Here is a 144,179-nt window from a genome sequence, read left to right as displayed (position 1 = left end):
GTTACACAAAATGTCATATCATTGTCAGTTAGTGTATGTCGAGCTCACTCGGGCTACAGAGGAAAGTTTGTAGAAGTTGAGTGTTAATGGAGCTCACTCGGCTAATGAAGGAAATGTTGGATGGAACCAGTGTCAACCAAGCTTACTCAGTTACCAAAGGAACTTTGTGAATATGTAGTGTTAACCAAGTTCACTTGGTTAACACAAAAAAATCCCTTTGATTTAGTAACTACCGAGAAGGGTCGGCTAACAAAGGACTTTCTTGTTTTGGCATATTGAGTTCAATTGATTTGTTTGTTGGTTCTAGCCAATTGAGAAGATGAATATTAATTATTTTAAGTTATATTCAAGCTGACTTGATAATGTGTGAGATATAAATATAAGGTCAAGTTGAGGATTGAATGTGTGGAATATAATTGAATATTTGATGATGCTTAAAGGAAGCAAATTAGAAGGATAAGCAAAATATCCTTGTTGAGCTGCAAAGATACATTCGATAAAAAAGGATCAAGTATACAAGTCAGAATTAAGATCTGTAGTTAGCAATTCAGTTGCATCAAAAATTAGGTCATCTCATTGTTACCTTCTAACCATTGTAGTAGTGATCTAAATCTCTTAATAGAGTTGGCTTAGCAACTATTTGTAAATCCTCTAACAAGGTCACATTTCTATTGAAGTTTCTAAAGACCTCTAACAAGGTCACTCCTAAAATGGTGATTAAATCATCTAACAAAGTCACACTTAATAGTGTGTTTTGCAATCTTTAACAAGGTTGGCTCCTAATAGAGCTTACTTCAAAAAAGTGAAAATCAATCACTAGTTACAATCGGTCATTTTTCGCAAATTGGGTTTCCACATTAAATCTTGGTGTCAATTTTGTTCATGCTATTTCTTTTATGTGTATGCAACTAAGTTAAAGTAAGATTAACCATAGATAATATCTTAAGATTTTCATGTTAAGCATTTTTATGTTAAGATTTTCATGTTAAAATTTTCAATGTTTATCGAGTTACAACATTTGTTAGTGTAAACCAAGTGCTTGTGTGTTTGCCAAGTTACAATAGATTTTAGTTTTCACAAAGTTTTGATTTGTATTGACATCTAAGGGATTTAGGATTTATTTTTTTGGTAATTGATTCACCCCTCCCCTCTTAGTTACTCATCTTATGTTTCTAGCAGTTATCTCCTCCTCACCCAATTGCCTTTAAATTGAACCCTCAATCCTTCATAGTTCATCCACAATTTGAGCAAAGTTACTATACTATTTTGAGAGCTAATTATTATCAAAGAACTATTACTATACTCATATTTTCATGCATCCATCCACAATTATCCATTATTGAATCTTGAGTACCCATTGAGCATATATCCATGATCATTTGACCACATCTATACGTCAAGGAGGATACAAAGATTCAAGGTTTACATTTTTGTTATTTGGTTTCCTTTACAATCAATCTCATTTGTTTTCTTTGATATTAGTTTCTGAATGCTTGGATTATTCTTTTTGTTCTTTACAAATTAGTTTCCATTACATATTTTTTGGCATGCCTAGTGGGAACTAGTTTATGGGTCATTCCTCCATCTTATGTTGGTTTACTATTTTTTTCTAATGAATTAACGAATCTAAAGTTAGTGTTTTAGTCTTGTCACAAGTGCATTTTCATGTTTTTCAAGTTGAATGTATAGGACGCTACTTAACTGACACCAATCAAATAATTGGAAATTGCATAGTAACAGAGAAAATTTTCACAAATTCGTGATTCAACAACCCCAATAATGTCAATAAAAACCTACAAGAACATGATCCCACACATGTGGGAAAAAAGATCCAACATTACATCTAATAAAATGTGTGCTTCTCCTTATCTTTCTAACATCTAACAAGACTTTGACATTCTTGCCCTTACAAGAACATGAGTTGACTTTTTGGGCACATCAGTTGACCCTATGAAAATGTTGCATATAGCCTATGGGAATGACCCTCTACTAGAATGATCTCTGGTAAAATATGCACAACTGTCTATTTAAAAAAAAATTATGTTTCTTCACCATTTTTTGGCATGATTGTCAAAGATACAAGATCGTGAACTTCCAATTGTGGGAATGCTTACATGACTTTGGGAACAGGTATTTGACTTGTGAGAATGTAGTGCTATAACTTATGACATGCTTGTTCATCGTGTAGGGTATTATTTTTTGGCGTCATTTAGATTAGTTTATTTAAAATTGAAATGACACTTCATTTGGTAGCTTGAAAATGGACAGTATATGCTCTTATCTCATGCTATCTTGAATGACTAAGAGAAATTAATCAAAACAATCAATATTTTGATTTCGGCTTAAAAATAAGTCACACAATCTTGAATGCATAAGGTTTTAAAGAATATTATAAACTATACATTTTAATTTGGGCTTAAAATGAAAGCACAATCCTTGAATGATTAGAGCAAAAATATTCTCATTCAACCCTTTTCTTTCAAGATTTCCACATTCAAGTTATTAAGTTGACCATTGATTTCTTAAGCACATGCACATTTTACTTTGGAGAATTAACATTGCATCCTAAATCACATGTGTCTTCTATTTTAGATAGACAACTTAAAATTCAATTTGGAGAGAACAAGTGATTGATGTATTTCTAGGAGTGTTTCTATACAAAACTTCAATGGGCTCATTTTCTTTCATGCACTTTAGAATCCAAATAATTAAGTGATGTGTGTACTGAAAGTTGCTATCACTATCATCTGCAACAACTCTAGAAGCACTTCTAGAGAGTTATATCCTTTGAGAAATGAACGTCCCTATTGGAGAATGAGTTGAAACTAGTAAAATTCCTCTGACCAGTATATAAAAAGAAGTAAGCTAATATTTTTCTTATCCCCCAAGTTCAGACAATGTGTTTTAATGGTAGTCCAAGGTAGGAATTTTTTCATACAATCTCAGCATGATCAACTAGAATCTTTAGGGAGTCATGTGCACACAAACCATTTGGGAGGACTCCATGGATCTTATTAAAAACCACTCTAGTAGCTATCATATTATCCATGGTATTTTATCTCATAGTGCAAGGGAATATAAGGCTTCCATTAAGTTACCTAACACGTTTGTTTTCCCTGATAGAAGCATAAGACTACTTGGGCTTCGTCTCCAAGAGTTATTGACCACAGAAATGGGGCTTCTATTTGTCATGTCTTGAAAAATATCATGAGGGATCTACCTGGTAGGCCTATGAATAATTTATTGCAACCAATTTTACCTTAGGGATAGTATGTGAGTGAAGTGTCTGTATTATCTTTTGACCTCGTGGAAACCATTTATAAAACATAAACAATTCTTGGTTCTATTTTCAAAAATATTTTTCCAAAAGAGATCTCCTACTTGTATCTCTCAAAGTTGTTGTGTCCTTTGAGAGACTATTTATTCACATATCCTATCTATTATCGAGAAATTTTTCATTGAGTATCAAAATATTGTTAGCAAGTTCATTCACAATATCCCTAAGATTGTTTCTAAGTAAATCTACCTGTCAAACCAAGTTCTTGCTTTGTCATTTGAAAGATTATTTGTCTACATATCCTATTTTATATTGAGATATTTATCATCAAGTGTCAAAAGGTTGTTGGTTAGTTCATTGGAAACAACCTTAGGATTATTTTAGAGAAAATTATCATCCAACTTAAGCTAGGGTATACTCATTGTAGTTATTGCCTGATCTAAAAGTTGCCTTACCAATAGATATAGTGAAGTTGAGCCCTCGTGTTAGACCAATCAAAACCCAAGTTTTTTTTTAAAAAAAAGCTTAAATAATCCTTAACACGCAAAGAAATAGAAGCAAAATGAAAGAGAATAGCACCCAATCCAGTAATTACCAAACTAGACTGAATTGAGAAAGAAGGCAATAAAAATGTATTACAATTAGAGTGGGAGTGCAAGATTTATAACATAAGACACAAACATAGAGTTAATTATAGTCTTATTGAACACAGGACTTATGACTACTATGATTAGATCCATCTTCTTCCTCACACACTTTTCACTTTTTTTACCCTAGAGTTCTTATTTAGAGTCATCATATAAGTTATCGTTTTAAGAAAATTGCTAGATTCAAATTATCATTTAGAAATATATTGGGAATCCTTGTCCAGTTATATCTTGGTTCACATCCTCCATCGCATCCTATCTTTGGTATCAATATCCTTGCAACCACATATCCTATATCTTGCATCCATCATATCACTATGACTATCCCTTGGATAACACACTTGTCCAAGATAGTTTATCTCATCATTTGTTCCCCTCATCACCTAGTTCTATAGGTTGGGCTCCACACTTGATTATCTTCCATCATCCTATAAATTCCACACATATCACATGATATCCAACCTTGATACCAAGATAATCCTCGCGGTCCTATAAGCATTACGCCCTTAGAAATAATCCTCCACCATTAGTCTATCTTTTCACTTTGTTCACTAACTTTAGATCCTTAGAAATTTCCATGAATTTTAGGTTGTTATTGTTTAGGGGAAAAGGGGAATACATTTATAGCATTGTAGGTTTCTACTTATCTAGGTCACTAAACCATTCAAATATGTATGTAAGGGAAAGAGGGGAATTTCCAAATATAATTCCACATCCAAATTAGACTAGGAAAAAAAAAAGGAAGAAGGGTGTTAATACAAATCCAAATTATGAAGAGGAACACAATATGAAGTGATACTCTCTTTAGCATCTATAGGATAATGTGCATGTAAAATAGAACTAGTTGCTTAAATAATGTAAATCTAGATGGTATGCTTATAAAATTAGCCCAATTAAGATATAGATCATGAAAGGAAATAAAATATGAAAGAATAACCTTGAAATGAGTAGAGGAAGATATATTTTAGTTCTAAAAGTCATAGATCCAAACCTTTTTCTAAATATCTGACCGTAGTTCCCGCAATGAAACAACAAAAGGAACAAAACCCATAAATCTTTCAACAAGAAGGTAAAATGGACTAGGCCGACTTGTTTGAAGGATGTCTTATGAAATGGCTGACATAGTCTGGTGACATTGTAACAAAATTCTCCTAAATCTCCCACAGAGTAGGTTGTAGATTTGTAAGCTCCAAACTAGTATCCTATTTCTACACATAGAAAATAAGTATTTTTGTGGTTGGGTTAGATGAGGGCTTACCGTAGTCAAGCCCCAAGTTAATAAATTAAGCATAAATTGAAATATAATTGATAAAGGAAATACTTTTATGTAGTAATCCTGAATAATATTGAATGATAAATACAATTACCTTTGAAGATGTAATTGCATTTGATATGCGATCAAGTATGTAAGTGTAATAGCCTTGACTCAATGAAACCATAAGGAAATAAAAAAGCCAAAATCCCATGTATGGAAATGTATGTAACATGATATGGATGAATGATAGAAGAATTTGAATGGATTGGAATGATAGATCTTCTCCTTAGAGCTAAACTCTGCTACCACCTTCACCACCTTCATGGAAGAAGCTTGATGCAAGAAGGAGATGCTTAGACCTGAATGCTTTAAGATGCTTTCTTGAAGAACATCTTGATTGCTTTCTTATGGAGATTAGATAATTGAAAATATGAGATATAAAAATGAGTTCCCCAAGCCTCCTTTTATAATATTTTTTGGGCAAAAAAACAACTTAGGATGATTGGGGAATTAAATAAACTAATTAGAAAACTAGAGTACTTTTCAGCCTCAAACCCCAAAACCACCGAGGTCTAGGTTGACCTAGTCAACCTAGTCCTAGGGGAGGGGACAATTAGGCCTTGAAAAGGTCCTTGAGGAGGTGCAAATGAAACTATAAGATAATGAGTTGATTAGGAGATATGGCCAAAAAGGTGGCAAAATGACACCTAAAAGCCATGTTGAAAAGTGAGAGATGGCGAAGAAGCATGAAATGAAAGGGGAGAGGAGAAAATGAGACCAAAACTACACTAGGGAGGGATATTGGTCTTAAAATGAAGTGCATCCATTTTAAGATGGTACAATTACATTATCTTATTATTAGTAGAAGATCTTTGATTTCACCTTGCAACATTCATCTCACATCTAGGTATAGTGTCATTTCATTCCACCAACCACACATCTTAGTAAAAGAAAAAGGAAGGAAATAGATCGATATTCTCATATAGAAGACTTAGTGTACCACTTAATCCTTTCAGGACCCAACATCTCAAGACCCATAACCTAACACTGAAAATATCATGAGTTCACAACCTATGACATTTGCAATAGAGGCATCCATGGATCGCCATGAGAATGCAAATTCATCAATGCCATCACTGAGTTGAATAAATATACTATCATATAAAATTTAGAAAGAGAATATGTTGGAGGTTTTGACTTTGCATGAATGCCAACACCAAATACTATCATAGATCCCAATTATCCACTTTTCATTAGGGTTTTAGTAGAAGTACAAAAATGCATCCATGAAGAGAACATGGGGGAAGATCTGTAGATGTTACACCTAGTGATTTTAGAGCCCTATAGAGGAAGATGCAAGCATTGAAAGAAAAAATGCACAAAGGAATAAATCTTTTCATAAGAGATGAAACTGAGGATGAAGAAAAAGAATAAGCAAATGTTGGAGAAGATGTCATTTTGAACCTAGAAGCAAACCGGCTTTTTAGGGCCATTTCCACGATTAGAAAAAGACCTAAGTTTTATGTTCCCACATTTTTGGGACATCTTAACCCGAAGGAATTGATCAATTGGATCAATGAATTGGAGGAATGCTTTGATTTTGAAGATATTAAAGATCTGAATAGGATCAAATTTGCAAATGCCAAACTAAAGGGTCATAGAAAGATTTGGTGGCAAGAGATTAAGTTGAAGAGAAATAGAAGAGGGAAGAAAAAAATCACAAGATGGGACTAGACCATAGCTAAATTGAAGTGACAATTCATTCAAGCATGGATTATGAGCTTGATCTACTAAAGAAAATGTTGGGGTTGAAGCAAGCAGGAAGATCTGTTCATGAGCATACTGAAGAGTTCTACCAAGTTCTCATCAGAATGGGCCATGTAGTAGCTAACAAGGAGAAGGTTTCCCATTACCTTAATGGGTTGAAGCCAAGCATTTAGGAGAAATTAAGTTTGGTCTGAATGAATAGTATTGAAGAGGAATACACATTTTCCCTAATAGTTGAGGAAAAGTTGAACAATAAGTTTAATAACAAAGATAACGAAAGAGGTTTCGATGGAAGATCTGGTGGATAGTCTTATGGAGACTAAAATGATGATTAGAAGAACAAGGATTAGGCTAGTAGTAGCATCCAGAACTAAATGATCATAATAATAGAAATCAAAGAGGAAGAGGAAGAGGGAAAGGATCTGGAAGAGGAGGTTTTCGTGGAAAATGTTTTCACTATGAAGAAGAAGGGCATAAAGAATTTGAGCGTTCCTAGTGCCAAGGAAAGACTAATATAAGAACTAGAGGAAAAGCCAAAGTACCATGTGTTGATGAAGATAGAAAATCCTCACATTTTGAAGATGATGAAAGAGAAGTCCTAGTTCAAAGAAGAGTCTCGTCGAGTGGTGAGAATGAAACTAATCAAAGGAGGAGCATGTTTTGTACAAGGTGCAAATGTGAGGATAAGTGTTGTGATGTAATCATTAATGGTGGAAGTACTGACAATCTTGTGTAATAAAAAATAGTCACAAAGTTAAATCTCAAGAGGCAAAAATACCTGCACCCATATTGTATTGTCTGGGTGCAGGATGACTACAAGGTCATGGTCAAGGAGTAATGCTTAGTGAAGTTCAATATTGGAAGCTACCAAGATGAGTTTTTGGGTGATATCATACCTATGGACATATGCCATATTTTCTTGGATAGGCCATGTTAGTTTTATATGCATAATGTGCATGATGGCATGCAAATACCTATAGGTTGACAAAGGATGGAGTGAAACATAAGTTGAAGTCATTGAAGCAAAAAGAAGAAAAGGTATGTAGTGCTTCCATAATATGTTTTGTTGATATAAAGGAGTTCCTTAAAGGTATGAGGCATGAGCATATGTGTTTTTTTAATCCCAAAACATGGTAAAGAAGAAGTAGAAGAGGTACCTACCAAAGTTGTAGATTTGTTGGAAGAATTTCCAAATATTGTGTCAAATAATGTACCTGGTTGATTACCTCCAATGTGGAAGATCATCCACTAGATGGAATTGATTCTAGGAGCTATTTTTCCAAATAAAACAATGCACAAAGTGACACCAACAGAAAGTGAGAAGTTAAACAAACAACTGCATTAGTTGTTGTAGTAGGGGTTGATTCAAGAGAGTCTAAGTCCATGTGTTGTACCAATAGTATTGACACCTAACAAGAATGGAGAATGGAGGATGTGTACATATTCTTGAGCTATCAAAAAGATCACATTTAATTATATATTTCCATTTGGGTGCAATACTTTCCAATTAAAAACATATGATGTTCTCTTTGTTGTGTATCTTGATGCAAATTCTGACAGATTCATAGTCCTATCACTAACATTGCACAATGTTGTATCATAGCTCCTCCACTAGTGCCTTGTTGCAAATTTTGACAATTTCACTTTTTCTTTTCTTTGAGCACAATATGTCAATAGGCACTAAACTTCATACGCTATGTGTAGGAGTTAATCCTTCTTCCTCCACAATGGTTGTTTGCCTTCTTCCCTCATCAAATGTCGCATGGTGTGATGTATATGGCACTGCATGGTGAGTAAAAATTCATAATCATACAATATGACATTAAGGTCATACAATGCAATGATTTCTTATGTTTGTGTGATTAGTTCAAAGTATCTTCTCTTCCTTGTACATGGTGATTCTCTTCTCTATCACATTTTAAGTTTTTTCTTTCCTCACTTTTTTCATTTATAATCACCTTCCTTTCATTTCTCTTAGTGTCAACACCATACGATGCATATGCACTTAGCGATGGAGAGTGTGTATCATGAGTTGTCTTCCCTTCTATAGAAATAATCATATGGTACGCAGTTCATTTTCCAAATCACACGACACTCCCACTCGGTCATGCCTTCCTATCTTTAACCATAGAATCAGAGATTATTGATTCCAAAATGGATCTCTTGTGGACTATAAATTTATATAGTCTTTATGACCATAGGGTGGCCTTTCAGGATCATACAATGTTCTTTTTTATTTTTTCCCTTTGTAGTTTTTCTAATTTTTAGAGTTTTGTAAAAAAAATTTACTTATTTTTTTATTTTTCCTAAGTCTAAATCATTTCACCTTTCTGAGTGATAGGTGTTGTTTCTCTAGCAGGCATGCCTTTCATGATATATATTTAGTTTTGAACCATTAATTAGCGCCATTAGCTCTCATCCATCTAGAGTCCACAACTTAATCACTCCATTTTCTTTGACTTCCCACACATAAGATGGACAAAACCACTTTACCTAAAATTTCCAAGGTTTGATCTCATTTATGTTATTTTATTTCAATACCATAGTGAAGTCATGATCCATTAGAAACACATCTTTTATATGCTTATAGGAAATGGAATTGGTCTTAATATCTATTCTACTAGTTTTCTTACACAATTTGGTTATGATGAAGAGTTTATTGATCCTCGTCGCAAAATCACCATGAAAGCATATGATGAGGTAGAACGAAAATCCTTAGGTCTTGTTGTGTTGCCTCAAGAGTTGATCCTATAGAATGAGATGCTATCTACTAGGTCCTTGATATTCCTTTACCATACAACATACTATTAGGAAGAGCATGGATTCATTAAATGCAAGTAGTACCTTCAACATATCATCAATGCATGAAATTTTTATTCCAAGGATCAGAAGTTACTATACCTATTGTATCATCTTTAAATGGAAGCACTTCCATGTTAAGAGTGTTTAGCCCTCTGAGTAAGTTGTCTAGGGTCACGTCAAGCACCTTGAATAGGTCTTTGCATGGATCTGGCTATTTTTCCCCTATTCTACTTCTCTCTCTCTATTTCTAGCCTATTTCTGGCAACTTTCTTTGTGAAATTGAAGACTTTGACTTTTTGGGTCAAGGATGACCTTTTAGGTCAAGGTCAATGTTAACCCTAAACTAGGTCAAGGATGACCTAGACCCTAGCCTAGGGCAGGGTCGACCTCATCCTTAACCCTAGGTCCAATTTTCAATTTTTGGGAGTTTCGAGTACTGAGCTTTGAAAAGTTTCATTTTTCCACTTTTAGGTCGGTTGTTTTGAGTTTCAGAATGGTACACTCTTAAATTATATTTAATCTAGGTCCATTTCTAGGGGTTAAGGTTAAATGGGATTTAATGCTCCCATGCCAGCCTTCTCTAGAAGTTTGTGCCCTAGATCTCTATATAAGGAAGACTTTTCCCCTCATTTTGACATTGAAATATTCATAAGCACATCCACTATCTATGAGAAAATTATTTATCTACTTTTTATGAAGAGCATCTATGATCCATTATCAAGAATCTATTTTCAAGTGAGCAAGCATTCTATCATTTAAGCATTCAAGTTTTCCATTGAAGATCCAGGATTGAAGCATTCAAGCCTTTGAAGGGATTTGGTTCAAACATTCAAGATTCATTATTCAAAACCCTAGATCTATCCATCATGGTGGTGTGATATTCCTTCAAGATCCTTTGTTGATCTTCAAGATCTATTCATTCTTTAATCAAGGTGTTTTCCAAGCATACAATCACTGAGGTTTTGATTTGCATTTGCTAATGTTATCTTCAATCTTTCATTTCAATATACTTGTTTACATTTCAAATACAATTGCATATCTATTGAGTATCTTAGCTTCATTATTAGATTTACTTCTACTACTTGCTAGCATTCCCTATTTCAATTCCATTATTAAGGTTGATTCTAAATCGAGGTTTGACCAAGGCAAACACTTTATACAAACAACAAAAAAACATTTTTCTTGGAGATACAAGTGTGGAATAGTGAATGAAAGTACAAATTTGGATACCCTTTTTGTTGAACTTGTGGGATTCGTAAACAGAAATTTTGTCAAAGTAGTGCAGGTCAAAGTCAACTTTTTGAGGCACAATTATGGCCTGGGGTAAGATTGTGCCCCTCTATCTAGGTCAAGGTCAACCTATATTCAAAAGGACAAAATTTTTCTTGTTTCTCTCTATTTCAAAATTTTTGGTCCGAAATAGGTTGCAGAATTTCCTGAAACTATACACAGACATAAAAAATCAGCATTTTCTAAATTTTCCCTACTTTGAGGTTAGTATTTGTCTTCTATTCATTTCAAATTTCAAGTACTTACTTTCCCATAACCAAGATTATAGGATCTTCTCCTTTCTCCCTATTCTCCATTGTATGATTCATTTGCGCATTGATCACTTCCTTGTAGTTAATCAATTTGGATAATTCCTTTTGGAAATTTGGGTTGAGGATTGGTACTATTTTCCCCCTATTCATTTTGGTGAACCCGACACACTTACCCCCTATCTTTTGTGGAATTAGATTTACTATTATTTTTTATGGTGTTAAATTTCATTGATCTTTTTATTGCATTAAGATTAGCTTTAGTTTATGCTCTTGCATTTTAAATTAAAAAATACAATAAAATCTATATATTCAATAAAATACAAAAACATTTCTTTCATTTCATTTACTATGAAGATTATGAATATTCTTTGGTGTGTGGTTGTTTCCTTGTTACCCTTCTTTTAGCATATCTTTACCATAATTATGATCTTTATGAGAGTATCATTCATTTTACTATGTTCATGATCTTTCATTTTATTCTTGCTTATGATTTTGTGAATTTAACCAATACTAGTCTTCCTACATTCAAAGCTTTAATTAAAGATTCATGTGGTAAACTTATTATTCTTTTGGATTATGTGAAGGATTTGGTAGATGATATGTCATCTCCTAATCTTCCAAATCTAAATCTTATTATTCCTAATTCGATGCCAAATTCTCCATCTGTTAATCCTCGTTCTTCCCATACTTATGATGGAATTCAAGCTATAGTTCAAGACGTAGATGTGTAAGACTTCCTTGATTTACTTTCTCCTCCAATTCATTTTGATATTAAAGGAAAGGGTAAAGACACTTCTTCTAAACCTATTATTCTGCCTTATACAACCTTTACCTATGAGCATGATAAACAAACACCTCCTATAGAAGCTTTACATGATATGTACATTATATGATAAAATATGATAGATAAATAAGGTTATAAAGGTTTAAGGCTTAAAGTTAATGAGCATGGTATTAAGTATCATGTTTATATACCAACTAAACTGGATTTTAATGGCGTTGGTTGTTTGAAATCTCAAGTTAATGAAGGTGATGTTAATCATCATCCTCCTCTTCATAAACTTCTCCCTACATCTACCTTAGATAACTTTGATATTCATCAAGAGGTGGCTAAACAAGTGTATTTTGAATTAATGATTTCCAAAAAAGAAATCTTTAAACCTATACCAAAAGATGCCTTATCCAAGTACAAATGTCCTTTTCATTATCATAATACGCACTTACTTGCTGATTGTAGACATGTCAAAGTGTATGTTTGTAAACGAGCTGCTTTAGGAATTATATCTCACTCTCGTATAGTTTTAAAATTCCTTCATAATTTTGATATAGTGGATTCCCCTCCTGATATAATATAGATATCTTCTCCTCTTGTCTCTGGACTAGGGGCAAGAGGTGTATTTTCATCCAGTCTCCTAGGATCCATTAGGCCTTTTATTTGGTTTAATTGGTATTCTTTCTTCCTATTTTCTATTATTCTTTGTTCAAGATATCTTTTCTAAGGCATTTGTTTTTAAAAGGTATCCCTTGTCTTCCTCCTTGGGGGTCAAATTTCTTCCTTCTTTTTTCTTTGTCTAGGGAATTGATTTCCTTAGCTTGGTGGTACTTATTTATATTGCAATATTATTTCTTCATACTGACTGATGTTTTGAGTATGGATAATATTTTCTATGAGAGGTTGTTGTCCTTAGTCATCACCTCTTCTCTATGTTGTAAATGATATTCTTTATAAACTCTTACCCATTCTTTAGTGTTAGAGTTTTTTTCCTCATTCCAAAGATTCATTTTTCTCTTCTGTATAAGGGGCTTGATGGTTGAATATTTGTTCCCACTTGGTTTACCTTTGAAAGATGATATTTTATTTTAAAGTACTCCTCTATAGTGAGGGTCTTGTTGATAAGATCTCTTTTTTTGAGGATCCTTTTTCCATAAGTGACATATCCTTTTCATGATTATTTATGCTCTTGGATGTAGGGCTCAATATCCCTCATTAAGAATGTGTAATATATTGTTGTTAAATAGGATACCTCCTTGCATTGTGAAGTAGGTATCCTCTTCCTCTTCATTATCATGTCTCATAGACAACCACGATAAGGAGGGGGGCATATATAGGGTCTCCCTTTTACTATAGTTTTATTTATTTATATTCTAAATCTCTGAAGGTTACACACATAAGTTGTTAAATCTTGAAGACACATGCATTTTTCAATTATTATATGCTAAATCTCGAAAGGTAACACACATAAGTTGCTAAATCCTAAAGAGACACACATTTTCCAATTTTTATATGCTAAATCCTCTTAAGGTAATGCACATAAGTTGCTAAATCCTGAAGAGACATGCATTTTTCAATTTTTAATATGCTAAATCTTCTAAAGGTAATGCACATAAGTTTTTAAATCCTGAGAAGAAACACATTTCATATTCATAGTGATGCAAGAAGGTGTATCTATGGGTATTCCAAAAGCCATCAAAAGACACATTACAATTGCAAGCACAGTTTATGGGTCAACTATCAGGTTTGGCCACCTGTTTGGCTCTCACTCTAATTGGTGATTCACGATAAGTTGGGCATCTTACTAGGCGAGGTAATCACTTCTTTTATTTCTTTTTTCTTTCATGCTAGTAGGATCGAATCATGAAGCTATGTTATTTATAGTGTTTCTCTTGTCTTTAATATGTAATCATTTATGATTTTTTTAATAGCTTTCCAAATATGATATTAGTATGAGAAATATTTCTTAGCAAGGTTTCTTGTGCTAGTTGATTTGGGTTTGTTTAGTTGAACCCTTTCTTTTGTGTTTTTTCAATTATCTTTTTGTTTTTGCACCCTCGTGCATGTATGTAGAGTTAGAATCCTTAGCCTGGGAGCTTGTGTCATTAGTTAAGTGTTATTTTATCTCATGGTGAATCCACTTGGATCTCTTCTTTCTTCTCCTTTACTAAGAGTTTGCATCAAGTCCATACTCTTACTAAAGTGGGGGCTAATTGTATCATCTTAAAATGGAAGCACTTCCATGATAAGAGTGTTTAGCCCTCTAAGTAAGTGGTTTGGGGTCATGTCAAGAACCTTGAATAGGTCTTTGCATGGATCTGGATGTTGTTCCCTATTTTGCTTCTCTCTCTCTCTCTCTCTCTCTCTCTCTCTCTCTCTCTCTCTCTCTCTCTCTCTCTCTCTCTCTCTCTCTCTCTCTATTTCCATCCTTCTTCTAACAACTTTCTTTGTGAAACTGAGGACTTTGACTTTTTGGGTCAAGGACAACGTTTTAGGTCAAGGTTGACCTTGACCTTGAACTAGGTCAAGGATGACCTTGAACCTGACCTAGGGTAGGATCAACCTCATCATTGACCCCATGTCCAATTTTAATTTCTGAGAGTTGCAAGATATCGGGCTTTAAAAAAATTTATTTTCCTACTTCTAGGTCAGCTGTTTTGGGTTTCAGAATGGTACACTTTTAAATTACATATAATCTAGGTCCATTTCTAGGGGTTAAGGTTAAATGAGATTTAATTCTCCAATGTCGGCCTTCTCTAGAAGTTTGTGCCCTAGATCTCTATATAAGGAAGCCTTCTTCCCTCATTTTGACATCCAATTATTCATAAGTGCATCCACTATCTATGAGCAAAGTTATTATCTACTTTTTATGAAGAGCATCTATGATCCATTATCAAGCATCATTTTCAATTGAGCAAGCATTATATCATTCAAGAATTCAAGTTTTCCATTGAAGTTCAAGGATTGAAGCATTCAAGCCTTTGAAGGGATTTAGTTCAAGCATTCAAGATTCATCATTGAAAACCCTAGATCTATTCATCATGGTGGTGTGATCTTCCTTCAAGATCCTTTGTTAATCTTCAAGATCTATTTATTCTTCTATCAAGGTGGATTCCAAGCATACAATCGTGGAGGTTTTGATTTAAATTTGCTAATGTTATGTTCAAGATTTCATATCAATATACTTGTTTACATTTCAAATACAATTGCATATATATTGAGTATCATAGCTTCATTATTAGATTTACTTCTACTACTTGCTAGCATTGTCTATTTCAATTCCATTATTAAGGTTGATTTCAAACTAGAGTTTGACCAAGGAAAACTCCTCATCCAAACAACAAAACCAATTTTCTTGTAGATACATGTGTGGAACAACGAATTAACATATAGATTTGGATACCCTTTTCGTCAAACTTGTGGGATCCATGAACATAAATTTTGACAGAGCAGTGCAGATCAAGGTCAACTTTTTGGGCCACAATTGTGCCCCAAGGTAAGATTGTGCCCCTCTATCTAGGTCAAGGTCAACTTGCATTCAAAAGGACAAAATTTTTATAGGTTTTCTTTGTTTCGACATTTTTAGTTCAGAACAAGTTGCAAAATTTCCCAAAATTGTACATAGACATCAGAAATCAACATTTTCCATATTTGCCCTACTTTGAGGTTAGTATTTGTCTTCTATTAATTTCAGATTTCAAGTACTTACTTTCCTATAACCAAGATTATAGGATCTTCTCCTTTCTCCCTATTATCCATTGCATGATCCATTTATGCATTGATCACTTCCTTCTGGTTAATCAATTTGGATCATTCTTTTTGGGAATTCGAGTTGAGGATAGGTCTTATTTTCTCTCTATTTACTTGCTAATACCAGTTACACATGTAACATGCTCAAGTCTACTGACAATTTTGTTCCTACTAATAGAGAGTCTATAGACAATCATGTCAACAAGCTCAAAGAAATGGAGAAGACTCTTAAGCTAACATAAACTGGAATGGGAAAATATCACATTGAACCAATTTTTTCTTTGACATCTCTTCCTGAACCTCCTTGTCATTATGGGAGACCATTTTCAATGAAGAGACCTTTTGTGGTATCAATTAAGACTATATTCGATGGTTCCTTTGTAAATGCCACTATATCTCTAGAAGATGAAAATGAAAATAGAGCTATTTTTTCTTTGTTATACAAAGAAGTCCTAGTTGATCTCACATACTAGTCTCGTGAAATAACTCCTAAAAGTATGGACTAGGTCTTAAACTAATAAAATGCCTTGGGTACAAAGGAAACAGTCCTAAAGGACATAACAAAAAATGATTGATAGATCCAATCAAATAAATATCTACATGGCCTCATGATGCATCAGGCCTAGGCTTCAAGAAAGTTCCCTTTCATCTAGGGATCAACAAATTTGTACTTGAACCTGACAGTTCATCTGAACATGAATCACAAAGTAAGTCTAACAACCAAATGAAAAGTTATGAGGATGAGGATATCTTTCCTTATCCTATTCCACTAGATCTTGCTACTTTCTTTATAGAACTAGATGACTTTGTACCATGTGTCAGTACTACTGAAGTTGATAGTGATTCTTCTGAGAATATTATTCATATTCTCCTCACTCAAAAGGAATAGGGCAAGTCTAGTCATGCTATTATTGTTGAACAAATTTGTCAAAATCAAGATGATAAAGAAAATGGAGAATGGGTACCCATGACTATTGGGGAATTCTACAACTTGACTCCATTTAGCACAAATTCTCGAGAGTATGAATTTGATTCCCTTTCATATGCAACTTCTGATAAAGATGTTGAAAAAATTCACACATATTAAAATCAACTCAAAATAGGAGAATAGTCTAGGGTTTGGTCTGATGAGTCTCACCCTACTAATGTTTACATGTCTTCAATTGATGTTGTTAGAACTCAAAGGAATTTGAACATACCTTTGGACAAAATCGCTCTAGGTCTAGAATTACTTGTCGATGCACTTGATGACTATACTGTGAACACAATTAAACCTGCCACTTCTCTTTCACTCACTTATCCTGAGCTAATAGAATGGAACTCAAATAATACATCTAGCAAAGTCTCCATGTTCCAGAATGATTATGCTCTTTCTTGCTATCTATATGTTGTTGAACCAATAGCATCTTCCATCTATGAACACAATGTCAATATGACTAAAGCTAACATCAAATATCTCAATCATGCAATCAAAAAGAAAAAAGAAAAGATGTTCTAATGGTGAAAACTACATTGTGGCAATAGTGAAACCAAATATAGTATAAAAAAAAGATGTATCTAAAGGTGAAAATGTCTCTAAGGCACCTAAGGATGAGATATTTGATGCATTTCCAAGTTATTTTCAGGAGCAATCATCAATATTGATAGAACCAATGCAACCAATCAATTTGGGAACTAAGGAACATCATCATATTATACATCTTGCATAATCCTTATCTGCTAAAGAAAAAGAAGAATTTATTGCTTTCTTCAAGGAAAACAAGATCAACTTTGCATGGACATACTCTAATAGGCTGGGTCTAGATCTTGATCTTATTATGCATCATTTGTCTATTGTACCAAGGCTGAAACTTATTAAATAGAAACTCAGAAAGATGCAGGTCCTAATGTGGCACTTCTTGTTAAAGATGAATTGGAAAAACTCTTGAAAGTTGGTTTCATTTGTGTCATTGATTATGCTCAATGGATATCAAATATAGTTCCAGTCTCAAAACATGACAAATCTATCAGAGTTTTCATTGATTTCCAAGATCTAGATAAAGTATTTTCTACGAATGATTTTTTGCTTCCTAACATTGATATGATAGTGGACATGACGACTAGATATGAAATGTACTCTTTAATGGATGGTTTATGTGGCTATAATGAAATCGAAATTGCCCTCAAAGATTAAGAGAAGATTGCTTTCACTTGTGCGTCACGGGGTACTTTTTGCTGGAATGTAATGTCATTTAGTTTAAAGAATGTTGGTGCAACATATTAATGTGCAGTTACAATAATATTCCATGACATGATGCATAAAATGATGGAAGACTATGTTGATGATACTTTAGTCAAGAGTATGTAGCGAAACACTCATCTTTAAGATTTGGGACATATCCTTGATCGCATAAAGAAATTTAATCTCAGATTAAATCCTAAGAAATGTGTCTTTGGTGTCAGATTAGGGAAACTATTTGGGTACATTGTGTCTGGAAAGGGAATCAAGGTGGATCCAACAAAGGTTCAAGCTATAATGGAGATGCCTCCACCTCATAACATCAATCAAATGAGAGGGATACAAGGAAGACTTCAATTTATTCACTAGTTCATAGCACAATTAGTGGATAAATCACAACCTTTCACAAAAACTCTGCACATAAGGGTGTCAAATATAACTGGAATATAGATTGTGATCAATGATTAACACAAATCAAGTATTTTCTTGCTAATCCACCACTACTGATGCCTCTTAATTATGGGAAGCCACTCATTTTGTACATCTCTACAACAAACTCGTCTCTAGGTATCTTACTAGCTCAAGAAGACAACAACAATAAGGAGCAAGCTATTTATTACCTTAGTCAAACATTGATCTCATATGAGATGAACTAAAATGTTATTGAGAAGGATTGCTTGGCAATTATTTTCGCTTCTCATAAATTGAGACACTATATGCTTGCTCATACTTCAAGACTAATTCGCAAAAATTGATCGATTAAAGTACTTACTTAATAGAGCTACTTTGATACGAAGGCTAGCTAAATGGGTTATGATCCTGAGTGAGTTTGACATTGAATATGTAGAACAGAAAGATATTAGAGAACAAGAAATCATCAATCAACTAGCAGAGCCACCATTGCAAAGTCATTAACCACTTAATGTTGAATTTCTTGATGAGTCTATTCTATTTTTGATGCATCAAACATGTATTATATTCTTTGATGGCTTCTTCACAAAAAAAGGATTTGGTGTTAGACTTCTATTTACAACACCACATAAATATTCTTTACCTAAGGCATACATAATTCTCGTTCATTGTACAAACAATATTCTTGAATATGAAGCCTTGATCAATGGGATGAAAATCATTGTTGAATGGAGGGTAGATGAATTGAATATCTTTGGTGATTCACAGTGGGTAATCAATCAAGTTAATGATATATATCAGACAAAAGATGAGAAGTTGACACCTTACAAGAGAATGGTTGATGATCTAAAAAAGTACTTTGCACATGTTACTTTCCAGCAGATTCCTTTGGTAGATAATAAAGCGGCTGATGCAATGGCCGCTCTAGCTTCTATGTTGCAAATGCCAAAAAATGATTTTCGAGATGGGTTCCTAGTGGAGACATTATCCTACCCTACCTATGATTCCCCTAAATCCTGAATGATCTATTCTATCATAGGACATGATTCATCTATCTACCACCACATCTATTCCTACTCGCGTGACCAAATTGTTCCGGATACTCTAACCCAGAATGAGAAATGTCACCTTATCTCCAATGCTTCATAGTATGTCATCATTGCTAATGACTTGTTTAGGAGAGGTCTTGATGGTACACTCCTTAGGTGTCTCTTACCCAAAGAGTCAAAATGCATGTTAATTGAGCTACAAGGCATTTGTGGATCACACTTAAATGGCTTCACACTAGCTTGCAAACTTATTAGAGATAGTTAATATTGGCTGAAAATGGAAAAAGAGGAAATAAACTACACCAAAGCTTGTAAATAGTAGCAACTTCATGGAAATATGATTCATGATCCAGCTAGGGAGCTAATTCCTTTCATCATACTTTGGTCATTCCAACAATGGGCCTTTGGTTTGGTGGGTCAGATTCATCCATCTTCTTCGAATGGGCACAAGTTCATCATCACAACTATAGACTACTTCACAAAATGGGTAGAGGTAGTCCCTCTTGTTAAGGCTAATGGAAAAAGAATAACTTTGTTCATTCTTAACTACATCATCTGTAGGTATGGTGTACCATCCTCCATCAATACTAACAATGGAGGGAAATTCAAAAACAAAGTTCTCAAAGAACTATGCTGAAAGTTCAAAATCATGCAACATTGGTCTTCCATCTACTACCCCCAAGGTAACAATAAAGAGGAAGCATCTGATAAGGCTATTCTCAAAATCCTACATCACACAATTAAAAAATCTGGAAGCGATTGACAACTTCAAATTAATCTATCTCTATGGGCTTATATGGAGTAGATGTACTTCCTATTGAGGTTGAGATTTCTACTCTGTGAATCTCTCTGAAAGGCCTCATTACTAATGATGACTTTAGAATATCTCAGCTACAAGAGCCAGAACTACTAAATGAATGTTGGCAAGTGGCATTCAATCATCTATGAGCTTATCAAAAGTTGATGTTAAAACCTACAATAAGAAAGTCAAACCATGTGACTTCCAAGTGGGTGACCTCATTTTGAGGGAAATCACTAAGAATCAGCAACAATAGATATTGAAGGGAAAGTTTGAACCCAACTAGCTTGGTCTATACATAGTCACTACACTGTTTAGATCTGGTGCTTATCAACTTTCAACTACTAAAGGAGAATCGCTCAAGGAGCCAATCAACACTCTTCATCTGAATGGTTCTACAATTGATATGATTTTGAAGTTCTTTGTACATATCTAAAGGTCTTGGAAAATATCCAAAATTTTCAAAAAGTCCTAAAAAAATTTTGTCTTCTTGGTGAAAACCTAGCAATAGGCACCTTGGTAATACCAAAAAAATTGAAGAAATAAAAAATTTAAAAAGGGAAAAGAACAAAGAAATTTAAAAACAAGAAAAGTGTCATTGATTAAAACCTGGCAAACATGCATCATGGTAGCAAAAATAGAATCTCTGCCAAGAAGGTGAAAACCTGGTAAACAGGTGCCTCTTGTTTCAAATGCTACATCTTGCAGTGCATCTTTTGGGTTCTATACAATTTCTTTCCTACTTTCTACATTTTTCATTCCTTCTTTAATTTCTACTTTCTCTCAAGCATACACTCTTAGTTAAATTCAAGACTCTTCTCAAACCCACATGGATTGGAATTGGTCATAGTTTGGGGAGGAAACATTCTATGGTCTTTAGAGGATCTCCTTCACGTCAGTCACAAGTTGCCCTAACTATTTTTGTTTATTGTTTCTTAGTCTACTAATGAGATTCCTCTAGAAGAGAATCTCCTTCATGTTAATCACCAGTTGTCCTAACTATTTCTATCTACTATCTCTTGGTCTACTAGTGAGATTCCCCTCAAAGAAGATCTCATGTGCATCAGTCACCAATTGTCCTAACTGTGTCTTTCTATTGTCATTTAGTCTACTGATGAGATTCCTCTCGAAGAAGATCTCCTTTGTGTTAGTCACTAGTTGTCCTAACTATTTCTATCTACTATCGCTTAGTCTATTGATGAGATTCCTCTCAAACAAGATTTTTCTCTCACGTCAGTCACTAGTTGTCCTAACTAAGTCTGTCTATTGTCGTCCCACTACTAAATAGACTTCTTATGAACATTCTAAACATCAACATTTCTAAAACTAAATTGAAAACATTGAAAATATTTGAACTATGATGAGATTTTCTTTGTGTGTTTTGCTTTCTCTTTTTCATTCCCCTTTGAGAAACTTGAGGATGTCTCATTCAACTAAAGAACTGAGGACTGGGGGCATGATTTTTTTTAAAAAATTTTGCTTGATGGTTTGGTTCCAATGGTTTGAAGGATACATATAAAAGGGGTGTCCACTATAAGAGCCTCTATCTTGTGTTGGATGGCCATGTGTACCTCAACTCATTTTATATGAACACTTTAGTCAGGTTAGTTCTTCTCCTTGGCTATTTGATTGAATTCTCTATGCTATAGTAAAATATTGATACTTGTCTTATTAAGAAATTGAACAGGTCATTGTGAGTATACTTAGCACACTTTTGTCTTAGGTTACAAATGCACGGGTCATTATAGACATAATAGTTATTGATTACTTAGCATGAGAAGGATCTCTCACATGTCTGGTGTGCTTGTACGCAAAAAACATTCAAGTCATCCTAGTGTTTATGCTCTGATGTTTATGTTCACTTCCTACATTAACAAGAATAGATGTTTTGGTCATTTTGTCTTCTTGTGCCTTAATTCTTACATCTAATTTTGAAAAAACTAAGACAAATGTCATATTCATATTCTCATGATTTCAATGTTAGTGAGAATTATACGAAATTTAGTGGCCTTAATAAAAAGATCTATGATGAAAACTATCTTATAGGTTCAATAACCAACCCAAGGGATTGTATCTAGCATACGATTACTTTTCACACTAAAATTGCATTAGGGCATGATTTTGGTTACTTCTTTACTTTCATTCTTCAACTTGAGAGGTCACTGATTTCTTCAATGTATCACTTGTCATATTGATTGCACAAGTGTTTGATCTCTTGGTTGATCTTTATGAATTTTCCAGAGCACCTGTTATGAGAAAACAACTATAAAGTATGCGTGAGATGTTAGTAAATATTTATTTTTCATTATCATATAATTCTTCTACACATTATCAAATCATATGATAAACATACATTACATCTCTATATCTAATTCATCACATTTGCATGATAACATACATCCCATCTACACTATGTATTCATACATCATACACATTTCAAAAATCACTAGCTACATATCTCATACACAAACAATCATAAGAGAAACAAAATATGGCACATGCAATATACCAAATGAGAGCTCATATATATATATATATATATCCAACAGAGTCAAAATGTACATCGATACAAGATTGAGTGCTACTCGAGCACTGTGGATATAAAAATTCTACAAAAGGATGTTGATACATCTTACATACATGATCAAAACTAGACAAAAGAGAGTAGGCTAACTACATCCTTCCCCTTCATCCCAAAGTGGAGGAAGAGGAGGAGTCATATCTTCTCTAGCTAGTAGTCATGCACCCTCTAAAACTCTTGCATACTCCAAGAAGAGGGGCACCTGATCTGATGCCTCTGGGACTAAACCTACATAAGCCACATAATAGTATGTTACTCTCAAGCTGTCCATATATATATATATATATATATATATATATATATATATATATATATATATATATATATATATATATATATATATATATATATATATATATATATATATATATATATATATATATATATATATATATATATATATATATATATATATATATATATATATATATATATATATATATATCCAATAGAGTCAAAATGTACATCGATACAAGACTGAGTGCTACTCGAGTACTGTCGATATAAAAATTCTACAAAAGGATGTTGATACATCTCACATACATGATCAAAACTAGACAAAAGAGAGTAGGCTAACTACATCCTTCCCCTTCATCCCCAAGTGGAGGAGGAGGAGGAGTCATATCTTCTCTAGCTAGTGGTCATGCACCCTCTAAAACTCTTGCATACTCCAAGAAGAGGGGCACTTGATCTGATGCCTCTGGGACTAAACCTAGATAAGCCACATAATAGTATGTTACTCTCAAGCTGTCTATATCTAGGCCTCATCTCATTGATACTTTAGTTGCTCTCATAGCTCTAGGATCTCTCGATCCCACTATGCCAGACGTGCATCCTGCACTGCGACCTAAATCTGCATCTCTCTAAGTTTTTGTTGCATTGTCCTCACCTAGTCTCATGATCTCCTCAGAGCATCCTGGGTGTGTGTGAGGATATCTCTACCCTATGGCTCAGGAGTAGGCTAATCTTGCATCTCCTTATCACCTCCACCCTGATTTTCCTATTGAGGAGGTTGATCCTCTACACTCTCTTCCTGTGCACATCACCCTTGATGGAACCCAAGGTTTCCATCTCTCCATGTGGCCTCCTCTATCCTAAACCACTTCCATTAGCACCTAGATCTACTTTCATCTACCGAGGCAGATTTGGCATCGGTACCATCTTTTGTCAAGGCCCTTATTGTTGTGCCTATTTTGGTACCTGTTGGGAGCCTAAACTAGTTGAACTGATACTGCCATCCCAATTGGATCTGTGAAACAAGGAAAGGGATGACTTGAAAAATGCTCCCTAAACTTGAGAGTCATTCCTCCATCAACTATAGTTGGCATATAATCCTAGTGAGTCAGTGTAAGGCCTTAAACATCTATCATCAACATCCCAATATCCAATCTCTTTGACCAACCCTTCTTCACCTCCTTAGTGAAGTGGGCATATGCACAGTACTCCTGTGCAATGTCTTGCAAATGGTCATACTACCTCCCTACGTGCATAAGATGAGACCACTCATTCTTATGAATGGATTGGAAAATCAATGGTTGAGAAGTGAACATATAACTGAGTTGTGCTCGGGCATCATCCCACACTTCTGTCACTTGCCAAGGTTTCCATATCATTGCTACAAGATCATCTAGTTGAGCCCTCTACTACTCATTCTTCCCCAGTTTTGTATGGGTCGTTTGTCCCCTATATCAAAAAATATAGGGCTCACGAGGTTGTTTTATATCCTCACAAATAGGTCTAGTGATGGGCAAATGCTCCAATGCCCATATTTGAAGAACATAGACACCTACCGCCATGCTCTTAACCTCTCTATAGGAGATCTTGTGCATCTCATGGAACATGTGGTCCATCATGCACTAACCCCACCCAAAATGTGTTGGCTTCTCTAACATCCACTAGAGCATGCGACCCCATCAACACACTAGCCTATGCTAGCCTTTGTCACACATCAGGTAGAAACCAAGGAATGCTCCTAAAACCACTACCTGTAATGTCCCCTTTTTTAGCATTCATAGCATGATGTTGTCGTTAGCCTATTTTCCCACGGTCCTGTAGGCTAACCAAGACATTAAAGGGGCTTAGAGGCCATTTGGCCTAGATAGTTTCAGTTGCAGGTCTTTTTGAGGGGTTTTGAGACAACTTTGGGCATACTTAGTATTTATAGTAAGTCATCTTGGATATGGTCGGACATCCAAGGGCAGTGGTATGTCGATGGTAATTGTTTAAAATCAACAAGAAGACTTTTTTATCATTGATAAGATTTTTTATGCATTGATAAAGCTATTTTATAAAGTTAAATTTAAATATTTAACTTTATTAATGCATAGACTATAGTTTGTGGAAAATATTTAAATTAAAAGAGTCCCCTTTATTTTATAACACATTGGAGACATAAGTTACATAAAGGGAGTTATGTTTTATCCCACATTGAGAAAACAAAGGACGGAGCTCTTGTGAGAACACTATAAAAGAAATGGAAAGAGCTTCTTTTAAGCATGCTTGGAAATATCAAAGAAATTGGGGAATTTTTTGGAGATTATGTCTCAATAGTTTGAAGGACGAAATCCCTTCAGGCTAGAAATCTTAACGCCATTGAAAGATATGGTCTTGAGATTCAACATAGTAGCAATCCGAAAAAGCAAATATGAAAAAGTAGTCCAAAAAAGCGGAACCAAAAAAGAAGGCTGAAAAAGTGGGTACGAAAAAGCAGTCCGAAAAAGCAAAACTGAAAATGCAAGCCAAAAAAGAAGTTCGAAAAAAATAAAGCAGAAGGGGCAGCATTGAAGAAAATTATTACAGCCATCTACAACCAGGTTCTTTTGTTAGTATTGCTTTTTAGGGTGTTATAAGCTTTCAGCTGTAAGTGTGCATTATACCAGCATTACCATTTTGTAATCCATGTAAATGCCAAAGTCTTGGCCATATTTCATGAGCATTGTATCTTGCATTGAAATTAAGAAGATAATAGTTGGTGGTGTCATTTAAGCAATTTAATATCATTATTTATCAGCTAGTTAGTTTGCATACCAACTGTTTGTAAAAATGTCAGTTGGTTGTAGGTGTTCATTTCTCATGCTTAGATCATATATATGCATTGAATATTGTCAAAATTAGTAGCACACTCATGTTAGGTCATTGTATAGTCCATTGTAGTCTTCTAGCACAAGTATCTCATTGAAGCAAATTGAAGAAAAAGTCATATGAAGCTAGCTGAAATACTATATCAGTCATACGTCCCTTGCATGTGAATTGTTTGATGAAATTCCTTGAGCTTTCATCATTTTTTTTTTTAGGGCAGATTTGAGGAGGGTTATTACAGTGGTATCACAACTATAAGTCATGCCATCCTGTGGAGGTCTTATTGGGAATTTGGAATAGCCAGATAGAGAGAAAAAAAATGTTTAAAAAATGAATGCCAGTCTAGATCAGGGAAAGGAAAGATTCTTATAGTTATTAGACACCTTAGCACAGGGACAGTGATCAGTAGAGCAGAGAGCACAGGAACAGAGTCAGAGATTGGAGCTTATGATGTAGATGATGGCTCGTCAAATGGGGTTGAATGCTAACGTAGGTGGAGGAAATAATCAAAATGGTAGTAATTAAAAATGGTAACAATCAAAATGGGAATAATAAGGATGAGACACATAATGGAGGTGAAGAAGTTGGGAACAATTCCAGTCATGCACCCCAGCAAGCTAGGACAGTGAGTTTGAGGCCCATGATTCCCACATTTCCTCCTAGAGCTCCATAGTAGCCCGTACCAGAGCCCTAGATCACTAATATACAGGACCAGCTAAGGAGAGATTGGGAAGTCGGAGGTCCAGATTTTACTGCTGCAATTACCTTTAGGGAGTATATAGATGTGTGGGTGAAGCATATGCCTCATGGACATGACAAGAACCAGAGCTATGAGCTACGGAAGAAAGTAGGGAAACTTTGATTACCATCTTATGATGGCTTGGGGAAGTCTACAACAAGAGCTTGGGTTCAAAGGCTTGACACATACTTTCAAATGAACCCTATGCCTGAGGAAGAAGCTATTAAGTATGCAACAATTCACCTAGATGGGTTAGCACACGAGTGGTGGCATCATGGTATGATCACGATGGGTCATGCACACATTACCTCATATGTAGAGTTTAAGGAGAGATTGATTGAACGTTTTGATAGGCCTAAGGATCGTACCTTCCCTATGACAGGCAGAAACTTGTATGAAGAGTTTAACAGACATGTTGATTCGATATAGGGAGACATTAGCATATCTTCAGGTAATGGTTTATCTGCATCATCTTTACAGGTAGAAGGGGTTACAAATGTTGTGTAGGTTGAGCCAGAAGGTGATATCACAGGCACACCGGATTGTGTAATTGACACAGATAGTGATTCCAGTACAGTTGGGCTAGATGAAGTTATAGCAGTTGAGGATACTGTCATGTTTGAGGATAGTACAGTTGATAAGCAAGTGAACATTCAGGACTTTGCAGAAAGTGAGTATCAGGCACAGTTGGATGCTTCTTCACATGAGATAGAGGCTAGTAGCTCTTTACTTGGTTTGGCACACCAGCTGAAGACAAGGGACAAGAATATTGTTACGGCTTTATCTCATCATGATAGGATACATTGATTGATTGAGAATCATACATTGATTGATTGAGAATCACGTTTGGATGATTCAACTGTAGGAGAGACAGAAAGGAGTCACAACAGGTTCTTCTTGTGACGACTTACAACAGATCAAGGAAGGCATGGAGGCAATGAAGTTGGCTCTCCAGGATTTTGAGAGACATGTGGACAAGCATAGTCTTGAGGTGAGTTCAGTTCGGGAGTTAGCACATATAGCAGGGACTCTGTTTCCTTTTACAGTCGGGACACATATTGATGATGATATGAGTACGTCTAGCATTCACACTCCGGATTCAGAGACTGTAGAAAGGTGCATGAAGTCAGTTGGTATTGTTCACATTACTTAGGTGAGAAGTTTACTTGAATTCTCTATTGGTTTCCATTCATGGATTAGATGTTGGGATCCTTATCTTAGTACTTGGGATCGTTTTGACCAAAGATATTTATCATTCTTTAGTAGTAGTATCTGTTGCACCATCATGGACTTGATTAGTAGCTTGCCAGGTGTAGTTCTCATCCATGCCAACAGCTTGTTTGATGCTGGAATTAGTTTTTAAACACTTTTGTTGGGCATTGTTCAAGTCAACCATTCTTGTTGGAATGGGTTGATGATCTCTCAGATATGACAAAGTTTACAAAAGAGTCCCAGGATCTGATTATTACAGATGACACCCAGGGGGATGTTGTAGATAGTTTTGAGGACTTAGTCTCCTCAACAGCTTCCTTTGATACGGAGGTTTATGTTGATGCCTCAGTCACTCTGTTTGATGATACAAGTTCAGCAGTTGGACTGCAAAATTTGGATGGTAGTATTACAAATGATAGCCATTTTGAGGTTACTCCTTTGGACAGTGTACCAAGGGTAGAGTATAGGAGTTTGACCAGTCAGCACAATCATGTGTCTAGTCAGTTGAAAGTTTGCAAGCAAGACATTTCTATCGCTTGCAAGCATATCGATGCTGCTCGTTAGTTGTTAGCAGTTTATGGATGGGGTTTTCCTATTAGTGATGAGCAGGGAGGCAGTTATCTTTCCTTGATAGAGATCCACTCTTTATGGGAGGCTATCCAGATTTTGAGACAAAATTATATGCAGTTGGTAGCTGATAGAGATTATCTTATGGAGTGGGGCAGTATAAGATATGACGCATTATTGGTCAAGGAAGATGAGGTGAATAAGCTTACTCAGCAGCTTGAGGTGACTTCTGAGTTTCTTGAGAGTACATAGTTGGCTTTCGAGGAGTCACAGTTTCATTTAGCTAAGGTGACCGTGGAGTTGGCACGACTTCAATCTTTACCAGATTCTGTACAGTCATTGACCATGGTGTCTGGTGATCCGAGGATGTCCATGGTCGAGGTTGATAGAGGCAGTGGAGATGAGGATATATCTATCCATGACACTAGTATTGGCATATTTGGTTTGTTTTCACTGGAGGCAGGTTCAGCTGAGTTGGGCACTGCAGCTGAGCATTGTGGTATGTTTGACTTGGAGGGCACAAAGACTAGTGATGTTGTTGTTGATTCTGCACTCTTGGCTATATCATCCTCTGACTTAGTTGATGATTAGTCACAGTTGGTTTTATCACGTTTGCAGGATGAGTCTTTGACTGGGATTGGTTCTTTTTACCGACATTATACTATAGGATATGTTCATCGGTTTTCTTTTGATCCATGTGTTAAGGAGTTGATGGCAGACAAGTTTGGTCTGGGCTCTCGTTTTTGCTATCTACCATGTAATGACTATTCACCATCAGCAGTGCAAGGGTGTTATGGTTATGAGACAGTGACCGGTGATCTACAGAGTTGTGTTAATTGCAGTAGGTGCGTAGTGTGTGGATTCTCTATATTTGGTGCAATTTCGTGCGGGAGTATTCATCATTATTGTATAATTGTATTATACATTCCACATAGGCTAGTGGGATGTGTTGATGGTATTTACTATGTTGGCAGTTTGGGTTATCTACTCTACTTGGGTTCTGATATTTCGAGAGCTTGTTTCTCATGGTTTCCTGACTTTGGAGTTTGGGTGAGTTGTATTCGCCAATTTGATTATGGATTCCTCTTGGTTAATTTTTAGAGGTTGTTGTAGGAGTCTATGTTGACTGACAGTAGTATAGTTCATGACTACATTTGGGATCCAGGTGGATTGATTGGGTTGTTGTTCGACCATTGCTTGGGGACAAGCAATTTTGGGAAGGGCGGACTGTAATGTCCCCTTTTTAGCATTCATAGCATGATGTTGTCGTTAGCCTATTTTTCCACGGTCCCATAGGCTAACCAGGACATTAAAGGGGCTTAGAGGCCATTTGGCCTAGATAGTTTCAGTTGCAGGTCTTTTTGAGGGGTTTTGAGGCAACTTTGGGCATACTTACTATTTATAGTTAGTCATCTTGGATATGGTCGGACATCTAGGGGTAGCGGTATGTCGATGGTAATTGTTTAAAATCGACAAGAAGACTTGTTTATCATTGATAAGATTTGTTATGCATTGATAAAGCTATTTTATAAAGTTAAATTTAAATATTTAACTTTATTAATGCATAGACTATAGTTTGTGGGAAATATTTAAATTAAAAGAGTCCCCTTTATTTTATAACACATTGGAGACATAAGTTACATAAAGGGAGTTATGTTTTATCCCACATTGAGAAAACGAAGGACAGAGCTCTTGTGAGAACACTATAAAAGAAATGGAAAGAGCTTCTTTTAAGCATGCTTGGAAATATCAAAGAAATTGGGGAATTTTCTGGAGATTATGTTTCAATAGTTTGAAGGACCAAATCCCTTCAGGTTGAAAATTTTGACGCCATTGAAAGATATGGTCTTGAAATTCAACATAGTAGCAATCCGAAAAAGAAAATACGAAAAAGCAGTCTGAAAAAGCGAAATCGAAAAAGCAGGCTAAAAAAGCGGGTATGAAAAAAGCAGTCCGAAAAAGTAGAACCGAAAAAGCAGGCCGAAAAAGTAGTTCGAAAAAAGAAAAGCAGAAGGGGCAGCATTGAAGGAAATTATTACAGCCATCTACAACCAGGTTATTTTGTTAGTATTTCTTTTTCGGGTGTTATAAGCTTTCAGCTATAAGTGTGCATTATACCAGCATTACCATTTTGTAATCCATGTAAATGCCAAAGTCTTGGCCATATTTCATGAGCATTGTATTTTTCATTGAAATTAAGAAGATAATAGTTGGTGGTGTCATTTAAGCAATTTAATATCATTATTTATCAGCTAGTTAGTTTGCATACCAACTGTTTGTAAAAATGTCAGTTGGCTGTAGGTGTTCATTTCTCATGCTTAGATCATATATATGCACTGAATATTGTCAAAATTAGTAGCACACTCATGTTAGGTCATTGCGTAGTCCATTGTAGTCTTCTAGCACAAGATTCTCATTGATGCAAATTGAAGAAAAAGTCATATGAAGCTAGCTGAAATACTATATCAGTCATACGTCCCTTGCATGTGAATTGTTTGATGAAATTCCTTGAGCTTTCATCAGTTTTTTTTTTGAGGGCAGATTTGAGGAGGGTTATTACACTACCAATCTTTTTTTTTTAGACCATAAACCTCAACTAGCTCCTCCCATGGGATGACCCTACCCATAATGATGTCATCTTGGAATATGGTCCTCAGTGCCAAAGTCCCATACCATGGCTATGTATCATACTCTATCCATAGACCATGGAATGGAATTTTTAGAGTCATGTAGATGTCCTCGAGTGTGATGGTCATCTCTCCAAGGGGCATGTGGAAAGTGTTCATCTCCGAATGGAAACACTCCACCAATGCATTCAATAAGTCATGATTCACCCAAATGTTGGGGATATCACATAAATAAGATAAACCAAGAGAATCAATGTGTGTCAACTCTGCTACTTTAACTCTCTAAATCACCCCCTAGATAATTGGATTGCTTTGAACTCATTTTTGGGATCAAAATCAAATTTTGACACATCATCATTTCAAGCGATCCAAGTGACATAACTAGCTAGCAGACTACAAACCACCTGTGAGTAGTCAATATAACTCATGTTTGTTTCAATTTTTATGCATTTTGATAGATTTTTTAGCATTTTTGAAGTGTTTGAAATTAATTTGCATTAGGTTCTTATGTGAGAGACCGATGCAAATTAATTTCAAATATTACAAAAATGATAAAAAAATCTATCAAAATGCATAAAAATTGAAACAACATGAGGTTTATTGACTACTCATAGGTGGTTTGTAGTCTTTCGGCCTGCTATATTGCCTGGATCACTCGAAATAATGAGAATGCATGGGGACCACCATTTTTTCCTCAAAGCTCCTTCTCCACAAAAGATAAATAATCAAATTATTTGAAATTGACTCTTTGCACAAGAAAACGGGTTCTCTCACGATAACCTAATGCAAATTAATTTCAAACACTTCAAAAATAATAAAAATCTATCAAAATGCCTAAAAATTGAAACAAACACGAGGTTTACTAACTACTCATAGATGGTCCATAGTCTGTCAGCCTACTATGTTGCCTAGATCACTCGAAACATTGAGAATGCACGGGGACCTCCATTTTTGCCTCAGAGCTCCTTCTCCACAAAAGAAAAATGATCAAATGATTTGAAAATGACCCTTTGGGACCTTATATAGGTTTTGATCTAGTTTTTCAAAGTGCTCTAGTAGATGTGAAAATCACCCCCTGACTAATTGGACTACTCTGAACTCATTTTTAGGATCAAAATCAAAATGCAAATTAATTTCAAACCCTTAAAAAATGATTTAAAAAAATCCATCAAAATGTATAAAAATTGAAACAAACATGAGGTTTATTAACTACTCATAGGTGGTATGTAGTCTATCAGCATGCTATGTTGCTTGGATCACTCGAAATAATGTGAATGCATGGGAACTGCCATTTTTGCCTCAGAGCTCCTTTTCCACAAAAAGACAAATGATTAGATGATTTTAAAATGACCACTTGCATGAGAAAACGGGTTCTCACGCGTGAACCTAACACAAATTAATTTCAAACACTTCAAAATAATAAAAAATCTATCAAAATGCCTAAAAATTGAAACAAACATGAGGTTTATTGACCACTCATAGATGGTCCATAGTCTATCGGCCTGCTATGTTGCCCAAATCACTTGAAATTATGAAAATGCATGGGGACCACCATTTTCACCTCTGAGCTCCTTCTCCACAAAAGACAAATGATCAAATGATTTGAAAATGACCATTTGGGACTTTATATAAGTTTTGATCTAATTTTTCAAAGTTCTCTGATAGATGTGAAAATCACCCACTAACTAATTGGACTACTCTGAACTCATTTTTAGGATCAAAATTGATATGCAAATTAATTTCAAATGCTTAAAAAATGATTTAAAAAATCTATCAAAATGCATAAAAATTGAAACAAACGTGAGGTTTATTGACTACTCATAGGTGTATAATGTTGATTTTCTGGAATAGATTGTGTAGAGATTTTTCATCAACGTTTCGAATCACACTACGTGATCCATCATCAGGAAGAGAGAGCAAGAGATGTCAAATTATGTAAGAAGCAGATTTAGCATAGGGTCACAATTTAAGGAGACCAAGAAGAGAGGGACTGCACACTCCCCAACGCAAGTCAAAAGAAGTCAAAATAAAAGATCTTTTATTTTGACTTCTTTTGACTTGCGTTGGGGAGTGTGCAGTCCCTCTCTTCTTGGTCTCCTTAAATTGTGACCCTATGCTAAATCTGCTTCTTACATAATTTGACATCTCTTGCTCTCTCTTCCTGATGATGGATCACGTAGTGTGATTCGAAACGTTGATGAAAAATCTCTACACAATCTATTCCAGAAAATCAACATTATAAATCATGGATTGTGGAAATCTAATTGCATTACTCATAGGTGGTCTGTAGTCTGTTGGATTGCTATGTTTCCTGGATCACTCAAAATAATGAGAATGCATGGGGACCACCATTTTTGCCTCAGAGCTCCTTCTCCACAAAAGACAAATGATCAAATGATTTGAAAATGACCCTTTGCACAAGAAAATGGGTTCTTGTGTGAGAACCTAACGCAAATTAACTTCAAACACTTAAAAAATAATAAAAAATCTATCAAAATGCCTTAAAATTGAAACAAACATAAGTTTTATTGACTACGCATAGATGGTCCATAGTATGTCAACCTACTATGTTTCCTGGATCATTCAAAATGATGAGAATGCATGGGGACCACCATTTTCACCTTAGAGCTCCTTCTCCACAAAAGACAAATGATCAAATGATTTGAAAATGACCCTTTGGGACCTTATATAGGCTTTGATCTAAATTTTCAAAGTGCTCTGATAGATGTGAAAATCACCCCCAACTAACTGGACTACTTTGAACTCATTTTTAGGATCAAAATTGAAATGCAAATTAATTTCAAACCCTTCAAAAATGATAAAAAAATCTATCAAAATGCATAAAATTTGAAACAAACATGATGTTTATTGACTACTTATAGGTGGTATGTAGTTTGTCGGCCTACTATGTTGCCTGGATCACTCAAAATAATGAGAATGCATGAGGACCACCATTTTTTCCTCAGATCTCCTACTCCACAAAAGACAAATGATCAAATGATTTGAAAATGACACTTTGCGTGAGAAAATAGATTCTCATGTGAGAACTTAACACAAATTAATTTCAAACACTTAAAAAATAATAAAAAATCATCAAAATGCCTAAAAATTGAAACAAACATGAGGTTTATTGACTACTCATAGATGGTCCATAGTTTGTCGGCTTGCTATGTTTCTTGGATCACTCAAAATGATGAGAATGTATTGGGACCACCATTTTCGTCTCAAAGCTCCTTCTCCACAAAAAAAAATGATCAAATGATTTGAAAATGACCCTTTGGGACCTTATATAGGTTTTGATATAATTTTTCAAAGTGCTCTGATAGATGTGAAAATCACCCCCTAACTAATTGGACTACTCTGAACTCATTTTCAAAATCAAAATCAAAATCTGACACATTTAAACAACTCAAAATCACATTTTAAAATTTTGGGACCGACATAATCGAACACTTATGCAGTCTATCTTTCTGATCCTCTATGAATCTCAGAACATCAACAATTCAACATATTCTCAAAATTTTCAAATTTTTTGAGAAAACAAGTCAACTTTGGTCATACTTGGTCAAGCGGACCTCAGAATCACTCTGAATCAACTCAACATTTCTGTCATGCTCTTCGACTCTGTTCTATATTATTCTGAATATTTGATCACGTCACTAGCTTCAAATATATTGCTTGGATGTGTCATCTTTCAATTTTGCTCCCGAGGGGACAGGATGATTACATCATTGAATCTTTCAAATTTGGCTTCAATTCAATTCGAATATAATGGCTTAATCACTAAGGGCATTTCATCACTCAGGGCATCTTTGTTCCCTCTATCTGGCATCATATGCTATCTAATCTTACTTATTGATCAACTAATCAAACTCATAATAGTCCTTGTCATAGCTCGATGGACAGGTATCTAGGCGTTAAATTTGGACTCCTGAGGATTAAGCCTTATTTAGGGCATAATCATATGACTAATGATAGGTCTTGTTATCTTTTTCTTTATGGACTAGTATGCAGGTGATCTATCTAGACTTTGGTGAATTAAGCTTCATTCTGTAGATAATTCTAAGCTTTCTTTCAATCATTATTTAATGGACATGTATCGGGGCATTCTAACCCTGACTCCTGAGGATTGGACCTCATTATGGGGACAATCCTATGAATCATGATTAATCTTTTCATATTTTAATGGACATGTATTAGGGCATTCTAACCCTAACTCCTAAGGATTGAGCCTCATTCTGGGGACAATCCTATGAATCGTGATTAATCTTGTCATATTTTAATGGACAGGTATCAGGGCATTCTAACTCTAACTCCAAAGGATCAAGGCTCAAGTGTTCTGGGAAAGATCCTACAAATTTTGACAATCTTTGTTCTATTCAACTGGTATCAAGGTGTTCTATCTAGACTTCAGAGGGTTAAGCTTTGTTCTAGATATAACCCTAAAAATCTCATCAATTGGTTTTTGTATCATCATTCTCATAATCAATCTCAGTTCTTGTTCTATACTTTATACTTTTGATTTCTTTGAATCAACATGATGCTCGCACATTTATTCAAATAGGGGCAAATGTAATACCCCTAAATTGGCACATTGACATTCTGAACCAATTTCAGTGCATCAATCTCACAACATCAGTCTCTTGATCAATTAAGTCCTATTGTATTAGGAATTTATGTTTCTAATTATCTCTACTTGACTTAAGTGTCAAATGCAAAAAATCCCTAATCTGTATTAATCACATACTTTATTTAATTCCTAAATATTGATTAAAATTGGCTAAATTAACCTCCTAATCAAATTAATTTAATTATAAGTCCTAAGCACTTTAATTAAATTAAATCTACCATCTTTAGCTAATACACATGAAAAAAGAATTAAATATATTGATTTAATTAAATATACACATCATAAGTGTTGAAACTAATTATTTAATTAATTGGAATATTAGATTATGATGTCATGTTTGAATGGATCAATATTCTTTCCTAATTCATCTCATATGAAAATAGAATTAAATATATTGATTTAATCAAATATCCTCATCATAATTGTTGAAACTAATTATTTAATTAATTAGAATAATAATTATGAGTTCATATTTGAATAGATCAATATTATCCCCTAATTCACCTTATTCAACTTCATAAAAAATGGAGGACTTAATCTCTCATTCGATCTAAACCATACACCCAGCTTAATCTTGACCGTTGATTGGGTTCAATATTCTATAAAAGAGACCCTCAGCCTATCATTTGGGAGGATGCAATTGAAGAGTATCGAACCGCTGTTGGATTGATCACTCAAGCATTTTTCATTCGAATCACCATTGATTTTACATGCTCATTATCTAGATTACAATGCATTCATTTAGCTTAATTTCCTTATCATTCTTCTTAGATTAATTTGAGTATCATTTAGATTAATTCATATATTTGCATACAAAATCTAAAAAACATAGATTAATTTTACATTTGCATACATTCAAATCCTTCGTACTAGTTTGGTCTAGTTACTGAACTGTCAATTCTAAGAGCACATAGTAAAACCCCTTCCAATTAGAAGACAACAAATCACCTTGTACAAACATGTCAGATGAATAATCTCATGTTCATTCCAAAATTTTACTAACAAACAATGATCATGTTCAAGTGTGTGGTTAAATTACAGGCCCATATTTAACACTCACAGATTGGAGTATTGTATTATACAATAATTTGTTCATAAATATAGTTTGTCATATTTATAGTTGAGTTATCCGTTAGTGCACGTGACTCCACCCATTTGGTCAAATACTTGGTTATTAACATCACTTAGAGACATCTATGAGCCCTTCTTGTCTTCAAAGGTCCAACGAAGTCTAAGCCCCAACACTCAAATAATTCCTATGCTTGTGAGGGATTGAACTTTACCAAGGGTTTCTCCACTTGCTAACAAGTATCACAACTGACCACCCACTCCCTTGCATTGTTGTTTAGGGTAGACCACTATAGCCCTACCAAAAGGACTTTTGTGTCTTCATTTCTGGTCCCATATGCCCTCTTGTCACACCTTTGTGAGCTTCCCTTAGGACATTTGCACCTCTTACTCCATAACACACCTTCTTAATACTTGGTTCAAGCCAATTTTATACAGGAGTCCATTGGTAAATTGGAACGTTCTACTCCTTAGTACTAGCTTATGTTTCTCCCCTGACACCATCTTTCTTGGAAATGGTTACGTTAAAAGATATTTGCCAATGGTTTTGTACCACTTCAGAAGAATGGCAATATGAAATAGGTGTGAATTTGGGAAGTTATCATTAATTTCTTTTGGGAGCTATCCCAACTTAATCTTAGAGAGTTGATCAAAAATGGTGTGGCTCATCCTAGGCCACACAATAATGGTGAAGGTGAATTCTTGAAGTAGCAACAACCATTTTCTCACCATCCCATGTATGATTGGTTTTCTTACAAGGTACATCTGTGCCTAGTGGTCCAAATAAAGCATGAATGGTGTTTCCAAAAAATAGTGCCTGGAATTTTGCATAACATAGACCATTATGAGGTCATCTTGCTCCATCATGCTATAGTTCTTCTCAACTCTCGACAGTGTTCTATTGGTGAAATAGATGGGATGGTCAAGGCCATGATCACCCGTCAGCGCCGAGGTTGCACTGATTAAAAAGTTAGAAGAATCCATATGTACGTGGAATTCCTTATCCTAGTTGGGTTATGCCAAGATTGGTCCCCCAATAGTCTGGTCTTTAATTCGTCAAAGGAAGTCTCTTGCTATGTACCCCAAATATAGGATTCCCCTTTCTGCGTCAGCCTATAGAGGGGTTGGGATATTTGGGAAAATTTCTTTATAAGCTTCCTGTAATAGCTAATGTGCCCTAAGAATGATTTTATTCTGGATACATTTGTGTGACCCTCCATCTCGACTATTACTTTTACCTTGTCAGGATTGGTCTTTAATCATGTCTTGTAAATAATGTGACTGAGAAGCTTTCCTTGTGGCCCATAAATATGCACTTCTTCAGATTGATTGCTAAGCTTGCCCATTCGCACCTCTCCATACATTCTCCTAGCACTGCCAAGTGGGTGTCCTGCCCACTAAAGATAGATCAATCGTCAAGGAAGTCTTGAAAGTTCCTTACAGACATTTTATAAAAAATGTGAATAATTATTCCCTGGAACATAGTGGGTGTGTTACATAGACCGAAGGGCATTTTTTTATATGCGTACAACCTGTCCTCCACCATGAACATGATTTTCAATTTATCTTCATCTGCAATTGAAATCTAGTTATACCTCGAGGATCCGTCCATGAACAAATACATCTCATATCCTGCCACTTCCTCAAGCATTGTGACTATAAATGGAAAAGGGTAGGGATCCTTTATAGTGATGACATTCAATCATTTGAATTTGACATAAATCTAGATTTGGTTTCCCTCATCTATTAATAATATTACTATGGGTGATACCCATTCACTTGTTTGTACTTTGAAGATAAGCATTGCCTCCACCATATGTTGAATTTCCTCATCTACTTTGGTAACATAATTATTCTTCATCCTTTATGGATTTCTTCATACATGTATGACTCTAAGTACCAAAGGTATGCAATGCATGCACATCTCTAGTGATACACCCTTAAGGTTCTCATAAGTCTAGGAAAATGTGTCATTATATTCCATGAATATTTTGAACATTGTGGCTTTTAGTACATGATTCTAGTCATCCTCAACCAATACGTTGTGTGGTTTTTCTCATCCCTAAGGTTGGTAATTTGTAGGGACAGTTCATCATACTTCATTGGTCCTTTGATGAAAAATTGGTGGGTTGGGCTTTCATTCATACAGGCCTCTCTTTGTTCGTATTCCCCATAGTCTTGCGGAAACACCTCCTTTTTTGACCCTTGTTCTATCTCTTCCACCCCCTACATGAAATTGTGAAAAAGTTCATAGTCTTCCATCTACCAATGGAAGAGTCTATTTATTGAACTTATGTCATCCACTGAACATTCCTCAAGTTCCAGTACACCTTCCTCATTCAGTTTCATTCAGTTTCATTCAATTTCTACCCTAATACATTCCACCATGCTCCCCATGCAGACTTGAACTTTGAAGATGATGCAATTTCTTCGCTTACTTTTTGTGTACAGAGGTCAATAACAATCTTCCTTCCACCACTTTCCATGGATAGGGTATTGTTCTTCCAATTATGATTTACCCTTACTTTCACAAGCCATTCCCTACCCAGAATAACATCATATCCTTTCTTCTTGAGTGGGATCACAATGAAGTCCAACATGAATGATTGCATTCCGATGGTAACTTGTTGAGCAATTAGTGTCCCAAGGGGTTTTATCCAATGTTGGTTTGTACCCACTAGATTGAAGGTCGAGGGCCACTGAGTAGGATTCCCAAGTTTATTCCATGTCTCCTTCGGAAGGGTGTTCACCTATGACTCACCATTGACTATAGTATCTGTGAGAATTGTTCCCAAAATGCCCATTTTGACGACTGTCAGGTGTCAATCATAATTCATGACCAATAGCATGGGGTCCATTGTTGACCCACTTGGGGTGTGCAACTATTACATGGTACTTGGTTGAGAAGCTACACAAGGCTATGTGACACAAGTATTAAATAGTGTCATCTTCAATTGAGGCATGGTATGGAGGAGGTCTTGAATTTTGACTGATAACTCCAATTTTTACATCTGTGGTAGTATATTGTTCTCTACTTCTATCTTCCCCAAAGGGCTCACTATCAAGTGTGTATCCTTCCTTACTTTCATGGCCTTCTCTATTTATTCGTTAGCCTCTTGTACTCTTCTTCTCAGTATGGGGATCGGGTAATACCTCTTGTTTCACTTGGTTTTGGGTGACATCAAGTACCTTTTCCTCTTCGATGTTGAGAAGGTTTATGTCATCATTTTGATAGTTAGCATTTTTGTGAGGTTGTACCATCAATACAACTTTACTAGTGTGTCTCTCTTTGTGTAGTATCAGGTAAAGTGGCCCCACTGGCTGCACGCATGGCATTGAATCACCTGTTGTCCCTTCAAAGCATATTGTGTTAGTCTTATGTTATTGTTACCTCCTCTCCTTCCATGCCATTTGTTTTGGAACCTACTAGATGATGCATTATTATTCATTTGTTGGTTAGGAATGGCTGCCCTGAAGGTAGACGATTTCCCATGGGTGAAGAGCACCTATTGGCTTCTCATCTTGATATTGTATGGGAATTCCTTAGTGGAATGACCCATCACTTGGCAAATATCACAAAATGATTTTTTTGGACATGACCTCTTTGTGTGGCCACTCTCCTTGCACTTTATGCACCACATCTCTCCATCAATTTGTCTTGTGCTCCCCTCATCATATTAAACTCCACCATCATTTCCATGTCTTTCTAGAGGGCTTGCACCATCTTATTGGATCATCCTCACTGTTTCTCTCAACTAATGATTTATCACTTTTAGATGAGGACTTACTTTTCTTCTTCTTCTTTGATGTGTTATATTTTTCCAAATTCATGGCCTTTTTGTAAGCATCTACATACAACATAGATGACACTATTTTCATCTTCTTCCCAGGGGAAGCATTTAATCCCTAAACGAACCATCTTTTCTTTAATTCACTAGTCGAATGAGTTGTCATCCTCCCCAACAATTTCATCAGCTTGCAATTATAGGTTCTTATAGTTTCTTTCTTTCCTTGCTTCAAGCTATATATTTGTGCGACCACCTCATTGTCATCCTGAAGCACTCTGAATTCCACTTGAAATTCCTTCCTCTAATCATCCCATGAGCTTACTTTTACCTTGTCCATGTTGGAGTACTAATCCATGACAACTCCTCAAAGGGTCGACGCAAATTGTTGGACCCAATCATCTTGATCTGAAACTCCATTTGCAATCTAGATAGTCTCACAAGTATGAAAGCATCTCATGGGATGCTCATTTTTGTCACCATTGAGTTTTGATAGTTTCTGCTTTTGAGACATGTTTCTCCCTTTGGTTGTTTGTTGAGAATGGATTTGATTAGGGACCAACGAGTTATTGCCTCCCATTGGTTGTGTTCCTGAATTGGTTGGGTTGGATCTCTATGGGTTTCTTTGACCATCGTGCGATGTCCCTCTAACACTCCTTACCCCAGTGTCCTCGACTTCCCTCGCTTCTTCTCTCCCTTCCCTTCAATCACTCCAAATTTAGGTTTCCTTTGTCCATGGTGTGCGAGATAGGTTTATGAACTACTCTCATGTTTCCCCAATCAAGTCTAGCCTTTCTCGTGTCTCTTCTAGTAATCCTCACTACTTCTTACCCGTCGGTGTTGTGGCGAATTGTGGTTCCCCTTCAGTTGGTGCATCTCCTATAAAAATCACGTGGTCACCTTTTGTGACACTGTTGCGGTCTCCTTCTAGCAATCTTTTGGTCGGTTGTCCTTTAGTGAGTTGCCTTAACCTTTGTTGATGTTCTACTTGTGTGAGAATTAGTGCTTCATGTGTGGCTTGCAAGGCATTTGATTTTTCCTTCTTATTGCTATATTTAGTAATTTGGGCATAAATTCTCTAAAAACACATCATGTTTAAATAGAACACTTTTATTTATTCATATCTCTGTACGTGGGTCAACCCTGTGACCTTGTCACTATAGTGTCCTTTATTCTCCCTTCTCAAGGGTATTCAGTTCATCAGTTTGTCCCTTGTTGGGTTCCATTACATTCTTCTTCCTTCCGATGGTTATTCTCCGTAAAATTTCACATAATTTGTTGGCAACGTTGTTCCCACTCAATTTCCTCCATTCGGTTTGTTTGTGTGAGGGATGCCTTGTGCTAATAGATGGGGTAGTTGATCCAATAGCCCATTCATGGCGAGGCTTATGGTCAATGCATCTCATACAGTATCTTCAATAGCTTTCACCTATGTAGCCTCTAACACATACTACAGATAAATTAGAAGAGTAATTGTAAAACATTATCAAAGAACTGTCATGGATTTCATTAATCTCAACAACAGATTACATCCACAAGGTTACAAACAAGAACGATAGAACATACGATTGATGCCTTCTTCCATTCAAAGGGATGTACAAATAGATTCCAAGGGGGTACAACGTGAACTATCACAACCAAACTACCTATCCCTCGGTCATACTAACTACCAACAACATAATTAACAATAACACATAAAACCACGCACATGATTCTAAATGACTTAATACATTTTTGTCGACAATAAACTGCCATCATATTACCCAAAAGTTCATCAAGGAGTTCCAACTTGGCTTTCATACTTTTGACAAGTTCTCCCTTTTTTAACCTATTAAAAGCTTCAGGAGATATACTCAGTGTGTTGTTAATGTTATTCTATGTGTTTGGATATATTGAGCTTTCATAATTGTTTCCTTTGGGATGTCGATTTTGAAGTCTAGATCCATCAAAGATTGATTACCTGATATGTTGGTTAGATTGTTTTAGTATTGGTGTTATCATTTTTTCCTTTAGTCGAATCAAAATTTATAAAATGTGCTAGTTCTTTATTTTTTGGCATTCCATTATCTACTTTGATTTATTAATGTTTGAAATTGGAGGGGTTGGACATATTAGAATTTGATTGGAGATGTTGTCATGTTGCTTCAAATTAGGTACAAGCTTAGCACTATTATCAATTATACATCCTTCTTCAATATCCAAATGAGGAGAGTTCTCTCTAGTTTGAGTTGATTCGGATTATGATAAGAAAAAAAGACTTTTTCTAAGTTGAACTTGATTGCATAATAAATATTTGAGTATGAATTTGAATTTGAACATGGATTTGAATGTCTATTGGTATTGAGGTCTAGAAGTAGACGGGTTTCTTCTACAAACTCACAAATTTCTCTAACAATGTTTCCAAATATGTGGCAACCATTTTTTAAAAATAGGATTCAAAAGAGAGATTGTTGACTGTATGGTCTACCTCCCTGATATTGAACAACATCTCACTAGAAATATACATAGCATGAAAAGAAGATGAAAGGCCTAGAAAAAATTCTTTTATTGATGTATTTATCATGTAAGCATTTAATTTTATATGTTAGTATTAAGGTCCACATAATATCTCTTATACCGAGTTTAGCTTTTAAGCAATTTAAGAATAAAGGGCTTTAATTTATGAACAAGAATATCTATATTATATTAAATTTTATTGAAAATAACACTAATTAAATTAATTTCTTAATTAAAGTTATGTATCATGCGAATTGTGAATTTATAATTTTTTTCATAAAAATTTAACAATAACTAGACAATGTAATGCAATGGTTTTACTTGAGACTAATAAAAGATTTACCCTATATGAAGTAGAGGAGCCAAGAGATCAAAGGATATAACATATTTGACAAATTTTGTGCACTTTCGTACAAATGAACTTTCCAAATTTATTTATGCTGAACTTCAAGGTTACCAAATACTTGAAGAAACATTCACTTTAAGGGTCCGTTTGGTTCTTGGAAGATGACAGGAATTGGCTTTTTCAAAATCTGGATTTGAAAATTTGTGCATTTGTTTCAAAATTGGCAAAAAGGAATTAGCATACTAAACTTCCAATTTTGCCTCAAAACCAAGTTTTCCAACTCCCTACTAACAAGTAGGAATTGAAAATCAAAACTTGGTTATGTTTTTTAAGTAGTGTAAAAACAATATATTAGACTACTTTTTGAAATTTTCTTTCAACTCCAAGCTTACACATAAAAATGTGTCTTCACACACATCTTCCAAGTGAAACAAACGATTTAAGTAAAATTCCAAAAATTGGAATGAAGATTTGCAAAACCTTGATTTGGCTAAGCCAAGCTTTGTAGAAATCTAGGTTTTTTAAATTCCATGAACCAAATGGACCCTAAATGTTGAACTTTATGGTGAGCAATCATTGGAAGTGTCTGTGATAAGTGTATGAAAGTGAGTGAGCGAGTGAGAGAGAATCCTTGATCACACTCGCAACTTCATTTTCTTAACAACTTACCATCTGATGTCATGTATTGCATGAATACCTTACTCTGAGATTTTGATCTTCATAATTCAAGATAAGCAATATCATAAAATTCCAAAGATTTGTATATTTATTACAAACCATTTTATTATGAACACAAGCCTAATTTTCATCATTTAATATAGTCCAAATGGATGTGACCTTCTTGAAATACAATCAAAGAAATATTTTCATCAAAATTGGACCATCTTTACAACTATGTCATGATCTTTTATTTTTATTTTTATTTTTTAATATACACTACTTTTAATATTGAAAAAGATTTGAACTCAACATCATCTGCATACCTACAAAATGAAAATTTCCATTAATCAAGTGCCTTCAACTATGTAGATACACTATGGTAAAATAAACTATAAACATTCTTTTACCTTAATTAAATAAATAATTACTACTACTAAGTTCCAAAATCTTATCACAATCATTCTCACAAGAACACACCCTTTCTGATCTTAAGGGATGAAACGACAAGGGTAGAAGAAGAGCAGCGAAGATGAACATAACTTTGTCTCGCCATACTGATTAAATACGGAGGCGAGGTGAAATTGAAAAGAAATGGATAACCTAATCTCACTATATTGATTAAATAGAGAGGCAGGGTGAAATCGAAAAGAAATGGATAACCTAAGACATGCCGCTGGTAATTGATCAAAGGCCATGAGGATCAAACACGTAAGAATTACCTGTTTTCAATTTCCTCTTTATAAGACCAAATTCAAATTCAAATTTATTGGGATAGTTGGACCATATTCTATGATGAATTCTTCCAGTGGGCACTCCTTAATTCGCTGAAAATAACCACACATTAATGTTTGCTTCTCTTGGATAAAGAAGAACATTTTTTATTGCCAACTCAAGAAAATGCTGCTGTGCACTGCGTGCAGACACAAATACGAAGAATTGAATAAACTAAGTTGAACTAAAGTTTTCCCAATGTTTGAATTGGTAAACCATTTCAAGGAAATGTCGGCGACAACTTCAAAATTGTGATATATAAAGTGCATTATCTATCTTTTCTAAATAGATAGTGGTCTGATAAAACAAGAAATATCAATAGCCTGCTATTTTTTCAACTTTTGTGATCTGTCATTGAGATCAGTGATGAATGAATTTCGCCCGAGATAACGTTGATTACCAACGAAAATATAGATGAGTAAAGTGTGACAATGCTAGAAATTTTGACATTCCAGCATTATGGACTCGTACCAAGCAGAAAGAAAATTTGTCCAAAAACATGTCTCAAATTGAATTTTTAAGAAGTATCTGAAAAGGAAGCAATATAATTTTAAATACCCAAGTCTAGCTGTCATGTTTTCATGAATTGACAAAGAAGTGAACTGATGTTCACAGAATTTCAACTTAAGAAGTGGCATGGTTATTAAATCCTGTTGAGGGCATGTTAGTTATTTACATGATTTGGAAGATTATGCATGAACAAATGCTTTAAAATTATATAAACTATTGATTGGGCTAAAGAATCACCAGACTTGCAAATTACAAAAGCATAAAATTTGCTAGAATCATTTCCTTTTACATACTTCAAGAAAGTTTATTGTCCATAACATTATACAGGTGGACTGGGCATATCCAGTATAAGCCAGAATCCAGTACAAGAATCTGAATCCAGAGATTCTTGGATAGCTAAGAAGTGCAGACCACCACATGCTCTTTTCGCTGCTTCCCAAGCTTCTGCTTCCTGATCTGTTTGTTTTCTTTTTTTATAAAAAGCATACCGCCACCTTTTGGAAACCCCAGCTGATAAAACCAGACAGGCACGCTGTCGATCTACATCGATGGAGGCTATTTCCAATGAATTGGTAAAAGCTGTTTTCATCAAAAAAAAATTAGATGCTAGAAAAGAATCTAACTGCTATATGATGGAAGCATTTGTAGCATTACAACTGTGAATAAAACTTTCATCCCCACCCCGGATGAAGATTGCCTCCCACCTGCCCATAGGGGCCCCCAGGATCGGGTGGGAGATTAAGTCTAAGGTGGGGGCTAACCTGGTGGGGGATTCGGGAGAAGGGGGGCATCAGTCCATGTGCCTGGACCGGACAAGGTAGGGATTTCTGCTACTGCTGAGGGGATGGATGGCCCGCCAACTCAATATCAGACAAATATTTAAAAAGAATAAAAACTCAAACATGTCTCAATTACTGGATGCATATGGTTAACATTCGATCAAAGATGAGCAGTACACTAAAACAAATCTTGAGATTTAAGGAAAAATGATTAAAATTAAGCAACCCAAGCTCCTACTATGCTAGAAATTCATCAATATAGGATTTAGGCTGCAGTTGGTATGCATGAGTTTCCTTGAATTACATGAAAGGACATGAATATTGTGAAAATAATAAAAAACAGTTGTAACAATAATTAAAACTTCGAAAAACAACAACACGTAGATATTGAAAAGTGATTCATATTTAGCCTAAACACTTAGGCGGTTAACTTGCGCATAGACTTAGTTGTGATAAAAAATCTAAAAACCTTCCTACAACAATCTTAAAGATGGCTCATGAAAATTAAAACTGTTGTCACAATTTATAAAAATAGCCTATTGATGCCAGAAAATCGTTTATACATCCATCTTTCAGGCACTTTACTGCGGTCATTAGAAAGTGCATAGAAATGACTATTAAAATACCTAATGAGGTTCGGAAGTTGCCAAAGGATACAAGAACCAATTAACCAAAGAAATGAGTGTTAAAATATCTCATGAAGTACGGATCTTGTCAAAGGAATAGGAATCATTTGCCTCATATAGATACCCCATGGGTTTTTTGTCCCCATCTGCCATCTCTAGAACCCTCACTAATGGTTCTGACACCTGGACATAAAAAATTATACAAAAATCAGCAAATTGCAATATTTGAAAATTGAATAATAAATCATCAATTAAGACTTGAAAACTTGCATTGCCATATCTAACATCAATCACAACCTTCACAACCTTCTCTGCTTCAGGCTTCTTGGCATAAGGACTCCCCAACCATTTCACAATCATGACCATATGCATCATGTCGTTCAATGTGGGCAATATGCTTTACAGGATGAGAAAAGAAATAGCAAAGCATGCGACTCCTACTTGCACAAGATCCTGACCAGTTGTGTGCTCTCTCATAAGACTTAGGACCCATGTGTTATTGTAGATGTACTTTGTGATATTCCTTCCCTCTTCAACCACCTTCTCCACCCAACTTACTCTCCCTAGGTCCTCAAGGAGCAAGTCAAGACAATGGGCAGCACAAGGGCTCCAAAAGAATGTTGGATGGATCTCCATCAAAAGTCTATCTCTCCCACATACACAACTACATTATCAATCACAATTTGGATGACATTAGCCACTCCCACTTCCACTACCACTTTATCCAACATGTTGCACATATTTTCTGCATTTTTCACTTGATCAGAGGCAACAATTGCTTTTAGAAATACTAATTGTCCCCCTGAAGCAACTAGAAAGTTGATGAGCGTCCTATTCGTGCCATCTATCCATTAATCAGATACAATAGTGCAGTCTCTCTATTTCCAAACTTTTCTTTGCTCTTCCACAAGTTGATGAATGCCTTTTACCTCATCATCTAACATCGGCCCACTCACCTCATAACAAGTTAGGGGCTTGAACTGCTTACCAAACACGAAAAAATCAAAGTGACCTATTGATCCCAATATGGACTACATAAAGTATTGAAGGGAATATCATTGTAGTACCAAAATCTTGCAACTTCCACTCTTTATCTTTGAATGCATCTCTTTGTTCCATGCAGTGCTTAGCAATTCGGGTTGAGCACCAAGAGTGCTATGTGGAAGGCAAAAGTCTGATATAAACCCACCCATATGTCCCAATCCTCGTATCTATGGTCCAATGGAAGAAAAAGCATTTGCATCTGTTTCTGACCCTGTATTTGTAGACCTAAAATCCCCCATTGGAGCTGCCACGGCCTCTGATATCCTCTTTTCTCCTATCTTCTTTTGTGATCATGCTTCAAGGCTTGTCAAAGCCTCTCTTATAGCCTCTTCTAGACATTTATCACATGGTGTAATAGCATTGCATGGAAATGCAAGATGATATTTCAGTCAGCTTATGCCCAAAGTCATATGCTTAAGACTATAGATGGAAAACTTGCACTTGGCAAAAAATCACAAAGCCCCAAAAAAAAGTAAGGAAAAATTCGATCAGGTTTTACAAAAACTCGTGGAAAAAATCATGAACCTAAAAAATAGCTTAAATTTAACTAATAATATATATTTTTTGAAAAAATCAATGAGAAGATGCATCTAATGAGTTAATTAATCAAAGCACAAAAGAAACAAGCAGAGCTTAGACATATGTAAATGCAAAGTGAGTACAAAATCACATTCTCATACGAAATGCTAATGGCGGGAAGAAAAATAGTAAATAGTTTCTACAAAACTAGAAGCAAATACATTGTAGCAAAATAGTTCAAGAGTGAGTTTCAGCAATTTTTGCTTAATGGAAAGTAATGTTTGTCTTGGGTGTGAGCAAGTGGTTGAGCTAAGTCTCTTAGGACTCAAGAATATAGAATTAAAACCAAGTGATTTATGAGAAATGAGTTAGAATCATTAGAAAATCCTTGTTCCAACTTCAATTTGAACTCAAATAGCCAAGACAAGTTATGGGAGATAACACTATTGAAGGTATGTTGAATCCTGAAAATTGGCTAAGCCTAGAATTTTTCAAAAAGCCCCAAAATCTAGAATCTACATTCTATGAAGCTGAAACCTATCTCAAACTTCCTAACAATATTTATAAAAATATAACTTAAAGTAAAACTTATGTAATTATATTTAAATGTTATTTTTGTATAAATCCTCCTCCCCTAAGCTGAAAAAATGAGATTCAAAAATGACATTTTTTTCTTTTAGGTGCTGAAACAATGATCCACAATGCAAAATTGCTATCAAAAAAAGATGTTTTTGGGTGTTTAAACCTTTGATTTTGCCACACTAATGAGTGTTTTTTAACAACTCGTCACGGTTTTGCTAAAAACTTGGCACCTCTGATCATGCTGTGAGTTTTTCTCAGAAAAACTCGCTGAGTTGTATAACTCAGTGAGTTTTTAAAACTCAGAGATTAAATTGCGAGTTTTCCATATATTCTTAAGACAACAGAAACATTGGCCATCTCCCTGATTTGGTCAAGTTTTTAAAACTCAGAGATTAAATTGCGAGTTTTCCATATATTCTTAAGACAATAGAAACATTGACCATCTCCCTGATTTGGTCCCAGGATCCCATGTTTCCATAAAGGGTCCCTCTTTATGCCACCAACCATTTTCTATAGGTACTGATACTGGAAGTCTCCAAGCATAAGAATAAAAATTCATATATTAGATAAGTTTGAGATCAAACATAATTTGTAACAATTTTAAAAATAGTATGAATATATATAATTTGATAATTAAATAAAATTTTAAAATAGTTAATTAAACCAATGAATTTTTTTTTTAAATTGATATTGTCACTAAGTTACTATATATTAAATTAATAAAATATCAAATATTTAGTAAACTGTAATATAGATTAAATTAAACTAATGCATTGTAATAACCCCAACTAGTTATAACTTTTACAATCACCAAATTTCTTTCACAATTCAATGGTTTGACGTTTCGTCAAACACTTTGCCAACGAACTTTTGATCCCACTGTAATATCCCAACTAGCTCTTTATTGAGTTGATCCTACTTGTATTAACTTGTAATTTTCTTTAAATTTCATAATGTAGATTATATCATTAATGCATATTACCATGACAGATCTAATAGAATTCCCTCATCATATTCTAACCAATACAATAAACTGAAATTAGATGTCAAGAATTAGTGATTGGAACAAGTATAGCATCAGCTAAATATAGATACATATCAATTGCAAATTAAATACCTGACGATTTATGAAAATGTGCATAATGCTGATGCCTGAACTTTTCAACATGACTTCACAAGAGCTCCCAAATACTGACACTGAAATGTATATGTTGTAGGCACCCAGATTGCCCCTGTACAACAATATCACCACAGCTTAACAGTGGCATTTATTGCAGATGCCTGACTTGGTAATGATAGCCACAACAGTGAGGAGACTCGGCAGTAATAGCATTAGAACTTGTATAGAAGGACCGCCCAGCTATAATGAAATAATCATGCACCCAATAGGATTTAATATGCCGCCCAATATGTGTTAAAATAGTAAAAACAGTAGTAAAATTGCCCTGCCACACATGAATATTAACCCTTCAATATGCAATTCGAACCCTCCAACTAGTCGCTTGTATATGCAGATTTAATGAATGCCAAGCAACAGTAATCTCAACGGCCAGCACATACAACCACAGTGCCTAATACCAGAATGTTGAGACGCCTGAATACTGCATATAAATGAGATCATTTGGTGATGAAAATACCCATGTTGCCACCAGTCACTAGATGCCAAACTCTGACAATGAATTCCAATTGATCAAATGCCTCAATTGCAACTGATATAAATGCTGACTCCAATAAATCACTATCTTCTAACCGACAGTAAACACAGAAATAGAAGACACTCCAGAATTCTCAGAAATACAGATCTTAAAGTTCTCATCAAAGTAATGTTTCTCAGCAACAACAATATCTCCTAGGCACAAACAATTACAGTAAAGGAGATTCAACCAAAATTCAAAATATAAGGAAATCACTATACCTCAACAGTGATTCAATACACTTCCCACCTTCAAACCCTTATACTTCAGCAAGGGCAGAAAATCATCAACCTCAGGAATCATCACAAAGATAACAAAAGCAAAATAGACAATTAGATGCTTTTTCCTTCACAATGAGCTCATATTTATAACCCCCAAATGGCACCTAGTTTCCCAAACGTAACTCCACTTAAGAAGCCTCACCAACACATCATTTTATAACATTAAATATAATAAAGTGCCATTATAATAATGAAACCTGAATAATTAATTAATAAATATGAACCCATACAATATATAGCCCCATCCAATGTCCAACTGCCAATGCCACTAACTGCACTGCCAAATATGGCAACTGCCCAAATTAGACTTAATAAAAATAGTAAGTCCATCATCGAGACCCCCCAAATCTCACTATCATCTTATGAGAGTCCCTATGATGAATTTACTCAATCAACTACAGAGACTCACCAAAAATGGGGACATTATAGTCCTCCCTCCCTAAAATTGTTTGTCCTCAAGAAATCCAACAACACACTGAAATCCAACCTCCATCTAGGTCCCAAATGAAGAAGCACTTCACATCCCTATCAACACTGAACCAACTGCATACTACTAACATCATTAGAACAAACAACATAACCTACAACATAACACCCAAAACTTGCACTGATGATGTAGAAGTCGGGGTATTACTAGAAAACAACTCCATAGGAGATCTCAATATACTCCACTTCACTGTATCCACCCAACTACCCTACCAACAATCCAACTTAGATAGAGACAAACTTTGCACTCGATATATACCTTGTACATGTGGATTGAATATGAAGCTATATGCACTCTCCACAATATATATTGCACTGGAATCCTAATCATCATCAATTGCTGCTATAGGAAACTTAACTATGTCTGCAGATGGTGTAAATTGTGCCCAGCTCCACTTAGGTGAGTGATCAACTTCAACCTCAAAAAATGGATTGTCCTAAGTCAATGCCACACCCATATCAAACATAGGATTGTCCACCAAATGAACCACGATATTGCGCTGATATGTAGTATGACATGGTTCTATCTCTACATCGCTCTCCTCAAAATCAACAACATCAGTGAACACATCAACAACCGCAGGCATACTACTAAACATCTCAATAGATGGCTCAATTGGCATGAAAGTAGCTATTGATCTGACAATAACATCGCATGCTCTCACTATCACTGCATCACAATCAAATGCACGACCCTAGGAACTCATGCCAACAACAACACCATTCGACTCAACCTAACATGAAACCCAATCATACTCCACATCCAATGTGTCCAACACTTGAGCATTGTCGTGTGGTGACTCAAAAAGAATGTCCTGCACATTCGTAGCTACCAAGGTATCAAAATGCACAATCTTACTAGCCACCTTCCTAGGCCTTTGTCTATTCGATGCAAGCCTACCTCTAGAATGCTCCCGGTTATGTGTCAAAAATTTATCAAAATTTAGATGTTTCTTAATCGCTTGTGGTAAAGCGTACCACTCCACAAAGTGTGTCATCATGTCATCTACAAAAGGTGCAGCCTTAGGCTCAATACTAATTGCATCCACCTCGGGTCTCAAAAATGTGGGCCTCTGCAGCCTGTCATATGTGCCCGCTTGTCTAGTCCTGTTAACCCTCTCAACTATCTTACCCCAATCCTCAACTCTAGCCATGTCACAATCACTGTATCTGTCATCTTCTAGGGATTGGTGTGAACTAACAGAAGCATCACGAGCACTTCGCTTCCTACTCTAATCTCTATGTAAAACAATATGTTTCAGTATATCAGAAAGTTGCTGCAATACCCCAGCAACATGGCATTGTCCAGCTACCAAGTCCCTGAATGTCTCTCTAGCCTCTCTACTAATCGCAGAGCCTATGCTAACATCTTTGTATCCCGTACTTGCAGAACCACCCAGACTATCAACACCCTTGTCGACAATCAAACCAAACTGAATATCAGATTCTCCATCTTTAGGTGGAGAAGTACAACCTCTGCGGGTATAATGTATACCTGCAATGAATCTTTGTGCCATAATGCAGAATAATCAAATACAGAATACAACATTTTCAACCTCTATACAACCTCTAAATCTGAGCTCCAATTCCTTGCATTCTAGTAGGAAACCACTTTGATACCACTGTAGTAACCCCAACCGGCCATTATAACTTTTACAATCACCGAATTTCTTTCACAATTCAATGGTTTGATGTTTCATCAAACACTTAGCCAACAAAATTTTGAACCTACTGTTATATCCCAACTAGCTCTTTATTGAATTGATCTCTTACTTGTATTAACTGTTACAAACGTAAATGGCAGAATACTTGATTGATTAAACAGAGATCAAAATGATCTATATATACAAAAGGTGAGTTGAATAGAATAGAAACATTCTATTCTAGACTACACCTAAATATTAGAAACATTCTAATATTTACAATAAGGTACAATAGTGAACATTAAAGATTATTCTAATACCCCCCCTTAAAGCTCAATCTATTTACTACACCAATAGATCCCCTGAATTTAACAAACTTGTCAGGACCAAGGGGTTTTGTGAAAATATCTGTTGGTTGCTCTGAGGTAGGGACATAGAGTAACTGAATAGATCCATCTTCTACTAACTATCGGATATAATGGCAATAAAGCTCTATTTGCTTGGTTCGTTCATGAAACATTGAGTTTTTGGCAAGTTTGAGTACTACCTAATTGTCTGAAAACAAAGAAGTCAAACTTGCTTGAGGAATATGCATATCTGCAAGCATCTAACAAAGCCAAACTGCTTCACAAGCTGCCTTGACAACTCCTCTATATTATGCTTCTGTAGAAGAGAGTGCATGTGCCTATTGCTTCTTACTGGTCCAGGTAACTGCTGCAAATCCGATACTGAACACATAGCCAGAAGTAGATTTCCTGTCATCAACTAAGCCAGCCCAATCAGAATCGGTGAATCCATTGAGCTGAGTAGTACTCCTTGTGTAAAGAAGACCATAATCTAAAGTACCATGTACATAGCGTAACACACGTTTTGCTGCAATCCAATGATCAGTCTTGGGGTTCGTCATGAACCATGAGATATAGTTGACTGCAAAACTGAGATCAAGTCTAGTAGTAGTAGGAGAATTAGATTGTCCAAACAATTTCAGACCAGTCTCCATAGGAGTGGAGGCAGGTTTGCAATCCTGCATTCGAAACCTATCAAGCAAATTTCTAGCATACTTGGGCTAAGACAAAAAAATACTGTTGTCAGTCTGCCAAACCTCAATACCTAAACAATAATGAAGCAATCCGAGATCGGTCATATCAAAAGTTCTACATAGATCCTGTTTGATATTTGAAATCAAATGTTTAGAACTCTCAGTAATGATCAAATCATCCACATAGACAACAAGAAAAAGAATATCATTACCAAAGTGTTTAATATACAGATTACTCTTTGACGGGCTGCGCTGAAATCCCTGATTAACCAAGTACTAATCAATCTTTATGTACCAAGCCCGAGGGGCTTGTTTAAGACCATAGATGGCCTTTTGGAGTCTACATACTTTTGGTTTTGAACCGGCAACCTTGAAACCTAGGGGCTGCGTCATGTAGACTACTTCCTATAATTCACCATTGAGAAAAGCACTCTTTACATCCATCTGATGAACTTTCCAACCATACTGAGCTGCAATAGCAAGAAGAATGCGAATATTGCTCATCTTGGCTGTTGGAGCAAAGGTCTCCTCATAATCAATGCCTTCGTGCTGGGTGAATCCTGGAGTAACAAGTTTGGCTTTGTATTTGTTCAAGGTACCATCTACATTATACTTGACCTTATAGACCCATTTACAGCTAATGGGATTCTTCCCTGGAGGAAGATTTGAAAGAACCCAGGTGTGATTCTTTTGAAGACTCTGAAGCTTAGCATCCATTGCCTGTTCCCATTCTGGAATTCCTTTGGCCTCTGCATATGTCTAGGGCTCAGGGATACTGTGGATGTTGGCCATAAGCACAACATTAACTGTGTTGTGTTGAATGCTCTTATTTCTAGAGGTTCTACTCTCAATGAGTTCATCAAGACGAAGATCACTAATTGTTTGAGCCCACCATTTTGGCTGAAAGGTCGAGGAGCCAATATCGGATGCTGTCGAAATAGCTGGATGAGGAGCAGAAGCAGGAGATGTATTATCGAGAAGTGGCTGAGGAGTTGTATTATCAGTAGCATCAGATGACTCATATAAAATAGAACCCAAGTCAGAGATTGCTAAAGACTGAATCTCGAAATGCGGTGGGGAGGTAGAGAACGGAAATGGTCTGAATTCCTCATCAAACACAACATCACAACTGAAGATTAAACTATCAGTATTTACATCAATCAATCTGTAGGCCTTATGTGTGTGACTGTATCCTGTAAACATGAGTTTCTGGCTTTTGGAATCCAACTTAGTGCGTTTGGCATTAGGAATCCATACATATGCTAGAGAGCCACAAACTTTCAAATGGTTGATCCTAGGTTTGCGACCAGACCAAGCTTTCTCAGGAGTCTTATAGTTAACTGCAAGGGTGGGTGACCGATTAAGAAGATAGACAGCTATGGATACTGCTTCTGCCCAATATTTTATGGGAACATTTCAATGTTCTAGCATAGCCCTAGCCATTTCTATGATGGTACGGGTTTCGACGCTCTACAACACCGTTTTAGTGAGGGGTGTGAGGTGTGGTGAACTGATGTCTAATGCCATGAGTAGTACAGAAGGTAGAGAAGGCAGAAGAACAAAATTCCCCCCCATTATCGGTCCTAAGAGTACGAATAGAGGAACCAAACTCTTTTTCTACTAGAGCTTTAAACTGCTGAAATACAGGAAAAGCATCTGATTTTTGCTTAAGAAAATATACCCACATTTTGCGACTGAAATCATCCACAAAGAGTAAGAAGTACATGTTCCCAGTAACAGAAGGAGTATTCATAGGGCCACATACATCAGCGTGGACCAGCTGGAGTACTTTAGATGCCCGCCATGATTCACCATCCTTAAATGGTGTCCTATGTTGCTTCCCTGCTTGGCAAGCTCCACAAACGTGATGGTTTTGGCTCTGGATATCAAAGTAGGCCATGGACTAAATTATCCCAAGCCAATTGTGCTAGATATTGAATGTTCAGGTGACCGTATCGCTGATGCCAGAGGCTGCTGAGAGCAAATGATTTGCCGATAAAGGCATGCTCAAGGGAATCGCCTAAATCTACAAGCCTATAAATACCATGATCCTCAAGACCGACAACAAGTGTAGTGCGAGAAGCACGATCAATAATTGAACACTTATTTCCACTGAAAATGACATCCAACTAAGGGGAGTGCTTTATAATCTGACTAACAGACAGAAGATTATGTTTCATGCCAGAAACATAACATACATTGAGGAAGATGAGTCTTTTTCCTCTGGATTGAATCTGAACATTGCCCTTGCCGACAATATTGTATTCTTCGTTGCCTCCAAAGATTACTAAGTCAAAATAAGGAGTGAATTCAACAAACCAATCACGCCTGTGAGTGAAATGTCAGGAGGCACCAGAATCTATGTACCAAGCAAAATATTTCACATGATCTGCAGGTATGCTGGCCATAAAGGCATGATAGATAGATTCTTTCTACTCTGAGTGTTGAGCAGCATTCGCTTGTCTTTTAATTGACTCTGACTGCTGATGCTACTGATACAGATGCTCATAATATGCAAATATCTCAAATGGCACAAACTTCGAGGTGATAAAATAAAAGACCCAAAAAAATCAGAGTACACAGACAAGAGCTTGAAAAACCTAGAAATAATACGCTGTCAGAATTTGGATCTGTTGGCTCAAAATCAACGCACAAAAATCGAGGCACCCACAAAATTCTGATGAAGACCCATTTGAGATCTCAAAAAACCCTCCAAGAATTTGAAAACAAAAAAAAATTTCTAAGGTCAAAAAACTAGGGTTTCAAGCAGAATAACAGTCGGCGACCAGGGAGGTCGAATAAGCAGAGAAATGGCGGATTTGGTAAAAAATTGTAGTGTTTGCAGTCGGATTTGCAAGATTGAATGACGGCTTCTAAGTGCAGATGCAAGCCAACCAAGATTAAGCCGCGATTTGCAGAGTTCGGCCCCCAAAATTGCGTGTTGCAGAGAAAACGTCCACATTTTTACAAATTTGAAAAAACGACCTCTAGATTTGAAGAAACAACCTCCAGATTTGTGATTTATAGACTAAGCCATGGGTTTCCAAGAAAAAAAAGGCAGAAAACAAATCCACGATTTTCCAAGAACGCCAGTAGATGAAGACGCGATTTGCACAAAGGATTTAAACCCTAGCTGAAACTCAGATGTGCACAGATAAATTTCTCAAAGAAGTAGAAATTCTGGACGGGCTATAGAGAAATCCTTAGAAATAATTTCAAAAAATTTGGCAAATAATTTCGAAAGAAATTATAAATTTTTCGAAAAAATCCCTATAAAGGCTTTAATACCATGTTACAAACGTAAATGGCAGAATACTTGATTGATTAAACAGAGATCAAAATGATCTATATATACAGAAGGAGAGTCGAATAGAATAGAAACATTCTATTCTAGACTACACCTAAATATTAGAAACATTCTAATATTTACAATAAGCTACAATAGTGAGCATTAAAAATTATTCTAATATCAACTTGTAATTTTCTTTAAATTTCAGAATGTAGGCTTTTATCATTAATGCATATTAATGCATATTACAAATCAAGAACCTAATTGTTTATGCTATTGTGCATAATGTTGATGCCCAAATTTTTCAATGTGGCTTCACAAGAGCTCCCAAATACCCACGCTGAAATTTATATATTCTGGGTGCCCAGATTGCCCCTACACAGCACTATCACCATGCCTTGACAGTGGTGTTTATCACAGATGCCCGACTTGGTAATGATAGCCGCAACAGTGAGGAGACTTGCTAGTAATGGTGTTAGAACTTGTATGCAAGTATGCAAGGACTGTCCAGCTATGATGACTTAATCATGCACCTGATAGGGTTTAATATGCCACCCAATACATGCTCAAAACAATAGTAAAATTGCCAGCCGCACATGAATACTGGGCCTTCAATATGAAATTCGAACCCTCCAACTAGTCGTTTGTATATGCAGATTTAATGAACACCAAGCAACAGTAATCCCAATGCCCAACACATGCAACCACAGTACCTAATATCAGAATTTTTAGATGCCTGAATATTGCATATAAATGAGATCATTTGGCAATGAAAAGACCCACAGTGCCACCAGTTACTAGACGCCAAACTCTAACAGTGGATTTCAATTGATCGAACTACTCAATTGCAACTGAAATATAAATGCTGACTCCAACAAATCACAGTCTTCTAAGCCACAGTAAACACAGATATAGAAGACACTCCAAAATTCTCAAAAATGCAGATCTTAAAGTCCCCAACAAAGTAATGTTTCTTACCAACAACAATATCTTCGAGCCTCAGACAATTACACTAAAGGAGAGTAAACCAAAATCTAAAATATAACGAAATCATCATACCTCAGTAGTGATTTAATACACTTCCCACCTTCAAATCCCTATACTTCAGCAAGCGCATAGAATCATCAACCTCAGGGATCCTGACAAAGTCAACAAAAGAAATATAGACAATCGCATGATTTTTTCTTCACAATGAGCTCATATTTGTAATCCCCAAATGGCACTTAGTTTCCCAAATGTAACTCCACTTAAGAAGCTTCACCAACACAACTTCATTTTATAACATTAAATATAATAAAACAGTATTGTGATAATGAAACCTTAATAATTAGTTAATAAATATGAACTCGTGCAATAAATAGCCCCATCCAATGCAAGTGCTGACCAATTGCTAGCGCCACCAACTACACTGCCAAATATGACAAATGCCCAAATTAGACTTACTAAAAATAGTAAGCCCACAACTGATACCCCCAAATCTCACTGTCAGCTCATGAGGGTCACTACGATAAACTGACTCAATCAACTACACAGACTCGCCAAAAAAGAGGACAATACATGCATTTAATCTATATTTATTTACTAACTTACTGTGTATTAAATATTTAGTAAATTGTAATATAGATTAACTATTTAGTAAACTACCCACCCATTTACTACTATTTGACTCTTGTAATGGACAGGTATTCATTCGGTTGAAGAAGATGGAAATAGAAAGATAGCAATTTATGATCTCTAAACACCCAATTGCGCTTATAAGGTCGGTGGCTGGATATTTGAGCTTAGAGTCATAGCAAATGTTACATACCCTATTTTGTTAATTTTTCAAAACTTATTTAGTCGTCGATATTTCAAGCTAATCCGAAATGTTTGTTTAAACTAGATACTCATTTTGAGTTCACATGAATGAAAATATAGGTTATTCGTTGTGTTTCATGTGGAAGGAAGATGTTGGTTAATCATATGCTATTACATGAATGGAAAAATGGTTAATTAATATGATTATTAGTTTTGATAACTGATTTTCATTTGAATGATGTGGAAGTATGCTTTCACCATGTTAATTCTTCCTGCAGGAGGCACAATGATGGGGGCAAGCATTGGTAAAGAGGGAATAGGGTATAGGGGCATCAACCTGCCACCGAGCTAACAAGTACGAGTCTAAACCACCACGGTCAAGGAAAAGCAAACAGGAAAAACTAGATTATGCCAAGTGTCTACCATGAGCTAACTAGGTCATCAAATCTAGAAGGATACATAAATATATATTCACTTGAACATTAAGCGAAGTAAAAACAATTGTTACCTTTGATTTGAGAATTTGTATGCTCTGCATCCTTCTTGTGATGTCAGACATGATTTATTATAATGATACCTATAGTACTTATGCACATTTGTACGTGTTACATATATGTAAATGTATGTATATGTGTATTTAAATATAACATATGTGTAAGCATACGTATATTTGAAATACAAGGTATATGTATGTGTATAAATAACATGTACAAAAATGCATAAATAATATGAGTATAATTGATTTAATAAATCATGGGAAGGATTGTATGTTTCTTCTTCTTTTCTTACATCAAATTAAATTAATGTATGAAATCTATTGGCCTCTCATAGATTCCTTATTATTTTGGCACTTTGCATTTTTATGTCAAGATTATAACTCGTGCTCGCCACATTGCAAATCTCTCATACATGTAACTCTTTCTTGGTCAGGCATAATTCCCTTGTAACCAAGGAAACCACTCAAAGGCTTGTTCTAAAAGTGAAATCTATACTACTGTATGCTGCATTTTTATCAGTAAAATGTCAACTTATTAGTGGTGCTGACAGAGGCCAGTAAGCCCAACACTGGAGCTTGCAACTAAGCCCAACACTGGAGCTTGCAACTTGGGATTCTCAAGATACACTTTGTTGTGTCACAGTCATCAAGTTGTATTTTGGAAATGCATCTCTTCTTCCTTATCAAATCTCATAGATTGTCCAGTATTGTATCCAAGCGTTCAGGTCATTCATTTGATCATAAAGTTTATATTTTATACTTGACATCTCTGCCAGTCGGTAATAAATTATTGTGTCAATTATTGCATTGTTTGCATGTGCCAATTGGCCTGATAATTCCTACTAGCCAAGCACGAATGGATGAGAAATGATCATACCGGCCTTGCGTAGAGCCGTGACATATGCTATAACTTGTCTTTATTTTTTTAAACAAATGAGGTTCTCATTCTGAATTAAAGCATAAATTTGTACAAGTTGAACGTCCTCATACAGAGGCATTAAGTTGCAAATGTTTGTGAGACATGGAGATGTGCCTTTGCAATATAATAGTGAATTCTCTTGAAAGCCATGTTTTACTCTTGATATCATATCAAATCCCTCACAGGGCAGGGAATTTATTACTGTTTAAATAGCCTGCAAATTCTATGAATGATGGACGGTCACACCAAGGATCATCAAGGATGGCCGAACATGAACGAGATGAAAGGTGTAGTCTATGCACAATGGTTATCGAACATCCCTGCAAAATAAGAGATTGAATTATTAATAAATTAAACATCAATAAAAGGAAATGTAAGACTGAAACTGTAAAACAGGTTAGCTCATGTTGGGCAATTGGGTGTAATCTTGTTTGTCGAGTCAAGCGGTGGGTTGATGATCGAGCACATAGTGTCCATGTAAATCCTTGGTAGGGTAGGATTACTCGCAAATGATGTTGTGATCACTAGAGGTCAAGATAACTTGCAGTTGGATGGATAGGCTGATAGGAGGGTTCCATAGTCTAGTCAGCTGTATAGTTGACACTTTATCACCAGGATGCTCAGGGGGCAAGACAAGATGGTGTTCCTGTGCCTTATCTTGTGCAAGGTAGGGTCATTCTCAGCTAAGAGTGAGAGGGAGATACACTAGGTCTGTGGTTGGGTGGTTAAGCCTCCAAGAATGCTCCTCTCCACCAAAGCCAAGACTCGCACAAGACAAATCATGTGTCTGCATTCTTATCTTGATACAGTTTAGCGGGGATTTGAATTTCCTTTCATGATCATTCAAGTTCACTAGATATGTATTTGTTTATGTTGCAGTTGCATTTATTTCCTTTCTGTTATATGAGGTGATATTTATATGTATTAGCTAGTTAATGATCTCTCTCTCTTCCATGCAATTTAATATTTATTTTAAGTAAATAAATGAAATAAATCTCCCTTTGTTAGTTAAGGCATTTCATGAGAATCAGTTAATCTGTTACACCTGTTAATCCTACACATGTGAATATGTAAATAACTCATTTTGAATGTTAATATAGGAAAACTAAGGGGTAGGAAAGATGGTTGTTACATAAGGTATTAGAGCTCTAGGTTCGAAACTGAACCTTGGATTCACCATTGAATTAAAACTGAAATAGAAATGTTTGATTGAAAACAAGATGAGAACCCGAATGACCCCTCAGAAGAGCATGCCTAAATTCGATAACTAATTATAATCCATACCCTGAGATGATGAAACATTAGCCAATGCCTTAAATAGAATTAGAAAAGAAAGAGACAAATAGACTCATGCTAGGAAGGCAATCGTGAGAAACAAATTATCCAAATTTGGAATTCAAAACAAATTGATCCACTTATGATGTATCATGCACCTTGTATCGGGCAGAATAAGCCCAAGAAGCAAACGGACAGGATACCCAGGGATAGGGTGTTCGATTTCCTGAAAGAGTAATGTTGAAATTTTGTATTCACGGTAGTGGGAAAATTTTGTAATAAATGTAGTTGTAGTTGTAATAGAAACCCATTGTTTTATTTATTTGAAAATGGGAATCAATGAGGAAAGTATTGAGAGTAAATGGGATTTGTTTATTTACTTATTCTTGTTATTTCTTTTGCAACCAGCTTTACAAAAACTAATGGATGAAACAAACTTTATTTCAAGAAACTTGATCGAAAGCAATGGCAAACAATGAAAACAACAATCACGTACAAAAATGAAATATCCAGGGAAACTAACTCACAGAATTTGAGGCGGGAGAAAAGGTTCTCTTAAAATTAAAACCCCAGAAGAGTGCTATCAAATTTGGTAAACACACCAATTTTGCCCCAAAATATGTGAGACCCTTTGAAATGTTGGAAGTTGTAAACCTTGTTGCCTACAAAATATCTCTATCTCTAGCCCTTTATCGGATGCATAATGTGTTTCAAGATATATTGTCAGTTAGTGTCAAAACACTTAGTCATAATGAAAAGACAGTTGCAACCCAGTTATTAGTATGCAGTGTTAATTGAACTCATAGCGGATCAAAGCAAACAAGTTAACCTTGCAGAAAGTTGCAGTGTCAACTGAGTCTCAGTGGAAATCGGGTTGATAGTTCACACCAAGCTCTAGTGTTAACCGAGTTGATTGTGTCTACCGAGCTCCAATATGAACTGAGTTAGCAGAGCAATCTTGTTCCAAGGTAATAATCAAGATGGCAGAATAGTGCAAGCCGAATCAGAAGCGTCTACCGAGGGATCAGTGTGAACCGTGCACCTAGCATCTACCGAGTGCCAAAGCTAGTCGAGGAGATAGTGGTGACCGAGTGTTTCCAGTATTGCCTAAGTATGACATTGACCTGAGTTATTGCACCGAGCTGACTTGGTGATTGTTTTTGGAACTATTCTTATTGTAGCTGACCTATGTAACAGCTATTTGGATAGATATAAGTATGAGATATTTTGTTTATCCAAAGTGTGGAAGAACTATTCATTGTATCATCATTAGCGAATATGGAAGGGCAGATTGTCTAGAAGGCTGCAAGTGTCACAAGGAAATGAAGAGACTCATCTATCATAGTCAAGTGATCAATTTACTTCAAAGGATCTTCATTAGCAATCACAGTTGCATTTCAGAGATCATCCACTGGTTCATCCTAACAGGTGCATCAGTCCCAAATCCTTTAATAGGGTGGACCTAACAGTCCTTTGCAGAAACTACTAACAAAGTACATACTTAACTGTATTGTATAAATCCTTTCACAAGGTGGACTTAACAGTCCTTATTACTCATAACAGGGTAAGGTCACTAGAAGTGATCGTTTGTAAGCCTTAACCAACCAACTTTATTACTGTAGTAGTGAAGCATTGTGGGTGTCATCCCCACCCCATTTTTACCTTCTACTTGGAGGGTCTCTGGGTTACCAAATATTGTGTTATGGTGTTGTTACTTTAATGTTTTAATGTTTCATGCATGCAAATAGATTAAACATCTAATTAAAGTGGTTCAAGAGAAGTAGTCTAAGTAGTTCCTGATTCACCCCCCCCCCCCCGCTTTAGTCAACTAGTTTGTATTACATTTCCAACAATTGGTATCAGAGCTGAGTTCTCTTATCAAAAAGTTTAGCAGCTTGAGAGTAAAGATCAGAAACAATGGAGGTGTACAAGCTAGAGAAGGCCATTGAGAATGAAAAGTTGAGAATGAAAAGTTGGATCTACATGTGGCCATGGAGAAAATAAAGAAAGTAAAGGAGCAACTCTCTCAATCCCTAAGAAGAAAAGAATTGGCAGCACAGATGAATGACAATCTCTATATAGAAGAGAGAATTGAAGATATTTGCAAAGAAAGAAATTTAGATGAAGCAGATGCAACTATAAAAGATCTACTTGGAAGGAACTTTATTCTTCAAGAAGTCAGAAAATTGAAAAGGGAACAAGAGATCTACCTAGTCAGAATAGGTTAAGTCGTGGAACAAAAGAATCAAGCTAAAGATGACAAATATATGATAGAAGAAAATAGAAGATTACTCAGCACCATGATAGAAGAAAACGACAATGAAATCCACCAACCTTCACTACATCAGGCATACTCGGTAAATCGGTTGAACAATTCAAATTAAGAAGTCATCCATCTGAGGACAGAAAATGAAAGACTCATGAATGATCTTAGAGCAAAAAAAGAGACCAATGAAAGAATGATGAATTCACAAGCAAGCATGAATTAGTCAGCGAAATATCCTAGAAGAGATAGAATGGTAAAGTAGGATTGGGCTACATTGAACAAGGAGAGTCATCACAGCAAGGAGCTCAAAACAATAAAAGACCTACATGCAATCATTGTGGAAAAATAGGGCATACTTCAAACAGGTGTTGGAGCAATGGAAAGTCAAAGTTTAATGGCAAATGTTACAGTTGTAACGAGCATGGGCATAGAGCAAGTGAATGCACAGAGAAGACCAAATTTGAAGGAAAATATTTCACATGCAACAAACAGGATCATAAATCTTCAGAGTGTAGAACCAAGAATTGGAATCCTACTAAACAACTTGCTAAAGCTATGTTTGGTTAGGATTACAACACTTGGTGCTGATGTTATTTATGTGGAGAGTTTGGGCACATTGGACCAAACTGCATGAAGACTCAACTCAGAAAAAGAGATCCTACCAAAAGATGCTATGTATGCAAAGAACTTGGTCATCTAGCAAAGAATTGCATGAATAGAGGAAAAGTTGAAGATGAAAAGAAAGCAAAGGATAACACAATCAAAAAACAAATGAAGCAGCAATGGGTAAAGAAGTCTCCAAAGAATTCAAGTGAAATCAGTGAGGTCATCGACACCCAAGACAATGGATTGGGCGATTCAATCATCTCTACATAAATATGCAAGGAGATCACTGGAGTTGTGATCAAATTCATATTCCACATAAGCTCCAATCATCCAAGAAAAATAGTCCAAATCAGCATATCAGATGCACTTGGATAGATGATAGACTAAGACTAGACCAAGCTATTAGTTCTAACCGAGTTTTTAGACCTAACCGAGCATGGATAGACTCGATTGAGTCACGAACTCAACCGAGCATGGAAAGACTATAATAACCGAGCTTCAAGACCAAACCGAGTATCTTTTACCTACCCAGGTATAGAGCATTAAATGAAGCCCTAAAATCAGAAATCTGATAAAAGGTAAAGATAGAAGCTTTGTTTTCACTGCATTTTAAAAATTCTCTTCGAGCTTAGCATTTCTTAAGCCCCCAAAGCAATCTTAGTGCAAACTGTTGAAGGAGATTCTTAGGCGAAGTCATCATTGTGAAATTCTTCCTTCACTGAGCAGTATGGCAGCGTCTTCCAGTTCGAAGGTCAAGAATGGTTCAGAGATGTTGGTAAAAAGTTCGAATTGCACTCCTCTGAAATTCCAACTCTATCTAGCAATTGCAAAGGAAAAGGATCCTCAAGGTGCTCACTCTTCTATTACTCATCCACGATATCACATCGTTTTATCATTGTTCTATCCAAGAGCTAGGTAATCTCGAGCTAGATCAGGCCTGTGAAGCTTTATGGGAAAATGATGTGCTTAAGCTAGATCACAAACATCTGGAGGTCAAGCGGTTGACCCACATCATCCATATGCCTAGAAACTTTTGGAACAAGTGGATCAAGCTTATACTAAGCCAAGTTCACGATATGTCATTTTGGTTGGAACGGACCTACCCTATCACTAAGAAGATGATTCATAGGATAACAGGGTATCCTATGACAGAGATGTTTACCGTATGGGGTAAATGAATGAATGCATATAGACAATGAAACAAGAACATGTAACAACAGTACTCCTTTTATTATTCGCATATGCCAAAAGGATTACATAATGCTTATCATGATGATTACAATCCATCTCGGATGGTGTATATATACTTACCGAATGGGCCTTCCATAACAATTCATTCATGCTAATCTACTCGTCGGTTGATTTACAATTGTTTACCGACTACATCATCCCCCCCAAAAAGAAAGGTCGTCTCCGGACAACAACACAACAAAATTCAAAATTGCACAACTAATGACATCAAAACAGAGATACTAGGCAGGGGAATGGGTCGCTGGCATGGTAGATGTCTGTGATCTCAGGTTACTCAGCTCAGCACGTAGCTTGTAGACCTACTCCTTCTGAACCTTCAATTCGGCTTCTGCTTCCATCTGAAGCTCCAGAGCTGACTGCACATCATCTCTGCAATTTCTCCCAACTCTTTCTCCTTTCCCACTGCCACTTGTTCCTTTTCTGCTACCAACTGACTCTATCTATCTAACAGGGCTGCCCTCTCGGATTCCCAAGCCGCCCTCTCAGATTCCCAAGCCACCCTCTCTGAGGTTAACCTGGCAACTGACTCCTCCCGAGCCCTTTTAGTTGCTACCTGATCTGCATGGCTCCTCCGAAGAGTGTAATACGCCTCCCTATATAACTTCACAATCTCGTGAATCAAAGCCTCAACCCGGCTCTCCATACCAGAATCTCTCGTCGTGGCCCAATCCTGTCGTATCTCATCAGTCTCCACATCCGGCCATCCCCGCTCCTCAAAATAGACTATAAAGGCAATTGGGCATCCCAATCTCATAAAAGATATGACTCCCTCCAACTCCTTCATGACTGAGTCCAACACTTGAGTCTCTATAGAAGCTAACACCTAATGAGCCCGAGATGCTAGAGCTGCGACATTAGCAAGAAATGCCTCTCTCATCCCTGTCTCTCGTGCTCCTGGATGTTCCTGCTGCACACCCATAGCCGTCTCTATGGTTTCCGCCATACGCTCATAAGTACTATGTGACGGTCTGATATCTTGGATTGGCTCTGCTACCTATGCCTACTAAGTGTCTTCCTCTGGAATGTCATCCCATGTAGGTGTCTGCATATAGGTCAACCGAGGAACTAGAGAACGGTGGAACCGTGTACTCAAAAAAGTACTCAACCTCTGAATTCTACTCTCCCTATCATGCTCAGGTGATGCTAAAAGTGTTGCATCCACCGTAACTACTGCATTGGACCCTACTACATCCAAGTACACTTCAGGCGTACTCTGGCTCTTTGCTATCTCCGGTACTAGCAGGTCAGATACCTCCATGGCAGTCTCCTCTCCCCGCTCCGATATGCTCTTTACTGTAGGTGCGCCAGTTTCTGCTATTGGTTGTGCTTCCGTAGATGCCACGGTTTCTCCTACCGAAAGTGCTTCAGCAAGAGCTAGCATACTCTCCTGGCTGACGGGTGTTGCCACTCGTGCAAACCCCACGGGAAACCTAGCTGCTAGTCAGATTGGAGGAGGCCTTACCCTTGCCAGGATGTTGCTACTGTAACAGCCTCCTGGGGTGCTCCAGTCATCACTATCGACTGCCGTGTCTATCCAAACCCTGGTATATGAGCCATGTGTAGGCCCGCTAGGACCAAACAAGAAGTGGCAAATAGTGTAGGGCATGGAAATAAGAAGGAAGTGGCTGTGACAATCTCAACCTCTTCATCATCGTCTTCCCCTTCTTCCTCCCCCATACTGTTCTCCTCGGAAGATGTCTCCTGCCGTCTGTTGTCCGTATCGCTTCCTGTATCAAGCCGGGGTCTCTTCTGTCCTACAAAACCCTTTTGCCCAGTGGCTAAGTCTAAGTGTCTCCACTGCATGATAGGATGTTCTCTGGGAGCTAATGGTCCAGGTTTCACCTCCAACCTGTCTTCTAGAATCATCCGCGTTGTAGCATCGAGGAAGAGACCTATGGCATAATGTGGCATATAAAATGTCTTATGCTGGAGAGTCATGAATTCATGCATACGTTCAGCCAGCACAGATGCCCAATCATACACCTTCCCATTTATTATCCCATTCATCATAGATACCTACGGAAAGGAGATATCAGATGCCCTACTTGATCCCATAAGTCTGCTCTTGACTAAATCCATCAGGCATCACCATGGTCCCTCCTGGATGTCTGTTTCTTCAATCCCCTACGTTTTGATGTCTCAGCCAATGCTTCCTGTTTTGCTTCAGCCATGTCTCTGCATACCAGCCTAATCAAAAACATTTTTACCTCCTTGGAAATCTTCTTAGGCTGAACTTTTTTGCCCTACAGCCCTGGTATGCCAAATACCCATGTGAAATCCACTGCTTTGAATGAAGCTACCAGGTCTCTTCCCAAGTACTGAAATGTGCTCTTTCAAGAGCCCCTTCCATAAGTCTCGATCATGGCGCGCAGGAAACCCTCGTAATCCCAAATGCAAAAAATAGGCATCTGAATTGCCCATTCGACCTATGCCCTTCTGTTGCTGGCTTTTACTGCATGGTCGTCAGGAGTTTCCTGGCACCACTTTCTACAGTCCATTTCATTCAATCCTTCAAATGCTATATTTTGTGGTGTGATCTCAGTGGTTGCAAGTGCCTGAGCCTTCCGTTTCTGCTTGCTACTGCTACTGGTGCCTTCATTTTGGTTACCTGCAGTCGACATTTTCCTGCCCTTCTCAGCTGTAGATTCTTCCAATTGCTTTTTCCACTTTCTCTTGCCCGTAGACTCCATATATTCTTAGGTCAGTTATTTCTCTACAAATTATTTTTCCCCTTTCTAGTTGTCCATACAGCCTTCCTTCCGGACTCGGCCAACGGCTTCTAACTGCTGTACTTACCAAGTCCTGCGATTTCCCAGAAGGGAGCCGTACAACATTTCTTTTTGTACCCTTTCTCTAGAATTACTCCGTCAACCGTACAAGCTTTTGTTTGACTGCAATTTCCTATCTCCTATGCCGTACAGGAAAAATAGAAGTGCAATAAACTGTACTAATCATACACGAACCAGAATACAAGGAATCACAATAGTGGAGTGGCTGAATGAATCCCTGAATTATTATGCCGCCATGATGTTGCAAAAGGGACTGCTAAACAACAACCGGTGAAATTGAAATCTGTATAGTGAACATGCAAAGATATATGTTTTTGCTGCTCCTTAACTACTAGGTTCATATGGATATAAAGTTTTTAGACGAAGTCGTATGGTGGTCCCTTCATAAGATCGTCATACAAACATCTCCAATATCCTTCCGTAAAATTGTTGTACGGATGCATCAAATATCCCTTCATAGAATTTCCATACGGATGCATCAACAGGAACTTGTACAATGCTAATTTAATACTTTAAACTTTGTTGAAAAGTCCGTATGGCTGCAAGACTTCTCAAATGTCGTATAGTGCAGGGAAGAAGGAAATTAGAAGTGTCTTCACCGTATGGGTATGAGGGTCTTATACAAAGACCGTATGGCTATTGAAATCTCCGTACGGGGCCTCTCAGGTGCACTTTAGTTACCATACAGTGACTTCTTTTTTTTTCCGACAAGCTATTTTTCCCTCCGAATTTTGTCATTCTCTGACGACGAGGGGGTTGTTCTGGCATGATACATTTTTAACTTTGAACCATTGACTGCTTCTGGTATTTCTTATCCGTCTAATATCCACAACTTTATTGCTCCATTGTCACCTACTTCCCATATCTGGTATGGCCCGACCCATTTAACTTTAAACTTGCCTGGTTTGATTTTGTTCCGGTCCTCATACTTCAACACCCTCTGTCCTGGTTGGAACTTGTTCAATTTCAGGTGTTTATCATGCCACGCCTTGCGCCTGTTCTGTGTCACCTCCGTGGCCCATTGTGCCAATAACCGCTTCTCCTCAAGCTTGTTCAGATTATGCAACCTCTCCCTCAGGCTATCCATGTCGCCTAACTTATTTTATAGTGCGATCCTCAGGCTCGGTATCATGAATTCTGCTGGTACCACTGCCTCCTGTCCAAACATTAACTGGAAGGGTGTGTGTCCCATTGTCACCTTGTACGACGTGCAGTATGCCCAAAGGGTAGAGGGCAGTTTTTCCTCACAGTCTTCACCTTCAACCACACATGACTTGTAGATTATTGCTATCAGGATCTTGTTTGTAGCCTCAGCCTGTCTGTTCACTCTCAAGTAGTATGGGCTCAATAATGAATGATAGATCTTAAATTCAGTAGTGAGCAATCGGATAACATGGTTAACGAAGTGTCCTCCCCTAGCACTTGTCAACTACAATGGAATCTTGTACCTGGTAATAATTTGCTCATAAATAAATCTCGCTGTGCTTACTATCGAGTTATCTGGTAGTACGCGTACCTCCACCCACTTGGTCAAATACTTTGTCGCTACGACAATGTATTGGCACCTTCTAGTTTTGCTCGCCTTTAGAGGTCTGATGAAGTCCAATCCCCATCTTTCAAAGAGTTCCTGCGTGTGTGAGGGGTTAAGCGGCATTAAGTCTCTCTTTAGCGGCTTCCTGGCCCTTTGGCAAGTGTCACACTCGATGACCCATTCGCGTGCATCGTTGTACACTATTGGCCAACACAGTCCTGCCAGTAATATTTTTCGTGCTGTGGTATCAGGTCCCATATGTCCTCCTATTGGATCCTCGTGTGCTTCCTTCAGCACCCTTGGTATTTCCTCCTCTAACACACACCGTCGCAGGATGTGATCAAGCCCCATCTTATACAGTAATCCATTGATCAATTGAAATGTACGGCTCCTGATTACCAATTTTCACTTTTCATTTTGTGGCATCTCACTTGGGAACTGTCTTGTCGAAAGGTATTCTCCAGCGCTCATGTACCATTTTGGGAGTACTGCAATTTGAAATAACTATGCATTAGGAAAATCGTCGTTCGCTCCTTCTGCTGGTTCTCTTGTTTTGAGACGCGATAGATGGTCTGCGCTGACATGTTTCTTCCCAGGCCGTACAATGATCTTGAAGGTGAACTCCTGCAACAAAAGTAACCACCGGCTGATTCTTTCTTGGATGATAGGTTTATTGACCAGATACAACAGAGTTTGATGGTCAACATAAAACATGAACGGTGTCAGCAACAAGTAATGAAGGAACTTCTGCACGACGTAGACCATTCCTAAGGCTTCCCGTTCTATTGTACTATAATTCTATTCTGCTTTTGATAGCAGTCAACTGGCAAAATATATCGGGTGATCTAACCCGTGGCTACCTATCTGCGCCAAAGTTGCTTCGATTGCATAGTTGGATGCATCTACATGAACATGAAATTCCTTGTTCCAATCCAGGTACACCAAAATTGGTCCTGTAGCCAATCGTACCTTCAACCCTTCAAATGACTCATCCTGTTCTTTCTCCCATTTGAACGATTCCCCTTTGCATGTTAACTTGTCTAGCAGGTATGATACTTTGGCAAAAAAATTGATGAACCTTCTGTAATAGCCTATCCCAAGAAAGACTTTACCTCTGTTACATTTGTGGATGGCTGCATTTCCATTATGACTTTGACTTTGTCTGGATCTGTTTTCAATCCCTCCTTACAGACTATATGTCCAAGCAATCTTCCCTGCGGAACTATGAATCTGCATTTCTTTGGATTCAAGGCTAGTCTCGCCCTTCAACATCTTTCCATACATTCGCCCAACGCCGCCAGATGTTTGTCCTCGGTGCTGAATACAAACCAGTCATCTAGGAACGCCTTGAAGTTTCCGACAGACATTTTGTCGAATATGTGCAGTATGATCCACTGGAACATAGCTGACGTGATGCACAGGGCAAATGGCATCCAGTTGTATGCGTACAACCCACCTTCTACGACAAATGTTGTTTTTAGTTTGTCCTCCTCTGCTATGGAAATTTGATTATATCCCGAAAACATAAAGGAATAAATCTCATGTCCCACTACTACCTCCAATATATTGTCTGTGAATGGAATCAGGAAGGGATCCTTGATTGTTATTGCATTAAGGCATCTAAAGTCGATGCATATCTGGATTTGGGTTGTATCCTTCTTCGGTGAGATTACTATGGGTGACACCCATTCACTTGTTTGAACCTTAAAAATAATACCGGCTTCCAACATACGGTTGATTTCTTCTGTAACCCATGCCGTGTAGTTCTCATTCATCCTGTAAGGTCACTTTTGTACAGGCACTGCACCTTCGACCAACAAAATGCAGTGAACACACAGCTTTGGCGGAACTCCCTTCAAATCCTTATATGTCCACATGAATACATCTTTGTATTCCAAACATATTTTAAATGCCGCTGCTTTCAGTACTAGATCCCAGTTATCCCCCACCAATATGTTTTTTGGTTCAGCCTCATCTCCCAAATTCATGGTTTGCAGTGTGGCTTCGTTATATTTGATCGGCTTTCCCTCACCGAATACATGTGCGGGTGTTTCATCTGGCGGTACATCCCCTTCTTTTATTTCCCTAAACTCTTTTGGAAATCTGCCTCCGCTGTGCCCTTCCTCTATCGTTAGTATGTTGTAGCTTTGAAATAGCTCATAATCCTCCATTTGCCAGTGAAATAGTTTGTTCACCGAATCCAAATCATTGTCCATGGATCCACCTTCCAACCGTAGGACTCCCTCATGATCCGGTTCCATTCGCTGCTTCCCTTCATCTTTGTCTTTAGAATTAGATGATAGAGCTTCTTCACCCACCATTTGTGTGTGTAAATCAATGATAAATTTTTGAAATTTACTTTCCAGTGATAGTGTATTCTTCTTCTAGTCGTGCTTCACTTTTGCTTGTATGAACCATCCTCGGCCCAAAATGGCATCATATCCTCGCCTCTTTAGTGGGATGAGGACGAACTCAAGCAGGAACAGTTGTGTTCCAATAGTCACTGGCTGTGCCATCAGGACTTCCAACGGTTTGATCCCATGCTGGTCCGCCGTTAATAATTGGAACATAGGTGGCCACAACGTCGACTGTCCCAACCTTTTCCAGGTGTCTTCCGGTAAGACATTCACGCCTAACCCACCGTCCACAATTGTGTCTGTCAAGACAGTTCCCAAAATTCCCATCTCGACGACTACTGGATGTCGTTCGGATGAGAGGGCTAGTAGCATTGGATCCTCTGCACTTGCGCCACTTTCCTTCTCCCTTCCCTGTTCTGCTGGCAATTTAGCAATTAGAGTGATGTTTGTGAGTGCTGATCGGAGTTAAGGCATTGTGAGTAACAGATCGTTTATTTTGATTGGTACTTCAGTTTGTAATATTTGTTGTACGATGTTTTGTTCCACACATTTCCTTGTTGAAGTACTGGTAGTGTCCTTCCAGTGTTCTTTCTCCGCCTATGTTGCTTTTTGAATTTCCGCCCGCGCTTCCTCCAGTCTCTTTTTTCCTTCTGTCGGGTCGGGGTAGAGTTTTGTTTGTTTCCATGTGATCACCAGAACCTCCTCTTTGTCCATCTCAATGGTGATCAAATTAACTCCTGATTTCGGGCACTTGGCATCTTCATGATCTCTAGGACTGCACCACCTGCATAACAACTTTGGTGCATTTGCCGTTGTACAATCTCAGGCAAAGTGGCCCCACAAATTGCATGCTCGGCATTGAACCATCGGGCAGCCATTTGCATCGTATTGAATTCAACTGCGGCTCACATTATTATTGTTGGCATTGTTGTTGTTTTGCCCTCGTCTATTATTTTTGTACCCTCCCGACATGGCACCCGCATTACTGGTGTTTCCACTTCCTCCTAATGTGGAAGCTTCCTACGTTAGGAGTACTTGCTGAGGTCCTCTTGTTTTCATATTGAAGGGGCATTCTTTTGTGGAATGTCCCATGCTTTGGCAAATCTCGCAGAACTGGTTCTTTGGACAAGATCCCTTTATGTGACCTTCTGTCTTACATTTTGTGCTCCATAGCTCATTTCCCTTCATTTCTTTCTGCATATTCTTAAATTCCTTCATCATTCGGATCATATCCTTTTGGAGAGCTCGAACCTTCTTGCTGCTCTTTTCGTCATCGCTGCTATCTTCTCCCGAAGATGCATAGTCATCTGAATCGGATGAGCTACTCTTCTTTTCTTTTCTTTTTTCTTCTTCTCCCGATTGTATGCTTTAGTGTATAACGATGGCGGCACAATCTTCATTTTCTTTTGTAACTTCGGGTGTAGTCTTTCAATAAACCATCTTTTTTGCAGCCCACCTATCCGCTTACTTTCCATTTTATTTATTAAGTCTTTTAATTTCCTGGCATATACTCGGACTGTTTCATTTTTCCCTTGCTTTGTATTGTATATCTCTACTACAATCTCATTGTCGTTGCACAGCAATTGAAATTCGATGGTAAATTCCTTTTTAACATCCACCCAATTGGTTAATTATTGGGGATCCGTATCGGCAAACCAATCAATTGCTACACCCCTTAGGTTTGCCGGAAATTATCAAACCCATTCATTTGTATCGGTTACGCCATTCGCCGTCCAAATTGTTTCGCATGTCTTACAGTGTCTGATTGGATCGATCGTTCCATCACCATCAAACTTTGATAACTTTTCCTTTGGTCCTACCATTACTATTCGAGGTTGAGGGATTTGTTGTGTACCTGCATTGTTTTGCACCCCCGCACTGTTCTGCACACCCGTGCTGCTTTGAACACCCGCGCTGTTTTGGATAGTCGTTTTATTTCCAACAACCGTGCTAGTTGGTGAAGAATGATTTTTGTCAAGCAAAGCTGTCCGTTCCGGAAGTGTATCTCGGATGAAGAGTTCACTCCATACTCATGCTCCCTCAGCACTCCAAGCCATGTGAGTTAATCCCCTTTCATCCGGATTCTCTTCCCTCGACATATGTAGGTTAAGAAATTCCTCCCTTGCTTCTTCCACCAAATCCAACTGCTATCGAGTCTACGCTCGGCCTACTGTGCCAAAATTAAATTCCCTTGTGCTGTGCGTATTTCATCTTTTTCCTTCAGCTTATTCTTATTTTTATTCAATTGATTCAGCATTAGTCTTCATTCCTCTGCCTTCATTCCAGGTCCATTGGCAATGGCGCCAAATGCTTATCGTATGGGTAAAGGAATGAATGCATACAAACAATGAAACAAGAACATGTAACAACAATACTCCTTTTATTATTTGCATATGCCAAAGGGATTACATAATGCTTATCATGATGATTGCAATACATCTCGGATGGTGTATATATACTTACCGAAGGGCCTTCCGGAAGGTTCCTAAAGGGACCCGTCAACTACATGTCGTCTACATAACAATTAATTCATACTAATCTACCTGTCGACTAATCTACAATTGTTTACCAACTACAAGAGAAAGCCAAGACTACTAAAACCCTAGGTCAGGCGAAACTGACGAAGGTAACCCTAGCCAAATGGGACAACAGAGGAATGAAGCTAAACAATGTAACAGAGATGGAAATCAAGTTTGGCATCCATGTCATTGCTCATAAAATCTACAGCTCAAGTCGTGCCAACAATGTGCCATGCGAGGCAATGGACCTGGCATACAAGACTGTAAAGAAGAATCTATCGTTCGACCTTGCCGAGCTTCAATACTCCCAGCTAAGCAAAAACATGGAGAGCATTCAGGACTCGAAGAACAATCCATGTAAGTTCAGTTCACTCTTAGTATGTTTATTCTTTTATGTTTAGAAATTCTTTCCTTCCAAAGGAAATGTTGTTTGGAAGAAAGACACCCCTATTATATATCAAATCAATGTATTCATAAGTGAAATGGGTGAGAACGTTGATGGTATCATGGATGCTTACTTTGACAGTTTCAAAGAAAGGACGCAAAATAAGCTTAGGATTCCTAAGCAGCTTGTCAAACACTATGAACAAGATATATGTTTCCTAGTTGACTGTGACAGAGTCCACATTCAGGCAGTTAGGCCTAGGATAGCTTGGGTTAAACCTCTAGAATATGAGTTCACTATTGATGAAACAAAGGATATTATTGAGGGTCTCATCAATGACCCTGTGGACCCCAAGTCTACCTACTTTGGAACTTATGAAGAAGCAAAGACAAGAATATCTCTTGAGATGAAGAAGAGGTTGGAAACCATTGGGAAGAAACTTGCCAAATCAAACACATTTGTTATGATCACTGAAGGCAAGGGTAATGTTGTAGAAGAGGAAGAAGATGCAAAGGCAGAGGAAAGTGATGAAGAAGAGGAACCTCCCAAGAAGAAGGAAAAGACCCCATCCAAGCCACTCACGAGAGCAACAAGATCAGCAACAAAATCAACACCTGTGATTACAACTACCAAGCCAAGGAAGGCAAGAAAGCAACTAAAGCTTCAGGATGAGGATGAAGATGATAAAGATGAAGACGAAGATGATAAAGATGAAGACAATACCTCAATCATATCCTTGAAGAAGGCATCCGCTACCTTTGAAAAAAAACTGGAAAGTATAAGGGAAGGAAGGGGTATGGCAGCATTTAAATACTTCAAGTATAACTCCAGAAGCCAAGAGGAGAAGAAACAGATTGAAGATGTATTATTTATGAAAATGGTAAAGTGGAAATATGACATTTCTGAGCTTAAGGGCCATTCTCCTGAAAATCTGTTAAAGGTTGTTTCACACCATTGGGACAATGTAGCAAAAACAGTGAAGGATATCAAAGAGCAGACTTAAAGAAATCTCATGCCTAATCTGTCTAACAAAGAAACCAAGGAGGCAATGTCTAAACATGTAGAAAAACATACTCCTAGATTAAATGCTTTCCAAATTTTGTCAAATAATATAGATGTTGTGCAGTCCACAACAAAGACATGGAAAAACATCTTTGACATCAAAGGAAGAAGGAGATCTTCTAGAGATTCAGACAATTGAGGACTCTAATGCTAAGAAGATTGCAGCAGAAGTCATGACATCACTTCCCTCCACTCCATATAAGGCAGCAATTGTGCAGCAATCAATTAAGTTGAACCCAGTTCAACCTAGCAGTGAAGTGAATACTGTCACACTTTCACCGAGTTCTGTCACAAAGGAAACCGAGCAACAGGTCCCAGCAGTCTCGACCCAGCAACAAGGTCCATCAGTCTCGACCGAGCATTAGGCTCTCTATCTTGACCGAGCAGCAGCAGCAAGATCATCAGAAAGTTTCAGTTGATAGGGAAAAAGCTATCATTCCTTCTTCAGTAGCCAAAAACAAGAGCAAAAAGAACATAGTTAATGGCATTGATCTTGATGAGGAGATTGTAATCCCAAATTGGGACCAATCAAACCTATCAGCTAAGGAAATGGACATTTTGGGAGAGCTATGGAAGAAAAGGACAAAGCAAAGAATGCTAAGAGCTGAAAGAGATAGGAGCAAAGTCTTCGAAGACATCAAAGAAATATTTATAGATGCTCTATCTATAGAGGTAAATGAAAAAGCTTCAATCATTGATCAATTAATTGATATTGTACACAAGTTCAATGAGGATACTAATGGGTAGGACAAACTTCTCATGAAAGCTGAGAGAAAGTTTGAAAATAAAGTGCTAGATAATGTAGCACAAAAGATAGCAATTGATCAAGTAGAACTATCTACAAACCGATGTAAATAATGTTGTATCTTTATTTGTAAAGTTGAGTGATTCCACTAACTTTACCAAAGAAATAAAAGAAAAACTGGCCAAGATTGACATGGACTTGTAGGATAGTGCAAATCAGTTGGCACTTCATCCAAGCTCCAGTTCCAATCATTTTGCAAAATCCAGTTTCTTGAAAAATCTGCAGGCAGAATTGCTAAGGGAAGAGGCTAGAATAAGGGCAACATTGATTGATATTCAAGGTATGATACTTCCCCATATGGACATTATGCAGAAAAGGATGGATCATGCAAGGGCATTAGTCAAAGACATGAATTTGTCAGTTGCAGATCATATGTATGAGTTATCAGCAGAGATTCAGATTGATCTACATATTTTGAAAGTTCTGCAAGATAACTAGGATAAGACTTTGTCCATAATTTGAAGGTACGTACAGGGGCAAGACCCATGGGTGGTGGAAATAGAACTACTTAGAATACTCGAGGTGCATAAGCTTCGCTTACAAAATCAAGATGTCACCTAGTGCATGGTCAAGTGCGACCAATATGCAAGGAGAATGCTACTTGGGAAGATTATGAGAAATCTTCTAGAAATTTCCCCATCTTTACCAAGAACATTAACCATAGATTGATACTATTCTATTGTGATTTAATTTGAGACCTTGTGACATGATGCTATTTAAGACTATATAACAATTAATTATTTTCATTATGGATGTTTTCTTGTGTATTAAATTGCAATATTCATCAGGGAAAACGAAACACGAGGCGGGGGGTATGTTACATCCCCTATTTTGTAAGATTTTTGACAACTTATTTAGCCACTGATATCTCCAGCTGACCCAAAATGGTTGTTAAATTAGTTACTCATTTAAAGTTCATATTAATGGAAATATTGGTTATTCGTTATGTTTCATGTGGAATGGAAGATGTTAGTTAATCATATGCTATTACATGAATGGAAAAATGGTTAGTTAATATGGTTATTAGTTATGATAACTAATTTTTATTTGAATGATGTGGAAGTATGCTTTCACCGTGTTAATTCTTCTTGCAAGAAGCGCACCAATGGTAGGGAAGCATTGATAGAGACAGAATAGGGTACAGGTGCACCAACCTGCCACTAAGCTAACAATATGAGTCTAAACCACCATGGTCAAGAAAAGCAGATAGGACAAACTAGATTATGCTGAGTGTCCACCATGAGTTAACTAGGTCATCAAATCTAAATATATATATATATATATATATATATATATATGCACTTGAACATCAACTGAAGTAAAAACAATTTCAACCTTTGATTTGAAAATCTGGATGCTTTGCATCCTTCTTGTGATGTCAAACATGATTTATTATAATGATACCCATAGTACATACGTACATTTTTATGTGTTACATATATGTATATGTATGTATGAATATATTTAAATATATTGTATGTGTAAGTATACGTATATTTGAAATATAATGTATATGTATGTATGTGTATAAATAAGACATACAAATATGTGTAAATAATGTGAGTATAATTGATATAATAAATAATGGGAAGGATTCTATGTTTCTTCTTCTTTCTTACGTCAAATTAAATTAATGCATGAAGTCTATTGACCTCTCATAAGTTCTTTATTATTTTGGCCCTTTGCATTTTTATTTCAAGATTGTAACTCATACTCACCACCTTGCAAATCTCTCATGCATGTAACTCTTTCTTGGTCGGGCATAATTCCCTTGTAACCAAGCATTGCTCTATAAGATGGAAGATTGCAGCCACTCAAAGGATTGCTCTCAATATACACTTGAAATTTATACTTCCGTACACTACATTTTTATCAGTAAAAATTTCAACTTAATAGTGATACCGACAGAGGCTAGTAAGTCCGACATTGGAGCTTGCAGTTTGAGATTCTCAAGATACACTTTGCTGCATTAGAGCCATTAGGTTGCATTCTAGAAACACATTTTTTATTCCTTATCAAATCTCAAAGATTGTCTAGTATTGTATCCAAGTGTTCAAGTCATTCATTCAATCATAAAGTTTATATTTGTATCTTGAAATCTCTGTCAATCGGTAATTGTTAATGCATGTAGCTTCGGCCTAACAAAACTGTGATAAGCACATACGTATGTATATACACACAACAACATGATACACACGCTGTTATGCATATATGCATACATACATGCTATTGTACCTTCCACAGTTTGCAACCGATGAGATATATATATGTTCCGAGATCATTAAGGCATGATCGAGATTTTTTTGGATCCTTTGATGTTTAGATCATGATTGATCTATCCTTTATATTGGGCCGTAGATGTAATGATTGGTTATACATTTCATCACTGTGTTTATCACAGTAACTAATCATGAGTATTAGTTAAATGAATGGGTGTGAGAATGAATGTCCATGTCTCCAATTGGAGACATGGCCATTCATCCCCACACCCCTTCCATTGGTATTTATCCAATCTGCCCGATGTAATCTTGGCATCGAAATCTATTAATGCAAGCACTACAAAAGGATAGAAGATAATTCTGAGTTTGATATACTTCATTTCTTTTATTACTTCACTAACATTTGCAGATTCTGGAAGCAATTTAAAACATTGGAGTTATTGTTTGTACCTGCAGCAAAAATTTTACAATCAATCAAATCTAGTAATAAACTTTACATGGTACCAAAGCTTGGCTAAGGAAAGATCACACTAAGTTTATAAGGATCAGATTTTACTTCAAATAACAAACCTCCCTCTCTCTACAAAGATGACAAACCTAATGAGATTCGAACATCACCTTGGAAGTGTTGATAACTTCGAATCCTGGAAACTTCAATTAATGATGTTGTTAAAAGAAAACAAATTGAAATCATTTGTAAGAGAGGACAAAGAGGAGCCTAAAGATGATCTTGAGAAATTAGAATGGATCGAGAAAAATGAAAAGCCTATGAAGATAATTGCAGATGTTGTTTGAGACCACATAGTACCTATTGTGGAAAAGCATACCACAGCATATCATATGTTTCGAAATCTTGAGAATGAATTTATAATCAATAATACAAGTAGAAAAATTGCTCTTAAAAGGCAGATGAATAGTGTAAGCATGTATAAAGGAGAAACTATAAACGCTTTCTTTATGAGAATCACTGATGTAGGGAGCATCCAGAGGTATAAGGGCAATCCTGTGTCACCCAAAAAAAATGTACCTAGACATAGTTTCTGTTTCATGTGTTTTCATTTCTAGATACCCATTTGGGGCAAATAAAGGTTCCAACTCTCACAGTTCCACTATTAGGGCCCGTTTGGCGACGAGAATATGACTGGAATAGGCGTTAACAAATACTCAAAATTTTGAATTCATCGTTTGGGTGTGACAAATAGGATTTAGGAATACGAATATATATGCTCATTTTGACCTCAAAACGTGCATTTGATATTCCACCAAAATAGGTGTGATATCAAATTCCATGAAAACGTCCATTTGATTTTGCATTTTACTTTTTCACATTTTAATATTTTTGGGATCCGAGCATCGGTGTATTATTTCTACGTAAGGAAGATGGAGAATACACTTTGCATATACAATGGCCAAACCCAAGCAATCAATGGAGAACACACTCTGCAAATACCAATAGACAAACCCAGTTAACTTTATCTCATTCAAGCTGCAGGCCTGGCCTTGGTAGTAGGGCACCGTAGAGAAGCATAGCAATGTCCCACTAACGCTATTATATCTAGTTTGTTTTATTGCTGTGGTGAGGAATTCATCATTACAGCAGATTAGAAGAGTCTGATGGAGAAGAAGATTAGCGAATGCAGGAGTGCGATCAGGATGAGGAAGACAGCAGCCACAAGGGCGATGGCAATGAGGCTTGGATCACTCACAGCGGTGCTGACTCTCCCGAGCACGAGAATGGGGAAGACTTTGTAATATTTAAACTTATAACGATGAAATATTTTAATTGAATCTTATTCCTATTTTAATTTTGCACAACCAAACGCATTGAGAATAACGAATCTAGAATAACAAATGCAAGAATAATGAATCCAGGATAACAAATGTTTATTCTTAATTCCTATTCTGGTCACCAAACGGGCCCTTAGTGTTCTGGGTTAGAGTATTTAAGCACCTTGGGATACGTGTAAATGCCGGAAAAATAGGACTATGCAATTGAGCCATAATTATGGTGAATCAGGTGTAAATTGGAGGGAGGATTAAAATTGTAATTTAGAACATTCCAGAAAAAGAATCAGGTCAAAAGGCTGCACGGTTTGAAAGTTATCGCAGTTTTTCGGTTTCTGGAGACCTAAGAATGCTTTAAAGTTAGGTTCGAGGCATCAAATGACCTCGTACAGGGCCGAAAAATGGGGGACGAGCGAAGCTGGTCCATAGCGCTACAGAGCACTCCGAGAGCTTTTCGGAAATGTAAATGGTTTGTCAATCGGAGCTACGGTTCAAAAGTTATACCTCTCGGAAGTTCGGCTACCGTTTCTGGATTCTTCTAATTTTGTACCAACTTCTAAAGTGACTTCTGGAGCCTTCCATTTTGGCGGTGGATGTCAACTAGCACTTTCTAGAATGTATTCCTAATCCTTAACCCTTTGGGGTCTATTTAAGGACATTTCTGGCATTGTAAAAGGTCGTTTGGAGTAGAGTTTGAGAGAAGGTACTGGGAGAAGAAATTATCTCCGGATTTATGCTATTGTAAGCCCATATGGCATGTTTTGGAGTCTATTTCTCTGTACTAAGTGTACTAGCATATTTTCATAGTTAATAAAATTTTCCCTTTCTTGTTGGTCCATTCTGTGCTCGGGTTGTGTCCCTATCAATCACGAATTTGAAAGATCAATTATCTGTACTTGGCTATGAGATTGAAAACCAAGAATTATCCTTAATAGCATTAGGAGGACTTCCAAACTCCTCGGAATCCTTTGTACAAGGTATAAGTGCTAGGTCTAAAATCCCTAAACTAGATCGTTTAAGATCAGATTGTCTTCAAGAAGAATCGAGATTAATGATTAAGGGAAAACACAAAACCCTAGACGAAGATGTTCAAGTTCTTAATACAAATGCTCATAAGAAGGGAAAGAAGAAAAACAACAAAAGGAAAAGAAATTTTCAAGGAAAAGGACAATCCAAATAAAAGAAAGACTTGCCCAAAATCCAATGTGCTTCAGATGTGATCTATATGGACATTATGTAATAAATTGTCCTGATAGATCTAAACCTCAAGCATCTTTTGCAAAATCTAAGAAGTCAAATGAAGGCAATGAATATGAGAATGCCTTCTATTCAGCATTATCCAGCCAAATATCAACCAAAAGGAATACATGGATAGTTGACAACGGGTCTTCTAGACACATCACTAGATATCAGGATAACCTAGAAAGCATGCAAATAGAAACAGATTAAGAAGTTACAATTGGTGATGATTTTGCACACTCTGTAAAAGGAATTGAAACCTGCACCATAAAATTGAAATCTGGAAATTCTATTCAACTTTCTAGAGTTCTTTATGTACTAGGTATTAAGAGGAATTTAATATCTATATCCGCACTTGAAGATGATGGTTTTAGAATTGCATTCATGGGAGGGAAAGTGCTAGCATGGCCTAAAAATTCAACCATTAAAAGGGCTCTAACAATAGGAGCAAGACAAGGACTTTTATATGAGCTATGTGCTAAGACAAACCTTGCACTTATACATGAGACTTCAGATTCAAATGAAATATGGCATAGAAGATTAGGTCATATCAACTTCCATGCCCTAACATCAATGAAGAAGGTAGTAACTAGAATGCCCAAGTTAAAACATATTCACAATGAATCATGTAAAGGTTGTGCCTTAGAGGAAAACACTAAAAAGCCATTTCCTCATAGTTTGAGCAAAACTAAAGAAGTGTTGGAACTAGTACATTTTGATCTATGTGGGCCCATGTCTATACCTTCTATGGGAGGATTCTTGTACTATTTGATATTTGTTGATGATTTTTCAAGGAAGATATGGATATACTTCCTTAAATGTAAAGAATCTAAAGAGATTCTCTTTAAGTTTAAAGAATTCAAAACTATCACTGAGAACTCCGGTAAGAACATTAAAATTCTGAGAACAGATAATGGGAAGGAGTATACTTCTGAAATAGTTAAAGAGTTCTGCAAACTCACTGGGATTAAGAGGGAGTTCATGGTCCCTTACAATCCTCAACGAAATGGGGTTGCTGAAAGGAAAAACAGAACTATTGTAGAAGCTAGTCGGGCTATGATTTTTTATCAAAATTTGAGTATGTCCTTCTATGTTGAAGCATCCAACACAACAGTCTATATTCAAAATAGATGTCCTCACTCACATTTGAACAATAAGACTCCTGAAGAAGCATTTTCTGGAAAGAAACCTGACATCAGTCACCTAAGGATATTTGGATTCTTGTGTATGTTCATGTACCTAAGGAAAAGAGGACTAAGTTAGAACCTTCTGGAAGAAAGGGTATTCTCATTGGTTTTAGTGAAACAGTAAAAGGATACAGAGTCTACATATTTGGACAGAAACAAATAGAACTAAGTAGAGATGTCATCTTTGAGGAAGACATTACTTTCAAAAGAGCCAAAACCTCCGATGAACTAGATACATTTGATGTATCTCTAGAAGAGACTCTTGCTCCTAAGATTCAGAGGGAGTTTCCTGAAGAGACTTCAATTGAAACTGAAATCCTTCCAAAAACTCAAGAAGAGAGTCTTGATCACTCTAAAAGGCCACTTTGGGCAAGAAAAATAATACAGGAAGGAGATGGATTCACAGTCCCTTCAAAAACCTTCCGATAAAGCAAGAGACCTAGAAAATTGACATATAATGCTTTCGTGTGTGAGAGCTTGAATCCTGAACCTTCTAGTACTTCTGAAGCACTTAAACATCAAGCTTGGAAAGATACCATGGTGGAAGAATACCACTCTATATTAAAAAATGATGTTTGGGACATAGTTCTGAGACCTAAGGAAAAATCTTTTGTCTTCAAAATGGCTCTTCAAAGTTAAGTATGCTATAGATGGCAGCATTGAAAAACATAAAGCTCATTTTGTGGCCAGAGGTTTTTCTCAAAAGGAGGGAATTGACTTTGAAGAAACCTTTGCACCAGTTGCCAGGTATACTTCTGTTAGAGCTGCAACAGCCATCGCAGCAACCAAAGGTTGGAAAATCCATCAAATCGACGTAAAAACTGGCTTTCTTAATAGAAAAATAGAGGAAGTATACCTGGAACAGCCACAAGGATTTGTAACTAATGATGTTGCTTCTCATGTTTGTAAATTGAAGAGGGCTCTATATGGACTTAAATAGGCTCCCTGTTGAAGTATAACGCCAGTCAAAGTGATACACTCATTACATTGAGTAATTGTATTCATGGTTTATATGAACATTGTTTTATGTCGCATATTATCAATGTGTGTGTGTGTGTAGACATCTATGTATTCATAAACTACTTAATTAATTGGGCTCTTATGATCAGAAGAGACTATTGTGTTATGAAGTTCTTGAATGTAATTGTTTCACTACCACATGTCGCTACAGGACATGACTTTGTTGTAGCCTCTATCAGATTGATTTTATCAGAGCTACCTCATTGATGATAAATTATCCTTAAGATAAGTATCTTATATATATATATATATATATATTATGCATTATATATTATTATATAATAATATAATACTATTTTATTATATTACATATATGGTTAATATATTAGTATTATATATATGTTTAAAGGTGAGTTATACGTATAGTTATTTATTAACTAAAAGATGATTAACTATAGGGGCATGTCTCTTCTCCTATTTATATGAGATCCAATCTGCATTTGGAAATTATCAATAACAATGGCCATGTTAGTGAATTTCCAAAAAAATCCAAGTTACTTAACATGGTATCAAAGCAAGGCTGCAAGTACAAATAATATGAAAATGATAATATAAGAGTTTATAATGTCATCAGATTCAATGCATATAACACAAGATGTGACTGTATAGAAATTATGAAGTCAATCAAAATATTATTCGTCAACGTGAAAGTAATAGATCTCATTGCCAAAGCATGTTGATGCGGTCATACGTGAACTCAATCAATCCCCTTAATGTTATAATGCTATAATATATCGGTTGAGTGGCCAAGTTAATATTACAGGCAGACCTACCACATGATAAGGAAGATGAAAATATATTTCATAGATAATAATATGGTTATAATGTTTCCGGTTGCATTAAGAAGTTATGGCAGCATGACTTATGTCAACTGAGTTGGAAACCATATTATCGATTTACTTATTAGATACAGAGACAAGTATGAAACATTGCAGTCAGTGCAAGATGGAAGAAATGGTTACATCATTATCTGACGTAGATATAGCCACTTTACATGGTAGAGCAAATATGTACAAAGCCAACAAAGATGACGTGGATTGCAAGACAATATCAAAAGGGATGCTCTGAGTCTTTCCCATAGGATATGTGTGGGAGGTGGTCTGCAGTATGTGCAAATAGGTGTGTTCACTATGTCGGGCTTGAAAGAAATTTTGTTGTGTTCCTTTACTATGTGAGTAGACCTTTGGTTGGCTATGATTCGGGTCCACGTGCACTGTGGAATGAAGGATTTTATTGCATTGGAAAAAGATGAGAAACTACACATTCTTTTCCTCTCACCACAGGGTGAACAGGATCTCACAACCGAAAGGAAAAGTGCAAATTGATAGGGATGAAAGGCCACTGCAGTGATAAGCAGATGTAACAAATAAATAAGGAAAAGGATGATGAAAGGCAATATGAAAATGGGAAAGAACCGAAGGGGGGCACGACACCATGATTCCACGTGATGACAGAACAAGGGTAGAGCTGCGTTAGATGTATCTGACGCTAATGAAAATAATGGTGTTTACTTACAAGTTAAATATGAAGATGAAAAGACACGTTTTATCGTAAAGCCTGGCTTATCTTTGTATGAGCTGAGGACTACTATTTTCGATTTCTTCAAGATGAATGGGGATGCCCAACAACTTGAAATAAGATTTACAAAGAACGATGGAGATACCATTACAGTGTCCAGTGATGATGATGTGGATTATGCATTCAACGAAGAAGTCTCTCCTTTACGTCTAGATGTTTCATGGAGTAGAAAACTCCTGACTAGTTCAAAATCTGTTGGGGCCCATGCGATGGAGGCAGAATATATTGGAACGATGGTACATTTGAAGGAATAGCGGAAATCACCGTGACGCAAATTCAACAACCCTGTTTTCCATGCAAGTTATGCCACTTCAAATGGCAAAACTCACATAGCTCCTCAACACAGAGGGGATTCATGAAAAGAAAATTGCTCGGTTTTCAAATATCCATCTGAGAAGCTTCAGAAGATTAGTGGGTACTATGGACGATAAGTGGGGTATTTGGTCAATTATCAAGGGTTTAATATTTGAAACAAACGTTGCAAAGTAATAGAAAAAAAACCAACCTTGTTTAAGATTGTGTCTAACTAGACCTATTGAAAAATCAAGACTAGCAATCACGTCTTTTGTTGAAAAGTGGCCAACGGTTGGACCAGTCAATGGGCAGGACATTGCATATTGAAGAACATATTTTTTGAAGATAACAAAGTTAGAAACCTACCACCAAAGACTTGAAAACCTGACCCACCACGTCGAAAGTAAAGGGAAGAAATTAGAAAGGTTTCTGACTGTACATCGTTCAACTCATATAGTAAGAGAAACCGTACAACGTAGTTGATAGGAGGGACGAGAAGGGTCCCATATATGTGAGGAAACAATGAGATTGTGGGGCCGTGGTAAGGAGTCGGATGACCCATAAGAAGAGTGGGCTCTCGTTGATATTAAAGCATTGCATCCCAAGTATCTAAGGTACGACTATGCATCCATTTTTGCTTAAAAGGTAAGCATATTATTATTATTTTAAGATGATGTTATATTATGTTTATCTTCGATATTCATTTAATGATATTTTACTATCAAGTTGAATACAAATATAAATGATTCTATTTATTGAAATAAAATGAGAATATTAGTGATAATCAATTATTTATATGAAAAATGTATATAAATAAAGCTAGTCATTATGAATAATGACATCAATCATGAAATTTATAAGGGTATATGGACAATACATACATCCTAAGTTACAGCTAGGAAATATTATATTGATTCCATAGGAAAATAATAATATGTTGAAAATATTGATTAAAGTATATCTGTAGAAAATGGAATATATGTATATATGGTTAATATATATACTTAAATTTGATATTTATTGAAATATGGGATCATTTTTAGATTAATGCCTAATAGAATGAAATATCAAATAAAAGAATTATTGATGTACAAATGAGAATTTATCCTTGAGTATTTTTATCTAACCTTTGTAATATCTCACTTGCTTTTTCTATATGAGCATTTGCCTTGATCTTTTCCTCCGAGAATGTTCGTGCAGGAAAAGGAGGATTAATATTAGATTCAGAGAAAGTCTAACACTTTGTTAAAGGGAAGTTCATTTTAGAAGCTTAGAAGGTTTATGTTCAGAAGGATTCTAACACGTCCATCAGAAGGAGCAGATAGAGGATATGGTTTCATCAACTGTTAGTGATATCAATCATATTGATTCAAAGGGAGTAAACCAATGTTGTGATGGAATCTTCGGTGATTGATAAACTATAACAGTCCAGAGGACTGTAATTCTTGCAACTATGTGAATGGGCTTACCCCTTGTGTACATCATAAGAAAGTTGTGACTTTAATTAAACTATCTACGAGTCTCTCTTTGATAAAAGAAACTTGACGTATGAGTTGTAGAGTCATTCAAGAGGCACAATCATACTCAATCAAGATATTGGCATATTGTGGATGAGGTTGTGTTAGTTTCTACTATTAAGCTTAATGAATTTTTGGAGCTTCAATGGATGAAAAGAGCAAGTTGGGACTTAGAAAGTTGTCAAATTTGATGTGATGTTAAAGTGTACAATGATATAAGAGTGGGGACTATTCATTGTGGGGGGGAATAATAGGCAATGTTTCACTTGCACTTGAACCATCCTTGAACCCTTATGGGTAGATAAGTACTTATATTTTTTACATTTATCTATTTATTTATTTGTAATTCCATACATACTATAAGGGTTAGTTGCTTTGATCTTTTCCTTTATGTTTGAGGATATCCTTACAGGAAAACGTCGGTACTTTAGAAGTTCCAAAGACCTTGATGATCAAGATAGATAAACTGAGGCTCTTGAAGCAAACATCTTTGATGATTAAGATTATGAGATTCTTCTACATTAAGAGGGAGTACTACTCTTTTTCTAAAGAAAACAAGAGCTTAGAAGATTGATACTATGAGGGAGTCTAGAAATACATGTGTGTGACTGCATGATGTGATGGGCCTACTCTTATGTATATCATGAGGAAGTGATGAACTATCACTAGAAAATCAGACAATTGATTCAAAGTGAGTTCAACAAGCATCCTTGGGTGAAGAGAATTTCTGAGGAAGTAACTAGAGGACCTGACTTTCTAGGATCGATGTTTAGAGGGAGAAACTTTAAGATCCAATCCTTTGTGGATGATATCTTCTCTATGAGAGAGAAGCATGAGGTGAAAACTCTTTGTACCACTCTCTGACTAGGTCCATGGTGGTTAGTATTTTACATATGATATGTAATGAAAGGTGACGATCTTTCATTGACATATATAAATAGAAGGTAACCATTATAAGATGATGATCTTATAAATGGTAGACCTGTTATCAAGGTTCTTTGGGCCGGATTTTGCTGGACACCATGATAACGAACAAATAGAAGGTAATCTTTGTAAGATGACGATCTTGCAAATGATAGGCCTATTATCATGAAAATTCTAGATATTGTTTCGGACAATTAGAGATCATAATATATGTTATGATAGTGTTTATAACATTGTGATTGTAGTTCTTTGACAAGTCACTATTTCAGAGTGTTAAAGTCAGATAATATGTTGTGTATAGATATCCTTGATACTCATATCTCATAAAATGTTTTTGTCACTTCTCCCTTGCTAAGAGGGAGTGTTGAGGTATAGCATCAGTCAAAGTGATATACTCATTACATTGAGTATTTGTATTCATGGTTTATATGAACATTGTTTTATGTCTCATTATTAATAAGTGTATATATATATAGACGTCTATGTATTCATAAACTACTTAACTAATTAGGCTCTTATGATCAGAAGAGACTATTGTGTTATGTTCTTGAATGTAATTGTTTCACCACCACATGTCTCTACGGAACATGACTTTGTTGTAGTGTCTGTCGGATTGATTTTATCAGAGCTACCTAATTGATGATGAATTATCCTCAAGATAAGTATCTTATATATATAATATATTATATATATTATGCATTATATATCTTATATATATTTTATATATATTATATATGTAATATAATATATATTATATATAATATGCATTATATATATTATATAATAATATAATAATATTATATTATATTACATAGATGGTTAATATATTAATATTATATATATATGTTTAAAGGTGAGTTATACATATAGTTCTTTATTAATTAAAAGATGATTAACTATAGGGACATGTCTCTTCTTCTCATATTTATATGAAATCCAATCTGCATTTGCAAAATCATCAATAACAATGGCCCGGTTAGTACATTTGTAGAAAAGATCCAAGTTACTTAAGTCTTGGATTCACCAAGAACGTGGCTGATCCAAATCTCTACTTCAAGGTAACTAAAGGTGATATGCTAATTCTAATTCTTTATGTTGATGATCTTTTGATTACAGGGGAAGAACATCTCATTTATCAGTGTAAGAAAGATTTGGCTTTTGAATTTGAAATGAAGGATTTCAGAATTCTTCATTACTTTCTTGGTTTGGAAGTACGTCAGAAGTCTAGTAATATCTTTCTACATCAAAAGAAGTATACTATTGATATTTTGAAAAGATTTGGAATGAGGGACTGTCGACCTATGTCTACACCTATGGAAACCAACCTTCACAAGCTAAAGAAAGGAAGTGTTGAATCCAAACTAGTTGATCCCACCTTATACAGACAGATAATTGGGTCCTTGATGTATCTTGTAAATACTCGACCTGATATTTGCTATGCAATGAACACATTAAGTGAATTCATGTGTGAACCTCGTGAGATTCATCTTGTTGCTTTGAAGCATATATTGAGGTATCTTCAAGGTACTATTCGGTATGAACTTAAATATGAGAATACCAACTTGGAGCTACATGGATATATTGATTCCGATTGGGCCGGAAGTGTAAAAGACCAGAAAAGCACATCAGGATGTTGCTTTAGTTTACGATCAGCCATGATTTATTTGATCTGCAAAAAGCAAGCTTTCTATTGCTCAAAGTTCTATTGAGGCAAAGTATATTGCAGCAGCTATGGGAGCTAGAGAAGCAGTGTGGCTTCGAAAGTTGCTTTCTAACTTGTTTGGTAAACCTATGAAACCTACCACTACTCACTGTGATAACCAAAGTTGCATCAAGTTCTCTGTGAATCCGGTATTTCATAATAGATCTAAGCATATAAAAATTCCTTACCACTATGTAAGAGACATGGTGCAAAGATGAGCTATTCATTTAGAATATATTAATACAAGTGATCAAACAACTAACATTCTCACCAAAGCTCTCCCTAAAGTGAAAGTTGATCATTTCAGAAAAAAAAAACTTGGCTTGATTGAAATGTAAGTTTATGAGATTGAGTCTCAACTTTGTAAATTTGTATTATTTAAATAAAGATGTTTAAAGTGTAAACTCTTTTGTCATATGTGTGGCTCTATGACTCATGGGCCTACACTATGTTCATTATTTAAGGAGATAATCTTTTATAATGAAATATTGATTCTGATAATATAAGGTGACAACTTTATTATTACTAGATTACTATTATGATGAATATCATGTGACTTGATATCTGTTGAAGATCAATATGTTCAAACTCATGGTGGATATTATGTGACTTAATATCTATGGATGTACCATGATTTTTTATGGTGGATATCATGTGACTTGATATTTGTATACACACCATAACTATAAAGAATATCATAAGACTTGATTTTCTTATATATATCTTGAGGATATTACTTTTCATATAAAGAACTTATATATATGCACTTTGTCTTCCCTAGCTAAGAGGGAGTGTTAATGCATGTAGTTTCGGTCTAACATTACTGTGATAAGCACATACGTATGTATATATGCACAATAGCATGATACACACGCTGTTATGCATATATGCATACGTACATGTTGTTGTACCTTTCACAGTCTGCAGCCGATGAGATATATATATGTTCCGAGATCATTAAGGCATGATCAAGATTATTTTTGGATCCTTTGATGTTTAGATCATGATCAATCTATCCTTTATATTGGGCTCCAGATGTAATGATTGGTGATACATTTAATCACTGTGTTTATGACAATAACTAATCATGAGTATTAGTTAAATGAATGGGTGTGAGAATGAATTTCCATGTCTCCAATTCATCCCCACACCCTTTCCGTTGGTATTTATCCAATCTGCCTGATGTAATCTTGGCATCGAAATCTATTAATGCAAGCACAACAAAATGATCGAAGATAATTCTGAGTTTGATATACTTCATTTCTCTTATTACTGCACTAACGTTTGCAAATTTTTTAAGCGATTTAATACATTGGTGTTATTGTTTGTACCTGCAACAAAAATTTTGCAATCAATCAAATTTGGTAATAAACTTTACAGTAATCAATTATTGTGTCAATTATTTTATTGTTTGCATGTGCCAATCGGCCTCGTAATTTCGACTGGCCAAGCATGAATGGATGAGAAATGATCATACCGGCCTTGCACAAAGCCGTGACATGTGCTATAACTTGTCTTTATTTTTTCAAACAAATGAGGTTCTCATTCTAAATTAAAGCAGAAATTTGTACAACCTAAATGCCCTTGTACAGAGGCATTAAGTTATATGTCTGTGAGACGAGGTGTGCCTTTGTAGTTTAATAGTGAATTCCTTTGAAAGCCATGTTTTACTCTAAATATCATATTGATATCCCTCACAGGGCAGGGAACTTATTACTGTTTAAATAGCATGCAAATTCTATGAATGATGGACGGTCACACCAAGGATCATCAAGATGACCAAGATGAAAGGTGCAGCCTGTGAAAAATGGTTGTGGGAACATCTTTGCGAATTAAGAGATTGAATCAATAATAAATTGAACATCGAAAAAAGGAAACTTAAGACTGAAATTGTAAACAGAGTCAACTCATAGTGGGTAATTGGGTGTAATCTTGTTTGTCAAATCGAGTGGTGGGTGATCGGGCACATAGTGTTCATGTAAATCCTTGCCCAGGGTAGGATTAGTGGCAAAGGATGTTGTTGTGATCAGTAGATGTTAGAATAACTTGCAATGGGATGGATAGGCTGATAGGAGGGTTCTACAATCTAGTCAATTGTGTAGTTGAGCAACTATCCTCAACTAGATTGTAGGTTATTAAATATTATCGCTAGAATTACCCACCTGAATTCAATTCTTATTCTTGTCCATTTTATAGCCAATTACATAGGACTTGATGAATTCATAAACCCAAATGGACGATTCTAGTAGATTTGTTCGCAGAAAGAATGCCTCAAATCTTAATAGCAAATACTCTACACCCACAAGACTTAAGCCCGATATCCATAATGCTAGAATGACAACCAAGATCCTTGACGGCATCTGTTTTCAAAATAAAAGATTCAGCTCCATGGAAATTAGAGACCCACATAACCCTGTGGAATACAATGATGTCTTTGGGGGCCCTCCTAGGCTCTTTTCTTCTAGAAAATTGCTAGAAGAGCCTCCATTTCCAAGAAGATCGTATGATGGACTATACAAAACACTTGGAAAAGAATTCAATTCGAACAGAAGAAATTCCAGCAATTTACCCGTGATCGAGCTTCCCGTGTATGAAAATTCTTCTTTGCCAGTATTTGAGCTTCCGATCTTTGGGGGTTCCGAGTTGCCCGTCTTTGGATTCCCTTCAAGCAGAGATGAGCTAGGTAGTAGAGTTCCAATCCCAAGATGCTCAGATGGCAGGACAAGATGGTGTTCCTGTGCCTTATCCCATGCAGAGTAGGGCTATTCTCAGATGAGAGTGAGAGGGAGATACACTAGGTCCGTGGTTGGCTGGTTAAGCCTCTAACAATGCTTCACCTCTCCACCAAAGCCAAGACTTGCACATGACAGATCAAGTCTGCAATTTTAGCCTAATACAATTTAGCAGGTATTTGAAGTCCCTTTCATGCTCATTCAAGTTCAGCTAGATATGTATTTGTTTATTTTGCAGATGCATTTATTTCCTTTCAGTTATATGAGGTGATATTTAAATGTATTAGCTAGTTAATGATCTCTCTCTCTCTCTCTCTCTCTCTCTCTCCCTCTCTCTCTCTCTCTATCTCTTCCATGCAATTTAATATTTATTTTAAGTAAATAAATGAAATAAATCTCCATTTGTTAGTTAATGCATTTCATAAAAATCAGTTCATCTTTTATAACTGTTAATCATATGCATGTGAATATGTAGATGGCTCATTTTGAATGTTAAAATATAGGTAAACTAAGGTGTAGAAAAGATGACTGCTACACCAAACACCAGAAATGGGTACTAACATATCTGACCTTCCACAACTGCCTTCAAATGTAGCGTACAGCGATAACACCATGTACTCACCTTAAATTTGTCACAAAGTGCGACATCAACCACCAATATTCTAAGCACTACACCTGAAGGAACCCCATCATGCAAAAAACTCCTTGAATGGAAAATCTCCATCCCCTTCTCACTCATGTGCCAAACCCTATAGTGCAACAATGTTGTACTTGATCCTCTAGAAGCCACAAACATAGGAAAAAAAAAATGATCAATATATAAATACAAAATACATACCTTTTCCTACTTTTCAGTGTAATGTTGACAATGGCCATTACTTTAGTCCATTGATTTCTCAATAATATTGTAATATTGTCATTTCCTTCTTCAATCATTCTTTGATTATGATGAATAATATCAGCTCATCTTCTTGCTTGTGATAGTCTATATATATCTAGTTTCTGTAATTGAGTTGCTTCCTTAACCAAACGTATAAACAAAGGATATACTGGCCACTTTCAAGAATAGCACCTAAATAATTATTTGTACTCCATGTGCTTTGGCTTCTCAAAAATGAGCAACAGTACCTTGCCATATTCTCCAGTTCAATATATGTTGAATTTGTTTGATTCCTTATTAAATAAACTTAGCGATCAAGACTAAGGGAGGATCATAAATTAATAAGTATTTCCTCAAATGTAAATTCTTCAAATCTCTCCTTCGCTAGTTGTTGAAAGGGAAACATATTTATGCTATCAATCCCAAGCAGCTTTGATAACCAGGGCCTGGCTGATGATGAGATTTGGTATTCAATAGCTAGTGGCTGATTTTTTTAGGCCAAATAGCTTCAAAGACCCTCAATAGAAATTTCATTTATTCATACATATCTTGCCAGAGGAAAGTCCACAGTTCTTCTTCACAGTCAGCAACAATACGAGGCAAAACTATTAGGAATACGAGGGGATAAGTGAGGGTTGCATAGAGACCCAATATCATATATGAAGCTCTGTGTACCGAGGGAATCCATCTTCTATTGTTGAAGAGTGTTAGTTGTATTTTGCTTATGGTAGACTTCCAAAGGTCGGTTAAGGTAAAAGTGTCAATAGAAAATCCAGAATATTCCCATTGGGCTATGCATTTTTTCATAAAATGTGGAAGTAGTGACAGGGCACATGGCTCAAATAAAATGTGGTTTCTTGGAATACACTGACTGCAGAAAAATAATGTCCCAAAGTACATTCGTTAACAAAATTAGAAAATTTTCAGCCCCCATCAGCATGTATGGAAAATGTGGTAGTATAGACAAAGCACAGAGAATATCTTGCAGAATTCTAGGCACGTGCTGCCTGAAAAATAAATGTTGAAGCATAAACAACACACATGAGTGTTTCCAACATTGCCACATTTGATAAAAGAATTCTCCATTTCATGAGAAAGAGAACTTGAAGATTTTGAATGTGCGAAGATTGTTAAGACGGAGGATGAGCAAATGCTGATGCCACTGCTCACAAAAATGCAAGATCCTTCATCTCCCATTGCTAAATCAATTTACTTTGGATATTTTTATACAACTGAAGAGCAGATGGCCAATGCAGGAAATAGGTACGATAACATCACATAAAGTTACAAACCTGTAAATGTGTCTTTGTCCGGAAATGAAAGAGCAAGGAATTACACAAGACAGGCTTCAGCTTCTAGAAAACATAATTGGTGCTTTTAGACCAGGTGTTCTAACAGCTTGAATAGGTGTTATCACTCTTTCACAATCACACTATTGCATCTGCAACCCTAAGCAACAGAGTTTTGGTTTCATTCATTTTCTCTCTGATGAGAGTAAAGAATAATATTTTGTTTTCTCCATCTTTTTGTCAATGGGGTCATGGAGTAATTAGTTGAAGTAGGTAACTTGAAAGATGCCCTTGTGGGCATCCCAAATCTTAGAGGCATAGCTACTGAGCAAAGAAAAAGGTTAACAAGAGCAGTAGATCTTTTTGAAAATCCTTCCATCCTATTTATGGATGACCCAACTTCGGGTCTATATGCTCGTTCTGCTGCAAGTTTGAAATACTGTAGATATACGACAAACAGTAGTCGTGCTATTCACCAGCCAAGTATCAATACTTTTGAATCATTTGATGGGGTACTTTCATTGAGGGAAGGCTTTCAATAGTCTCTGAAGTTATTACTAAGTTTTCAGGATGCCTCGTGGCTAAAATGGCAGACATTCATGTTCTCCTGCTTCAAGATTTGCAAGTGAAAAACAAGCTTTTCTAAAAGATCAAGACATAGATGGAATTTATAAGAACAAGGAAATGTGGAGGAGACATCTGATGTTTTTTCTTGTGATTGCAGGGGAGAATGCAAGATTGATATTTGATGCTCATACTATTCAACAAATGGAGATTTTGGTTCTGAGCACACTGCAATGGAGAATGCGTTCTGCTACACCATTTCCTTTTGTGGATTACTTCATCTCCAAAGCTATCGATGCAACAATGCCATTACCAAACCTCAGATTACTCTGTTTTGCAATAACAGTCTTGTAATTATTCTCTTTGTCTGTTCTTAACATAAATTGACTTGGTTCGTTGGACATCTGAACTTGCAACATAGTGATATTGACGCATACACTAAAATACTAATTAGATATTATCAAAATATAAATCAATCTCAGCACATTGATTGCAGACATAATGAAGAGGTATTTGGGTTGAAGATATATCACATCTGGTATTTTTGCCTACGTTGTGTTTGAGTGGTTCTATCCTCTTGCAGCAATGTACACAAAATAAGCATGGCATTATTCAGGCAATCAAATGGGCAGTTTCTTGTAAAAATTGGCTAAAGCGATGTTACAAGAAAACTTCCAGAAATTGCAGACAAAAGAAATGTTATAAAGAAACTTCAAGAATTGCTTGAGCAATGTTTATAATTTTGTATTCTTTTCCCAGAAAAAAGGACTTTTCTGCTTGCTTTATCCAAAAAAAATCAAGACAATCAACATTTTAAATTTGCAAAAATAAAAATTAATTATTACTTATAATGTTGGTGTCTAATAAAATTTAATATTTTTTTCTGATTAGATACTTGACTGGTTAAATTTAAAAAATTGGATCTCAACCAATGCGTAAGTATTCCTTCTGTAGGCACGAACTAATAATGTGAAGTATTCATATTTGAATGTCCTAGATCTGATATATCTAATTATAAGAATGGTCTACTATATATGTATATATATATATATATATATATATATATATATATATATATATATATATATATATATATTAGCAGCAATAAAATCATAATTATATATGTGATTGTTTTAAGATAATCCAATTCAAATGCATAATGTTGTATGCTAATCATTAGGAATTCGCATCCCCTTAGTAGGGAACATTGTAAGTTTTCGTTCCCAAGCGAAATCCAACCCTAATTGGGAATTTTTGGGTAAATCAGGTAAATTTCCAATTGGGGACATTACAGAATAACTTGGGAGTCCTCCATAAGAGACTACCAGGCCTTGTATACCTAAATTCCTTACATGATGACGAAAGTTTGATGCAATACTCTCTCTATCTTATTTGTTTGATGTTAGAAACAGAAAATAATTCAATTATTAAATTTAACTGAAATAAAGACGTTCAAAAAGTGAATTATTCATTGCTTGACAAACATCTAAATTGGTCATGATTGCTAATAAATATGACACCTTAGCTCACACATATCAACGTACCTGCCAAAGCAATAGCTCGTGAAGTTGCAACAGAAACACCTGGTATCAAAGTATCATCTGAAAGCTCGATTCCAAGTACATCCAAGTCCAGTACACTCCCAAAAGCAGAACCCTCTTCAACAATTTCCACTTCCTCTCGTATTGCTACAATTCAAAGAACATAAGTAATTTCACTAACAATATATTTTAAGTGTTTAGAAAAGAAAACTTTCAAAAAAATTATTAGAGCGGCTTCTTTTAAGAGCCATAGAATGCTTTATGTTAAGAGAATTGAACTAATAATGAGTCAAAATAGTATCTAGACCCATAAAATCCTATAGGTCCTCCTTGAAGGGCAACTAATTTAATGGTCTGTTTTATTTGAACTTCATAAAGAATTACATAAAACCCAGTCATAGTCTAGGATACAAAAAAAATATTAACTTCCCATTATGTAATTACAACTTATTGAGCTCTAGCAAACCTTATCTATCAAAATTCACAGAGGTAAGAAAGAAGGGTTTATGAGCATAAGAGTGATACAAGCCCTCGAAAACTTCATGGATCTCATCAGTTGTTTATTTTGAAAAACACAACTCCACACAGACTAGAGAAAATCTATGGAAGTTGTTGGCAGTGATGTTCACAAAAGCAAGGGTAGGGACAGACCAATATCATATGTTGAAACCTAACGGCTGTGGTAACTGATGCATGCATTAATATTATGTTGGGTAAATATGAAATTGCAAACCCAATGTTTGATTTTGACAAAGTGAACATGATCTTGGATAGATCAATGTGGGAAGCCATTGTGTAATGTCCCCATTTTTAGTAGGTTCCTACAGTTAGCCAGGTCAGTTCACCATCGCGACCCTCGTGAGCTGACAGTAGGATTTGAGGGTCTCAGTTGTGTGGTTATAGGCTTTCCAACAGCCTATGGTGTGATTTGGCTCGGTTTGAGGGACTTACTATTTATAGTAAGTCGATCTATTGGTTCCAATGAGCTCATTTGAGTTAGAGGAGTTGGGTGATGCTCTCAATTTTTATTTCAGACTTTCGGTTTAAGCTCCAAGAATCTTAGAGGGAGCGTCTATTTATAGCAAGTCACCCCGTCAGGTTCATTCATCATCTTTCATCATCAGGATCACTTCGGTGTTGTCAGATTTCGATTCTGATGCTTCTTCAGTTGTTTTCACACGACGAGTGAATTATTATTATTATTCATCTAAATACATTGAAGTTGCTATTTTTGTTGGTATTGTTGGTTGGTCACCTTAGTATTATAGCTCATTGGAACCAGGACGAAAAGTTTTAAATCGTGGGAACAAGAAACAATGGCCTTACATGTCAGAATATTAAGTTATGGTGGAAAAGGTCATTTTTTGAGCCAAAAAGCAATTAATAAATTATATTAATGGCACTTTATTATATTTTAATGTGGTGTAGAGAGCTTCTTAAGTGGAGTTCTTTTAGGAAACTAATGTCATTTGGAGATTATAAATATAAGGACATTTGATGAGAAAAGCATCCAATTATTTGATTATCTTATCTTTCTTTGTTGTCTTTGTGGCAATTCTAAAGTTCTGAAATTTTGTGCCCTTGCTGAAGTATAAGGGTTTGGGATCTACATCTGAAGTATTATAGATTCGATTATGAGATTACTTGGCAAATTGTGCTGAGGTATACAATTTGTCATTTCTCCTACTGTATTAATTGTTGCTAAGGAGAAGTTTAATTTTTCTTGCTGCTAGAGGTTGTTCTGAAATTTTTGAAGAGATTCATTGGAATTGTTATATCAAATTGTGTGCTGGTTAATATGGAGTTGGTTGAGTGCCAATTTATATCTGTTGCTGGGTGTTAATTTCTATCTACACTTTGGGAGCAACATTTTCCAAATCTGCAGTTGCATTTGTTTGTCAAAGAATTCTTTGTTGCTGCTAGTCTTCACTTCAAAGGGTTTCAAGGCATGTCTTACCTGTAAGTTCATGGATTGTAACTTCTAATTTTTTTGGGTATTGTTGATTTAGATAATAGGGGATATTTTATCAAGTGGGTTGGTATTTTGTGAAAATACTCAGTATCTAAGTTGATATTGAAATCTGGAATTTTTCAGCTATATATTCCCTATGTAATATCTAAATATTTGAGTTGAAATCATTATTGCAAAATCTTCTAGTTTGCTACTATATTGTTACATCAAAATTGCAAAACCTCAAGAACAAAAAAAAAGAAATCAATTCTTCAGCACAAATTGTTTGAGAGCCAGTTGGGTTATTACAGTGGTATCAAAGCTTGCTTGCAAAGTGTTTGATGAAATGTCGAACAACTGAATTATAAAAGAATTTGGTATTTGACGAAGTGATAACCGGTTGGGGTTATTACACATTGGCAAGACTACATTGAGGTATAAACTAGTCACACTAAGTCTAAAAACTTATTCAAAAGTGTAACCCATTGGTAGATTGGGAGATGTTGAGACAAGTTGGCTCATTGATTCTACAAGGCAGCTATGAACTATATAAAAATGTAGAGAAGCAGAAGAAATTACCCAATGTTCATTAAAAAAAAAAGGCATATGACATAAGGATGCACGTAAACACAACGTATCATCTCTCTTCACATTTTAATTTGGTTCTTTTAGAACGACAAAAAATGATAAAAATATAAGATAAATTGTTCTTTAAATTATGAACTGTTACAGAAAATGCATTTTAACTTGAGTCCTTGGGGGTCTTATTGAACAAAATAAAGCAAATTATTTCAGAATTTTCTATCTTGTGTTTGCAGCTTTGTTCATTTTCCATTACCCTTGCCACAAGAAAATGCATCTATTTCGTCTAGCATGCCCTGCTTGCTTATGAGGTGGATTGTCATAGAGAATTATTTTTCAAATATACCACATCCAAAGTTGCCATCCATACATATGAAGTTGAGATTATAGCAATGAATGTGGATAGAACAAAATTCTTTGTTCAATATAACCAGAATAGCAAAAATCTTTCTTGAGAATAAACTGGGATGCTAAAGAGTTTTTCTCCTTTTTTTAAATTAATCCAAGGATAACTAGTTTAGGGGTAAATATAAAAAATACTGCAAAAAAAACAGAAATTAACCCAGGAATCCTAATCTTTGGACCCAAATTGGGGTTTTAATGGGAATAGTCAGCATCAGCCAAAAACTTGTCATAAATCAGGTTGACTGATTAAATCTGCTGCTATATTTCAAACTATATATGTTACAGAAACATGTAAGTACATATGCCACTTACCAACATTTCAGTGGTAATATATATATATATATATATATATATATATTAGCCAGTCTAAGATGGCCTTCATCAATCCTATGGATTCTCCACCAGTGGTATCAAAGTGGTCAACCGTCATATTAATCTTTGAGTGTTATACATCTTGTAATTCCTGCTGGTATCTATGGTTCAAGTATCTAGTTAGTTTTATAATTCTTGCTTCATTTCTTTTTAAATCCTACAGTCTTCCATATCAACTCTTTTACTATATAGTTTGATTACATCTTTTGTAAACATACAAATCTAGTTATTTATGAATATTCATATGGTAGCAAGCAATATTTTGTTGACAATGTGTAATGTCCCCTATTCGGACTTGATTTACCCTAAAAATACAACTAGGGTTTGTATTATGCTTGCAAATGGCTATTTTCTCAATCTCCAATGTTACCCACTAAGACATTGTCAATTCCCAATGATTAACACACATCAATATGCACTTAAATTAGATTAATTATCCATAGTACATTTGATTGTTGACATACTTAAGCCCTGATTAGACCAATTGTTCTTTATGGTTTTGTGGTATAGGGCCCCTCCCTTCTTGCTTCTGATTGGATGTCTGTTGAGTGTGTTCAGACCCTCCTCCATTGACGCATCATCAGGAGCCATCAGACTACCCCTACCAATATCACTTTGGCTGAGTTTGATGCTCATGCCTTCATGCTTGGACCATCTTCGACCTAACCTAGTTCCTTCATTGGCTTCGAGGGTTAGCTGATTCTATTGAGGGTCGGGACAAATATTCTTACTCGTCGTATCAATCCTCAGAGGCGATTGCAACAGCCGATCCTACTGGTCAGGCTCATTGTTGGTATGCTCAGGCTTCAACTCTTCTTGGTCCTATTAGCATCGAGATTGACCATCTCCGTCCACTCAAGTATTGATTGGATGCCCTAGCTCATCTCCTCCCTAACTAGTTGAAGTTGAACAAACATGTTCAATGGACATCCATAGGCAATATATCCACACGACATGGATCGATCCCTAGGGGGTCTCCATCCCAAGATGACCTTCTATGTTGAGCACTATATTGACCTTCAAGATGGGGTTATTGTTCGTCCTTATGTTGATCGACGTTGGACTCATGCTCTATGCATCCCCCTAGGCTCCTTCAGGGTGGGCTCCCATTGACTTTGCCTCCAAGCCAACTGCCAGATAGATTGCAAAGAGAGGATTTGCTTTCTTTGTGATACGGGTTTGGTCAAGACATAGTCGCACTTCTTGTTCCACTGCCCTATTTATTATGATATTTGGGGAAGATTATATTCTCTTCAGAGACTGCCAGTCACTAGCCTCTTTCTTCAGATACACTGACCAATGGTGTCTGGTGCTTTACATCTATTAGGCCATGTGTCTTCGTGATCACACTTTGTAGCTTCAGTCTGCCTCAGTTCATGGTTCTAATCAGCTCGTCACTTCCTTCTTTTCGATAGTCACCCCCACTAGAGGCACCAAGCATTCATTGGCTCAATCCACTCCTGTTCATACCAAATCTGTGAGATCAAATGCATAAATGACAACCTTCCACCCACAGAGGTACTTAAAGACGGTCTCAGATCCCCTCGTTCAGTTTTGGAGTACTTCCCATTGGTTGATTGACTAGTGTTGGTTGTTCTTCACTAAAATCTATTTCTTTGGACCTCTGGATGGTCCCTCTCTTTGCTCTTTTGATTTTTGGCTTTGGTTGTTAGTTATTTCCCCAAGCACCGTTTGGTGTCCTGCTTCTTGTTTCTCTGTTGTACTTTCAGTCCCTTAGAATCTTTTGGTGGTCTCTTGTTGGACATTAATAATTTATCTTATCTTATCTAAACATAAATCCTAAGAGGGATGGGAAATTCCTTTCCCTTAGGGTTCTTGGAACCCAATCTACAAGTTGGCTCCTTAAAGGCATTGGGAATGCATGTTCATACCCATCTCGGTACTTTTTCTTAAGGGGATTGGAAATCCATGTCTTTACCCATCTTGGGACTCACCTACCCTATGAGGAATTACTTTGCCCCTCCCTGCCAAAAACCAAGCTATCCTCTTAGGGGGCTATAGCGAGTGATTAAAGAATGGTTGGAAGCATACTAACTTCAGATGGATTATGAATGATGTATAAATGAGACATAATTCTGATTATCACTATATACACATATACACACATATCTATATGCTACATACTAGACCATATATTGGCCCATTATTGTAATTTGGTATTTAAAATAGATGAGTTACATCATAATTTGCTGCAATATAATGCTTTCTAGCCATACAATACAATTTGTTTCCTTTAATGAGCACCCACTGCAAAAAAGAATTCTCATCCTTATTCCTTTCATCATGCCTCCTTGAGAGGTTGTGAATGCCTTCTTGTATCCTCACCAAAGGGCATGTTTTATGACCACTCATTATCACTGCAACTCTCCATGTAGACTTAATCATATCCTTCAACAAACCAGTTCATCACTTCTGCTTAGGATATTGATATGTTTTGATTGTCAGTCCTGATTGGTATTATTAACCAATTGCATCTTTATGTATTGTTGCCATCATCCAATTGCTCATTGGGATTAGTTTAGATATCAATCAAAATATTACCAATTAAGAGAGACCAAAAATATGGCGCTTAAATTCTTTTCTTTTTTCTTTCAAATAAAAAAAGACCCTTGTGTAAAACAAACTTTAAATGGAAGAAGACCTTGAACTTCATATCAAAAAATGCAATTTTTTCAAAGACTTTTTTCATTGAAAAACCTATGAATTAGATGCTTTATTTAGCAATATTCATTTTCTTTAATGAGCTACCCACTCATTTAAAGTGAAAGCTGATGAAAATGTTATCATTGATGTCAAAGAAATGAAGATAATATTGTCATTGATGACAAATATGAAATGAGTTCTTACCTTGCAAATGTGAAATGAATCATTAGATTAACATAAAGAAAGAAATGACTAGTAGAGTCTGAAACCTTTATCAACATATCCTAAGGACCTGCTGGATGGAACCCTGCTTTTTGAAAGAGCTCATGAAACGATGAACTTTCTCACACTTTTAGTTTATGAAATCTCAAAACTATAACCTAAAGATCTCAAGCATGGGTATAAATATGATTCTTGAACTAAAACCTATTTTAGATCTCAAGCTAGGGCACAAAACAATTCAACACTTCTGCACTAAATAGGAGATTTTATAATTTACAATTATATCCTCCAAAAAAGATGCAAAGCAACAAATGAACTAGTGCAACTTTCAACTAAACTTAGGGATTGATCAATAATCATTTTTGTTTGTGTTGATTGCAATCCATTTTACACTGTGAACAATAATTTCAACATGCTGGAATGGGAATTAATAATACATATCTACTTAGTGCAAATGACAATTATAAGGTTGGCAAAACTTTACATGAAAAATAAACCAAAAGCTAACTACAACTTCTACTCTTAAGCAAACTTTGATTGCATGCAATTTTATCTTTACACAAAAAAAAATCGGTGATATTTCAGTTAGGATCCAACTATGTAGTTTCTGAGTCAAACTCATTTATTCATGTTTCATGAGTAGTGGTTCAAGAGAAACCATCTCTCATGACAATGAATAAAACACTTAGCACTCCTTGCACCTAGGTGATGCTCACAGAGGTCAAGTATTGTTTATGATTCATTGGTCAATGAGTTTGATTGAAAAACTACATAGTTGAATCCTGATAGCAATATCCAATTTGACTTACTACCGAAAATATCTCGTACTTTACAAAATATAATCTATGAATAGTAAATTTGGACTCAAGTGATCTTCAATTAGACAATTATACAAATTACAACAAACTAACAAGAGAGTTTCTAGAACTGTGATGTCCCCAATATATTAAATAATAATTTTCTGCCCGAAAATCAATGTTTTTATCTCTCGGACCCACTCTTTATTTTATTTTGTTGTCACTTGTCGGCCTGTTAACATTTTTGTAATCCTTCGGGAAGCTTCCCCAAAGCCCTTTATAAAAGGCCATCTTGTAGGTTGTTCTAGGCATGCAATTTGGATTATTTTCTTTGCATTGCAAATTTCATTGGAAATCTGCCCATCTCACCATTTCGGAAGTGCAAGATCTTCCCTATTTGGCTCTTATGGTTTTAGTGGGATTCAATCCTCACCCTATTCCATTTCAGCCTATTGTCTGTATTACTTGTTCTGGATCTGGTACATCTAGAGCAACATCTCTATTTGCAAATATATATATATTTCAAGATTAAATCTCAAGTACCTATTGTTGGCTTTTGAATGGTGTTTCGCAAAGTCGCCATTTATGTTACTATCTCAATTTGCATTGGATTTGGTATCGTTGAGGTCACATTACTTAGGTGAATGCACATTTGTCCTCATTGCTAACTGTATGACTTGCATGCATCCTTGTTCCTTACCATACAATTTCCACACTCCCTCCAACTCCTTCCAGGAGACATTTCACTCCACCACCGTACATCTACCATTTACTGTACCACCAGTCACCACACCGCCATTCATTGTACCACCATTCACCCTACATCTACATTTGCATAGTTACACCATACCACTAGTCACCGTACCACCATTCACCGTACCACCATTCACTGTACATCTACATTTGCATAGTTACATCGTACGCCAGTTTCGTCAAACTACGACAAAGAAAATCTCTTCATACGGTCTTTTCTCCGTGCTCCACTCATTCATACACCTCTGGAACAACAGGGATATTAATGTTGGTTATCTTGCTAGCCTATTAATAACATTGGATGCCGCCAAGATCCCAACCTGTAGGAAGGATGGGTGAGTCAAGCACTGAGATGATGCAACTTCTAAGGGAGCTAACAAGAGAACAACAACAACTGAGTGAAACTTTGCTAAATGGACAACAATAGCTCCATGAGACCTTGGAAAAGGGGCAAGAACAAATTGGCGAGACCCTTCGACTTTTGGCAGAACAAAGGATGCATGGAGGACACAATGGGCACGGTGATTTATCTATCAATGAGAAGCTTCACACAGAGGGCTCCCACAAACGACCAATGATGCCAACATTTCCCCAATGGTTAGAGCAACGCGAGGAACAAGAGCATACCTTCCTTGAGATGCAAGATCAGTTTAGACAAGACTAGTTTGATGCCAGATTTGGAGCGGAATTATCCTTCAAGGATTATGTGAATTCGCAAATGAGATATCCAAGGAGGTCGGGCAATTACAATGATGACATTAAGCAAAAGATTGGAAAGATAAACTTATCATGCTTTGATGGATTTTGGCATACATCAACAAGAGCATGGGTTTAGAAGGTTGATACATACTTCCAGCTCAACCCCATGCCTAAAGAAGAGGCAATCAAGTTCACAACACTTCACTAGGAGGGAATAGCTCATAAATGGTGGCACCATGGGATGGTAACCCTCAGTCATGATCCAGTCACTTCATATGTTGACTACACGGAGAGACTTATTGACTGCTTTGACAGAAAGGATCTGGAGCTCAACTTCAGGAGTTGGCACAACTAAAGTAAATTGGATCAGTGGAGAGCTACATCAGAGAACTTCAAAGGCTATAAGTACTAGTGAAAGACATTTCAGAGAGAAGACTTGTTGTCTTATTCATGGATGGATTAATCGAACCCTTAAAAGGGTTGGATGAAGGGTTTTAACCACAACACACTCATGGAAACAATCAAGATGGCATGAGACATGGAAACATCCACTTCGTCTTCCAAGAGTTATTCACACACCAAGCGGTCCCTCGCTCCCCCTCCAAAGTAGTTAATGGATGAAGCCACGAGACAAGATTTGAGGAGGAAGCTTTGTTTTAATTGTAAGGGGTCATGGGAACCAGGGCACTGATGCTTAGGCAAGGGTAAGGTCCATTACATTGAGGTGGTGTCAAATAATGAAGAGAATGAGGAACCAAAAAACCAAAGAAGATGATCAATAAGCTTCCAAAGAGGTTAACATAAACCATGCAAAGAGGATTGTCGCACTGGTATGACGAGGAGGCACCATCACTCTTGCTGGCACTTTGAGGTGTACTATTTTTTGAGTACAAGGACATCTCCATGGACAACGAATCATAGTCATGCTTAACAATGGGGCCACATTTAATTTCATTAATTCATCACTCATGTGATGAAGAGGTTTGGGTACAGAGGCACATGCAGGATTCCAAGTCAAGGTAGTAGGAGGAAATCCCCTATCATGTACTCATCTAATCCTACAACTGAGCATTACTATGGGAAACCATACGGTGACAAAAGACTTCTTTGAAGTAGATCTAGATGACATGGAAGTCATATTCGGCATCCAGTAGATGAAAACTTTGGATGAGTACACACAAAGCTTCAAACGAATGGAGATTTCATTCGAAGTGGATGGAAAAAAGGTGGTCCTGAGGGGAATGTCAAATGGAAGGCCGAAGGAAATCTCGACACAACGGATGGAAGTCATTTTTCGATATGACAACATTGTCTAGGCAGCACATTGTTTGATCTCAACAGAACTGATGAAGGGGCAACAGACTGACTACTAGGATGATAAGCTTTGGGCAGTGTTGGATAAGCACAATACGGTCTTCACCAACATCCCTCCTAGCATAACTCCATACAGAGGCTTTGAGCACACCATTGAATTGGAGGAAGGAGCCAAACCCGTCATTACTACACACCCTACTGCCATCCTAAAAGGTTTAAGGATGAGATAGAAAAATGATCCAAGAACTCCTAGCGAAAGAGTGGATCAGGCCCAGTTCCAACCCTTTTGCACCATCAGTAGTTTTGGTTAAGAAGGATGCAACCCTCCATGTGTGTGGACTATAGTGCACCGAACAAGAAAACCATCAAAAATAGGTACACCATTCCCAGGATCGACGAATTATTGGATGAGTTACATGGTGCAATCTATTTTTCCAAAATAGATCTTCGTTCTAGTTACCATTAGATTCACATGAGGAAGGAAGATCTGGAGAAGACTGCCTTCTGTTGTCATTACGGTCATTAGGAGTTCTTGGTCATGCCATTTGGGTTGACTAATGCTCCAACCACTTTCCAGTCATGCATGAACCACATCTTCAACAAACAACTGCGTAAGTTCCTACTAGTGTTTTTTGATAAAATACTTATTTACAATAAGACATGGAAGGAACGTCTGAGACATTTGGATGAAGTACTTGGGATCATGAAATCAAAATCATTGTTTGCCAAAAGATCCAAATGTGAATTTGGAATGACAGAGATATCGTATCTAGGACACATCATCAGTGCTCAAGGGTTTTAAAGTAACCAAGATCGTTTCTGCAAATGTATAATCATGGCCATTGTTATTGATGATTTCCAAATGCAAAATTGGATCTCATATAAATATGAGAAGAGGAGACATGTCACTATAGTTAATCAAATTTAGTTAACTATATGTATAACTCAACTTTAAGCATATATATAATATTAATATATTAACCATATGTGCAATATATTATTATATTATTATATTATTATATAATAATATATAATGTATAATATATATAATATTATATTACATATATAATATATATTTTATATATATTATTCTTATCAATAATATAAGGCATAAAACAATGTTCATATAAGTCATGAATACAAATACTCAATGTAATGAGTATATCACTTCGACTGATGCTATACTTCAACATTCCCTCTTAGCAAGGTAGAAGTGACAAAAACATTTTATGAGATATCAATATCAAGGATATCTATACACAACATATTATCAAACTTTAACACTCTGAAATAGTGACTTGTCAAATAACTACAATCACAATGTTATGAACACTATCATAACATAATAATGATCTCTAATTGTCCAAAACAATATCTAAAGTAATCATAATGCTTTCGTTATCAAATGACTTCCGGTGTCTCTAGAACAAAACTGTCATAATAACAAGCCTATCATTTGCAAGATCGTCATCTTACAAAGATTACCTTCTGTTTGTACGTTATCATGGTGTCAGGGAAAATCGAGCCCAAAGAACCATGATAACAGGTCTACCATTTATAAGATCGTCATCTTATAATAGTTACCTTTTGTTTATATATGTCAATGAAAGATCGTCACCTTTCATTACATATCATATGTGAAATAGTAACCACCATGAACCCAATTAGAGGGTGGTACAAAGGGTTTTCACCTCATACTTCTATCATAGAGGAGAGCGCATTATAAAGAATTTATCTTAGAACATCTCCACAAAGAGAAGATATCATCCACAAAGAATTGTATCTCAAAATTTCTCCCTCTGAACATCGATCCTGGGAAGTCAAGCCTTCTAGTTACTTCCTCAGAAACTCTCTTTACCTAAGGATGCCTGTCGAACTAATCACTCTCTCATGATATATATAGGAGTAGGCCCATAAACATCATACAGTCCCCCACATGTATTTCTAGACTCCCTCTAAGTATCAATCTTCTAAGCTCCTGTATTACATTCCAAGAAGTGTCATACTCCCTCTTAATGTAGAAGAATCTCATAATCTTAATCATCAAAGATATTTTCTTCAAAAGCCTCACTTTATCCATCTTAATCATCAAGGTCTTTGGAACTACTATCATTAGATTTAGTCTGCACAATTTTGGTAGCATATATAAAGTACCAACCTTCTTTTCCTATAAGAATATTCTCGAACATAAAGGAAAAGATAAAAGCAAATAGCCCTTAAAGTATGTATAGAATTACAAATAAATGAATAGATAAATGTAAAAGATACAAGTACTTATCTGCCCATGAGGATCATGGAATATCTCCTTTTCTAAGGATGGTGCAAGTGGGAATGAAGCATTGCCTATTATTCCCCCCACAATGTAAGATTCCGACTCTTATATCGTTGAACACTTTTATATCAATCAAATTTGACGACTTCTTTCTAAGTTCCAACTTGCTCTTTCCATCCATTGAAGCTCCAAACATTCATTAAGCTTAATAGTAGAAGCTAACACAAACTCATCCACAATACGCCAATATCTTGATTGAGTATGATTGTGCCACTTGAATGACTCTACAACTCATACATCAAGTTTCATTTATCAAAGAGAGACTCACAGATAGTTTAATTAAAGTCACAACTTTCTTATAATGTACACAAGGGGTAGGCCCATTCACATAGTTGCATGAATTACAGTCCTCTTGACTGTTACAATTTATCAATCACCGAAGATTCCATCACAACATGGGTTTACTCCCTCTGAATCAATATGATTGATATCACTGACGATTGATGAAACCATATCCTCTACTACTCCCTCTGATGGATGTGCAGAATCCCTCTGAACATAAATCTTCTAGTCTTCTAAAATAAACTTCCTTTTAACAAAGTGTTAGACTCTTTGAATCTTATATTAATCCTCCTTTTCCTACAAGAACATTCTCAAAGGAAAAGATCAAGGCAAATACTTGTATAGAAAAACAAGTAAGCGAGATATTACAAAGATTAGATAAATAAAATACTCAAGGATGATAAATTCTCATTTGTACATCAATAATTCTTGTATTTGATATTTCATTCTATTAGACATTAATCTAAGAATGACCCCAATTATTTCAATAAAAATATATATATAATTTAAGTATATACATTAACCATAAATTCATATATTCCATTTTCTATAGATATACTTTAATCAAATCAATATAATATTTCCTAGCTAAAACTTAGGATGTATGTATTGTCCATATACCCTTATAAATTTCATGATTGATGTCATTATTCATAATGACTAGCTTTATTTATATACATTTTTAATAATCTTAAGTAATATAATACTTACCTCTACCTTGCACCCCCATGGACAACCTTCAATGTACACTATCCAATGTGGACAAGAGAAAAGCATTCAATTTTGTCCAGGTCCTCTTTACCTTAATTCAACAGGAACCTTCTAGTGCATATCCCCTTTGCTAAGGGCAGTCACCATGTAGAATCTAATAAAGTTATCTCAGTCACCTAGATTAACTTCATGATTTCACTTATGTTCTTACATGCTACTGGTGTTATATTCTCGAAGGAAAAGAAAGGTACATAGCTCTTATAAGAATAAATTAAGAATAATATAGATAGGTGTCTGATTGAAATATAATATATTCACATAATGAATCTCTATATATTTCGTAAACATTATCAAATTAAATATAATCATGAATCAAATAAGAATGTCAATTAGACTGTTAGTAATTTTAACTCATGCCTATCACTAACAACAACATAAAGTATTATAACATAACTCCTCATTTTATATTTTCAATAATAAAATTAATATAACATAATACTTAATTTTACTCATGACATGATAATCAATAATAATTAATTCATAACATAACATATCAAATATGTAGACTATTAATTTATTTTAACGTTGAATAAAACATAAAATATATGTTATGAGTTAAATTCACTTTACCTTTGGTGTTGACCTTACCCGTAGGAAGTCTTTCCTTATAAGTTGCTTCAAAATCCTTCTCAAAGTCTTTGCATGGAGAAGCCAAGTAACGTGTAGAGACGACGAGAAATTTAACAAGTGAATAAAATTGATGCATATAACTATACAACGAATGGTCAAGATATGGCCAACCCCAACAATCCGATGTTTAGGTTAGAGTCACTGTTACGTCCTAGCTTATTTCTCTTTTTTTTGGTTCATAGAAAGCCATCATTCATCAATCTTTCCAAACTCGTACATTAGAATCTTAGAGATGTGAGCCCTCATTATGCTCACCGTCATTTGTCTTCTCTGCCAAAAACTGGGCCAACTGTACTGCTACATAATCATTCAAGCATCGAAATTAACTTGGTCTTCTTCAAACTTGTTTGAGATATCCATAACTCTTTAAGCAATTTCTATGCATGATGTATTGCAATGAGCGGTGGACCAAAAGACTCGGACATGTACCATCGCAACTTGTTTTCACTCCACTTAGTCCACGGTGGCATCCACAAACAGAGCATAGCCCAAATGGGTGACTCAAACTTGCAAGCAGTATCTATTTTATGAAATTTGGAATCCATTTACCATTTATGATCTCTCAGTCATGAAAGTGTTCATCTTGTCACGTATTCATGTTGATTTCCACTCATCCAGAACATGGAGGCTCGAACCACTATTCAAAGAGGAGCCCTCTGCAAATGAGAGTTGTTTGTGGTGATTCGTAAAAGTATCGGCATCAAAATTGCAAGTTATACCTGCATCCTTTCTCTAGTCTTGCCAACCCTGTGTTAGTTGCTTCTAATCAATGCTCTGCTTGGGGGACGAGTATAGCAATGAGGAGTGTCTTGACATTTAATTTGTTTCTTGAATCTTTTGCTCGTGTATTATTATTACTCGACTTGATCAGCCATGTATGAGAATTATTTTAAATATGGATTTAAATTTATTTATTTCACCATGCATCAAGGGATCGAGCCTATTTTGGTATATTTATCACCTATACAGAAAATGGTATTCAATGTGCAAGGTAGATAGTCCATTATGTCATCTTTTGCTTTACCAATTTTAAGAGATTATTTGTTCACCTTCTCTCCGTGGATAACTCGTTCCTTATACATTTTTTTTCTTTTATTATGCAATTTTACATTTGTAGTTCAACTCCGATACCATGTTAAAGTGACTAAGATCGTTTTTGCAAATGTATAATCATGGCCATTGTTACTAATGATTTCCAAATGCAGAATTGGATCTCATATAAATATGAGAAGAGGAGACATGTCTCTTCAAGAGACATGTCCCTATAGTTAATCATCTTAAGTTAACTATATGTATAACTCACCTTTAAGCATATATGTAATATTAATATAGTAACCATTATGTACTCTATTATTATATTATTATATTATTATATAATAATATAGAATGTATAATATATATAATATTATATTATATATATATAATATGTATTATATATATTATTCTTATCAATAATATAAGACATAATACAATGTTCATATAAGTCATGAATACAAATACTCAATGTAATGAGTATATCACTTCGACTGATGCTATACTTCAACAGAGGGGTGCAAATACACCAAGAAAAGATTCAAGCCATCTTGGATTGGCCGCCGCCTAAGAATCTCTTCGATTTGTGTGGATTCTTTGGATTCTACAATTATTACAGAAGGTTCATGAAGGGGTTCTCATAGCTTAGTGCACCACTAACAAATCTGACAAAAAAAGGATCTTTCCATTAGGATAAGAAGGTGCAACACATCTTCGACAAGTTGAAGGAAGTCATGAGTTCATGTTCGGTGTTGACATTACTTGACTTCAGTCGACCCTTCATCTTGGAGTGTGATGCATTAGGAGAAGGTATCGGGGCAATATTGATGCAGGATCGTCACCCCATTGCATTCGAGAGTCGAAAGCTCTTAGGAGTAGAGCGACTGTACTCCATCTACGAGAAAGAGATGCTCTCAATCATGCATGCACTAACAAAGTTTCGGCAATATCTCGTTGTAGCAAAATTTGCGGTGCAAACAGATCACAAAAGCTTGAGATATTTTTTAGAGCAGAGAGATTTAAATAAATGAAAACAAAACTGGGTTAGCGAAATCCAAACATTTGACTTTGATATTGAGTATGTAAAGGGAAAAATAACGTAGTGGCCGATGCTCTGTCAAGAAGGCCTACAATATGCTCTTTGTCTCAAATTTCAGCGGACTCGAAGGAACACCTTTGGTTGAATACTCCAAGAATACATTTGCCCACCAATTGATGAGTGGTCAAGTACAAGATGATAGGTATAAGGTGGTAGACGATATCATATACTACAAGGAAAGGATCTATCTAATCCCGAAGTCCAAAATGAAGGAGAGGATTTTGAAGGAGATGCACGATTCACCTTTGGACGGACACCCTGGATACCTAAAAACCTACAGGTGGATCCGAGAATGGTTTGCAAGGAAGGGCCTCAAGAATGATATCTCGTAGTATGTATGGGAATGTTCTACCTACCAGCAAAACAAATCTGAGCACACCCTACCAGCAAGACTTCTTCAACTATTGCCAATCCCTGATCAAAAGTGGGAAAGTATCTTGACGGATTTCATTACTAGGCTACCCAAAGTTCAAGGGAAGGATTGCATTTTTGTCACGGTTGACTCTTTGACCAAGTATGCCTATTTCTTTACCATTTCCACCAGATATCAGGCATCTCAAGTGGCAGAGTTATTCTTCCACGAGGTTTTCCGCTTACATGGTCTCCCACGGAATATAGTAAGTGACAGAGATAGTCGTTTCCTTAGCACTTTTTGGATGGAGTTATTTAGGTTGGCGGGGACAAAGTTGTCAACAAGTACAAGCTACCATCCACAGTCAGATAGATAGACAAAGATTGTGAACAAATGGTTGGAGGGCTATGTGAGGAACTATGTTTCAGCGTAGCAAAAGGCATGGGTTCGTTGGCTACATTTGGGTGAGCACTGCTACAACACTACCTATCACATGTCAATAGGTATGCCACCCTTCAAGGCGTTGTATGGTTATGAACCCTCATCATTCATGGATTTGGTATTGGGTGACAGTCGCACATCGAGGGCTAAAGATTGGCTACAGGAGAGTTTAGATATCATGAGATCTCTCAAGGAAAATTTATAGAGGGCTCAAAACCAATAGAAGATGTATGCGGACTAGCACCAGATTGAGAGAAGTTTTGAGGTTGGTGATCTAGTATACCTTCGGCTTCAACCATACAGACAATCCTCCCTGAAGTTATCTAGTAAGGAGAAGCTAAAACCCCTCTTCTAAGAACTATATAGAGTAGTTTAGAGGGTAGGCGAAGTTGCCTATGAATTGGAGCTACCTAAAGGGAGCCGAATCCACAATGTTTTTTAGGTGTCATGGTTGGAGACAGTGCATCACAGTGTCAATGGAATTGCCTCTTATTGACAAAGAGGGGAAATTAATTCTAGAGCCAGCTGAGATCATAGATGTTGAGGAGAAAAGGCTCAGGTCCCGCACCATTGAGTTTCTTGTGCGATGGAAGGATCTTCCCATTAAGGATGCCACCTGGGAAGGCGGGAAAATTCTGGAGCATCCAAGTTAGCAATTGCTTGAGGGAAAGCAATTTTTGAGCCAAGACAGCGGCGATGTCCCCAATATTATCAAATAATAATTTTTAATTGTGTCCAACAATCAAAATCTTTATCTCTCAGGCCCACTCTTTATTTTATTTTGTTGTAACTAGTGTTAGTGAAATAGGATTTGTAACTTGTAATAGCACTTGTAGAATTTTTATGTGTTTTCCAAGTTACTATATGAATGAATATATATGTGAGATAAAGAGGCATGTCTCTTGAAGAGACATGTCTCTTTAACATATTAACTTATATTAGTTATATTTAAGTAATATACCCTCAATATATTATTATGATTATATAATAATATCACTCTAAATATAAGTTAATTATTCCATATATCATATATTATATATCTCATATTTAATATAATTTATCCAACAAAATTATAACATTAACAACTAGTCAGCCTGTTAGCATTTTTTTAATCCTTCGGGAAGCTTGCCCGAAGCCCTTTATAAGGTCGTCTTGTAAGTTGTTTTAGGCATGAAATTTGGATTATTTTCTTTGTATTGCAAATTCCACTGGAGTTTTACTCGTCTCGCCATTTTGGAAGTGCAAGATCTTCCCTTTTTGGCTCTTGTGGTTTGGGTGGGAATTCAATCCTCACCCTATTCTGTCCCAATCTGTTGTCTATATTACTTGTTTTGGATCTGACACATCTGAAGCATCATCTCTATTTGCAAATATATATATTTCAAGATTAAATCTCAAGTACTTGTGTTGGCTTTTGAATGTGTGTTTGGCAAAGTCACCATTTACATTACTGTCTCAATTTGCATTGGATTTGGTATTGTTGAGGTCACATTACTCGGGTGAATGTACATCCCTCCTCATTGCTAACCATTCGACTTGCATGCATCGTTGTTCCTTCATTGTACAATTTCCACACTCCAACTCCTAGGAGACTTTTCACTCCACCACCGTACATCTAGTCACCATACCGCCATTCATTGTACCACCATTCACCGTACATCTACATTTGCATAGTTACCCCGTATGGCAATTCAGTCAAATTACGGCAAAAAAAAATCTCTTCATACGGTCTTTTCTCTGTAGTCCACCTGTTCATACACCTCCGGAACATTACAAGAACTCACATCTCTTGTATGATCTCAAATCTAGGTGATGCTCACAGAGGTGAAGCACTACTCATGATTCATGCGTCAATGAGTTTGACTCAAAAACTACACTATTGAATCCTGATAGAAATATCACAATTTGACTTTTTGTGAATACTCATCAAAATATACTCTGTTAATAGTAAATTCGGACTCAAGTAATCTTCAATTAGACATTACTACAAACTAGCAAGAAAATTTCTAGAACTCACATCTCTTGCATGACCATAGATCCAAAAACAGATTTCTAAGAATAAAGATACGTCGAAAAGCACAGAAAGATAAAATCAGTTTGCACTAAAAATAATAAATCAGTAGCTCACTGGAAGACCTTGGTACTATAGAAATATCTAAATATTCTGAAGGAGCTGATCAACTTTAGTTTCACTTAGCACTGACATTGAATCTAACCACACAGCCTATGTCTAAAGGACAACTTCAACCTCTAAAATCAATCTGGAACTTTTAAAATTCCTCTTCTACTTTCTAGATCACAGTGAACAAACTCAAGTTTTTGTGCAGAAAGGGTGGAAAAGCTCACTTGAACAAAAATATCATCCATTAATCTTTGATCCGTTTTACTTACACTTTTTATCTATTGATCCAAATTTAATCCCCCCAAGCTAATAGTGCACAGGTCAATTTACCAAATCTTTGGAAAGTCATGAATAGGTATGGATGGTACATCTATAAAAAGGGAAGAAAACTACATATTTGCAAAGATCTGTCCACTTAGATATATGAATTTGAATGGACTTTTATACTGTTGTAACAAAATTTGAAGCTTAGCTCTTGCAAAAGAACGTTAGCTCTTGAAGTCACCCATCTTGTCTTAAAAAGAGAGATTGCTAGAACTTAGAGCAATTTACCGAGTCTCACCATTAGCATGCGCTCAATATAGGAGAGAGCTCAGAGCTCTAAGGACCAACATATAGCAGGGTGCACCCTTACAAAGGGGACACTCATCCAGAGTTAAGTTTGAGGATTCCAAGTTGTGGTGTGCACATCTGTTGAAGTTGTGTTCAAAACTCAAAAAATTGACAACGCGTGAGGTTAGGAGCATGCTGTGACCTTTTCACACATTGCTCCATTGTAAATGAGGACCCCCTTTTTGTTGAGTTGTTTCCGTCAAGTTGCTTAGCTTTTAGTTTTACTAGTAGTTGTTTTGGATTTAGTCTTCCCCGTAGGAAGTGACCACATTATTTATCCAGGTCATAGATCTGTGGGTACAGAAGTGAAATTGAGGGTTGTCAAGAAATTTTCAAAATATTGATGAAATGTTGTCAAGGGAGAAAGTTTTTTCACAAATGAAAGATGCCACTTCGGTTTTTCTTTTCCAACATGAAGAAGTCATGAAACCAAAGGGGAACAAGAAAGATGAATGAATTTGGTAATATAAGAAAACACAATTAAAAGTCAAATTGGAAATGCTAAGTGGAAATCAAAGCCACAAAATAAGAAATTCAAGTGAGTGAAAAGAGGAGAAATTTCAATCATTTCCAGCTCATCGTCTCATTTGTGCACAAATTATGAAGGACTTACACTAAAAAAGTAAAGTTGTACTCAAACTTTTGCTCATTTCCAGCTTGGTGTTGGAATTCCAACCAAAACAATTTTCTCATTTCCAGCTTGTGGTTTAAACTCCACTCCAAAATGAGGTTCATTTCCAGTTTTCTTGTTAGAATGCACTCTCCTTGTCTAAGTCATTTCCAGATCCACAATGAAATCTCACCCAATGAGTATAAAGGAAAATTGCAAGATTCAAAAAGTTCAGAATTGAAAATGAAAGATCTTAGGGCTTGAGGTAAGATTTCTTGTTCACAAGTTGAAATTCAAATGGATAAAAGGGACAATCCAAACAAATAAGGGAGTTTTGAACAAATAAGTGAAATTCTTGAATGAATATGCACAATCTAAATGAGTTTTAAGTGGAAAGCGAAGGGTTTGGAATCTTTTCACTGCATGTCTCAAACCCACTCCAGGTGAAGTATGGAAATTTAAGGTTTAAATGGTGAAAAGTAAGAAAAAGTGAAGATGGAATGTTAAGCCTCACAAAATTTTAAATGGAAAAATGCATTTCCAGCTTGTTGGTGAAAACACACTCAAGAAAAACATGAACATTTTGGGGAGAAATTGGAGGGGCAAATTAAACTTCAAAGTTTGAAAACGAAAAATGTAACCAGATGAAGGTTCCAAGTTTCAAGATAATGGTTTACAAGTACACGTCTGAAAGTAACCATATCCTTGTGTAAAGAGAGGAAGTTTTATTAAAAATATTTGTCAAATTTCAAACACATGTTTGATCTAAGGGGCACACCACATAGAGATGAAAAGGAATTGAATTTCAAAAGAAGTTTAAACCCATTACCAAGTCTGCCCCTAAGGGAAATGGTCAACGACATTAAGGAAAAATCAAATCTTAAATGCAAAGATTCAAAACCAATATATAGAGGTGTGTATGAGGGATGATGATGGTATCTCACCAAGATAAACTCTCAAATCCAGTTATTAGGTGCACATTGGAGTGCAAATGCACACCTTCACAAGTTCACATCAATGTTCGAAAACCCCACTATCACGTGTGTGTGTGTGTGAAAGAAAAAGTGCACACTTCTATAAAGGAAAGATCATACATTAAAAAAACACAATGCATAAGTGCACATCAAGGGTGGAGGAGTGCATCTCAACAATGGGACTTTCCAATTTTTAATAATTATGCAATTAGGGGTGCGCAGATGGTAATAAAGTGCACACCTATATGAAAAAATAAACAATACAAGTTCAAAGTTTGTTTCATAATTTATTGGTCACATATGAAGTCTACCAAAGGAATTCAAAATGTCGAATTCAACTTTCAAGGTTTTTGATGCTTTTAGAGGCTTAAGCATGATCAAAGGAAAAGCTACAAAATGAGTGAAATCATCCAGAGCTGTCCATTCAAAAGTTCATTTTTAGTGCATGCTAAAAATAGCTCACGCTACTCATATCTTTCAAATAAAAGAGCATGTTTGGAGATTTGTTATACGTAGTCTCTATTTTTAGCACAGGCTATGTTATTTTTATCTGTATGCAAGTTTTCACATTCACTATTTATATCCTAGAATCAGCTATTTTAAAATCATTTGTCATGCAAGAGATGTGAACATTAAATCATAGTTTATAATAAACGTCTATCGAAATGTCTCAATATATGTGCTGAAGGCTAAATTGCTTTGGCAAATTCACAAATTTTCTATTCCAGGTTTGCTCAAACGTGAAAATCGTGGTCAGCACCAAATCCTTTATTTAATTTACCCTACCATTTGTGTCTATTTATTTTGGCCCATTCAATGTATTCCATTGTTCAATCTATACATTTGGCTAAAAAATATAAATGTGTAGCTATAAGCATATCCAAAAAGCACAAAAATCTCTTATCTAGTGTTGATGTGTTGAAACACCTTGTGATGAGAGATTTTTATACTCAAATTGAGATAAATTTGAACACCAACAGATAAATTTTCTTCAGTGTATTACATACTCAAAATCACCTAGAATATTACGTAGAGATAGTGACTAGTAAATAGTAAATACTTACAGTTCATATTAGGTTAGTTTTTATTTGTAAAGAGCTTCCCTTTCTCATTCAAACTGCAGTTCCCTATAGGTCAATTTTCTTCTGTCACACTAAAAAGTGCAAATTAAAATGCCAACATATTGCAAAGATGTTTAAAGTTGTAGATCATGGCTTTGTATCACTCCATTAATTTAATTTATCAAACAGTTCACATTCTTATGTTTTAACTTATTCAATTCTTTTGTTTACTTGCGCTACTCAATCTTTGCATTTAGCTTAACAGTGTAAGCTTGCAGTCATAGAAATTGAATCAAAAAGTATGAAAACCTTTTAGCTTAATATGAAGAGCATTTCAACCTTTTTCCCTAGGTTAATCAAAACAGATACATCTTTAAATTTATTCAATGAGTTGAGCCACCGCAAAACACATTGTATAAATTGTAGATGGAAAGTACATATTATTCAAAATTATTTTCCTTTTTCTTACAAAGAGCTTCCCTCTAATTGAAAAGTAGTTCTACTACACATGCATTCTATAATATGTTGTACCTTGAGGGTCTTGAGGATCTAATGGGGAACAACATAAGACTTTTGTTTTATACATTGTGGCGTTCAAGTTTGGGATAGAGTTTCTAGACTATTATTTTTCAATTTAAAGGAACCACTACAAAATTTGGTTGATCAAAAAAGTAATCACTCAACAACAATCCTTCACCTCCATTTTCAACATGGGGTTCGATTGATCCATTGGCATCAGCAAAACATCAAGAGCTTCCTCATGAATCAAGGAAGAGTTTTCGAAAGTTCTACATTAATGGCAAATAACTTCCATATAAACATATTTCAACCATTGCTGCTGCATGTGCTATTATGAGTGTGGCAAACAATAATGTTGTAGTTTGTTTGTATAGAGTCTATAGACATTTCAAGGTAAAAAAAGTGCATCAATTCCACCATCTTATTACTAGTTCTTTCACTCGTTGGGGGTCAATGAAGAAAAAGTTTCTTGCATGCTTCAAACCAACAAAACATAGTCACATATCTTCTTTACACAACTATCAAAGCCCAAGAAAGACAATAGAGAGCCTACGAGGGATTTTTTTTTGCAAGATTCAATTATTTGGTTGCCAAGATTTCTGCCACAATAAAGCCTGCTTCTGAATTTCTTTTGAGTTGTGTTTCATAAATGTGATGTCCCCGATTTAGCAGGTTTCTGGAGTATGGTTTTGTCAGCTCATCATTGTGACCCTCATGAGCTGATGTTTGGTTTTGGGGGTCTTTGTCAAGAAATTTCTATTTTGGGACTTACTATTTTTTAGTAAGTCACTTTTGGCCAGTTACTATTTTTGGTTGAGCAGTTCAGGCAGGGTGATCATCTAGCATTTAGGTATTTGATCTCACGATGGATTATTGATGAAGTCATATTTATTTTAAGTATGATAGAATTTAATGAATATTTAATGCACACTAATTATTATTGTGCTTTATATTATAAAATGACTAGACTTTATATTATAAAAGTTGCTTGTAAGTAAAAGGTGTGTGGGTGAAGCTAATTGACTCAATTTGCATTATAAATATGACTTCTTGGGAGAATGTGAGACATCTTGAATATTATATTTCTCATTGATTATCCAGTTGAGGGTTTCTGTGAAGCTTTTCTGAGAATTGCTTGAGTGGTGTTGTAATCTGTTGCTGAGGTATAGCAGATTGCGAATATCTCCTACTGTTCATACAGTGCCTTGGAGATTGGTGTGAGATTTTGTTGGATTTGGGAAGTGAATTGAATTTTCTCTACATATTGATGACTGCAAGCTGGGGGAAAATGAAATTGACATTAAAGGACTGCTGAATTGCATCTGGAGGCAGCGTTTTGCATAGCAATTGTGTTGACAGTGTTCTGAACCAAATTCGTCCACCAAGGAGCTAGACGGCATTAGCATTGGGTCTGCATTTTACTGCCAGCCGTGTGGATACTCCACCTCCAGTCATGTGAGCATCATTGAGGGCCTGCGTTCATGTTTGTTGTTGCCATGTGGGCTGTGCGTTGGGCTTGAAAGGGCCGGCTCTGCATGTTAATCAATTGTGATTTCCTTATAGGGCAGTTTGGCACACCGGGCAATTTTGTGAGTCTTACCGACTGCCTGCAGCACGATTGGGGCATTGGATTTGGCATCTGGGTTCAGGACGTGAGCCAGTAATTAGTCATTGCAGTATTCTTGCCAACAACAGGTTCATTCAATAATGCTCCTTCTTGGTTAAGCAAGTAATTAATTGAATCATTAAATTTTCAACTACCTATGTTGTGAATTCAGATTAATGTTTGTTATTTCCTACAAGTTATTTTGTTATTTAAATCAAAAATTACAAAAAAATCAGAAAACATGGAATAAAGAAAAAAAGAAATCAGTCTACACTCCTGCATCACAGACAGAGTTTAGTTTGGGATCTTCACAACAAATGCTTCATCTTCATACGTTATTTTCTTTTTCAAGCCACGTAATGCTACCAAAATGAAGGATGCTTAAGAACATGCTGTAAGATCCCTTATAAAAGTGCAGCCGAAGTTTTTCCACCTTTCGTAATATGAAATTGTCCACATTGGCAACTTCTATTATGATGTTGTCCACATATGGTGTTAACTATTGGTTAGAGACTTCAAAAAAGGTTCTATTTCCAAATAGCATTAACCGTAGAGGTGAAGAATCCAAATCTCACATATAATAAATGTTGAACTCATTAAAATGTTCACAGTTCCTTAGTGCTTGGGAGGCAGCTATCTACCCTACCCCAGTAAGTATTCACTTGGCGTGTATCAAGGGATTCTAAGTTAGATTCAAGAAATAATTATATATTGAATAATTATGAAACCAAAAGTAAGTGTGCAAAGTCCTAAAATAACCATCAAATGTTAATGAGGCAATTAAATGCAAGAATGTTTAGTACATAAAACAAGGAGTGAATTAGAGATCACCTCATGTCTTCTCTGAAGGATAGTATTAAATAAGAAAGATTTAACAAATATATGTCCTAAAGGAAATAAATGATTAAATTTGACACAAAATAGCCATCCACCAAACTAGAAAAGCCAGAAAACAGAATCCTCAAATCAGAAAATGAGTAGCACCTGCCAAAGGCAATTGAACAAAAGCCCACTTCTCCCCATAGAGATTATCAGGTAAGTCCAGTGGAAAAGGCTGTTCTATTGACAAAAGAGGTTTTGCCCCTTCCTGAAATCCTGGATGGCACTTATAAACAGGTTCATACCGCTCCTCTAGCAGCTGAACTAATGATAGACACTGAAACAGTAACAGTTAGGCTAAGAAATGGTAATTAGATAACCTCTGAGGAATTATTGAAACAAAAACATGCTGCAGGATGTTCTAGAGAATTTAATGTTAGCTACATTCTTAATGCAGATAATGGATGTTGGTAGATAAACAACTCTTTGGAACAACAAAAAGTTTGACTTATTTCAACAATACTAGCATAGTTAGTGCACAATAAGCTAAATCAAAATCTTTTATATACCATAACCAAAGGTTCAGACTACAAATCTGCATGTAATGAAAACAAACACAAGGAAGCACTGGAAGTTAGCATATCCTACATGGATATATGCTTTATTTGCATGGAATGATGATATAAGTTAAGTCTTAAATGAGCATATTCATTGGACCACCTGAAACTCATAAGGTGATGTTGGAAGCCATATTTTGTTTGTTACAAAGCACTACGCACACATAATTATCTTTACATGATTCATGAACCTCAAAGAAGAGTTTTAAAAACCTGTCTTTTATAGTGAATAGGAAATTGTTAAACCATAGAAAATTAGCAAGAATGATAATATGCCTCCTCATGCATTGGTTCAATAGCATGCTTGTAACCATTACATTTTCAACAATATAACCACTTAAAATTCAACTTAAGAATCTTTTGTAAATCAAAGAATCCTAAATAGAAATGTATACAGGAATTAATTTACATAGTACTCATAGAAACGTATGCAGAGATTTTTTTACATACTATTAAGTTAAGCACTAATGAACCTTCCTATCAAAATCAAATATATGGTAGGACTGATCTGAGCTAAAGCCAATTTGACACACCTCATGTCTCTTGTGCTTAAAAACTTGTGTGCATGCAAACTATTAACTGTAATCTGGACTATTGTGTTCATGCAAACTATTAACTGTAATAAAATATGGAGGATATCATTTGTTAAGCCCAAAAGGAGGCAAGCACGAATAAGAGGGGAGGTGAATCAGTCATACGCTAACAATTAAAGCATTAACCAATTAAATCAATCTCAGATCTGCAAGATAAACAGTAATGCAAGATTCACAACACATAATAACACCAGATTTGCTCTCGAGGAAACCCGTTAGGGAAAACCCCGGTGGAAATTAAATCCATAAGAAGAATGTACTATGCTAAAAGTACTGCCCAGTTAAGAGTAAACAAAGAACAAAAGGAATGCACTTGAATCCATAGGCTTACAGCCCAATCTGAATGCTCACTGCCCAGAGAACACTGCTCACAATGCAAACACAGATTGAGTTCACCAATCGAATCTTTGATTACAAATGGGCGGACATGTTGTCCATTACAACCGAACTAACAAATAGCATTGCAAATGCCAATATAGTTCCAATAAAGTACAATTTACATTTGCACCATCTCTTGCATCTATTCCTTCGTCTCTATTTTACAGTTACAAAATGATCTCTCATTTATAGACATTACAAAGATTAAACATCAACTAGGTCGGCCAAGACCTATTATAATAAAAGATATAAACAATATACTCAATCTTCAATGTGTTCCAAATTAAGTCAGCAAGGACTTAACTATGACCCAAATCAATAATCACAAACACACAACAACATCGCCAAAGAAGCACCAAGGATTGCAACATGTTACTCCAAGTTGGCTACGACCTAAATGAAGAAATGTCAACACACCACCAAATCAGAAAATCTGATCTCTTCAATCAATGCAAACCAACAACATGATCATCACACGATTTGAGAACACCAATAAGCAGTATGCATACCATCCGGAACCTTCACATCATCTCCAACTCGAAATGAAAACTCATCAACATGATCACTGAAATACTGAATTATGAACAAAAGATAGCTTGTTGTATTCTGAATTATGAACAACACTAGTTGAGGATACAATGCTAACTCCTAATATAAACACCAACTTCTCAACCTCTTAAACATCGAATCCAATTCACACTGAAGCAAAATACTCAACCACCAAACACGGGAACACTATAACAACCATGAAAACATCTGTAAGTTGAATAGAATCAACTACGGACATATTAAAAACTCATGTGCCCCAAGTGCTTATGCCACAAATCTGCTGAAATTTCTTCTTTTACAGCAGCAACAACATTTGATTTCTCTACTATAGCACTTAGAGCATACATTGTTCCTCTCTTGGATCCTCTAGCCACGAGCAATGCCCTTCACTGATTTTCCAGCCACTTTTTCCAAAGCTTGTAGAATAGCCTTCATCATCCAATCGTCCCATGGAGATTACACTCATACGCATCTCTGGAACATGTCTAACTTGTCTCAACAAAATGTTTTTCCCATCCTTTGTCTTGATTAGGACATCTCCCACTCCAACAATATTACAAAAGTGATTATCTCTTAAATGCACTCTACCATAATGGCAAGAATTATACACAACAAAATTATCCTTATTGGGGTTACATGATGAGATGCTCCAGAATCAAGAATCCAATCAACGCTACTGCTGGAGGTATACAAACATGCATCTTCCATTGAAACAGTAAATAAAACATCATTTTCCGGAGCTACAACTATGGTCTCACCTTCATTCGTGCAGGCTGATTTCTTATTTGCATTGCCTGATTTTCGCTCCTTTTGCTCTCTTCAAGATTCTACATTCCCTTTTCATGTGGCCCAGCTTTCCACAATGAAAACAAGTCAGCTTGCCTCTTCTTGATTTTGATCTGCCTCTTGACCTTGAATGCCATCGATGACTTCTTTCCATTATCCAACAACGGTCAGTTGTAGTTAAGGCTCCTCCTCCTTACTTTTGGTGGCAGATTTTCTTCTCAGCTCCTCATTCATTAGGCTTATGTAAACATCATCAAAATTCAAGGTTTATGTTGTTGCAAAAGCATAGATGGCTACAATCAAGTTCTCCCAGCTATCTAGCATGGAACACATTAGTAGGATGGCTCTAATCTCATCATCCAAAGCAATTTTAAAAGAGGCAAGTTGGCTGGTGATTGTGTTGAACTCATTTAAGCGCTTTGCTACTGAAGCACCCTCCTTCATCTTGAGGTTGTATAATTTCTTCATCAAGAAAACTTTATTTGAAGTTGCATTCTTCTCATATAAATCATGCAACTTTTTCCATAACCCTTCTGCTGTATTCTCTCCAGCAACATTAAAATACACATTCTTGGCTAGGTATTGACGGATGGATGCAATAGTCTTTCTATCCAGCTTCTTCCAATCTTCATCTGTCATTGTTGTGGGTTTCTTTGACACTCCTTCAATTTGCAAATACTGATCCTTCAAAATAAATATGCCCTCCATTTGGGATTTCCACAGGGCAAAGTTAGCCCCATTTAACTTCTCCATATCACTGATTGTTGTTGAATTCAGTGCACTCGAACAAAACCCTCCAGTAAACTCTTCACAAGTTTCTGGGTACCTATACTTGAATTGCTTCCTAGCAGCACTTTACTCTTTCCTACTCTGCCTCTACAGGTTAGACACGATTGGTTATCTCTTTGTCTCTACAAGACACAAACACAAAAAAAATCTCATTTTTGTCTTTGCAGGATATGAACACGACTTGTTCTCCTAGAACATTCAATCTCCTTCAGTCAAATCCAACCTTCTTCTTTCCTTACTTTGACTGCAAAAAATTTCTTACAGTTGCAAACCCTTGGCTTTACCAGATATCTAAACCTTCGGCTCTAATACCAGTTGTAAGGAAATAAAAGAGAAACAAAAAATAAAGGAAGAAAGAAAACAGAGCATACAATAAACATACAGCATCAACAATCTGAGAATACACACAGAACCCACTTACAACCTAGTTAAGTTTTATTAATCAATCACCAGCAATACTCTACAGCTTCAGCTTCACATTAGATTAACCTCACTCCCCATAATACATTGAATGTATAGAATACATGAGTAATAAAAACAGGGCACCAAAACCCAAATTGAAAGACCGAATTGGGCACCAACATCTGGAAGCTTCCCAAAGTCAAACTAAATAATAAATGCTTCAATGACTCACAAGCAAAACTTTCGCATGCGGTTAACACGACAAATTGGATCCATTGATCTTAAATAAGATCAACGATTCATATTGATTTCGGGAGAAATATGAGGAAGCAAGTCATGTGAACTCGTAGAAACCCGAAATGTTGCCACGTGTCCAGGGTTAACGATATGTGATATCCCATCCAACACATGTATTGCTTACGACTTTATTTGCTTCACACATATAACAATGGCTGTGTATGAGCAGAAGGCAGACAGATGATAATTTGCATTCCCATATCTATATCCATCGCACTTGATAGTATTATGGCAAGAAAATATTTGAAGTGTGCATTTTTATTCTTACTCTGGAGTCTGAGTAGCTAGAATCGAGAAGTCCAACATAAAAGTCTCGTTAATGTTCATGCCGGGCTCGACATGGTTTGGCTTGAAGTGGAGCAATAGCCATGATAATGACTTGGCTTGCAGCCCAACTAGGCCTGTTCCACTTGTTAATGCAACAGAATTGTCAGTGCGATATACCATCTTTATCATACAAAAACAAATACTATTGATACTAAGCATAAGTTAAGTGATTGTATCAATGAAACATGAGCAACTGCTCACAGCCTGCATAAACTAGCAGATTTCAGACATTAAAAATCTTCAGACAAACACCTATACTGAAAGTTTACTTGCTATCGCAGCAGTTGAGATCATAGTTGGCACACTCACAGATTAATCTGCGATTAGTAGGAAATCGCCCGAGTTTTATAGCCCAGTGAATTTTTGGCGAAACTAATTGCCAATTTCAAAACTCAGCTGCACCCAAAAAATCGCAGATTACTCGCCGATTTTTCGGTGGGTTTTTATGAAAAACTCGCGATTTTCTAATTAAAACTCATCTGTGCAATTTTCTGGGTTCTTATTCTACCAGGTTGATGTGTTGTCAATTGTTTTCCATTTCATGGTGTAAGTTGCCTATATTGTAGATGGACTTAATGGAAGCAAAAATTAATACTGCCAAGAAATGTTTCTACTTTTAGCTGCAATCATAATTTGTTGATAGTTAACCCACATGTAAATAACTTCATCAATTGAAAGAAGTCAAGGACATCTCGGATGCTTTGTTTTGAAGGGAGTTATGATCAAACTATTGTAAATTTGTGCCTTGTTTGTTTTCGCTGTTGTCATTTCTTTGTGATTGAAACATAGAATTTCTTAAGTGGGACTTCAGAAAGTCAAAAGATAATTATAGAAACAGTGCAGGTTGAAACATTAAGCTTTTATAGCATGTAGCCTCATCCCCATTGTGTCTTGGAAACAGAAACTTTTAGTATTTACTTCTAGTTTGACAGAAACTATTTACTATTTTGCTTCCTGCTATCAGCATTCTGCATGAGAAAGCAATTTTGTACCCACTATGCATTTATAAATATCGAAACTCTGCTTTTTTCTTTTGTGTTCTCTTTAATTAACTCATTAAATACATCTTCCCATTGAGATTTGCAAAAAAAAATGTATTTTTAATTAAACTTTAGCTGTTTTCTTTTTTTCTGAATAAACTTTTAGGAGCTTGGCCAGTTGTTGCCGAGTGAGAGTTTTCCATTTATGGTTGAGATAATAATAATAAACTCTGTTTCCATGAATACATTCTGGGGACGTAAATTCAGAGACTCTGAGTGTGTGCGTGCGAGTGTGAAAAGTGCAGTATACATACCCTTTTGCTTGCAATTGGCTTGATTTCAAGCTCAGTACATGCTTTTGATACGATTGTCTGCATCTGTGACCTGCCATCACCAGAAGCCTCTTATTGCATTCCCTAAAAATATTTTGAAAAACTAAGACTCCCAGTGACGTGGCTACCATCATTTAGCCCCTTTGATTTCCGACTGACGTAAAGCCCAAATTCCAAGTTTACGAGTATATAGCACCCACCTGAAAAAGCGAATTCTCTCAGGCTTAGGCACACCCAAAGTCTGAATAATGGACATAATGGCATTCTTGAGAGTTATACTGTTGATAACATTGTTTGGATAAAATCTGGTAAACTCGAGATCCCTTCTGCTGTCGCATACAACAAGCTCCCATATCTTTTTACCACGGATGTCTAAAATGGGTCTAGAACAAAAATCCAGCTCCCATTCTGTTATGCTCAGTGGATCAACATCTGGTGCTAATTTTGTCACCTCCCAACCTTCTTCAATTCCCTGTAATGTGGATGAAGATGTTGATGTGGGCGCTCCCAATTCGGTGTTAGTTTTAGTTAAGCCTCCTGATTGTTCCTCACTGCTTGTCTCCAGAGCACAACTAGGAGGTTTTAGTGGTCTACTTCTCTTTACTCTCTGTAAGTACGGGCCAATTTTCCATGGTGATGGGAATTGTCGTACAGATTGGGACGAATACGAATAAATGCCTCTGTTTGGCAATGCGATGTATCTTAGCACCCCCATGGCCTGGGTGGTTCTTTCAGAGTAGCGTTTGGGTTTTTATGCCTTGAAACTCTGCCACGTGTTCTGCCCTGTATATTATCCAATCTTTACCCTAAGTCCAGTGTTTCTTTAACGTCGCTTAATTCTCTAATAATTTTATGTAAACTAATAAAAATACAAAACTTTATAAAGGGTTCTAATTAGTATTCTGTTTTGCTTAATTAAAGAGGTATTATTGGAAAGGATTTAGTATTTATATGTATTTTTTAGTTCCTGTCTAAAGGCAGGAAATACTTATGTATTTATTTAGATGTTATTAGTTTTTGTTTTTGAACCAATGAAATTTGACTATTTTCTCTAACCTTAAGTTGCACTAAAAGTTTCTGAATTAAAATGTATTTAAAATATATTGAAATACAATTTTCTTAGTCATGTCATTGGCTGCCAGGAAATTAGGCAAGGAAAAAAATATTTGTCTTCAATAGAAATTAGGCTAAAATTCTAGGATGAGGCGGTGCCAAAAAGCTCTGTCAGAATATTTATGTGTAATAAAAGCTTTGTCAGAAATATTTATGTCTAATAAATGGTCATTAGTGTTGTTCTTATCTACAATTCAATGCAAAAACCAGTGTGTTAGTTGAATAAGTGAATTCGAGTGCAAAGACATCCCGTAAAACTGCTCAACGATAGTCTTTTTATCTTTGTTGTCTTTGGGAAATTGTGGGTTGCAAAGATTGTGTTTCTCTTGGTGCAGACCCCGGTAGAGCAATCGACGCCATTGCCTGAAGTTTTTCATTCTGTTTAAAGGTACGCAGAATGACTTGTTTGTTGCTTACTTTTAATTAAGGCATTGGTCGGCTCATTTACTAAATCAGAATTTAGGTTAGGTTTTGTAATTTTTTATGCTCAAAATAAGCATTTTGCACTCCAGAACGTTTTTAAATCCGAGTTCTACAATAGTTTCATTCCCAACTCGATGCATTTCAGTTTTTTTAATTTTTTTTGCATTGGTTTCATAGTAGCCCCTTTCCTCCATGGACGCTGCCGGATACCTCTGAAAATTATTACCAGAGATATTTATTTTGAGATTAGTCGCATTTTTTCCTGACCATAATAAAATGGGTGGTTTGGATGCTATATTTTTCAACAATAAAAAACGGAAAGTGAATCATGTGTGGGCCTCTAGAACTTGTTAATTCTGTTGGAACTGTTTCTATTTCTGGATGAATATGCTATTCAATCTATTGTTTTTGGTATATTTTTATGCACCCAAAAAACGTGCTTTCTCTATACATTTTTTGTCTGTGTAGTTGGCAATTTTAAAACTATTTATAACAGCCGCTCCACCTCTTCAAATAATATGCCCAAATTAAGAAAAGTACATGTTCTCTATATGAGCATAATGGTCGTCGTCCTCAAATTTGAAGCCTTAAGTTGGTTTTCCAAACTATCCAAAGTAAAAAAGGGTTGCGCATGGAATCTGGCTAGATTCTTTAAAGTTGTCAAAGGGTTTTCAGCCTAGGAATTCTTTGACACTACGTATTTTGAATGAGGAAGATCCTGCTTGCCCACGGGTGATTGTATATTGCCCTTTCCTCTATGTTTGTTTTCAGTATAATGTATTGATTTAGTGTTTGTTAATCTCTTGTTGCTTGCAAGTGCTATGTGACTTTATTGTTTAGTCATTCTAGGAGACAACTGAGTATGATGTCCCTTCCTCAATTTGATACTTGGAGCTCTGTATATTTATGGTTGCATTACTTTCCATTTTGGCTTTTCCAAAGCAATCAGCTTCAAATCGCCAGTAGCCTATGCATATATTTTTTCTTATAGTTTCCCTTTCTAGTAGGTTGTTGTTAAATAGGTAAGTCTGCATAAATTGAACAGTCCAATTGCTTGGGAAGCTAAGGTAGATGATGTCTAAAAGTTCCTTGCAGCCATCAAGTCTTCTTGGTGGGTGTTCCAATGCTTGTCAGGAGTCTAAAGGGCTTCCATGTTGTCCTTGTGTCATAATCTTAGGTGACCAATCAGCTACTGTATCACGCTACATCCAATGAGTATGCTGAAATGTATAGTGGCAAATCATGCAATTATTAAGGGAAAGTGAGGTTCAGCAGAGCGATTCTCCCCATGGACCTTCTCTTCTTTTAGTGCAGACTTAAAAACTTATGTAGTGGTAGTTTGTCACAAGGATTTGAAAAAGTTCTCTATCAGAAATTGCTAAGTACCCTTACCATATCGATGAATATTTAGAACAGCATTACAAAGAAAAGTACTTGTCTGAGATCAAATTGATTTATCAATATGGTAAAGTCTACATTGAGCTTTGTGATGTTTGGGAAATAATCTTTCTTGAAAGTAACCTTCAAGACATTTTGGAGCTTCATCAACATACTTGCGATTTTCATTATTTAAACATGCAAAATGGCGAGGGTATCCAGTTGGGAGAATTTATGCGGATTATCTAATTTTTAAGATTGTTAATTCAAATATTCAAAAAAAAAAAGTTTTTATTGAATATTGTATTTTAATTTACAAATGATGAGAAACTATTGTTTTTAAAGATGAATAAATATTAATATTAATGTTAGTAATATACAATAATTTTATATATAGTTTGTATTATAAGAAATGATATATCTATTTTTTGAACTAATATAATTTAATCAAATACTATAAAATCATTTTTTTAAATTTAACTATTATTTTTCAATTTTATGTATTTTTACAATCATTGAAAGTGATAAACCCTTGGCCACTATGCAATTAGAATGATTTTTAAACCAGTACCTTTATCAATAATCATCATGCAACTATAGTCCTCGGTCGGTTGCAATCTCGTTGGTAGTCTCATGTGATTACTTTCCAAATAGATGGTTATCCAAATTTTCCTACTTATTCCTTGATTTTATTTCCATTGGAAGGAATTCTTCATTTCACACCTCTTATGTTGAGTCAACAACAAGCAACTGGATGTCTTTGGCCCGGGTGCTGAATTTCGCCATTTTTTAGCGCAAAACCTTAATTGACATTGATTTGTTAATTCAACATTAAATATATGTATTTGTTAATGCAAGTGAAATTCATCGATGTGAATTTTTCATTGATCTACCACTATTTATTTAAATATTACTATTAATACTATTAAATATATTATATTTTAATCAATGAAACTAAGAATTTAGTTTTTATATTACTTCTTTTTTGTGGTTATTTCCTTATTATTGAGGGCAACTTAAAAATTATGATTGCAAAACTTGGTACATTAGTTGTTTAACTAGATTTTTCAATTTTAAAAAAAAATTATTAAGTAATTATTGTTGATAATCTTATTTAAAAATTTCTATTGAGCACACATATTTTATTTTGTAAAAATGTTTCATAATTTTAATCTAAAAATATAGTTCTTATGCTAAATTACAATTACACAAATTTCAACTTACTGCAAGTTTAAGGATTGTTAATTCTTATAATACAAAATAAAATAAGTAGAAAAAAGCCAAGATGACATATTTCTTAAAAACTAAAAAAAAATCAATAATATAATGTTTTTAGTTTTAGATATAACAAAAATACATATCGTAAAAATATTTTATTTCACATTTTGTATAATGTTTTTTTAACCTATCTAAAACTATTTACAATAACTATTTCATATTTAACTTAAAAATTAAATTAAGGTACAAAATATTTTTAAAATAAATAAATTAATAACATCTATTAAAATCTGTTATAAAAATATACATTTAGATGTAGAAAATGATTGAACATTATAAGTTTTAAGATTTAAAAACACTAGTTACATAGAATAAATATATTTAAAATAATTTTCTTATAAATTAAATCAAACACTCTTATTTTTTTCTCCAAAATTAGGTTAATTAATATCTCATTTGACTCTTGCTAGATTAATTTATTTTTTGCTTTATTTCTGCTTTTGATTTTTATCATATAGGAGAGCATTCATTTGTAAGTAGACTTAGATTAATTTATTTTTTGCTTTAATTTTAAGATAATTTTTTATAGGAATTTATATATATATATATATATATATATATATATATATATATATATATATATATATATATAACAATTTATTCAATGAATTAATCTATATTTATTTATACGTTTTCTTAATTTAATCAATTCTCAATTATTTCTAAACATATACTTGTTATAATTTTTTCCTTACCATTTTTACTTTACTAATTATTTGATGCAATGATATTTTTTCCTGATATTTACTTGTGCTTTTCTTTCTCTGAACAGCTTATCAGGTGCTACTTCATTCCCTCTAAGCGTTTTGGTAAAATCAGTTGAAGTAGGTAAATTGTCCTAGGCATTGTATCAACAAAAGCTTTTGCGTTCAGGTAAGATTATTGAAAAAAAAAAAGCTATTGTTATTTACTTTCTTCAATTCTATTTATACATTAATACTATTATAAGGTATAATTTTAGCGTTACGTTCCTTTTTGTGAGAGGTTTTCCTTTTTATAATTTTGCTCTTCCATTTCAAAAATAAATAAAAAACTAGCTTTCATCACCACCTCACTGTAGACTAATTTCCTTATAAGTCCAATTAAAAAATTAAGGCTACTACGTGAAATTTTAATTCTAAAAAACAGTGATATCTCCTTCGACATTGACAACGCACTTAGGCAACAAGGATTGTCTAGAATTCCAACATTTACTAAAAAACAAACCTCAATACTCACTATCTTCCATATTATCTGATCCATCAAACTAAACAACAGAGCATTTGTTTATAACTATATATTTTAACAAAAGCATTCATAATAGAAGGCATTTACTAAATATTTACACTATATTTCCATAAAGTTATCAACTACATTTTAGTAATATTTTAGCCTTATTTTATTTTACTAATTTTTCCCGCATTTCTATCTTGAATCTTAGCTCCATTACTTTTAGACAAGTGTTTTATGTTGTTGATTAAATATGTAATATTTTACAAAGATGACAGTTGATATTGCTTACCCTTGTAACAGATTTCAAATCATCCAGAGCATTTGGTTGCAAATACACAAGCACCAGGTAAACTATTGGTTTCTTTATCGCATGTAAAAAGTTGTAATTAAAATGCTTGGTTGGTTTGAATTTTAAATCATTGTTTTGTCATGTTTTCTAAATCTAATAGTCTTATCTATGTTTTCCTGATATAAGAAACTTAGTATTTTGTTTTCCTCAAGATAATAGCTAGAGTTAGATTCTACAACTAAAGCCAAAATAATTACGGAAGATGGTGCCACCAAAAAAGAGGAAAATAGATAACTACAAAAATAAAAGCTTAAAGCCATTATTCAACATTAACAACATACCTAATCAACAGGGATTGTCTAGGATTCCAACATTTACATATAATGTTCGAGATTGCTTATTTGATTCATTACAAGTTTTGCTTGGGAATCAACATACATCAACTGATCTTCGCAGAGGAACTATTGAACACTTTTTGAACAGTCTAAAAAAACAAGAATCAGAGGCAATTGATTCTTACAACCATGAATTATATCCACAGATACTTTACGAATTGCATAAAGTTAGGGACTGTGAAACATATTTGTGAAGAATGCAAAAATCTACAAATCCTAGCATAAGTAATAATGAACAAGGTCTTTGGGGAGATATATTCTGCATACGATGGTTGTCGAAATGGTTGAATATAGGAGTACACATTTGGTCATCTACAACGGGCAAAAAATACTTGCATTTCAACGAATCTTTAGCGACTAAACCATACTCACTTCTTTTCCATGATGCTAACCCACTTTTTGGTCATTTTGAACCACTAATAGAAATAGTGCAACCAAGTTTGCAGAACTAGCAACAACTACGCATAAAAACTGCAACCAGCATAGATCAAAGCCATAAACAAGCAGACAATAACCAAAAGGAGCTCGTAAAATAGAACACTTGCCTCCAAAAAAAAAAAAATAGTATTCGAGACACCAATCAACAAAAACAGCTTACAAAACAAACAACTTCTCTTCAAAGATTGAAAAAAAAACATTTGAAATAGTAATCCAGAACAAATCTTTAAAAAAAGGAAAAGAGCATTATCTGCAACTGAAGTATTCCAAAATGCAATTGCAGACACACCAATACACGTGTGAAGTATTTTTCAAACATTACATTTTTAAAAAGACATTAAAAATTTTCATCTTGAGCAAAAGAAAACTTATTCCAAATTAGTCAAATCAAATTGCAATACATTATCAAATTGCATTTGTCACAACTGTAATATTGCATTAAAGAAATACAAGATTCCTCAATACGCTACACTATATAACATTTGAATGAACAAGCCAATGCAGTATGTGCAGATGCTAACACAATTAGAAGAACGTCTTGTTTCATTGCAATTGCATTTGCACAAATTTGGGAATTGGGACACAAAATATCTCAAGTTGGCTTAACCGATTCAACAATCAATGTTCTTGTAGATAGTAATGCTACACAAAGAGCTTTGCCTTTATCAACTACCGATAAAAAAAAAATTGTTGTATCCTTGAAAAGAAAATTAGAATACAAAAATGCATTTCAAAAGGGAATGGTGCGACCAAAAATTATTATGCAGGCTCTTCAACAACTACTAACAAGAACATTGTACCAAATGCGGCATGTCAAACTCAATAGAGATTGGAAACAAGTTCTAGAAACAAATAATGAGTTTGTTGAAAAAAATGGCATAGATAACAGTGAAACTGAATGTGAAAGTGATGTTGAGAATGACCCTTGTGAAACTCTGGTACATGGATTCACAGAATCTATAAACATACATAAATTGCAAGACAAACTAGTGGAAATTGCACCTGCACAAAACCAATGCCTAATTGGAATATTCAAAGATAAATATGCAGAAGAAATGAATTTCCCAACACTATTTTTTGGTAATCCATGTGACCATGACATTGACCAGAAACTATCATATCAAAAAATTGCAAAGTGGGAATTGCTGCACTCACTAAGACATTTTTCATATCACACAACAAATCTTTTCTTCAAAACAATAAAAATACTCATTGATCAAGTCATGTCCACAATGTGGATAAGAATTTGTAAAGGACAACTAAAAGGAAGGAAGCTATAGCAAGAGATGTTAAACACAAACCAAACTTAGAAAAAATACTAAAATCAGATATAAGGTACGTTGACTTCAAGAGAATTCGTATATCTCCAGACTATGCACATCAACTAAAAAAAAATGTCTTTGCTATGATACGACAACTAGGACCTCTAACATTTTTCCTTACATTTACAAGTGTTGAACAAAATTGGAACGCTTTAATGAAGACGCTCAAACAACTAAATAACAATCACCAGTCAACAACACATAACATATCAAATATGACAGAAGAACTTACTACATATGAACTAATTAAGAAGGATCCAATAACTTGTGTGTGGTACTATAGACATCGAATAAATGCCTTAAAGAAAATGATACTTTCAGACGAATCTTTTTTTGGAAATGTAGTAGATTTCTTTTCAGTAACAAAATTTCAGAATCGTGGAAATGAACACAATCACTTTCTCATATGGGTGAAGGATGCACCTGTCTATGGAAAGCAAACCAATGAAAGTATTACAAATTTCATCGATACATATCTTACATGTGAAATAGAAAATTTTGATCCAGATATTGCTATTCTCCATAGACATCATCATACAAAGCAATGCAAAAGATCAATAAATAAACATTGTAAACATAACTTTCCATTTCCACCAATCAGAAAAATAACAATACTTGAGCCCTTGCCTAAAAAAGACAAAAGCATAAGCTCGATAGCCAACAAAATTAAGTGCAAACTTGAAGTTGCAACGTACGATACATCTTTCACATTTGACAGCTTCCTGAGTGAAATAGACATAACTGAAGAAAATTACATAGTTGCTCTGAGGTCAACAATTGAAAGACCAACAATCTTTTTCCAAAGAAAGCCCTCACAAATTTGGAATAATAGCTTTGACAAAAAGATACCTCTTCTATGGAAAGCCAATACAGATGCACAGTTTATTCTTAATGCGTATGCAACTACAGTGTATTGCAGTTCATACATAGCAAAAGTTGATAGGTCTATGACAAATGCTTTCAAGAAAATATGTGATGATCATCAACGAGGCAATATAGATGCACTCAAAATGATAGCCAGACTTGGAAATGCTCTACTAAACTTACAACAAATGTCTGCTCAACAAGCAGCTCATCTAGTTTGAGCCCTACCACTACACTCCAACTCTAGAAAATGCATCTTTATTAACACACGGTCACATAATGATCGTACATTTGTACTAAAACCAATAGAGCAATTAAAGAAAGAACATGACAACTCCAAAAATGTGATGTGCAAATCATTAATTGAATATTACCTATACCGGCCACAAGCTATTGCTAATTTATGTCTAGCAGAATTTGTATCAAGCTATAAAAAAGATGGAACTAAGCTTGAACCAAAAGCTAAACCAAACATTATACGTTTCATTAATTTCAATAAACATTTATAGCTAGAAAACTATTGCAGAGAACAATTATTGCTATATGTTCCATTCATTATGGATGAAGATACATTCAGACAAACGTATGGCTCATGGGAAAAAGCTTATATGCATAATGCAAATATAATTCAGTAGAATCGCACGAAGTTTTCACACAATGCAAATTTAATGTGGGGTGATATAGATCATGCTATTAATGAAATAGATAATAGCGAACAAACCAAAGACAATATTTTCCAGCAACCAATAATTGAAACACTTGACAAAAAATATGACATGCATGAAGATATAAAAACCAAAAATTTTGACAGCTCCAAAAATACAAGTCCAAAATCTTTTGAGCTTATACAACTCCCTCAAATAATGACCAATAATGAGTATTATAACTTAAGGAGAAAGTTGAATGGAGAGCAACAAACAATTGTCAAGGATATTGTGATGAAAAAGCTTAAGGACATAAAAACTCCTCTGCATCTTTTCCTAACCGGAGGCGCTGGAACTAGAAAAACATTTACAACAATAGCCATTTTTTAGGAGCTTATTTGCATTTATAGTAATCTCATTGACAACGATCCAAACAAACCTAAAGGCTTAATAACTACATATATAGGAAAAGCGACATACAATATAGGTGGAAGTACATTGCATTCAGCTTTTCACATACCTTTTAACAAATCAGATTTCATCTCACTCAGTACGAAAACATTGGATACAATGTTAAAGAACTATAGTCAATTACATGTGCTCCCCGTAGATGAAATTTTACTAGTAGGTTCCACCTTCTTACGTTACATTGAGAAACGATTGTGCGACATAATGCAATTGCCAACAACATACTTTGGCAATCTAGACACAATTTTTTGTGGAGATTTCTATCAAGCACTTCCAGTACTTGACTCAGCTATTTTTGATAACAAACCATCGACAATAGAATTAATGCCCTATAATTATTGGACTGATAATGTGAAATGCTATTCACTAAATAGTACAATGGGTCAGAAAGATGAGAAATTTATTTCGATTCTAAATAACATATGTTTAGGGCAACATACACAAGATGATATAGACTATCTCAATGAAACCTGTCTATGACTACCACCTATCCATCCAACATTTCCATATCTATTTTACAAAAAAAAAGATGTGGCTACACACAACAACAATATGCTTTCCAAAGTTCCTGGAGATTATATTATATTAGATGCAGTAGACTTCGAAGATGAAAATTTTAACGCAATGCGACTGTATACACAGACAATGATTCTACCAGTCCAAATAGTTGTAAAGCCAAATATTCTTGTCAAAATTTTTGCAAGAAACTACAACACAAAGGATGGGCTAGTAAATGGGTCAGACGGAATATTTAAGTCATATACCAAACTATAAGAAGTCGACATAGTTTGGATACAATTCAACAATGCAAAAATAGGCTAGGAACAAAGAAACAAATTATGCCAATATTACATTCAAGGCATTCAAAAAGACTGGGTTCCAATTCTTCGAATTGCAAGACCCATTCCCAAAATATCAACTACTGGAAAAGTTTGAATCGGAAAACAATTTCCAATACAAGTAGCATGTGCTAGGACAGTACATAGAGCCCAAGGCTTCACAATGGATGGTCTTGCATTTGATCCTAGTGACATAACACAACATGGCTTAACATACACATCACTTTCAAGAACAAGAACAATTAATTCGTTGTATCTCTTAAAACCTTTGATTCCAACAAATTTCAAAATCCACAAAAAATTCCATCATGAAATGTCTCAGCTATACTCAGAGGCAACATGGAAACTTGAAAGTCAACTACATTGTACAGCTCACAATGAACACATATTGCTATGCACATTGAACACACGTAGCCTACATGCTCATGCAAATGACATTTCAAATGATTGGGATATCATGTCCACTGATATCATATGTCTACAGGAACTATTTTTCCTCCCACGCAACACCGATATTCTTTTTGGAAGATACAATAACCATTCAATGTATCATATACAAGGTATAATAATACTTGCTTCAAGCAATCTCCTCATAACCAATTCAATAGAACATAGATCTAAAAATATTGAAGCTATAACAATTACCCTCAAAAAAACAGATTCCCAACTTAGTGTTTCTAATGTTTACATACGACCACATACAAAAATTGCCGAAATCAAAACAGTAATTACTGAAATAGCTACAAGCTACATATCAAAAAACAAGTTTTACATTGTTGGAGATTTCAACATAGACATGTCCACACAAAACATAACTTCAACAACACTCATAAAACATATGCAAAAATACAATATTCAATTCATGCTAGTTCAAACACACAACATAAACAAACCAATCATTGACCATGTATGGACAAATACACCAGCAAGTATATCTTCTATCAACAAAACTGAAGCATACTGGACAGACCATCTTGCAACATTCATTCACCTATATGCAATTTAATTCCAACTTGGGTTATGTGTACAATAGCAATGACTCCACCAAAGCAACTAGCAAGTGAACCACCACAAGATCAACAGGAACCATCAAAAGGTATTTTAAATCTAAACATTGCAATCTCTTCATTCTTCCAACCTTTACATGCTTCCAAATATTTGAACATTAGATTTTTTTTCCTTTAACTGTTACAGGACAAAAGAGGACAATGAACCATGTACATTAATAGAAGATCTAAATGCAAAAAAGGCAAGCCAAACTTTCAAAGGTGATGTCTGGGTGGTTTACAAAGCCTTCCTGGACAAAGTGAATAGAACACGTGAAGTACTACGTGCTGATCTTACAGACTCCAAAGGAGAGCTTACTATAACATTGAATATCGATAACAACAATCTTCTCAGCAGGCATGAAAGTAAAATAATCCCAGGCATGGCATTAAGAATAATAGACTTTGACATAGAACCAAAATCAAATTTTGATCAAGGAGATAGTGATTGCATACTAATTCTAAAAGAGTCCAGCATAGTTGAAACAATACCAGCTATATTGCATGAATACAAATTCATTCCTGGTACAACTATAAAGTAATTACTAACAAGCACAGCTGATTACACCACTAGAACAATTGGTGCTATCATTTTAGTAGCATACAAAAAAGGTACTCAAAATGTGCTTGAAATCAAAGATGGAAATAATGACATGAGCAAAGCACTGGTAAACTCATACAAGCAACTTCATTGATACATCTATGAAAATAAATCTTTATTTCCTTTTTTCTATTACATTTTACGATTTTACTATGTCAACTTCTAAAACTAGAAAACTAACTCTATTACTTGTGAGCAGCTATACATGCATCTAGCTTTCACACCCCAATATATTCATATACACCACCAACTTGAAAGAAATGAAATACCATCACTGCTCTTTAGAAACATAGCTAAAAGAACTAATCAAAAACTAGCTCTACGAACAACTCCAACAACATTTATCTACAACCTACATAACAAAAGAACATTAGATGCACTCCATGGGTTGCTGCAAACTTCAATTGAGGTAATTGATTCTAGATCCTTTGATATTTTACTTTATCTTTTTACCTTTCATGTTTTAAAGCATACTAATACATGCGCATTGTAAACAGGTCATGAGAAATTTGACTGTAGAAAATGCATACTCAAGTCCATTCCATGCTTTTTGCTCAAAATGCAGTTGCAAATTTTAAAGCTATGGAGCATTGAATGGAGAAAAAAGATACTGCAACCGATGCAAGGAACATGTCCAATACAAGTATTCATTGTACCTGAAAGCAATTATCACAAATGATAGCCAACAACCAGTTCATTGCTCTATCGAAGAGAATATTGTACAACAATTACTTCCTGCTCTTAAAGACATAAATTATCAACAATACATTGATGACAAATCAGAAGTAATATTTATGCTCTAAGACTTTTCAGCAATTGGCACATACACTCTCAACCGGTACAATACCATCACCTGTGCAGTCCTTATGAATCACTAAACTAGGCATCAAATAACAAAGGCACTTATTCTTTATAATTGTCTATTTTTAATTACAAAAATCAATTACTTTTTCCCTATTAAACATCATTTACAATGCACTGATAATGTTACCAATTTTGCAGGTATCACATTTGGCCACCAAAATAATACACCTCCCTATTACATTGAATCTAAAAGTTTCTTATATGTATCTCCCACTACATCAAGGTTTTGTTAAGTCAAAATATCTGGCTCAACTATATGTATATATATTGTTTCTAAAGTAACCAAATCTGTATGTACAGATTCAAGACAGTAAGCTTTGTACTTTGAAAAAATACTTAGTTAAAGACTCAATTAAAGACATTGTGAATTAAGTATTTGGAACATGCTTTCTCTGCATTTAAATTGGTTTATGCTCTACCCTACTTGAGTAAATTTGCATATAAATTAATCTAAACTTTGAAATGTTAAACATATCTGCACCTATTTTAAGTTTTATTAGATTCATTAAAACTGTTTTTTAATGAAAAGTTTTCCTTGCTTTCAAAAATTCCAATGTATTCATCTATTCTAAAGTCCTCTTGCAACTGTCAAGTTTTCAATGTCATTATGATTTGAATGCCTTATTTATGGCTGCTTTTGTCATTCCCTTGCCTATGAAGATCATAAACGTACCTCTAGTAAAATTATTGATGCACTTTTATTTATGATATTCTCCTTCTTCAAATATGCTATTTTAAGACTTTGATTTCCATTTGATCAATGAGGATATTCGCATATCTATTTAACATCATCTGTATTATAGCTCCAAACTTATAATCACACTCGAGGGATAAATGTCTATTGTCTATTTTTTAGTCAACATATCACCTAATGGCATAACCTATTTCTATCACGCATATGGCAAGAACTATGACGCTATGCGTCACTTGTTATAATTTGTCATTGCAAAAGTTATTATTATTATAATATATCAAAAATATTATAAAATTCCTAATGTATTTATGTTGAGTTAAGAGTTTAAAGATATTGCTGGGGCTTGAGTTAGATCATAATAATTATGGAATATGTCATTACTATTAAATTGTAGTCATTTAGTGGTCATGTGGAAGTGGGGTATCAATAGCATAGTAAAATATCATGTATTGCACCTAGTCCAAATTGATCAAATTCATCCCCTGGAACATATCACTTTAACCAAAGCCTTTTACACTTAATTATATAATCATATTAATTAATTAGTCACCTTTTCTATCCCAATTCATAAATAATTACATATTTCCACCTTTTTTATACCTCACACATGGCTAAAATAATTGACTTTCAACACATTTCAAGAATAAAGTGAACCTAAAAGACTTATCTTTATGTTGTCATTATTCCCCCCACCAAACATAGGACTATAGTCATCTTAGAGGCACGTGCCTCTTATTTCCAGTTTCTTATCAATTTATTGCTAAATTTATTAAGTTTGTCTTAGTCATGGACATTTTAACTATCTCTATCTTGGCCCTTCATTCCCTCATAGATCCTAGAGTAAGCCTCTCAACCAATTTCCATTGTTGAACTTGCCATCAGAGCTTGACATCCATTTCTCCTTCCAAAATTCTATGAATTCAAGCTCTCCTTAGCATACATTATCAGTGTGTTAAGTACATATTGTTCAATCAAATAGTTTTCAAATAAAGGAGCATCCATACATCAATAATCATTGAAGCAAATCATTCAACAATGGAGTTAAAAAAAATATTTGAGTTGATTGTTTGATGTTATCTTAACTTCATTGTGAGCTCTATCTAGAGGTTAGGTGTTACACATACAAAGAGGAACCTAATAGCTTGTGATATATTTGTCGAAAGGAATTTTAATGAGCCAATTTATTCATCATTATCATTCCACATATTTTCACTTATAAAACGATCTATCTAACATGGTATTACAAATTTAATTTAACAAACCATGATCATAACTAAACTCATACTTTATCGTCTTGTTTTATTTTTAGATTAAGTTCCAATAATCTATTTTTTTAGCATCCATCAACTTCTAAACCATAAACCTCATCTAT

General features: G+C 35.7%; 1 protein-coding gene across 3 annotated transcripts; it reads right to left on the bottom strand.

The window, feature by feature from the left end:
• Window positions 1-45,465: 45,465 nt before the first annotated feature.
• On the bottom strand, window positions 45,466-129,664 carry ATAB2 (RNA binding protein). Of its 3 annotated transcripts, none has more exons than XM_089826120.1 (5): window positions 129,141-129,664; window positions 128,923-128,992; window positions 123,056-123,227; window positions 97,873-98,016; window positions 45,466-45,937 (listed from the first exon to the last, which is right to left on the bottom strand). In XM_089826120.1, the coding sequence occupies exons 1-5, from the start codon at window positions 129,653-129,655 to the stop codon at window positions 45,678-45,680; spliced, it is 1,161 nt and encodes a 386-aa protein (XP_089682246.1). In that variant the 5' UTR covers window positions 129,656-129,664; the 3' UTR covers window positions 45,466-45,677. The 3 variants fall into 3 exon arrangements, with proteins under 3 accessions (XP_089682246.1, XP_089682247.1, XP_089682248.1); XM_089826121.1 differs by lacking the exon at window positions 45,466-45,937 and adding an exon at window positions 50,039-50,140; XM_089826122.1 differs by lacking the exon at window positions 45,466-45,937 and adding an exon at window positions 58,405-58,479.
• Between the last annotated feature and the right edge of the window lie 14,515 nt (window positions 129,665-144,179).

Source organism: Cupressus sempervirens, chromosome 4 (assembly GCF_028749045.1).
Source record: "Cupressus sempervirens isolate cs-2001-9-10 chromosome 4, ASM2874904v1, whole genome shotgun sequence".
NCBI lineage: Eukaryota > Viridiplantae > Streptophyta > Pinopsida > Cupressales > Cupressaceae > Cupressus > Cupressus sempervirens.
This window is presented reverse-complemented; position numbering and strand designations above follow the sequence as displayed.

Excerpts from the sequence above, each read along its gene's own strand:
- ATAB2 (XM_089826120.1), bottom strand. The coding sequence starts at position 129,655 with ATGGGGGTGCTAAGATACATCGCATTGCCAAACAGAGGCATTTATTCG. Across the intron at positions 123,228-128,922 it reads AGCCAATTGCAAGCAAAAGG|TGTCTATCATTAGTTCAGCT; the intron begins GTATGTATACTG and ends TTACTGTTTCAG. Across the intron at positions 45,938-97,872 it reads ACGAGCTATTGCTTTGGCAG|CTTTTACCAATTCATTGGAA; the intron begins GTACGTTGATAT and ends TGATGAAAACAG.